The 144,179-nt window shown below is 38.3% G+C and overlaps 2 protein-coding genes across 7 annotated transcripts; one reads left to right on the top strand and one right to left on the bottom strand.

The window, feature by feature from the left end:
* The first annotated feature begins 39,585 nt into the window (after nucleotides 1-39,585).
* Nucleotides 39,586-112,335, top strand: Tmlhe (trimethyllysine hydroxylase, epsilon). Of its 6 annotated transcripts, XM_045140666.1 has the most exons (10): nucleotides 39,586-39,717; nucleotides 70,986-71,033; nucleotides 77,795-77,831; nucleotides 90,394-90,583; nucleotides 95,557-95,733; nucleotides 96,445-96,724; nucleotides 98,916-99,035; nucleotides 101,242-101,478; nucleotides 110,144-110,282; nucleotides 111,576-112,335. In XM_045140666.1, exons 3-10 carry the CDS (start codon nucleotides 77,829-77,831, stop codon nucleotides 111,705-111,707), a joined length of 1,278 nt encoding a protein of 425 aa, XP_044996601.1. In that variant the 5' UTR covers nucleotides 39,586-39,717; nucleotides 70,986-71,033; nucleotides 77,795-77,828; the 3' UTR covers nucleotides 111,708-112,335. The 6 variants fall into 6 exon arrangements, with proteins under 6 accessions (XP_044996601.1, XP_044996602.1, XP_044996604.1 ...); XM_045140667.1 differs by lacking the exon at nucleotides 77,795-77,831; XM_045140669.1 differs by lacking the exon at nucleotides 90,394-90,583.
* Nucleotides 47,014-59,499, bottom strand: LOC123456596 (CCR4-NOT transcription complex subunit 1-like). The gene is given in 3 exon segments (XM_045139983.1): nucleotides 47,014-49,322; nucleotides 49,325-49,571; nucleotides 59,449-59,499. Coding segments are annotated over 3 exon segments (2,358 nt in total). The 3' UTR covers nucleotides 47,014-47,262.
* Nucleotides 112,336-144,179: the final 31,844 nt, after the last annotated feature.

Genomic DNA, 144,179 nt, shown 5'->3' with positions numbered 1-144,179 from the left:
GAGTGATGGCTTAGTGGTTAAAGGCACTTATAAAGCCTGATGGCCTGAGTTCAATTCCCCAGTACTCATACAAATCCAGTTGCACAAAGTGGCACATGCATCTGGAATTTGTTTGCAGTGGTAAGGGGCTGTGGTGTGTCCTTCCTCTCTCCTTAAAATAAACAAATAAGCCGGGCGTGGTGGCGCATGCCTTTAATCCTAGTACTTGGGAGGCAGAGGTAGGAGGATCACTGTGAGTTTGAGGCCACCCTGATACTACATAGGGAATTCCAGGTCAGCCTGGGCTAGAGCAAGACCCTACTTTGGAAAACCCAATAAATAAATAAATAGACATTTTTAAAGAATAGAAAGCAGTTGTGAATGAGGTAAATATTAACTCAAATCTAACTCTATCAACAGTGACTTTAACTTCAAATAATGTAAATACAGCAATTTAAAGACAAATCACCATAGTGAATAATAAGCAGCTATATGCTTCATATAGGAAACCCACTTTATAAACACACAGACATACTAAAATACACAGATGGAGAAATAATGACGATATTAATACCAATCAAAGTAAAGCTGGAATAACCATAAGAATTTCAGACAAAGCATATTTCAAAAAATTTTCAGGATAAAAATGACCACTACAGAATGATAAAAGGATCAATACTATAAGAAGACACAACAATCCTTCATGGATATGTGTATAAAAATAGCATCAAAATTCATGAGGCAAAAATGGATAGAACTGTATGAAGATGGAAATTCACTAGTAAAGCCAAAGATATCAACATTATTCTCTCAGAAATTGACAGATTCAGCAGGGAGAAAATCAGTAAGAATATAACTGAACAATCCTATTATTTAGCTCTCATTGACATTCATATTACACTTTAAATAATTTTCCTTTATTAATTTATATATTAATAACTGGGAGCTAACTCCACAATGCACGACCCATTTTCTTTTTTCTTTTTTTTTTTTTAAAGATTTATTTATTTATTTATTTATTTGAGAGCGACAGACACAGAGAGAAAGACAGATAGAGGGAGAGAGAGAATGGGCACGCCAGGGCTTCCAGCCACTGCAAACGAACTCCAGACACGTGCGCCCCCTTGTGCATCTGGCTAACGTGGGACCTGGGGAACCGAGCCTCGAACCGGGGTCCTTAGGCTTCACAGGCAAGCGCTTAACCGCTAAGCCATCTCTCCAGCCCACGACCCATTTTCATTAACAAGGAGGGTCTAATGGGAGGGGGTAGATCACAGATGAGCCTAAATAATGGTACCAAACTGCCTGTATTCACTGAAATGAAAACTAATAAATTAAATTTAAAAAAAGTAAATTACAGTCTTAAAAAATATATTTATTAATTTGTATATATATTAATATGTATTTGTATATATTTTTTAAAAAAATTGTTCATTTTTATTTAGTTAGTTGAGAGTGATAGAGAGAGAAAGAGTCAGAGAGAGAGAATGGGCACCCCAGGGCCTCCAGCCACTGCAAACGAACTCCAGATGCGTGTGCCCCCTTGTACATCTGGCTAACGGGGGTCCTGGGGAATCAAGCCTCAAACTGGGGTCCTTAGGCTTCACAGGCAAGTGCTGAACTACTAAGCCATCTCTCCAGCCCTGTATATAATTTATATATGTCATACCAGAGACTTTTGCCACTGCAAATGAACAACAGATGCTTTTACCACTTTCACTTTTTACATAGGCTTGGGAATTGAACCCAGACCTGCAGGCTTTGCAAGCAAGTGCCTTTAACTGCTGACCTAACTTCCTAGCATCTATACTGCATTTTAATTGAATGAAAATTACAACAAAACCTATTGAAATTTTAACAGTGGTTGAAGAAAAATAATTCATATATTTCAATATAAAGAAGAAACATTGCAGATGAATACCCTAATCTTCTATCTTAAGAAACTGGAAAAACAACAGCAAATTAAACCAAAAACAAGAAAAAGAAAGAAATAATAAATGCCAGAGTATTAAAAAATCAGTGAAATATAAAACAAAAATAAAATAAATAAAAAGAAATTAACCCAAAGTTTGTTTCTCTCCTTGCAAAGAAATAAAAATATTTTAAAATAAAGATAAAATAAAGACAAGAACAAAGAATGGAAAGCAGTTGTATGGGTTGGGAAGATGGCTCAGTGGCTAAAGGCACTTGCTTCTTGCAAAACCTGTTGGCCAAGGTTTGATTCTCCAGTACTCATATAAAGCCAAATGCAAGGTGATACATGCATGTGGCGTTTGGTTACAGTGGCAAGTGGCGCTGGCCTGATAATTCTCTCTCTCTCTCTTCCCTTGCAAATAAGTAAATAAAATGTTTAAAAAACTAGGTAAAAGTGATACATCCACAAAGAATTTTGAAGAAATATATGCAAATTAATTAGTTCTTTGCATATAATAGCATTCATTATGTGTTTATGATATTATACCAGAAGAATCAGAAAAATGATCAACCAGGAGATGTCCCAATAACACAAAATCTGTTTAACATATGAAAATCAATTAAAAGACTATCTGCTGATAATTAGGGACAAAAAGTAAGACAACATTAACAGATACAGAAAAAAGCATTCAACAAATGTTAATATGTTCAAAAGAGAAAACCTCAGCAAACAAGAATAAACATTTCTCTATCTGAAAAAAATGCCATCTATGAAAGACAGTGAAAGGACTAAATTTGAAATAGAAAATCTACCACCCAAAGCCAGCATCTTTGTTTTTCAAAAATATATTTACTGGAATGAATTCATGGCCATTTATTTATACGTTATTTATGGGTGCTAACCTACAGATACAGAGGTGAGGAGTTGCAACAGAAACTGTGTATTTCTCAAGCTTAAAATATTTATGATCTGGACTTAAAGAAATAGCAAAAAAAAAAAAAAGAAAACATTTAACAATCCATGGACTATATGTTTTCTACTTAATATGAAGAACAAGATAAATGTCCCAGGTCTTATCATTTCTGTCCAACATTGTACTTGGTTTCCTAGCTAGTTCAATGAATCAAACAAGAAATAAAAGTATTTAGATTGGAAAGAAGATATAAATTGATTAATAACATGCATGTGGAAATCATAAGAATTGTACAAAAAGCATTATTCACTCTATTAAATTATTTTTTAATTTTTTGTTTTATTTATTTATTTGAGAGAGACAGACAGAGAGAAAGAGGCAGAGAGAGAGAGAGAGAAAATGGGTGCACCAGGGCCTCCAGCCACTGCAAACGAACTCCAGATGCATGCATCCACTTGTGTCTCTGGCTAACGTGGGTCCTGGGGGATTGAGCCTAGAACCGGTGTCCTTAGGCTTCACAGGCAAGCGCCTAACTGCTAAGTCATCTCTCCAGCCCTTAAATTATTTTTATTGAATAAGTAATAAGTAAGATATAAAATCAATTATATGAAATGATTGGATTTCTACATACCAATGATAGATAAGTAGGGATTTAAAATTTTAAACCCCAATCATAACAGAGTAAAAATTCTTAAGAACAATTTTTTTTAAATGCTTAAGACCTGTATGCATAAAACTTCAAAAATGATCTGTAATGTCAATTAAATCACAATCAAAACATCTGCAGACATTTTTCATTAAAATATCAAGTTAATGCTAATATTGGCATAAAAATACAATGAGGGGTTGGAGAGATGGCTTAGCAGTTAAAGCATTTGCCTGCAAAGCCAAAGGATCCCAGTTTGATTCTTCATGACCCACCTAAGCCAGATGCAGAAGGGGGCGCAAGCATATGGAATTCGTTTGCAGTGGCTGGAGGCCCTGATGTGCCCATTCTCTCCCTCTCTCTGTCTCTCTCCCCCTCCCTCTCTGTCTTTCTCAAATAAATAAAATAAAGTATTTAAAAAAATACAATGAGCACAGCCTGCACAATTTTTATAAATTTTTAAAAATGTTTTATTGTTATTTATTTGAGAGAGAGAGAATATGGGTGCACCAGGACCTCCAGCCACTGCAAACCAACTCCAACTCCAGACACATCTTCCACATTGTGCATCTGGTTTACATGGGTCCTGGGGACTCGAACTTGATTCCTTTGGTTTCGCAGGCAAGCACCTTAACTGCTAAGCAATTTCTCCAGTCCAAAATATTTTTTTTATTTATTTGCAAGTAGGGAGAGATAGAAGAGAGAAAGAGAGAATAGGCACACAAGGGCCTCCACAATTTTAAAAGAATATAAACTTAAGACTTATATTACCTGATCTTATGACATTATTATATCAACAATAATCCAGACAGTATGCTACTGGCATAATGACAGGCATTCAGACACATGGAATAGAATCTAAAGTTCTGAAATATGGCAGACTGGATTTTGACAAAATTGCCATGACAATTCAGTGTGTGGGACCGAGATGGGAACAATGGTCTCTTCAATAAATTGCGCTGAGGGCTGGAGAGATGGCTTAGCGGTTAAGCGCCCACCTGTGATGACAAAGGACCCCGGTTCGAGGCTTGAGTCCCCAGGACCCAGGTTAGCCAGATGCACAAGGGGGCGCACGTGTCTGGAGTTCGTTTGCAGTGGCTGGAAGCCCTGGCATGCCCATTCTCTCTCTCTGTCTCTGTCTCTCTCTCTCTCTCTCTCTCTCTCTCATTCTTTCTCTCTCTGTCCCTCTCAAATAAATAAAAATAAACAAAAATAAATTGCTCTGAGATAATTGAATGTCTAAATATAAAATAATTAATTGCTATCTTTATTTCACAACATAGAAACATAAATAGTAAATTTTATAAAATTTCTAGAATAAAATAAGGGAGAAACTCTTTGTTGCTATGGTAGGCCAAATAATGGATCCACAAAGATATATCTAGTTATCTCTGGAACCAGTGGACATTTCGCTTTATATAGTGAAAGGGACTTTGAAGGAATAATTAAAGAAGTGATATAGGGCCATTGTCCTGGATCACACTGTTGGGCCAAGAGCAATCTCAAAAGTCCTTATAAGGAGGAAACAAGGAGATCAGAGTGATGCTCCTTAAGGATAGAGGAAGAGGCTGTGTGATAATGGATGCAAGTAACCTTCTTAAGAAGGTGGAAAAGGCCAGGAAAGCGTGCTCACTGGAAACAGAATCAATTTCTATTTTACAGAAAACAGTGAAAACCAAGGACAACCAAAATTCATCAACAAGACAAGAAAAGATAGCTGAATCCTTATTATGAGATAAGCCACTACTCACACATCAACTAGAGCCAAGGTGAAACCACAGAGGAGTTGCTGAGATGATCAAGAGTGCTGCTTCCACTATGAGTCTGACAACCTGTGCCAAGGTAATGATGATAAATACAGAGGGTACTTAAAATGCACCAAAGCAGAAATCCAGAAGTTGCCAAGAACATAACACTAAAGTAGACTTAAATCACTCTCACCAAGGCTCAGGGAATTTTGTAGAAGAAAAAAAAATTGTGAAGTGGGGTAAAGATTGTAAAAGGCACAGACAGGGTGGGAGGGAATATCTAGAGGCATTGCTTCCCCTCAGCCCACAATAACTGACTGCTGTTCTCACAACTCATAAGCCACAACCCAAGGGTAAATACCAGCAATCCCACTGAGAAGGACCCTCAGTGGAATGGGGGCCTCTAGGGAGGAAGGAAATAGTACCAACACTTAATGTGCCCATACAAAGTTTCTGGTTTTAAAAAAAAAAAAACACAAGAAAGAAGGTGGAAATATTAAAGAAACAAATTACTCCCTAAAGCTTGCAGAAGTAAAATGGCTCTGTCACCAATGTGATTTTAGCTTCATAAGATTCATTTGGTATTTCTGAATCCCACAATTATAAGATAACAACTGTGTTGTTTTCAGCCACTATTTTTTTGGAATTTGTCATAGTTGTAATAGGATACTAATAATGACTGAACTTAAGTTGGCCAAAGATTTCTTAGATAAAATCAAAAAATCATGACCCATAAAAGAAAAAAAAAAGTTGAAAACCTACACTTCATCCAAATCTATGTTTACCCAGCATTTCTTTGGCTATTCCAGGGTTTTTTGTGCATCCATATAAATTTTAGGGTTTTTTTTGGGGGGTTGTGAACAATGTAATTGCTATTTCAATAAAAATGTGTTGAGTCTGTATATCACTTTGAGTAATATGAATATTTTCACCGTATTATTTTATCCAATCCATGATTTTTTTAATCCTCAATTTCTTTAATCATTGTTCACTGAGGAAGCCTTTTACTTCCTTGGTTAAGTTTATTTCTTGTTATTTTACTGTTTTATCTATTGAAAGTAATTGGTTTCATGACCTCCCTCTCAGCAAACTTGTTATTTGTATATAGAGAAGATACTTATTTTTAATATGTTGATATTGTATGCTCAACTTTACTGAACCCAGTTATCAGTTCAAAAGTCTTTTGGGTGGAGCTTTTAGGTTTTTATAAGTGGAACCAAGTCATCTACAAAAAGGATAATTTCCCTTACTATCTGTATGTTAGTTATTCCTTTCTCATGCCTATCTTCTCTACTTCTCCACATAAACTAATAATATATTGAATAAAAGAAGGAGAGTTGACACCCTTTATTTGCTCATGCTTTCACATTTTCTCCACTCAATATGATTTTGACTGTGTCATATATAGCCTCTACCTATCTCCTAAAACTCTCTCAAATTTGACTACTTCCCCCATTCTGCTTTAACCCAAATCATCATTTCTCACATGTTGATTTTTATAATCTCCACACTGGCTGCTCTATACACTAGGGCCAGAATAATCACTCTATAAAATACAAATTTTACCCCTACAAATACCAACATTGTTTAAAATCTTTCAGTGGCTCCCATTGCCCTTAAAGCCCAATGTCCAAAATCCTTAACATAGCTCTTTATCTGGCCTATATCTACCATTCTAGTCTATTTTAGTACTCTCCCTTGGTTTCTACTTTATAGCCATACTACATTTCTTGTAATTATTTTGTGGTGCCAGAAGCCCATGACTCTGGACCTCTTTGTACACTGTTCTCATTGTCTTGTATATCCTCATGCCCCTTTAAGCATTTGTTCATGTCACTTTATTCATAATTGTGTTTCCATTGTAAAATATCTTCATAAGAAAACCTTTTTTATCGTTCAATTCAGAACAAAACAAGTTTATATAGTCTCCATGCTTTTCCTTTATAAAGGCTAGTACACACTGCTGTCCTTCCTTACAGAATTTGGAAATTTCATGTGGGTAGGTATAGCTATTGTTTGCTTATACCTGGAGGGCACTAGCTAGATCCTCATTTCTCATTCCTTCTGCTATAAGAGAAAATGAAAACAGCAAGAGGCTCCATTTCTGAAGCAGAGGGCAATTACCAGCCCTTAAATGTGTCAGTTCTGAAATTTTGAACTTTCTAACCCCAAGAAATTGAGAAAACAGGTGCATTTTTTTAACAAATCACCCAGCCTCAGATGTTTTTATACCAACACAAAGACAGTTATAATGAAAATGTTAAAAATTTCATGTGCCTGGAACAAAGTAGTACCTGAAGAATGTTTGTTGAATGAATCAATCCTCTCTAAGTATTGATCAGAGTATGAAAGTACTGAATGCATTCTGATTGCAGTTGAAAGGGTAATATTTTGGGCTGGAGAGATGGCTTAGCAATTAAGGCACTTGCCTGTGAAGCCTAAGGACCCAGATTCAATTCCCCAGTACTCATGTAAGCCAGATGCACGGGGTGGTGCATGCATCTGGAGTTCCTTTGCTGTGGCTGGAAGCCCTGGTGTTCCAATTCATTAAAAAAGATAATTTTTCAAAAGTAAGTTTTGCTAAGATAAGCGAAAATAAAATGCATCATAATAAGTGAGATTGTGGATTTCAGACTTTTCCTACTCATTTACATAAAATGTAACCCAGATTGATTTGGTTTACACAATTTGCAAGACATCACAGCTTGCTATTTCTTTCCTTTACTTTAACCAAGTATGAAAAACACCATCCTAAGTCTCCTTTTGATTTTCTAACAATGTACTTACTCCTCCCATCCTACTTTTGGATACTATTTCATTCTAAAGGAAAGGACTAATTTGAAATTAGTTTGAAAATTCTGAGGAAGGAATACAGAATTTACTAAGGGGCTTGTTCATCTAGAAAAATAGGGCACAAGACTTGGAAATTTATAGGTTAATATAATAAGAAACCAGCTTCTTACTCAGCATGGGTTTTCCTATCCATTCTAAGGAGATAGGAATCCACTCAGCTGCAGTTAACCAAGCATTTTTTCTCTCCTGAGATAATATTATAGGAAATTTCTCCTAACTGACTGCGCTTTGGGATATTGGAAGCAGAATTATTTCTCACAAATTCAGAGCACAGTCAATGAAGGAAATGACAGAAATATTTCAATAACAGTAGGAGAAATACTGTTTTACAACAGCCCCTTCAGATGAGACTTGCCACTCTAATTAGGTTCTGTAGAGGCCCCAAAATTTCAGTCCAGGTTATTTCATTTAATGTAACTCTGTTAAGATGCCCTAGGAAATCTCTTTGCCTTATTTAATAGCTTATGTGGAAGATGCCAGTATAGATAACACAGGTCTAAGGCTTTTATATAAGTTCCAGATATTGTGTATTGCTTTCCTGGTAGGAGTCTTCCAAAGTTATTTGAATGTGCAGTACCCACCCAACAGTCACATGGTATTTCATTCTGTCAATGGAAGTAATGAGAGGCAATTTATTTAAAAATTCTTGGCTAGGAAAAGCTAGGCATGGTGGCCCATGCCTTTAATCCCAGCACTTGGGAGGCAGAGGTAGGAGGATCTCTACGAGTTCGAGGCCACCCTAAGACTACATAGTGAACTCTAGGTCAGCCTATACCAGAGTGAGACTGTACCTTGAAAAAAAAATCTTGGCTTGGAAAATACCTGTCTGCTCTAAGACTCTTCATATATACTATGGAGTATAATTGAAGTCCATGGATATTGTAGGAGGTTTGTAAGAGTTCTGTTTAATATTTATAAGGGTTAGCCAACCACATTGTGCACACCCTTTCTTTGCTTGAGATAGAAACCAATAGAAATATAAAAGTTATACAAAAGATCAAAATATCAACCACACAAAACTGATATTAGGGATTGTAACTTTCTTATTACTATGCCAAATAATTAGTCAGATTTTCTCATTCATTCACAGGTAATATCATACAACCACAGATATCCTCATGCAAAAGCCTATCCTTGTAAAACTTAGGGAAGAATTAATGCCTCCTAGTGACAGCTCCCAAGAGAATAAAAGTCCAAGTTAGACTTGATCATTTCCTGATCTTAAATCCATTAATTAGTTCACTACCAGAATTAGTGTGTAGAGGAATAAGCAAATGTTAGGAGAGTATAGGAAAATCTTACTTCATGTAAACCAGAGGAAAGTAGGGAAAATAGTCTCTTCAACCAAGAATATCAGTTTTTCATTTGTAGTACCTAGCATTCTTTAAGTTTGGCTTCCAAGTAGAGTAATCAGACATTTTCAGGATTTTCACCAATATTTCCTATTGATGAAAACTTAATTTAAGTTGATAAATTATGGTACTTTTGTACTTTTGATTTCTTGTGTTTGTCACTGTCACTATCTGTAGAGAATATATAATTTCTATGTTTCAATTAATAACTGATCTGAATTAACTAACTATATGTATAGATATAGAAATCAAAAAGACAAATGGAAACAGGAAGAATACAAAATACACTTATGTCTTTAGGCACAATGAAAACAAAGGCTTTTGAGATGGAAATGATAAAATGTGCTGCCAATGTACCTGTATTAAGGGATGATTACAATATAAGGGACATTGCCTAATGAATGAGATTAGAAATCCTTATAAAATGCTTGATGGAGTATGTTTTCTCTTATTCTCCACTTCTATTATGTGAAGACATAGCAAAAAAGCCTTTGCATAATGTTTTTGCCTTATTTATTTCCTAGCTCAAAAACTGTGGAGAAATAAATTTATTCTTCATAAATTACCCAGCCTCAGGTATAACACAGACTAAGACAGTGAGCATCCATGATTATAGAAGGTTCATATACTAATATATTTCTGGAATTACAGATATATAAAAAGTCTTGAGATATCACTTATTCCAACTCATTTTGATACTAAGGCTGAGAGAGAGGAAAGGAGTTGTCAAAAGTTAAAACAAAGGGCTAAAGGGATTGTTTAGCAGTTAAGGTATTTGCCTGCAAAGCCAAAGGATCCAGGTTCGAATCCCCAGGACCCATGTTAGCCAGATGCACTACGGGGTGCATGCGTCTGGAGTTCGTTTGCAGTGGCTAGAGGCCCTGGCACGCCCATTCTCTCTCTCTGCTCCTCTCTTTCTCTGTCAAATAAATAAATAATAATTTTTAAAAAGTTAAAACAAAGTTAAACAAAAGACGGGAAATAGAAGACAGAATATGGTAATAGAATGGGATCATGACCAAATTATGGTATGATCATGTATAAAAGTTCTTAATGAAAACATTTTACTCTATGGCAACTACAATAAAATCAAGTGTAGCTTTGCATATGTTAAAAATGAAAGTATACACACAAGAAAAAAAGTGTAGTTCAAATTTGAGCCTTCTGATTTCCATTACAATATATATCAGCATGATTTGTCATTTGAGCACCACTTTCATAGACTAATTCCTGTGCGAGATACTACTTGAGCCATATGTTATTCTAATAACTGATTAAAAATAGATCAGAAATCCTTTAATCCCAGCACTTAGGAGGCAGAAGTAGGAGGATCACTGTGAATTCAAGGCCAGCTTGGAACTACAGAGTGAGTTCCTGGTCAGCTTTGGCTAGAGTAAGATCCTACCTTGAAAAACAAGCAAACAAAAAAATCAGGAAGATCAGAATTACTCAACTACCATTTTGTCCCTATCATTTCTGGCAATTATCACAAATTCACAATGGATATGTGGGAACTTTAAAAATCTTTTGTTTATCTATTTTTTATTCATTTATTTATGCATATTTCTCTCTCTCTCTCTGCATGTAGGCACTTCAGGGTCTCTTGTTACTTTGCAAAAAGGACTAAGACACTTGCACCACTTTTTTCAGTTTTTATTTTTTATTATATATATTACAACAGGTTATATTCTCTTATCCCCTCACCCTTGCTCATGTTATCCTGGAGGCCCACCTCAATAGAGTTGTGGTATCCACCATGGGGTCATGAATGCCTCAGTCAATCCATGTGGGGTAGCAGGAAAACCACTGCACCACCTTTTACCAGCTTTATATGAGTGACTTGGGACTTGAACCAGGGCTGGTAGGCTTTGCAAGCAAGCACCTTCTATCACTGAGCCATTTCCCCAGAACCACATATTAGAACTTTTAAAAGAGGGATTCTAAACCAAGAAAAATGAAAAATCAGAGGAAAGTATGTAGCTCCCTTAGCTGGTTCAAGACTTCTGATCAGATGAATTATATTCATATTAAGAAAAAATATAAATGAGATGCTCTTGGGTGGTCTTTGAAATCTTGTAGAGAATTAAACAGTACCATAAAATAGAAGCTTAATAAGTCTCTTTCAAAAGAAGAAGCAAAATTTCAGAATTCATGAAATGTTGCTGTGATAGTTTGAACAGATGGCCCCCCAATATATTCAGTGCTTTTTTAGTCTGTAATTTGGATCTGCAGACACCTGGCTGGAAGAGGTGTCACTGGACCCGAAGGTGTAGTGATGGATTTTCAATTTCAATTTAAAGATAGGCAAAATTCCTGGAGTTCCTGAAGTATGTTTGTTTGTGGTGTGGCTTTTGGATTTTTGGCTTGTTGCTTTTCTCTTTCCTTAGTCCTGTGTGTGAAAGAGGGCCAGCTTCTTCTGCCACTATGGAAGGTCCCCTGGATCTGTAAGCTTCAATAAATATCCCTTCCTTCATAACTGTACGGGGTTTGGAAGGTAATCTCAGCGACATGAAGCTGTCTACTACAGTTGCCTAGATGGAAAATTCAGTCCAGGCTTTGGAACTGATTACTCTAACAAAGTATTATTAAGAAAAAAGTAGTGATCACAAGGAACTCACATGCATGACCAAGAACAAATTTTGAAAAAATAAAACAATTACTGAAAATTACATGCTCACGTTTTTATAAAATTTACTTTTGTTTATTTTTATTTATTTATTTGAGAGTGACAGACAGAGAGAGAAAGAGGCAGAGAGAGAAAGAAGGGGCACTGCAAACGAACTCCAGGTGCATGCACCACCTTGTACATCTGGGTTACTTGGGTCCTAGGGAATCGAGACTCAAACGGAGTCGTTAGGCTTCACAGGCAAGCACTTAACCACTAAGCCATCTCTCCAGCCCCACCCATGCTCACTTTTTAAACAACTGAAGACCCCAACTTATTTATTATAAACTTAATTGTGTATGTGGTATAGCTAAATATCTGTTGTACTGCCTCAGTATATACTTATATCATTTGCCTTTGACATGAAGTTACAGTAAGAATTTCACTGAACATAAAATAATATATAATGTTAAGAGTAATTGCCATATGTAGCGCCATTCTACATATTTCCCACACTCCCTCATTCATAACTTTTTTGATGTTCTTTGCCTTACTCATAAAAACCAGAGTTGTGGACAATATTCTAATTCAGGAACTAGCATTTTTTTTCACTGCTTCCTAATATCTAAACTTGTCTCTCCCACCTGGCCTCAAATGAATACTTTAATTTCTACTTTTGAAATTTCTAGAATATTTTAAGTTATGTGCCAGTCACTCTCAATTACTGTAATACATCACACTTCTCATTACATGACCCCTCATATTTTCTGCTTCCATTTCCATTCAGATATATTTTTCTGACTTTCCTTGGATTTCCTCAGATAATCCAGACATAACACCATGAATTCTTGTGAAAACATAGAAGGTGGCAATGCAATTATATAGGCTCACAACTAATTGAACAATTATATCCAAACAGTTAAACAGTTCTGTTTAGTGAATTGATCATAAGCTCCATGCGGACAGAATCCACAGGTGTTTCATTTATCAAATGAAACTATCAATACATATTAAGTGAAGAAATAAGGGACATTAATTATAGAAAGATCTTTAGAATTTGGCCCATTCAGTATTTTTGCTGATGACTTGATTATGGATGAAGAGAACTGAAACAGATCCAATATTTTTAAAATGTGATATTGATCGGTGGGGAAAAATCCTTCAAATACACAGGACAGAGCAGATTTTATTAACAGGTGAGTATGTGAAAAAAGACTGAGAAGGCTTAAATGACAGCAAGTACATTATAAAGATATCTGGTTGCTGAAAAATCAAGTAAATTCCAGTTGTCATCAATAAATGTACAGTATACTATAGTACAGTACAGTATAATGTGGCAATTTAAATCAGATCCCCCCCCCACATACTCATGTGTTCTGTGCTATTTTTCACCTGCTGTGGCAGAAGTGATGTACAGCTTCTGTTCATGCCATGCTTTCCCCTGCTATTATGAAGTTTACCCTATAGACTGTAAGCCAAAATAAATATCTTTCCTACCATCAGTGGCATTTGATTGGGTGATTTGCCTCAGTGAGGAGGTGACTACAACATATAAAAGGAAAGAAGGTGTAAAAATCCAATTTAAGCTTTACTTGATCAAGTTACAGCTGAAGGACTATCTCTGTTCTGAGAGATAAATCTTAGTTTGATAATAAATAGAACTATATCACCGTTAGATAGAACCAACAATGAAACAGATTTCCTTCTTCGTGAGGCAATGAGTTCTCCAGTACTATAGTTATTTATTCCAGCACAGAACAAAAATCTACATTGAAACTCATTCCCAATAGTATAGAATGGCAAAATATGAAAATAAAGTGGAAATCTTGTAACCTTCCTTTGTATGTTATCTTTGTAATATTGATTCCAACAAATGGACTATCGCTATCCAGTAAGATTCTTTCCATCCTAAAAATGACCAGGCCAGCTGCTTCTGGCTACATGTTGCCTTATCTATTTATTCCAGTAAAACATATAAAAATATTAGTTTTCCTTTGTAATATAATACGGGAAATATTGGGAACTACTGTGAAGAACAAAGTCTGAATTGCTTTAAACTATGATCAATAAACTGTATAAGCCCAGGTCAGTGCTGTAATTAGAAATTAGTCTAGGGTTCTTTCTAAATTACAGCAGTCATGATATGGAAAATGAAATATCTAAAGAATCTGGATTTGAAGCAGCAGAAAAACAGCCTTTGTGGAATTTGACTCAAAGAAAGATAGTAAAGAAGAGAAATGGATAAGCTGCATGTTATAAAGCTTGGGTATATGGAGAAAAATATTTGTGCTTTGTGACTTGATAGTGGAATTGACCTGAGCCAAAGTGGGTTGCCCTCTATTGAGTGCATTCTGAATCAGTGCCTAACTTCAGATAGTTAGACTCTCCAATTCTAGTGTCCATTGGGGAAAATAGCACTGATTCATTTTGATGAGAAAAAGATTAAATACAAAAACTCCAACCAGGAACTGTCTAAATAAGGCAGATGTGGTTGAGACGCTGTAGAAGGAGGATTTGTAAAACCTAAGACAGTCTAAAGATCTGAGTGCTAGTAGTCAGGGAGCTTGGAAGGGCACCATAAAAACCTTGGCTAATTTCACACTTTGGCAGCATTTCTGAGAAACTTTGGCCAGAAGTCTCTCCCACTGCAACATCCCCTTTAGAGAATACCAGGAAGAATTTCACAGAAGCAATAACAGCAGCTTTTCAAATCTGCCTCATGTTTAGTTAACAAAGAAGGAAATAATGTTATAACATATAGTATCATACACATTGTCATATGCTTCTCTCATGACACGAAAAGCTTAAGGGCAGAAAGTATTTTAAGATTTTTTATTTTTTATTCTGGTGTCTAACACAGCACAGCTAATATATATCATGAATATATGTTCAAAACAAATGTCTGAATGAAATTGCTAGGATTTGAAATGGGATACATAAGAAGGTGGAAAACAATTTTGCCCCACTCTTTGGCAGGCTCTTCCTGGTTCTGCACCAAGCATAAATACCAACTCTCAAGTTGTCCCCCTAACACTGGGAAAAAATAATAACCATACTGCAAGAGATAATTGTGTCTTTGCCTCAAAGATCAGAATGACTTGGGGCGGGGGGAAGAGTGATGAACAGAAACATTACCAGCACAACAAACAATTGTGTAAACCATAATAAGTATGCATAAAAGAAAATCAGTTTATAATAAGTACCTTTTCCTTTCCCAGCCTGTCATTTACTATTTCACCTAGTTCTATATCTCTGAGACTTCATTTGCTCTATTATCTCTAAAATAAAACATCATACTGAAGCAGCACCTTTTAAGGCCTCAGAAAAGAGATTTCAGGAGTCTACTGGAAGAGGTATATAGAGACAAACAGTGCATAAACACACATCTAGTATTTTACCCAAAAGGAAAAGGTTTCCATGCATTCACAGCTGAGAGAAAAGAAAGATCATAGACAAATAATTACTGCATTTTTTCTTAGGAAATTCTTTTTGAGTATAACTAGGTATCTGGGCCCTAGAGTATTTTAAATTTTAAACAATTTTAAAAGGAAATTAAAGAAGTCTTTACAAAGTTGAAAGACAGCTTATATGCATGGATTGGAAGACTTTGTATTGTTTAAATGAGGGCTGCAATGCAGAGAAACAATAACACTGATATACTGATTACCATAATGTGAAATTGAACACCTATAGAAAAGAGTTTAATATTTTTCCTTCTTTATAAAAATAAACATGTAGGACTAGGGATATAGATCAATAGTAGGGTACTTTCCTAACATGCACAAAGCACTAAATTTAATCCTCAACACAAACAGTAATAACAACAACAATAAAACTATAATTACCATGTGCTCTAGATTTTTACTTTTGAGAACTTATGTCAGAAAATTAAAATATATGTTCTTTCAAGAAAATAAAAACTTAAAAAAACTGTGAATGAAGAAGGAGCTTCCTGGGTAAGATGGCAGAGTAGCTGTTTCCTCCAAAGACTGTGAATAAGAGTTGGAATAACTAACAGTGAATAGACTATACTCCCAGGAGAGAGAGAGAGCAATGAGAATCAAAGATGAGGTGAAATATTACTCAGTTCATTAAATTGACTTATCAGTAAGAAGGTACAAGTGTTTATGCATGTAAAAGTTGAATTAATTTTAAAAGAATTGTTCTGAGTGAAAAAAATCTTAATACAAAATCTTACATGTGATGCAATACCACATATATAATGTTTTTAAGTGACTAAATTATAGAAATAGGCACTAGATAGTGGTTGTCAGTTGGGTCAAAGGAGAGTAGGTTAATACAAACACAGACTTGACACAGTTGAGAAAGAACTAGGGAATTAGATAAGAAATTATTCAGAATGAGGCATGAAAGAAATGAAAGTATAGAAGGATATAAAACAGACATTATAAGAGTTATAGGTGATGTAGTGAAAAAAAAATTAAGACATTTGTGACTTAGAAAAAAGAGAAGAAAGAGAATAAGGCAAAACAATTGAAGAAAAATGTCTAAGAATTTTCTAAAGCACAAGAGTGTTACCAAGGTAAAAATTCTAGAAATGTTATAAATCCTGCATGGAATAAATCAAGAGAAAACATATCAACATACATCATAGTAAAGTTGTTGAAAACCCATTATTTTACCTATAACCAAAAATTGGACTTAAAGCCCACTTCTTGCCAGAATACTAAGACAGTGGAATATCATCTTCAATATGCTGTAAAAATATTTATCAGCTTCAAATTCTATCCTCAGTATCGTTTTTATTACAAACATATTTTGTATGGATACATTATGTGTTGTTATCATTGTTTCCCTCCTCCTTACCCCTATTCTGCAGGAGGCCCTCCTCAGCGAGGTTACTGGTATTCCTCAGGGGGTTGTGGTTATGTGTTGTGAGAGCAGCAGTCAGTCATTGGGGGAAGCAAGTGCCTCTAAGCATGACAACCCTACCTGTGAGTCCTACAGTCTTTCCTCCCCCTTTTCTGCAATATTCCCTGAGCCTTAGTGGGTGTGTTTTAAGTATACTTCAGTGATGAGTTCTTAGTAGCCTCTGGAGTTCTGCTTTGGTATGTGTTGAGTATGCTCAGCATCTCTCTCCTTCACCCTAGTGCTGCTTGTCAGGCTCATCGTGGAAGCTGGAAGCAGCACTCTTGCTGGTCTCCTCACTTCCTCTCTGGTTTTGCCTGGGCCTTGATGGAGACATGAGCGGTAGCTTATTTCCTTGGGTCTCACTACCTTCTGAAAAAGAAAGGCAGATTCTCAAATGGAGAGTGAAGTTAGCCTAGGTAAAACTGGGGGAGCATTAGATTGATGTAGCCCCTCTGTCAGCCAAAGACTAGTGGGAGCTTGACATTGAAGAGCATAATCTTTGTCTACATAGGATTCAGACCTGGTTCCCAGTTCCAGATATGGGTTCCTTTCCATTGAGCAGATCTCTTAGCCAATCAGAAAGCTATTGGTTACTCACCGAGGCTGTGTGCCATCACTGCACTGGTATGTACTTCTTGTCAGGCTGGTTGTTTCTGAGGAGCTTAGACCCATCCTTGCTCACACCTTTGTTGACCACTTTCCATCAGTAGCTCATTTTTCACTTTCCAACACTAGACGAGCTGTCTGGGAACTAGATCTCTTCCAGATTCCAACCAGGTCTCTTTGTGTTCTGTGCCAGCAACATATAGTGTCATCAGCAATAGGGTCTTACTTTTTTACCTCAGGAGGGTAATCAAGTGCTTTGACAGAAGCCTGTCTTGTTTTGGGGACCTTGTAGGTCACAGCTGAAGTGGTTTTTTTTTTTCAAGGTAAGGTTTCATCCCACTCTCTCTAGGGCCTTTTTTTTTTTTTTCAGGTGTTCTCCCTATAGTCCTGTTGAGGGTTATATCTTTTAGCCAAGCTTCAAGGAGAAAAGTTTCTATGGTGCCAGTTCATTTTGGGTTAAGTTTTGCACTTTTCTCCCTCCACCTTCCCATTTCCCACCCTCACCCCTTCCATCCCTAGTGTTGGGCCTTGAGTTGCCTATCCAGTATGCCAGCAACTCAAGCTGATACAGGTTAGGAACCACATATGAGTGAGAATATATGACATTTGTCTTTCTGTGATGTATTGGCTGACTATGATCTGTTCTAAGTTCATAAATTTTCTTACAAATATTGTTATATCATTTTTCTTACTGCTGAGTTGAATTCACTTGTGTATATGTACCACAACTTTGTCATCCACTCATCCAGTGATGGACAACTGGGTTGTTAGGTCTTATCTATTATGAATTGATAAAAAATATGCTAAAAATATGGTTGTGCAAATATCTGTAGTGAAGAATGGAGTATTTAGCATAAATGTCCAGTAAGGGAATAACTGGGTCTGTTGGTAGTTCTATGTTCATCTTTTTCAGGAATTTTCATATTGATTTCCACAGTGGCTCTACAAGTTTGCATTCCCACCAACAGTGAATGAGAGTTTCTCTTTTTCCACATCCTTGCCAACATTTGTTGTCACTGATTTTTTTTTTTAATGATTGCCATCCTTACTGGAGTAAGGTGGAATCTCATAGTTGTTTTAATTGGCATTTCCCTGATGGTTAAGGATGTTGAACATTTTCTTAAGTGTGTGTTATTCATTTGTATTTCTTCCTCTGAGAACTCCCTATTCAGTGTTTAAACCATTTTTTCAGTGGGTTGTTTGATATTCTTATGGTTCAATTTTTAAGTTCTTTGTAGATTTTAGATATTAGGCCTCTGTCAGTGGTACAGCTGGTGAAGATTTTCTCCCATTCTGTGGGCAATCTATTGGCTCTTCTTATGGCATGTTTGTGCAAAAGCTTTTTATATTCATGAGATCCCATTGGTTGAAAGATTGTTTAAATTTCTTGGGCTACTGGGGTATTGTTCAGGAAGTCCTTCCCAATTCCTATATTGTGGAAAGTTCCTCCTATATTTTCTTCCAGTTGTTGAAAAGCTTCCAGTCTTATATTGAGATTTTTAATATATTTGGAATTGATTTTTTTTGTGTATGGTGAGATGAGTGGGTCTAGTTTCATTTGTCCTTTACATATAGAAGAGCTACTGACTTTTGTGTAGTGACTTTGAATCCTGCCTCTTTGCTGAAGGAATTAATCACCTTTAGAAGTTTTGAGATGAAAACAGTCAGGTCACTTCTGTATGGGATCATGTCATTTGCACATATGGCTAATTTGATTTCTTTCCTTCCAATTTGTATCCCTTTTCTTTCTTTCTCCTGTCTTATTGCTTGGGCTAGGACTTCTTATACTCTGTTGAAGAGCAGTGGTGAGAGTAGGCACCCCTGTCTTGTACCATTCTCAATGGGAACTCCTTGAGTCCCATTTAAATATTATTTGGGCTTTAGGTGCTTTATATCTAGATTTTATTGTGTTGAGATATAAACCATTCATGCCTATTCTCTACAGTGTTTTGATCATGAAGTGATGTTGGATTTTGTCAAAGGCCTTCTCTGCATTTGTTGAAATTATCATGTGTTTTTTGAGACTAAGTTTATTTATGTGGTGTAGTATGTTGATGGTTTTCTGTATGATGAACCATCCCTGAATACCTGGTATGAATCCTGCTTGATCAAGGTAGATAATGCTTTTGGTATGTTGTTGAATTCAGTTTGTGAGGATTTTATTCAGGATCTTTGTATCTAAAAATTCATGAGGGACATAAGCCTATAATTTTCTTTTCTTGTTAGATCTCTGTCTGGTTTTGGTATTAGAGTGATTATAGATTTATAAAATAAGTTGAGGAGGATTCTCTGTTCTCTGATTATGTGAAACAGTTTGAGAAAAATTGGTTTCAGTTCTTCAATGAAGGTTTGATAGAACTCAGCTGAGAAGCCAGCTAGTCCTGGACTTTTCTTTTTGGGAAGGTTTTGGATCTTGATAAATATGATAGATTTGTTTAGGAGATTAATCTGCTCTGAGTTAATTTTGGTAGGTGTATGTGTCTAGGAATTCACCCATTTCTTCCAGATTATCCAATTTTGTGGAGCAGAGATTTTGGACATATATCTTGATGATTCTTCCAATTTCATTGATGTCTGCTGTGACCTCTCTCTTTTCAATTCTGATTTTGTTAATTTGAGACTTCTCTTGTTTTTGTTTATCAATCTTGCTTATTTTTTCAAAGAACCAACCCTCTATTTCATTGATTTTCTTCATTGTTTTCTTATTTTCAAATTCATTAATTTCTGTTCTGATCTTGATTATTTGTATCTTGTTTTTTCCAATGCCTTTACGTGGATGGTTAGGTTATTAATTTGGGATCTCTCCATCTTTTTGTCAAGGAGTTAGTGCTATGAATTTTCCCATTAAGACTGCCTTCATTGCATTCAATAAGTTTTGGTACATTGTGTTTTCATGATCATTCAATTCTAGAAATTTTACAATTTCTTTTTTAATTTCTTCCACAACTCCTTCATTGTTTAAATGTGTGTTGTTCAGTCTCCAGGACCTGGTGGAATTTCTGATATGTCTCTTGTTAATTTCTAGCTTCAAAGCATTGTTATCTGATATGATGCAGTAAGTTATATCAATTTTCCCAAATTTGTGAAGGCATGCTTTATGGCCTAATATATGATCTATTGTGGTCAATGGGCTGCTGAGAAGAATGTGTATTCTGTAGAATTGGGGTGGAAAGTTCTATAGATTCCTGTTAGGGCTAGTTGATCTATGGTGTTGTTGAGCTCTATTACTTCCCAGTTGATTTTCTGTTTTGATGATCTATTGATGATAGCAGAGTATTGAAGTCCCTATCTATGATGTTGTTGGTATTTATTTCTGTTTTATTGTCAAGTGTATTTTGTTTAATTAACTGTGGTGTACCTCTGTTTGGTGCATATATATTTGTCATTGTGATGTGCTCATGTTGGATCATTCCTTTGATGAGTAAAAAGTGGCCTTCTTTGTAATTTTTGATTACTTTTGGTCTGAAGTCTATTTTATCAGATAATAATATAGCAACACCTGATTGATTCTTTTTTTTTTTTTTTTTTTTTTGGTTCATCAAGATAGGGTCTCACTGTAGCTCAGGCTGACCTGGCATTTACAATGTAATCTCAGGGTGGCCTCTAACTCATAGTGATCCTTCTGCTTGTGCTTCCCAAGTGCTTGGGTTAAAGGCATGCATCACCACTCATGGCTTCCACCTGATTATTTTTTATTTCCATTTGCTTGGAATATCATTTTCTATCCTTTTCACCCTGAAGAGGTGTCTGTCATTAGTGGTATGATGGGTTTCTTGAAGACAGCAGATAGAAGGATCCATTTTTCTGATTCACCCTGTTAACTGTGTCTTTTGATGGCTGAGGTAAGACCTTTAATATTTAAGGTTATAACTGTGAGGTTTGATATAACCCATGCCATGATGGGGGTGCTTTCTGGGGTTTGGTGCTTTCCTGGGCTTTGTACTTTTTTGAGCTTCCTCTAGTTTTGGTAAGTGTGATATTCTTGTATGCTCTTGAAATTGGTTGTTTGACTGTTCTGTGTGGGTTTCTGTTTATATAGTCATAGAGCTGACTTTTTTCATGGAGAGTTTTCCTTTCACCATCTATTATGAGGGCTACTTTTGCTTGATACAGTAGTTTGGGTTGGAAGCCATAGATTTTTAGACTTTGAAGTGTTCTATTCTAGACCTTTCTGACTTTCAGGGTTTCCATTGAGAAATGTGAGGTAATTCTGATGGAATTACCTTTGTATGTAATGAGTTGCTTCTCTCTTGCTGCTTTCAGACTCTCTCTTTGTTTTCATTATTAAGAGTTTTAACTATAATGTTCCTTGGATAGTTTCTTCTTTGGTTCTGTCTGTTTGGTGTTCTGTGAGCTTCTAGTATCTGAATGGCCCTGTCTTTTGCAAAATTGGGAAATTTTTCAGTAATTTTGTTGAATATGTTCTCTATGCCACTGGTCTGGTTGTCTTTCCCTACTGGTATACCCACAATCTGGATGTTTGTTCATTTTAGGCTATTCCACAGTTTCTTGCATTCTATTCACATGATTTTTGAACTTAGCAAAGTTTTCAGACTCCTGATCATTTTTTTTCTGTCTTGTCTTCCAGCTCAAAGGTTCTGGCTTCCACATGAGTGACTCTATTTTGAGACATTTTAGAGATATTTTTAAAGCTCTATTTGATTTTGTTTTCTGTTGTGTTATTTTGCATCATGTCCATCTCTTTTTTGAGGTAAAATTTCAGTTTGAGGTCTGATTTTCTTGATGCTGCCTGGAATTCATTCTTGCATTTGATCATGTCTTCATTAAGCTTAAACTGCTGGTTAGTGAGATCCCCTATTTTTTGACTCACCTTCAATCATTTATATCTCTTTTGAGGCTTCTCTAGTCTTCTTCAATTAAGTTAAGCATAGTGACAAAATTTGAGTGCTCTAAGAGACGATTCTGCTCAATTTCATTTATGTAATCATTAGTTTTTTGATCCTTAGCTTCCAATCCAACAATTCTTTTGATCAGGGTAGCATAGCTTATTTTGTTTCCATTTTAGGATTCAATTTCTTCTGTTTTCTCTGATTTCACTGGTGGCTTCCATTGTGAGAATAGGCATCCTTGGTGGAGATACCTGTTTTTTGACTTTCATTGTTTTTTGTTTTTTTTTTTTTTTTTTTGTGTGTGTGTGTGTGCGCGCGTGGTTTTTTTTTTTTTTTGTTTGTTTTTGTTTTTTTTTTTTTGGTTTTTCGAGGTAGGGTCTCACTCTGGCTCAGGCTGACCTGGAATTTACTATGTAATCTCAGGGTGGCCTCGAACTCTTGGCGATCCTCCTACCTCTGCCTCCCGAGTGCTGGGATTAAAGGCGTGTACCACCACGCCCGGCTCGTTTTTTTTTTTCATTGTGGTCTACCCATCTCAGGGTAAAAATCTTATTTTATTGAAGAGGAAATAAGTATTTGTCCTTCTCTGTTTTTTTTTAAGTCTCAAAAACACTGACACAACGTTTTAACAGCAAACATATGACTAAGACACTAAGAGAAAAAAATTATATATTGCTGTGCTGGCACTAATGCCAGAGTCTCAAACATGTTAGGCAAGTGTTTTGCCATTGAGTTATAACCCTGGTTCTAAGGGAAATGCAACATAGGTACTCTGTTTCTTTTTGTAGAAAGAACTTGATTCTAAAATTGGTGCAGAAAAGAAGACAAAAAATAGAAAATGTGTAAAATAAGAAAATATTGTTCAACTAACATAAGTTGTAATAATTTTTTATTTTATAAACATGTTAAACCAGATGTAGTGGTGCACACATTTAATCCCAGCAGTCAGGAGTCAGAGGTAGGAGGATCACCATGAGTTGGAGGCTACACTGAGACTACATAGTGAATTCCAGGTCAGCCTGGGCTAGAGTGAGACCTTACCTCAAGAAACAAAACAAAACAAAAAAACCATGCTGAATTAAAATATACCACAGATTAACTAGAGTTAATGATCTGATATCTTAACATTGTATAGGGAGAAATACAAATGTCTGTTACAATTTGGATATGATTTACACTCCAAGTGTTCATACATTACAAACTTGGTTCCAATGTGGCAATGTGAGAGATGGTAGAACATTTAAGAGGGATATGATTAATTACATCATCAAGATAATCATCATTGGAAGGGAATAATGAAGTTCTCATGGAATCCTACTCAGTTTCCACAACGCTGTTATTATAAAGAGAGCAAACCTAGTTTTTCTCTGCTGTCTTGCTTTCTTTCTACCCATGTGATCACACTTTCTCACATGCAGTCCCAGTATAATATCATATGTTGTGATATAGCCAAGAGGGATCTCACCATTGATGATGATGCAGCTTGATCTTTAATGTTCAGCATGCAAAACTGTAGACTAAATAAATCTGGTTTCATCATAAATGCTCAGTTTCAGTTATTTTGTCTTAGCAACAGAAAATAGACAAATGCCTTGGCCATAGAAAGCTAAAATTATAACCTAATATACCTTAAGCATATGGCTTTAAAAGGTACTGGAGAATCAAACCCAAGCCAACAGGCTTTGCAAGCAAGAAGCTTTAACCACTGAGATATTGCTTTAGAACCCTAGCTGGCCTGAAAATCAGTATATATTCCATACTGGCCTCAAACTCTGCAATTTTCCTATCTTAACTTCCCAAAGTGTGAGCCACCATACCTTGCTTTACATTTACTATAGGACATGGCTGATGGATATATAGATATTCCTTCTACTTTTGTTTGTTTGGAAATGCCATTTCTGCAGAATGGCTTTTCTGGATGTAGTATTCTTGGTAGGCATTTTTAACTTCTAAATTACCATGAAAATCTCAGATTACTCTCCTGTAACGTTTTTGCTGAGAAGTCTGCTCTTGTGCCAATTAGGGAACTCTTTTGCATTATTTGAATTTTTGCTGCCTTGTGAATTTTTTCTTTATTCACCTTCAGGAGCTTGATTTTATAGTGTTTGGGAGTGGACTTGGTTGAGTTGAGTCTGACTGGTGACTTTTGATCTTCCTTACCTGGATGTCTGCACCCTTCTTGAGATTTGAGAAGTTTTCTGTTGTTTCTTTTCTTTTATTTAATTATTTTTAAACATTTTAATTATTTATTTATTTGAGAGAGAGAAATAAAATGGGCACGTCCAGGCCTCTAGCTCCTGTAAATGAACTCCAGACACATGTGCCACCTTGTGCATCTGGCTTACATGTGGGTCCTGGGGAATTGAACCTAGATCCTTTGGCTTTCAAGGCAAGCACCTGAGCATCTAAGACATTTCTCCAGCCTTGTTATTTCTTTATGTAAGAGTTCTACCTCTTTTGCATTTTCACATTCCTCTTAAACCTCAATAAATCTGAATATTTTCTCTGTTCCAAAGAATTGGTAGCTGCCAGAATCAGGAGGGGGTGTTAGAATCAAGGCTAAGGACATGGGGTTTCTCAGCATTTAATGAAAACATTCTAAACTTTGTGAATATACTAAAATTAACTTAGCCATACACTTAAAGTGGATTGATGTGTTTTAAAATATATATATCAATAAAGCTACATCTAAACATGTGCATAATAAGCAAAGCAAGAAAGCAATTCTGCATTGGACACCCGCTTGGTATCCTTTAAACCAATTAAATTTTGATGCTCTCTACCTAGAGTAGCATCAATTTTCCCACAAGACTATTCCAGCTTAAAACACCAGGTATATCTGGAACATCTATTGAAATGTTACTGAACAAAAAGGTATGACCTGATGTTAATAGAGTAGACAGGAAGCATTTCATCTGGATAGGCCTTTATGCAAAACATTCCTCCCCAGGTATGCAAAGACCCCTTCTGAAATGAGGGTTTTATAATATACCACCAGAGAATCTCTTTATGACAAACTATAAGACATAAAATCAGGTGAAAACTTGTTTCTATGATTGAAGCAGCTACCTTCTTGTTGCTTGGACAAAACACCTGACCAGAAGCAGCTTATGTAAGGAAAAGGTTTATTTTTAGCTTACAGTTTTGAGGGGAAGTTTTATCATAGTAGGGAAGACATAAAAGAGTAGATAGCTGTGTGCCACCTCTTGTCATATCAACAGGGAGGAAGCAGCAATAGTGAGCTTAGTGTAGCAGGTGGAGCTGGGAGATCTTCAGTGACATAGCTCCCCTGGCAAGGCTCCACTTCCAATAGGCTCCATCAGCTGAAGAGTAAGTAACATTTAATCACAAACATGTGAGGCTATGAGGGACATTTTATACTTAAACCACCACAATGACTGTGATGATTAATCTGGATTGTCATCTTGATGAGATAGAATCACTATGGAAGCAAACCTTTGGGCATGTCTGTAAGGGGGCTTCTAGACAGCAGTAATTGATGTGGGAATACTTGCTTTAAATGTGAGTGGCACCATTCTATGGGCTGGGTTCTCAGACTAAATAAAAAGGAGACACCAAGCTGAGTATGAGTATTCCTCTTTCTCTCTCTCTCTCCCTCTCTCTCTCTCTCTCTCTCTCTCTCTCTCTCTCTCTCTCTCTCTCTCTCTCTCCTCTCCTCTCCTCTCCTCTCCTCTCCTCTCCTCTTCTCTCCTCTCCTCTCCTTCCCGACTGTGAATACAATGTGAGTAGCTGTCTCATGCTTCTACCACCATGCCTTTTCTGCCATGGTAGACTATATCTCCTTAAGCTACAAGCTGAAGAAAACTCTTCTTCCCTTAAGTTACTTTGTGTCAGGTAACCAATACAACTACCCACCTTAGAGAAGACAAATTTTATATAGTGTGGTTTGCCTTGGGGAGTAAAAGGACCATAGTAAAGGAGGCAATAGAAGGTCACAGAAAGAAAGAGAGTTTGCTTTCTAAGGCCATTACTATAATTCTACCAGAAAATATGGAGGCAACTTAGGAATTGGATGATTGACAGTATGATTGGAACTGTTTGGGGGAGAAGCTAGGAAAGGCTTAGAATGCTGTAAGGGGAGCATTATGGGTGATTTTAATGAGAAATCAGAATATGAGCTGACTAGGGGTGTATTTTTAAATGGAAATGCAGATTCTATTGAAAACTCTATTGAAGTCAACCCTTATTCACCATAGCAAATAATGTAACTGCCTATGTCCAGGTCCTAAGACATTACAAACTCTGAATAGTCAAACTGCACAAATTGTCTACTGTGGTCATATAGATCTGTAATTAAAGCACTGGTGAGGTGGAAGTAGGAGAATTACAAGTTCAAGATGAGCTTGAGCTATATAATGAATTCAACACCAATCTGAGCTACATAACAAAACCCTGTCCTGAAAAACAAAGGTCCTATGGTATAACTCCTATAGTGCAACACTTGGCTATTATGTTCACGGCCCTGCACACCTGCCCCCCTCTCTCACACACACGTGATGGAATAATTTTTCAGAGGAAGATTTCAAAGCAACAAATGATTCATGTTGTGGCATAGATATAATTGGCTTTTTCTAAGATTTATAGGATGGTCCCATGTCACATGGAGGAGCAAAAGGGAACAGTAGAAAGATTTGGAAAAGTCATGTTATAGCAAGAAAGATTTTTTTTTAAAGTGTATACTGAGCACAGCTGAGCCACCGCCTGCTAAAAATTGGTATGGATAAGAGAGAATCAGTTGCTTAGCATGAAGGCAATATGACAGGGGCCTTTAGGGTACCTCAGAAATATTTAATTGCATCAGTCCTCAAAGGCCCAGTTACTTCCCAGAATTGTTTCAGAAAAGACCACTAAGGCACCCTCCATGAGCTGAGCAGTCAGGTTTGCCTCAGGATTGGTTTTCATACTGGCAAATCACTGGAGTCATGGTTGAGTGTGTTTGGGCACAGATTATATTGATCTTTGGGCATGCACATGGTGCTGATTCTATACGTGTTCAGAATGCAAGAGTTATTTGATAATACCATCTACTACGAGAGTTTCAAAGCAAATCATAGGAAACCAGGCAAAAGTTTGTTACACTGTCAGAGTCCCTGCAGATAGACAGATGCCTAGTGGAATCAAGAAGGTAGAGCCACAGCAGGGCCTCTGATAATGTGTTGATGCTAAAAATGTGCAATAACTGACAGGGAAAGCAGCATAAAATAATAAACTGAGAAAATAATAATGCAACCTATGACCAACAAAGCTATATAGGCAGGGATGCTAAAGGTCTTGGAGTCCCAACCCTTGTTGCAAATGCCTATTGGATATTAGTCTAGTGCATGTGGCTTCTGCATTCAGAACTCATTTGGACACAGGAGAATGCTCATCTTGAGCCTGGATGGCCCCAGTCAGGTGCATTTAAGCTGTCTGAGATGTTAATGATGGTAACTGATGATGATGATTTTATCATTATTGATTGTTATAAATATATTTAAATTATCTCATCTGGTAGGTCATATGAATCTGTAAATTCCTCCATTTCTCTTAGATTTTCTAATTTGGTGGAAAAAGAAGTTTTGAAAGTATGTCTTCATGATTTTCTTGATTTCATTGGTATCTATCACAATTTCTCCTTTTTCATCTCTAATCATATTGACCAGAGTCTTATATTTCTTTTGGTCAATTTGGCTAAAGTTTTGCCAATCTTGTTTAACTAACTCATTTTTCACCAATTTTTTTTTTTACTGTTGCTTTCTATTTCACTGATATCTGCCCTGATCATTTATTTTCTTTTTGTTTGGTACTTTTGGGCTTAGTTCTTGTTTTTCTAAGACCTTCAGCTGCATCATTAAGTTATTTATCTGAAATCTCTCTATTTTTGTAACACAGGCACTTAGAGGTATATACTTCCCCCTTAGGAATTCCTTTATTGTATCCCATAGGTTTTGGTATGTTGTATTTTAATTTTCATTCAATTCTAGGAAATTGTGGATGTCCTTCTTTATTTCTTCACTAACCCAGTCATTATTCAATAATGTTTCATCTCCATGAGTGTGTGTATTTTCTGTATTTTTCTTATTGTTAATGTCTAATTTTATTGTCACCCATACATTAGAACTTTAATTTGAATATCCAGCACCCATGTAAAAATTGGGCATGGGGTTGGAGAGATAACTCAGCAATTAAAAGTGCTTGTTTGCTTCAAAGCCTGACAACCCAGGTTTAATTCCCCAGTACCTACATAAAGCCAGATGCACAAAGTGGTGCATGGAGTCTGTCCTTCTCAAATAAATAAACATTTTTTTTAATGGATGGCAGTATATACCCGTAATCCCAGTGTTTGGGAAGTAAAAAGAAGAGCATCTCCAGGGGCTTGCTGCCTAGCTAGTGTAGCTAAATCAGTGAGCTCAAGGTTCAGTAAGAGACTTCATCTCAAAAAATCAGGTGGAAAATGTGAGAGGGATATGTAACATTAACCTCTGGCTTCCACATGTATGCACACACACAGGCACACATATGAATATGTACACACATAAATAATTTTTAAACATAAGTAAGGACTTTATGAATAGGATATGAGTTGTCCAGTAAATAAAGTAGAAAATCAGCAAATGGGACATCATGAAACTATAGTGTACAGGAAGGGAACCTGTAAACCAAGTCAAGGGGCAGCCTAAAGAATGAGAGAAAAATATTTGCCTGCTACACATCTGACAGAAGATGAATATTTAGAATATACAAAGAACTCAAAAAACTAAACACCAAGAAAATGAACAATACAATCAAAAATGTTATTAAAAGTGCTTAAAAGAAGAAATGAAAATGGCCAATAAATGTTTTTAGCCAGGTGTGGTAGTGCACACCTTTAATCCCAGCATTCAGGAGGCAGAGGTAGGAGGATCACCGTGAGTTTGAGGCCACCCTGAGACTACATAGTAAATTCTAGGTCAGCCTGAGCTAGAGTGAGACCCTACCTCGAAAAACCAAAAATAACTAAATAAATAATTCTAAAGTACTCAACATCCTAAGCGATCAGGAAAATGCAAATTAAAATTACTTTGAAATTCCATCTCACTTCAATTGTAACTCCTATCATCAAGTAAATAAATGACAACCAAGGCTAATAAGGATATAGAGGCAAAGAAACCCTTATTCAATGCGGGTGGGAATGTAAACTGGTAGATCCACTATGCAAATCAGTGTAGAGGTTCATCAAAATGCTAAAAGTAGAATTATGATATGCCCCAGATATACTACTTCTGGGTTTACCTGCAAAGAATTCTATGGCCTTAACAGGGATACTTGTATATCCATGTTCATTGCTACTCTATTCATAATAACTAGGAAATAAAACCAGTACAGATGTTTATCAATTGATGACTAGGTAATAAAAATGTGGTACATATACACAATGGAATTTTATTAAGCTGTAAAGAAAAAAATGGGTTATGAAATTTTCAGGAAAATGTATGGAACTGGAAAAAATGTACTGAATGAGGTAATTCAGGCACAAAAAGAGAAATGCTGTATGTTCTTTCATATGCAGATATTAGCTTTGAATTTTCAGACTTATAAGTACAACATGGAGTATCTGTAATACTAAAATGTTAGAAAAGGGCTGGGGTGGAAAGGCCTTAAGGTTAGCAGATAGTGGAACTCAAGTGGTATGAAAACAGTGGCAGGTGATATTGTTGTTTGAAAGTGTTAAGCAGAGATGAGCACAGGGAGATGGGTGAGAGGAGTGAATGGGGGAGGGTAACCAAAACTCAGGAGATATGAAATAGTCATTAAATTTACTATTTATTAAACTTAATAAAATATAATAATAGAAAACATAGTAACAGAATGAATGAAGGTACCCTATAGAGATGGACAATGTAGCCATGGATTATCAAACAATAATATCAGTGCCAGCACTGGATGCTTCCTAATGAGTTGTTGGTCACGGAAGCCTCCAAAATTCTCAAAACAATATAGGCAATTGCCATGGCTCTTGGATGCTCACCAAAAATAAAAGGTAAGACCCTATTACTGAAGACACCACACTCATTGGTTTCAGAATATAGAGAAATCAAGTTGGAGCTGAGGTGAAACAAGCTCAGGCTTGTTTAAGGTGCTATCCAGGATGCTGGAAGAGAAAAGTCATCAACAATGCCACTCAGTAGTGAATCCTGCATTCTATAATACTGATCCACCAGGCAAGATGTGCCCTCCAATGCAATAGTGGCATGAAGGTAATAGGAGTAACCAACAGCTCTATGATTGGATCTGAGACTCGTTCCACAGGAGGAAATTCATGCCTAGCCATTTTGAACAAATGCCACACAAATCCTTGTAGAGAAAACAGTGTGCCTTGATTGAAGTAATAAAGGGAGGGGGGAATGAAATCCCAAACATGTAAATGCCAAAAAATTTCATTTAAACCAGAAGTGTCATCTTTCTGAACTAACATATTTGCATTGAGGATTCAAAAAGGAAATAAGCACCCTCTAACAAGGAATGTTTTGAAATGCTCAATACTTTTCTTATGATGGTGTTAAATTAAAAGAAAACACAATGACTTGCTGATATCCACATATGAAGCAGGTGGTTTACATTCATTTTTTTGTTCAATTCACATTGATCATGCAAGGTATGTAATATTAACTTTACTGTGTAGACACAAAAAGTCTTAAATGAAGTTATCTTGCCTGAGTTCACATAGCTCTTAATCAGAATCAATTTTGTTTCACTTAGAGACAGAGCTCTTAACCTTTTTTTAAAAAAAATGTTTATTTTTATTTATTTGAGAGCAACAGACAGACCGACAGAGATAGAGGCAGAGAGAGAATGGGCACACCAGGGTCTCCAGCCACTGCAAAGGAACTCCAGATGCATGTGCCACCTTGTGCATCTGGCTTATGTGGGTACTGGGGAATTGAGCCTCAAACCAAGGTTTGGCTTCACAAGCAAGTGCTTAACCGCTAAGCCATCTCTCCAGCCCCTTTTAACCTTTTTTCATGAAAGATATGGTGCTAGATATTCTTTGAAATACAGAGGTCAGAAAAACTCTTGTCTACTCAATGGTACTTGGGCAGAAAATAAGTCAGTTGCAAGTTCTTCTGATGTATATTGGACTGCAGAGTCTGGATCCACAAATAATGGCAAGTTCAAACCAAATAATGAAAAGTTCAGGACGAGTTGGTTCTACTGGAGACAAAACAAACATTATATAATTATACGAGAACACAGAAGAAAGATGTTGTATGTTTTTAGACTTTAAATTTTCACATTTTTAAAGTAAAAGAGTTTAACAAGATAAAGACAAATTCAGTAAGATGCCTTGATTCCCACTGGTGTATGAATTATGCACATTCCTAAAATATTAGGTATTTATTCTAATCTTTTAAATCTGGCCTCATGGGTTTTTTTTGTCCTACAAATTCTAAGCAGTCTTCTTTTCCATAAACCTGTAGTTAGTTTCTGTAACTATTTTAATATTAATACCCTATATCTAGATTTGCTGCAGGGTTAATGTTGAAACATTGTCACTGTTTCAGCAGTATAGAACACTTCATGCTCAAGTTTTTCACAAATCTGCAGTTGTGTTGTTCAAAATGGAGTAGGGGAGTTTCCAAAATGGTATTCTCACTTTGAAAGCTGTTCCTTGTGGTTGGAATACTCTCAGAAATATTTTCACAATCACTGGCCTGGGATTAAGCACCACAGGATTCTGCCAAGCACTGGACTTCACTATATAGTATCTGGATCCAGGTTCCACACAGTAACATGTGTCTAACTCTCTCTTATTCCTCCAATTTAACAACTATTCTTTTCTGTATGTTATGTTTTCTAGGGTTATAGAATAAATGGAATGGCAGTCTGATGCCATCACCACAGCTACAATGCTAAAGGCACACCTAATGGCTACATTCCACTAAGACCAGTAGAACACAAAGACAGGAACAAGTTCTACATATTTATTGTTTGTCTGGTCTTATAGTCCTTTTATGACCTAAGTCCTCTGGAGCTAGCTAAAAGTGATGTGGGAGAGAATACTTATATATTTTACCAGGGGTGTGGGTCAACACTTAGTGCTGGAGTTGGTCCAGAGGCTCAACCCACATATTTATCCAAGTCAAATTACCAATGATGACCTGTTTAATACACAGCCATATGCACTTGAATCAGAAAAACAAAACTGGCATTTAAGAAGTAGTAAGTCTAGTATTAAGAATGGACCCATGGAAAGTCTGGATGGTCACAGAATTCTTCTTGAATACTTAAAGCTCCCTTTATTTTTAAACCTCATCAGTCCATGACTAATAATGGATGACATAAATAGCCCAATTTATGAAAAAATACTGGTACGATAACTACTTTAAAATTGCTAAAATGGTTTATAACTAATGCTTGGTTTGTCAAACCCATAACTCTAGAATGGCAATGAAAACATCAGGTGATACATTTATAGCATATTCTGGATTATTTGAGTACTTCAGTGGATAAAATTCAACTGCCACCTTCAATGCATATTTTCTGATGAGACCCAAAAATGTAAAATTTTAATGATAAAGCATATTTTCAGTAGGTAATAGAAGCTCTTTGTGACTTATCAACTAGAACCTAGAGATTTGGTTTTATGGAAATGACCATTAGATAAATGCTTCTCTTAAACTCTACTAGAAGGGTCCATACAAAATTATTCATACTGTAGTAAACCATCAGACTTAAGTCTTGGATCCACATTTCTCAAAAAGGACTTAAAAAAAACCTCTTCCATGCACTTGGAAACCTTAAGGTAAATCAGACCAAGGATTTTTTTTTTCCAAGATACAGATCTTATCCTATCCTTGACATGGATGTTTCTCCAAAAATCATAGATCAAGACTTTTCTGCCATCATTAAAACCTTGTCTTTATTCTTGCTGTTCTAATCCTTTCCTTTTCCATACAGTAAGCCCATACAACTGTATTTTGTAAATTGATTTATGTAAAGCTTGTTAAAGAAGAAGAATCTCTCTCTCTCTCTCCCTCTCTGCATGCAAATAAATAAAAAAAATTTAAAAGACCTGGAGAGCTGTATCAGCTGTTTAAGTGCTTGCTAGAAAAGCTTAAAGGCCCAGGTTCAAATCCCCAGTACCCATGTAAAGCCAGATGTACAGAGTGGTCCATGCATCTGGAGTTTGTTTGCAGTGGTAGGAGACCCTAGAGTGCCTCTTCTCACTCTCTTGTCTCTTTCTCCTTGGAATTATTTTTTTTAATCCAGATCAACTGTTAGGTTTGTGGGCTAATGTCCACAAATGAGGAAACAATTCTATTAATGTTCCTCCATTCTCCCATTGAGAATCATTCTGAAAATGTGAAAGAATATTCTTGGTATTCTAGGCATTATTCTTACTTGTCTTCATACACATTCACTAGAAATAGTAACCTGAACTTTTCAATAAGTCACCTAATTATTGTCAAGGATAGAAGAACTGTACAACTGGTGCCTGCAAAAGATACATATGTTTCTAGGCATCATATGCACTAGGCTTTGAAACTACCTATGGTGGGTATGAGTAATTGCTTGTATGATGTCATGAGATTAAATGCAGTAAGGTTCTGTCCACTAAATTTGCCTATTACCTTTTCACCCTATTATAAAATAATACCTAATTGGGATGAGTATATACCTCCACTGGTAGAGTGCTTGCCTCACATGCATTAGGCATTGAGTTTGTTTGTTTTGTTTTTTGTTTGTTTGTTTGTTTTGGTTTTTCAAGGTAGGGTCTCACTCTAGCCCAGGCTGACCTGGAATTCACTAGGTAATCTCAGGGTGGCCTCCAACTCGTGGGGATCCTCCTACCTCTGCCTCCCGAGTGCTAGGATTAAGGCATGCGCCACCACACCTGGCTAGGCATTGAGTTTTATCTCTAAGGTGTACACACACACCCCCCACTAAAAGAAAGTTTTCCACTGGATGATGTTCTGGAGCCATGCAGACTAGCAGGACAAATTTAAGTGACTTCTGCTCAAATGCCACTAGGTGTCCCTCTTTCCTAGCCCCCAGTGGTCTATGTTGGGTCTTTTAGAAAACTGTTCAACTCTGCTTTGCCTTCTTGGTTCAGTTCCTGCTGTTTGGCTCAGCTCACTCTTGCTTTCCAAAGTTTTTTTTTTTTTCTGAAAGATCCTTTAACACTTCTTATATTAAAAAGCCAAAGTAATTAGTAAATGAAATAAGTGTCAACCTTGAAATGGTGAAGGAGAAAAGTTAAAGGAGAAACGTTCTAGAAAGGCTCCTAGTTGGTCACTTTTGGTGGCAATAATGTGCCATTGTATAGAATTTGAAGCTAATCCATGTGGTGGGGACGTTTTTTGGATTTTTGTAGTGAATTAGACTGCCCAGGGGATCAGACAGGTGGATGCCACTCTCAGAAAGGTACATGGAAACATTCTTGTTCAACAAAACATTTAATGAAGTAACAACTGACTTTAGAATTCCACCGTTGCACAAGTTGAGGCTCAAGCATGCTGCTAAACATAACTCAAATTTGTGCTTACCTTTACTCTGATTTTACTATTGCTCCAGACTTATTAAAAAGGGTGACCAGGGCTGGAGAGATGGTTTAGCAGTTAAGGTACTTGCCTGAGAAGCCTTAGAACTCATGTTTGAATCTCCAGGTCCCATGTAAGCCAAATGCACAGTGATGCAAGCGTACAATGTTGCACATGTGCACAAGGGGGTGCACATGTCTGGCGTTCTTTTGCAGCAGCTGAAGGCCCTGACACACACATTTTCTCTCTCTCTCTCTCTCTCTCTCTTATTAATAAAAAAGAAAAAAAGATGGCCAATTCTGCTACTTGTCTAAATATAACCACAAAATACACCAAGGAAACTTCTCAAGGGGAAGGAAACATGATGTGTTTGAAGGCTGCAGGTAACTGATGGATATGTGATGGTTAATTTATGGTTATCAGCTTGACAGTATTTAGAATTGCCACTGAAACAAATCTTTGGGGATGCCTATAAGGGATTATTTTATTTTATCTGAGAGGGATAGAAAGAGGCAGAGAGAGAGAGAGAGAGAGAGAGAGAGAGAGAGAGAGAGAGAGAATGGGTATGCCAGGGCCTTCAGCCACTGTAAACAAACTCCAGACACATGCACCACCTTGTGCATCTGGCTTATGTGGGTCCTGGGAAATCGAACCTGGATCCTTTGGCTTTGCAGGCAAATGCCTTAATCACTAAGCATCTCACTAGCCCTAGAAGGGATTTTCAACATTATGTTGAGATTTGAGAATTCACCCCAGATGAATAAAAAGGAGAAAGTGAACTGAGCTACAGTATTCATCAATAACTTGCTGCTTCTCCATCACAGTGTGAATGTGCCAGCTGTTCAAGATCTTGGTACCATACCTTCTCCACCATGATGGACTTTAAGCTTAAATTGCAGGATAAAATAAAATTTTCCTTCTTTAAGTTGCTTCTTGTCAGGTATTTGGTCACAGCAATGAAAAGGTAACTGAAACAAAAAAATAGGTACTGAGAAATGAGGTCATTACTGTGATAAACCTGATTATATGGTTTGTAGGTATTTGGAACTAGTTTGTGGAAAAAATGCAGAAGAGTTTGAAACTTTGAGGTAGGAGAGTCCTGCAATGCTTTCAGCATCTTAATAAGCCATTCTGGTAGGAGTTTTGAAGGCCAGAAGGCTAAGAACAATGGAGGCTCAGCTCATGTGATTTCATAGGGGATCAAAGACTCTCTTGAGAATTGGTTTATGTTATATGCTGGAAAAGAATCTGGCTGCAATCTGCTTGCATTCTAAGATCTTGAATGAGGCTGAATTAAAAAGTAATGGACTAATTTGTTTGGTGGTGGAAATCTCAAGACAAGACAACATCCATGCTGGTGCTGAGGAAGCAGCTGTAATTGTTAATGAGATCAGCATCATTAAAGATAAACTATCTGGGGGATGGAGATATGATTCAGTTATGGAAAGATGGGAGGTGGAGTTAGGAGAATTTCCTGGAAGGTATGGCAAGTTTAGCAAAGAACAGCATAACAAGAATCCTGAGCAAGGAACCCTGCTTCAAATGAGGTAAACAGGAGAGAACCAACCCAGAAGTTTCTTCTGACCTCCACACTTATGCTGTGGCATGCATGCATGCATTCTCTCTCTTCTGCTCTCTCTCTCGTTCTCTCTCTCTCTCTCTTTCTCACACACACACACACACACACACACACACACACACACACACACACAAACTTCCACAGATACTTATACAAATAATTAAAAATACTTAAAAATTATAAACCTCCTGTGTTGCACTGGGACAACAGAACCAATGCCCTGAGGGCAAGATTCCCTGCATTGAGAGTTCTTGCTTATGAAAATGCCAATCCATTTGAAAAGAGAAAGCTTGAACTGAGAATACCTCTGAGACAGTTACCTGCTCAAAAACAACTGTCTATACAGACAGAGGCAACCACATCTATGGTTTAAACTGGAAATGCCACATCTCATGTTGAAAGCAGAATTTAGCAGCAACATCTACTTGAAATTGGTTCTGGAGGCATGAAAGATGAAAAATTAAGGGGGAGGCCATAGAGTCTTGTGCCACAGTACCAGAGAGCTACTGGGACTACACAATGTGTGGTATGGTCAGAGTCCCTGCACGGAAGCCCTAAGAGGCCACTGTATGAAGCTATGAAAATTAACAGTAAGTTGCAATGGAGATTCCAGGATGTTGGAGATGCCAGAACCATATATAGGATGCCTTCTGCAGAAAGCTGCAAGTTCAGAGTAGAGCTCCCCAAAGAAAGAAGCTATAAATGCTATAGGCAGTAGAGCTAGAGAAGTGGAGCTACTCAAGCTCTTTAGAGCCCAGATGGTTTTATCATGAGTTCCAAGTACCAGACATGGATCTATAAGATTTGAAGTTTTGCTCTGCTAATGTTGGTCTTGCTATGATCTGATATTTTCTTGTTATACCTCCACTCCTCCTTTTTGGATTGGGAATGTTTACTATTTTCCATTATATGTTGGAAATCTTTAACTTGTTTATTGATGTTATAGGAACTCACAAGTAAGAGATTGCCTGAGTCTTAGAAGAGATTCTGCACTTAGATTTTTGAATAGCTTTGGGGCTATTAAAATGATAGTGACTTTTGAAGTTGGACTGAATAAAGTTTACATTATGACATGACTATGAACCTATGGGGGAAAGAGATCAAAGGTTATGGCTTACAAGTGCTATGTTTCAGTGCTACGTTGTCAAGGGGTTGACTTGTGACAGTTAATCTATGGCTATAAATTTGAAAGGATTTAGAATCAACATGAAAACAAATTTCTAGACAAGCCTGTGAAGGATTTCCTACATTAGATTAATTGACACTGGAGGACCTGTACTAACTGTGGGTGGCATCATTCCATGAGCTGGGGCCTTGGACTGAACGAAAAGGGGAATGCAAGCTCAGCAGCAGCATTCATCACTCTGCTTCCTCACTGGGGACTGAATGAGACCAATTGCCTTGGACTGATTTCACCATGCCTGCCACACCATGATGGACTTGTAACATTGAACTGTAAATTGAAATAAATCCTTCCTCAAGTTGCTTTTGTCAGTATATTTGGTCACAGCAACATGAAAAGTAACTAATACAGTTGGTATCTTGAGTGATAGGTAGCAAACATGCCTATGTTAAAGTTTTCCAATTTCTGTTTCTTTTTATAGGTCTTTATATTTTTCTGTTAACTAAAGAAATGCCTACTTCTTTAAGTCAGGCCATATCACCATGACCTATGATTCTTAATTGCCATTATTCCCTGAACAAAGACTATGAACATCTGGATTTAAATACTGTTAAACTATTTTTATTGCTTGAACTTTGTTTTGTGGAGACTCCTGCTAAGGAGTATAGTTCAGATTCTTATTATTATACTCCTTCAAGTCAACATAATTAGTCTCCTTGGAATATGGTCTTTCTCAGAATTTTTTTAAGTATATTTTATTTATTAGAGAGAGAATGGGCACATCAGGGCCTCCAGCCACGACAAATGAACTCCAAATGCATGCCCCCCCCAGTGCATCTGGCTTACATGGGTCCTGGAGAATCACACTGGGATCCTTTGGCTTTGCAGGCAAACACCTTAAAAGCTAAGCCATCTCTCCAGCCCCTTCCTCAGAATATTTAAGATGTTTTAAATGAACCTGTTGCAACTGTCCCTTGTACATTAAATTATCTTATGACAGTTAAAATAATAAAAATATGAAAAGTCATAAAAACAGCCAATTAATTTGACATTGTGATTTCTAATTCCATACTGAGACTAAATAAACTCAATATTATGGTGACAGAAAGAGATATCAGTGTCCAAGGTTTTGGTCAATTTTTTTTTTCCAAATTGACAGACTGACCAAACAGGAGATTTTTTTAGATTAAAATAAGTTTTTACTTGTACAAGATGTTTATTTCTAATGATTTATTCCATTTCTAATGCTCAATGTATTTAATACTATACCTGTACTTTAAAAAATGGGTGTGTGGAGAGAGAGAGAGAGCACCAGGACCTTTAGCCACAATAAAACACTTGCACCACTCATTTTTAAAAAAATTAAAAATATTTATTTGAGAGAGAGGGTGACAAATAGCCTGAAAGAATTGGCACCTCAAGGCCTCTAGCCACTGCAAACAAACATCAGATGTATGTGCCACCCTGTGCATATGGCTTTATGTGGGTACTGGCGAATCAAACCCAGGCCCTTAGACTTTAGCCACTGAGCCACCTCTCCAGCCCTATACCAGTCTTTCTTTATGCCTGGCTTATTTGGGTGGCTTGTGAATTGAAATCTGGTGGGCAGGCTTTGCAAGCAAGATCTTTAACTCTGAGCCATCTTGCAGCTTCTCTTCCTGGGCTTTTAATTCAAAAGGCTCAAAGGAATCACTGGAAGTCCAGTAGTGATATATGACGAGCAAAGTATGGAAGATTTCTAGTTCTAGCAACCTCAATAAGCCACCACCATTAGTAGGGAGATTAGAGGAACACTGAACTAGATGGCAGATAACCTGAGTTTTACATACATTGTAGCATCCTGAACCTGTCTTTTTCCTGAGCCTGTGCCTCCAAATCAGTTCAATGAAGGTGACTGACTAGAGGACCAGGCCAACCCTTCAGGACTTAGTCCATAAGGTGCCCCGCACCGCCACTCCGCAAAGCCGGAAGGAGCGGGGCGGGGCCTAGAGGCTAGCAGCAGAGCGACAGTAGGCTGGGGGAGGGGAGCGCGAGCCCGACCCTGGGGTTTGGGGAGCAGGGGCATAGAAAGCAAAGGCGGAGTTAGGCTACATCTTAGTTCCTCTCTGCATTTTCGCTTGCTCTGAGGAGTGCAGATTCGCGACCTTCAACACAGGTAAGGGCTGCCCCTCAGGCCGGGGAAAGGGGTGTCTTGGGTGACACGGACAGAAGAAGGGCTTTGCCTAAGCTCTCGCTTTGGGGCCTGGCACAGTGGACGATGGCGGCTCCCACCCCGGCTGTTCCATCCCTAGGTAATGATAATCACCTTACCCTGGTGGAGGAAGACTTTCCTGCTTTGCCGAAAGGTTGTCGTCACGATTTATGCTCGCTATGTGACAGAGTCCACCTGGAGATCAGCATAGGGCTAATTTGGCCTAACACTCAAAAAGAGTTGAAGCAAGCTGAGGTTGGGACTGATGCCCAGTCTACATTGTTTCAAACTCAGCTGCACCTTCCAGCCCTGGATCTGTCAGTCACTTGGTGTCTAAATTTCAGAGTGATTTTGCCAGCTATAGAGTGGCTTTTGCAAGACTTTAAGCATTGTCTTCTTGTGATCTCATATCCACTAATGTTATGTGCCCAGATTTTACCCTCTGTCTGCCCCTAAGGTATTGGGGAAGTTAAGCTAGGAAACTCTCTGTTTGCTAACAACTCTGAAGAGCCTTTTTCACTGCAAACATTCATTCAGTGCACTAAATTAACTCTAAATAATGCTCTTGTGAATATGTTTTAAAGGATTTTAACAAGATTATTGCCCAAAACGGTATGTGTTGATTATGTGAACATAATACACTGCTAGCAAGTTTTATGGAAAAAAGAGTTGGAAATTTGATTGTATAATCACTAGGAGAAAATAAAAAAACACTCGTGAGCTCTCACTTTTAGAAATACATAATCCATTCTCATACAGTGCTCTTTTATAGTTGCTTCTCAGCTTGGTATCCCATTGTGAGGACAAACTCTAGTAAAATTTATATACAGTTGAATTTGCATTAAGTAACTATGAGGATGTACAAGAACTATAAACACTATGAATTAGTATTGTGATGTCAACTTCCAGTTCCTCCTCATTAAAGAACTGGTCACAGTGATAATAACAATCATATATTATGCAAAATATTTTCACAATAATAATGTGATGTGAACATGATTATCAAAATATGAAAGAAGTTATACATTAACCTTCGCTGTAGCAGTAGAGTCTGGAAGCTTTTATGATGTGTTTCTTGTAGTCCTTTCTTGAAAATATGGACTGGTACAGATCACTTCCTTGTCTTGGTGTCTGTGTCAAGCACCACGAGTACTTTAATCTGCCTCTGCTTGTCAACTCTGAGAATGGCAGTAAAATACCAAAACTAATCATACAGCATCTAGCAGCTGTGTTTTCTACCTGCTGGGGTTGGGAACCAGAATCCTGGATTAATCTCTTTTCTATGAATGAAATCCCTTACTTTTTACAATTCAATTCCTTGGGTAGATAGCTATGAAATGAATTGCTTGGCCATATTTTAATTGTATGTTTAATATTTTGTCAAACTGATTTTTAATAAGTTAATTATATTTCCACAAGCCACTAGCAATATAGGAGTATTCTAATTTATTTCATTCCCATAAACACTTTTCCCTTTCCAAAATAATTATTGCTCTCCTTGTGGGTGTGAACTACTATCTCATTGTGGTTTGAAATATGCACTTTCCTAATTGCTAATTGAACATCTTTTCATGTGCTTGCTGGTCATTTGTACACATGTGTTTTTTAGAGAAATATTTATTCAGTAGTTTTCTCATTTATAAATTGGGCTATTTGCATCAGTATTGAGATGTAAATTCCTTATATATTCTATATACAAGTCCTTTATCAGATACATGATTTGAAAAAAAAATAAAACCTTTTTGCCCAGTCTGTGGATTGTTTTTTATTTTCTTGGATCATTTGAAAGGCAAAGATTTTGAGTTTTTATAAGGTCTAATTTATGATTTTTGTTGACTTTTCATATTATAGCTTTTGGTATTGTATCTGACAACTCTGCCTAACTCAAGACAATGAAGGTTTTCTCTTATGTTTTCTTCTAAAAGTTTTGTCTTTCATTTTTGTTTCTGGTACATTTTATTGAGAATTTTAAAATATGAACATGTTATAAATTGGTCACATTCTCATTGAGTTATACTCTTATGTCCCTTCTTCTCCATCCCTATTCCACTAAGGGCCCTCTTCAGTGGGATTATCAGTAATCACTGTAGGGTCACGAATGCACCAGTTAGTCCCTGGCAGGGTTGGACAATGACTCATATACCTTCCCACCCTATGGCTCTTACATTCTTTCCACCTCCTTTCTACAATGTTCTCTGAGATTTGAGGGCATGTTAGAAGTCTACTTTAGTGTTTAGCTCTATACAGCCTCTAATTTTCTGCTTTGATGAGTTTTGTTTCCTCGGTGTCTACCACCATTTCTGTAGAGGAGGTTCCCAGGCTATCTATGAGTGCAACACTCATATTTTATCCACTACTTCCTCTGTAATGTTTCCTGGGGCCGGGGGGGGGGTGTGATAGAGATGACTTGGCTCATACTGGGCACTTGGCTCTTTTCCTTTTCTTGTCATTCTGATGAGTCTTGGGTCTCTCTCTCTGGTATTTGCCACCATCTATAAAAGACATAGATTCCCTAACCAAGAGTGTATCAAAGAAAACAAACATGAACATTCAGAAGACTTTTTAATGGTCATAACCTCTCCTTTTAGCCATATAGCAGTGGAAACTTCCATTTAGGGACTATGCCATTCTAAGCCATAGGCTTCTGACTTGATTCTCAGTACCAGACAAGAAATCCCTTCCATTGAATGGGTCCCACATCCCATCAGAGGATTATCCCCATAATCTATGTGCCACTATTACACTAGAAGGTGCATCATGCATGGCTTATTGATTTTGTAGCTTTCCAGATCCACTGCTTGTTCACACTGTTGATGAATGACTTTCATCCCCAGCAGATGACTTTTATCCCCTGCAGCTTGCACAGTGCTTTTCAGCACTACAAAAACTAGCCTACAGGGAAGTGGTTTCCATCTTAGTTCCACCATCTTGTGGTGTCTTCAGAAATAGGGTTTTACCATTAAGTCCTAATGGGTAACCAAGTGGTTTGGCAATGGACTATATGGTTTTGGGAGACTTGGGAGCCTCTCTGACCAACAGCTCACTTGTTTGGGAGATGGGGTAAATCAATTCTGGCCCTGGGATTTACTAGCAACAGCCTATGGTTTTAGGGTAAATCTTTCTCCACCCCTGCAGGGTAGTTCTGCCCAAATGTCACCACTCTCTCTCTCAGAAATTATATCTTTCAATTAGCTGACAAAGAGGCAGGTTCATATATTTTTAGTTATTTCTGTATATAATAAAAGTCTAAATTCATCTTTTTTGCATATGGATATTCAATTTGCCTATCACCATTTGTGTTTAAAAAAAAAAAAAACTGTTCTTTCCTATTGAATTTCCCTGGAACCTTTTTTTCCTTTTGAAAACCAGTTGGCCATACATACAATAAGAGTTTATAATTAAACTCTCAATTATGTTCCATTAGTATAAATATATATATATATATGTTATACAAACCCTGCACTGTCTTGGCTACTGTGACTTTGTAGTCAATACTTAAACTTGGAAATGTTCATCCTAAATTTTTGTTCTTTTTCAAAATTATTTTGGCTATTTTGAATTCTTCACATTTACCTGTAAGTATCATGGCCCATTTACCAATCTATAAATTACCCTGTTCTGATTCTGATGGTAATTGTATTGAATATATATGTCAATTTTGAGAGAACTACCACTTAAAATATTCAACTTTTCAGTCCATTAATCTGAAGTGACTCTTCATTTATTTAAATCATTAATTTTCATTGGCAGTGTCTTATAGTTTTCAATGTAAAATTCTTTTGCCTCTTTTGATAAATTTATTCCTGCATATTTTGTTCTTTTTATGTTATGAATTATTTTCATAATATGACTTTCTGATTTTTCTTTCCAAGCACAAATTGCATTGTATATTGAGTTTATATTTGTGGTATTTCTGAGAACTATTACTTCATATAGTATTTTGTATGCTATATTTCATAGATTTTTTTCTCATACAGAATTACATCATCAATGACAGGTTTTTTAAGATATTTTATTTGAGACAGAGAGAGAAAAAAAAACAGGCAGAGAGAAAGAGAGAGAATGGGTGTACCAGGGCCTTTAGCCACTGCAAATGCACTGCAGACACATGTGCCACCTTGTGCATCTGGCTTACATGGGTCCTGGGGAATAAAACCTAGGTTCTTTGGCTTTGCAGGCAAGTGCTTTAACCACTAAGCCATCTCTCCAGCCCAATGGCATTTTTTATGCTCTCTATACCTTCACTCTATTTGAATAGCTTTTACTTCTTTTTCTTACTTAATTCTCCCAGGTAGACTGTCCAGTAAAATGTTAAATAGAAATGGCAAAAGTGGACATCTTCATTTTGTTCCTGATCTTTCATCATTAAATGTGGTATTAGATGGGTGCTTTGTAGATGTTCTTTATCAGGTCCAGTAATTTCTCTTTACTACTTGATTGAGGTATTTTTAGTTTATTCTTTAAAATCATGAATAGAAAAAAAATAAAATAAAATCGTGAATAGGTGTTTTGTGATACTTTTTCCACATCAATTGGAATCATTTCTTTTACTCTTTATTCTGTACATCAATAATTAGTGTGCCATGGTATGTTAATCTGAGAGTGTTACACCAACTCTGAATTCCTAGAATTAATTTTTCTTGGCCATGATATATAATTTTCCTGCACTCATTTGGTAGATTTGATTTATTAACATTTTGCTGAGTTTTACATGTATATTCATAAGTGATGTTGTAATGTAGTTTGTTTTTACATATTTCTCTTTGATGATGTATACCAGCTTCATGGAATTAATTAGGAAGTGTTTTGTTGTCAGATGGATTTATATTTGTAATATCCCCATCAAAACACTAGTGACATTCTTCAGAGAAATAGAAAAAGTTATCTTAAAATTCATATAGAAACACAAAAGATTCCAAATTACCAAAACAATCCTAAGCCGAAATAACAATGCCAGAGGTATCACAGATTCCTGGTTCGGATTACTCTATAGAGCCATGGTAACAAAAACATTATGCTACTGACACACAAATAGACAACTAGTCCAAGAGAATGGGATAGAAGAGCAAGGAATAAACTCACACAACTGCAGCCACCTAAACTTTTTTTAAAAAAAATTATCTTATCAGGGCTGGAGAGATGGCTTAGCGGTTAAGCGCTTGCCTGTGAAGCCTAAAGACCCTGGTTCAAGGCTCAGTTCCCCAGGACCCACGTTAGCCAGATGCACAAGGGGGCACACGCATCTGGAGTTCGTTTGCAGAGGCTGGAAGCCCTGGCGCGCCCATTCTCTCTCTCTCCCTCTATCTGTCTTTCTCTCTGTGTCTGTCACTCTCAAATAAATAAATAAAAATTAAAAAAAATATCTTATCAGAGAGAGAGGAATAGGCAGATAGAGAATGGGCACCAGAGCTTTCAGCCACTGCAAAGTAATTCCAGATGCAAGACCACCTTGTGCATCTGGCTTATGTGGGTCCCGGGGAGTCAAACCTGGGTTCTCTGGCTTTGCAGGCAAGTGCCATAACTGCTAAGCAATCATTCCAGCCCAGCCACCTAAATTTTGACAAAAGTGCCCAAAATATACATTGGAGAAATGACTGGTTCTGGGAAAATTGAATATCCACATAAAGAAGAATGAAACTGGATCCATATCCCTCTCCCTATGAAAAAAAAAAAAATCAATTCAAAATGGATCAAAGACCTTAATGTAAAACCTGAAACTGCTAGTTAAAACATAAGAAAATACTTTGTGACAGAGGTAGGGAAAGACTTTCTGAAAAGGACTCCTAAGTACTGGCAAGTAGTATTACATATTAAATAGTTCTGCCCAGCAATAGAAACAATCAGTAGAGCAAAGGGATAGTCTACAGAATGGGAAAAGATCTTTGCCAAATACATCAAACAGGGGATCAATATCTAGACTATATAAAGAATTGAAAAATTAAATACCCCAAACCCAGATAATCTAATCATAAATGAGCTAATGAACTGAATAGACAGATCTCAAAAGAGGAAACACAAATATCCATTCAATGCCTTAAAGTGTTCAGTAACCTTAATCATTAATGATATGTAGATTAAAACTGCTTTAAGATTCTGGCTTAACCCAACCAGAATGGATAGCATCAAAAAACAAACAACAACAAAATTCTGGTGAGGGTATGAAAAAGAGGAACCCTTATATACTGCTAGTGGGAATGTAAACTGATAAAGCCTAGACTACAGAAATCAGTATAGAAGGTCATCAAAAAATAAAATAAGGGCTGGAGGGATGGCTTAGTGATTAAGGTGCTTGCCTGAAAAGCCAAAGGACCCACGTTTGATTCCCCAGGATCCAAGTGAACCAGATGCACAAGGTGATGCATGCATCTGGAGTTTGTTTGTGGTGGCTGGAGGCCATGGCACACCCATACTCACTCACACTCTCTCTCTCTCCTCTCTCAATTAAATAAGTAAAAATAAAAAATTAAGATTAAATAACATGGGGGCTGGGAAAATGGCTAGTGCTTACTGTGCAAGAGTGAGAACCAGAGTTCAGACTCTAGAACCAATGTAAAAAGCCTGATGTAGGGCTGGAGAGATGGCTTAGCGGTTAAGCGCTTGCCTGTGAAGCCTAAGGACCCTGGTTCAAGGCTCAGTTCCCCAGGTCCCACGTTAGCCAGATGCACAAGGGGGCGCACGCATCTGGAGTTCGTTTGCAGAGGCTGGAAGCCCTGGCGCGCCCATTCTCTCTCTCTCCCTCTATCTGTCTTTCTCTCTGTGTCTGTCGCTCTCAAATAAATAAATAAATAAATTTTTAAAAAAATTCAGGCAGCTTATAAATCTGCCCTGTCCATTACTTTCAGCTTGTTAGAACCTCACATTTAGCCAGGTATAAGTAAACAGACACTTTACTGAGCATGTGTACAAACGTGCAGCATTCCAAGAATACAAAACCTACTATACCTTTCTCATTCCATAAATTTCCCTCTTTAATTTTTGACTGTTCTCTCACTTGTTTCAGAGACTACTACAACATTTGGCAGCTTTGATATTAGTCTTCCTCAATTGATTCAGTTTTGACAACTCCCTAGCATTTTTTTTCTGAGATTTTAAAACCAGGTCTGCCTGCTCTATTGTTGTTCCTAATGGCTTCCATGGCATGAAGCTCTGATTAGGGTTGGTGTGGCCCTATAGTAAAATGCCACACACCCAAATCTTCTCATTGAGGTTCAGTAGCTTTTAACAAATTAACTCATCTTAATTTTTTTTTCCAGACAAAAGTTTTCTCTTTCATGTATTTACACAAGTTCAAAATGATATTCACAGCATTTTCTAAATTTTGGCCAAGAGTCAAAAAAAAGCATTTAAACTTTGGAAGGCGCCCACATAAACGGGGGCTAACCCCAGCAGTTGATGGGGCAAACACCCGAGAACCAAAGGGCTGGGAAAATCAGGAGCTGAAAGGATTCTTCAGTTTATGAACTTGGTGCACTGGGACTGAGGCTGATTCACAACGGATATGTAGTTCATCTAACTGGCACCTGTCCCTTCCATTACTTGCTGAGCCTGCTTCTGTCCCATGCAGCACTGTGCAACAGATTGGAATAACTTTTCAATTTCTGGGGCACAGTGTACAAACTCATGGTTCCAGAACTTAAACGCTGTATTTTTAATCAGCTCAATGAAGGTAATAAGAAGACCCCAAGGATGTGGCCTATTTACAATCAACTGTTCTAAGAGAACCCTTGTGATCTGTTCTTGAATAGCTTCAGCATTGGCCTCGGCAAACAGGTACAGCATGGTACAGCTGAAGTAGTGAGTGTGGCTGTTTGGGTACCGCAGCTGGTTTGCAATTGCATTTAAGAAAAGATACCAGCCTTCAGTGTCCAAGTCCACAGCCAGGTTCTGGAAGATGTCCATGTGTGCTGAATGTGTGATGGTGCTCATTGAAGGTGTGCTGCCCTTGTTGTGGATGTGTGCAATGGCCTGAGTCCCTACATAGAGCACCAGTGCATTGATGAGCTGGAGGTTGTAGCGATTGCCAGGCTCATTGGATACCTGCAGGTTACTACGCAGATCAGACAGGAAAGTGACTGGCGATCGAGTTTTAAGATAGGAATCCAAATCCTTTTTGAACTGCGGTGGCATAACTCCCGTGAAATTGGTAAGGATCCGGGGTGCAATGTTAATTTCACTCAACATGTCCACCTTTAGATTAGGAGTGAATGGGTCTGGGAGCCTCATGTTTCTTGGGAAGGCACTCAGGATCAAATTTCTTAACTGGATAAAATTAGGTGGTATAACATCACAGAATCCATAATGGTAATCACAAAGGAACTTGGGGAAATCATGCAAAAGAACTAGCAGCACTCTTAGAGTACCCTTGTAGAGGATTTGCATAGGTTTGGTGAGTTCCACATTTCTAAGGAAAGGTGCTAAATATTTGAATAAATCTATCAAGAGCTGTGCATACATAGGCCATCCCTTCTGCTGTGGCGTATGTGCCAGCATTCTTGCAATAAATATCTGGTGGGAGATCAACTCAAGCCAGGCATATACAAAGCCAGGAGCTTTGGTCGGCCTCAAGATGTGGAATATATTGCAAAAAGCTGTAAGAGTCTAGAAATTAATGGTCTCCAATACATGTTCCGGTGCATTGAGTTCCAAAAGCAGCATGATAAAAATCCGGTGGTAGGGAAGCTGCTGAAATTCACTTTGCTGAACATCATGATCCTGTAGGAGAACTCCCACAACGATACCAAGGACCTGGTTCAGCAGATTAATCTTTGTGACAGTGTTGGTGGCCTCCCCTGAGTGCTTTACTAACAGTGCAATGAGTCGGACAAAGGCATCCAGGTTGTGATAGCACTTGGCTCGGATCATAGTGGGATTAGCAGCAGGATTGTGTTGCTGCTCAGCCTGAGCCCGGTAACTGATTTCAACACACATTTCAGTGCACAGACGAAAAAACCTGGTTATGAGGTCATCAGTCTTCAGTATTCCTTGTTGGTGCATCTTTCTTTCCAAAAGCTCTACCTGTCCAACAAACGCAGAGAAAGCTTTGGTACTGTCACGGCCAGCTGCTGCTGAATGGTATAGATTCACCCATTCCCTCAGAAGATACTCGGCTTTCTCCCTCAGGCCAGGAGGGTTATCATACTCTGAGGCTTGAGAGATCCCAGAATGCATCATAAAGTTAGGACCTCCATGAGCATGATCAATCATTGCTTCATAGTTGGATTGTACTACTTCCATCAGCTGGGGTAATCCTTCTGGAGCGTTGCCTCGGGAATGAGCATTACTCCTCATGAGGGTCTCAATGGTATGGAACAGATCTGCCTCAGTGACATGGGCCACACTCCTTTCATCAACCAAAAGAATTTTTACCAATTGCATAGCAAATGCCACAGCCATATAGTTTAAACCATTCTCCATTGACTGAGCTAGGTGAAGATCATACTGCTGCATGTTGACCAAATGATTGTGAATTAACAACTCTACCGCTTCCACATTATATTTATACTCATCTCGACACTCAATTAGGCACCTTGTGATCTGTTTGTTGCACCATGGAGATCCATATGCCCTGCATCCTGCAGAGCTTTCAGTACCAAAAGGTGGCACTCCCTGTAGCGCAGCAGGAGGTCAGCATCGGCACCACTTGTGGCATCTAACAACCCTTCTACAGCCTTCTGAAGTAATCCAAGAGCAGCTATGGCATCCCGTGAGTTCCGAGATAACACTACAACCTCCAAAAGACTTCGAAGAGCCTGAGCTTGAGGATTCATGGCCAAAGTTGGTGGGATGGCATGTTGGTGCTGCTCCAGTTCTGTAATGCACTTAATATATTTTTTTAATTTTTTATTTATTTATTTGAGAGCAACAGACACAGAGAGAAAGACAGAGGGAGAGAGAGAGAGTGGGCGCGCCAGGGCTTCCAGCCTCTGCAAATGAACTCCAGACGCATGCGCCCCCTTGTGCATCTGGCTAACGTGGGACCTGGGGAACCGAGCCTCGAACCGGGGTCCTTAGGCTTCACAGGCAAGCGCTTAACCGCTAAGCCATCTCTCCAGCCCTCATCTTAATTTTTTATATGCCCTGTTCAATAACCAGGGATCTGAAAGTAATGTTGTGATATTTCTTCCAGTTTTATATTTGCTTTCGGAGAGAGCATTTGCAAAGATCCTCACTGTCTTTCTGGATCCACCATTAATATTTCTTGACTATTCACTTGCAATAGCTACTTCATTTCTTCCAGTCATGTTCCTTTTCAAGGCCTTACAAAGTAAGTCCTTCAAATCCCTCCATTGCCTGAACCCTGCCTATATCTCCTACTATGCATTCAGTTCATGTTTATATTCACTTTGTGATTCACTAATAAACATTAATTATTAATAAGAAAATTATATCTCAGTAAAGATACACTTAATTATTCCTCAACCTAGACAGCTTCATCTTGCCTTATATGTTCTTTTATTTCTTATTATATTTATTGATAGATTAGGTTTTATTTTTTCCTCTTTATGGATAGTTCTTTTACTGTTTTATTAACATGTATTAATTATATATAATAATTGGTTTCATTATGCCATTTTTATTTTTATTGTTTGGTTTTTTGAGGTAGGGTCTCACTCTAGCCCAGGCTGACCTGGAATTCACTATGTAGTCTCAGGGTGGCCTCAAACTCATGGTGATCCTCCTACCTCTGCCTCCCATGTGTTGGGATTAAAGGCATATGCCACCATGCCCAACTTTTAATTTTTCTTTATAAGGGAAAAATAGGCGAGGATGGAGAGAGAGAGAGAGAGAGAGAGAGAAAGAAGGAGGGAGAGAATGGGCGTACCAGGGCCTCCAGCCACTGCAAATGAATTCCAGATGTGTGCATCCCCTTGTGCATCTGGTTTACATGAGTCTTGGGGAATCGAACCTGGGTCCTTCGGCTTTTCAGGCAAGCACCTTAACCACTATACCATTTCTCCAGCCCTTCATTATGCCATTTTAATATATGTATATAATGTATTTTGATCATATTTACTCTCATTACCTCTTTTGTTCTCCCATGAACGATCAAATTTTATATCCTCTTAGGTAAATTTAATGTATTTGTATCACTGTACTGTTTCTCTTATTATGTTATTGTTTATATAGAAAATATAGAAAATATTTTCATAGCCAACCAAGAGGATAGTTCAGTTATTTATGCTACAGACATACAATAGCAACAGAGTATTGTAGAATTATGTACAGTAAACCATTCTTGATATACTCCTTAAAATGTAAACTACAAAACAATGGAAAATTATAAAAAAAATTACAAGGGGTTATTTCTGGTTAATGAAATTATACTTGAAATATTTATTAGTATATATTAATTGTACAAGTACTGGGTTTCATTATTGTAGTTTCATACATGTAAGATATTTTAATCAAGTTTACCTCTCCCATTACCAACATTTATTCCTCTTCCCTTCCCATTTTCCCCTTCCAATTCCCTAGTAGTTCTCCTCCTACTTTCATGTCTTTTAAAAAAAGATTCCATACAACACTTGTCTTTCTGAGTCTGGCTTATTTTACTTTATATGATTCTGTCTAGTTCCATTTATTTTCCTGCAAACAAGATTTTGGTTTTTTATGGCTGAATAACATTGTGTAGATATACCACACTTTCTTTATCAATTTCTCAGTCAATGGTTATCCAGCCTGATTCCATAAGTTGGCTATTGTGAATAGTGTCACAGTAAACATGGGTGTACACAAATCTCTGTGGTATGCTGACTTTGATTTGTTTGGTATATTCCCAAGAGTGCTATAGCTGGAATGTATGGTAGTTCTGTTTTTATTTTTACATAGTGATTGCACTAATCTTCATTCCCAACAAAAGTATGTAAGAGTTCCCCTTTCCCCACATCCTTGCCAATGTTTGTTGGGGTTTTTGTTTGTTTGTTTTTATAGCTATTCTGACTGGGTTGAGGTAGAATGTCAGTGTAGTCTTAATTTGCCCATTTACTGATTGAATTGCTTGTTCTTTTGATACTCAGTTATTGAATTCTTTAGATAATGTAGATATTAATCCCCTGAAAGATGTGGAATTGGCAAAGATATTCTACCATTTGATAGGCTTTGTCTTCTGATGATTGTTTCCCTGTTTTCTGTGCAGAAACTTTTAAAAATTTTCATGCAATGCTGTTAGTTGATTCTTGAAGTTACTTCCTGAGTAGCCTGAGTCCTTTAAAAATAATCATTGCCTGTGCTTATTTCTTGAAGTATGTAACTTGTGTTTTCCTCTAGCAGTTTCAGATACTCAGGTTTTACAGTAAAGTCTTTGATCTATTTTCTATTGATTTTTATGCAGGGTGAAAAATAGGGATTTACTTTTGGTTTTATTCATTTCGTATTCATCTCCCCCCCACACACCAGCCACACAGCACTGTTTGTTAAAGAGGCTGTTTTTTTTTCTGTAAAGTATGCCTTTTGCACCTTTGTTGAGAATTAGAGGGCTGTAACTGAAGATTCCTTTCTTTTATACCATTGGCTTAATTTCTGTTTTGTGCCTATACTGGGCTGTGATGGTTTTGCGCCACACACATTAATTTTTTAATTTAATCTTTCAACTGATTGAGAACCTTTTTAAAATTTATTTGAGAGAGAATGGACATATGAGGACCTCCTGCTACTGCAAACAAACTCCAGATATATGTGCCACTTTGTGCATTTGGATTTACATGGGTAGTGAGGTATTGAACCCGGGTCATCAGGCTTTCCAAACAAGTGCTTTAACCATTGAACAATCTCTCCAGTCCCCTTATAATGTTTTAATACACTGTGTAATGTTTGAATAGGTTAATCATATATTCCCATTTATCCTTTATGTGTGGTACAAACTTTCAAATTTCTTCTAGTTTACTGAAATGTACTCTTAAGTATTGTCATCTATATTTGCCTTACATGTAGTAGTATACTAACATCATACTGTGCTTTAAGAATCTCTTTGCATTTCCCTTATTGAACTGTAAGTGAGCTTCTTCATTTGTTCTATTTCTTGAACACTTACTTTGTGCAAGACATTCTTTTAGAGGATGGGAATACAGCAATGAACAAGGCAAATGAAATAAACCACTTGCTTTTAAAGCATTTATAAATTAAAGAATTATTTTCAAGGTCTGTAGTGAGATACCAGGTTTTAAAATTTCAAATCCACCACAGTCTGATACTTTCACAAACCTATTAGAGATGCTGACAGCATCTCAAATTGCTATAGAAGCTTTTAAATATTACTCTTACTAAGTAACAAAGTGTGGACTTACACCATGCTCTGTACTTTGCATAGCACTGTAAAAGATAATGAAAAAAAAATAGATATAATAAATAGATAAATTATATATAAAGTGGTAAAGTTGGGCTGGAAAGATTGCTTAACAGTTAAAGGCACTTGTTTACAAAGCCTGACAGCTGAGTTTGATTCTCTTGTACCTATGAGAGGCTAGAAATACAAGGTGGTGCATGCATCTGAAGTTCCTTTGCAGTAGCAGGAGGCCCTGGTGTGCCCGTATTCTCTCCCTCTCATAAAATTTTTCAGCTCTAACCACTTGGGAACTTCCAGCTATGGGTGAGATTTTTCCCTTGGGGGCCAGAAGCCCCCCCACCAAGCCCTTACTCTTCACATGGGTTCTTTATTCCCTCCAGCTCCTCACTTGGCAAGAGCTCCTTGAACTTTCTTTTCTTTCCCAGTTTTGTTTTCAGGCCCTCCACGTGGGATCTCTAGCCATGTGGGTGCTTTTCCTTGGCTTTGTACTTCCCTCAATAAAAATAATAATTTAATAATTTAAAAAATAAAAATAAAATATTTTATAAAATAGAAAGTGGTAAAGTTTATATTAAAAAATGGATCAGATTCTCCGACCTCGCGACCCCCTTTTCTACACATTCCTCGGCTCCCCCAAGGAGCTGCTCTCTCTGCGTGGTGCATTCTGGGGATCGAGGTCCAACCCGCTGCCACCAAAGGGAGCCACAAGAGGCTGCGACCAGGCAGAAAACACCCAGAGTCACTACCAGAGCTGAGTCTACTACCCAGCCGCTGCTGCCACAGAGCCCGTCCCCCCCCCCGCCGCCCCCCTCCACCCCATTGCCATGCAGCCTGCTTCTGATCAAAAGGCCTATGTCTTGAGCTGGAGAGATAGCTTAGCAGTTAAGGCTTTTGCCTGTAAAGCCAAAGGATCCCGGTTCAGATTCTCCAGAACCTATATAAGCCAGATGCACAAGGGGGCAGCACAAGGGGGCACAAGCGTCTGGAGTTCATTTGCAGTGGCTGGAGGCCCTGGTGTGCCCATTCTCTCCCTCTCTCTTTCTCTCTCTCCCTCTTTCTTTCTTTTCTTTTCTTTTTTTTTTTTTTCTCGAGGTAGGGTCTCACTCTAGCCCAGGCTGACCTGAAATTCACTATGTAGTCTCAGGATGGCCTCAAACTCACAGCAGTCCTCCTACCTCTGCCTCCCCAGTGTTGGTACTAAAGGCATGCATCACCACACCCAGGTTTCTCTGCCTCTTTCTCTCAAATAAATAAAATATATTTTTTTAAAAAGGGTCATGTCTCCATTGAATTTTGTATTGAAAGCAGCAAAGATGTTAATGTAAATTTTGGAAAATCCAAAATTACTTTCAGTTGTCTGGGAGGAAGTGATAATTTTAAACACTTAATTGAAATTCTTCTTTTTCACTGTATTGACCCAAGTGATTCCAAACCTAAGAGAACGGACAGATCAATTTTATGTTGTTTATGTAAAGGAGAATCTGGCCAGTCATGGCCTAGGTTAACAAAAGAAAGAGCAAAGCTTAACTGGCTTAGTGTGGACTTCAATAATTGCAAAGATAGGGAAGATGATTCAGATGAAGACATGTCTAATTTTGATCATTTTTCTGAGATGATGGACCACATGGGTGGTGATGAGGATGTAGACTTACCAGAAGTAGATGGAGCAGATGATGATTCATAAGACAGTGATGATGAAAAAAAGGCCAGACCTGGAATAACGAGTATTATCACCTGGATTTTGAGAAAGAAAAATAACTTCTCTATAAGATTATATAAATGAAACAATTCCTGAGTTGATAGCTCTAAAGGCAGATAGTGTATTTGCCACCTTTAACCCAATTTTCAACCTGTTTGCTTATTTTAAAGGCTTCACTAAGGGTTGATAATGTACCATTGTATGGGGCAATTTTAAGTCAGCTAAGGCAATATCCTTATTCATGAACATTTTCCAGACTTCCCATAAACTATTGAGAACCTAGACAATTGATTCAACAGTTATGATAAATAAATACTTTACACCTAAATCTCCTTTGCTGCCTAACATAGTTATTGACATGATTGGAAGCTCTCAGCTTAGGGAAAGATAATGAGTTTTATATACTAGTGCATGGACTTACAGTGGCTGAAACAAATTGGCCGATATTTTAAACTGCCAACCCTACCTTCTTCTGTATCTTTCAGGATTGTTCCACTAAAGTTTATTTTTCCAAAAAATGTATTTCACATTATTATACATAACTGATCACTTGTCAGTGTTCCAGATGTATCTTAGCTAAAACTAAAACTAGTGAGTGCCTTAACTTAGATGGTTGTTGAAACCTATACATTTGGTCTTATTGGCCCTTAAGCTTTTACATCTTTTAGCATAGAGGATGAAGAAAGCTGTACATTGTTGCTTGAGAGTCTGTACATTTTAGACCGGATTTGCATTTGCACTGTCAGTATGGCAAAAGAGTGAAAAAAGTCAATACACTATTGGGTTTTATTTTATTTCTTGTTTTGATTTCAGCTTATACCCTGGCTGAAAAAAAAATGCTCAATTTATGTTCATGACAGTGGGTTTTTTTTAATGTCCACTTTATTTCTATTAAACTGATGGATGATTTCAAAAACAAAGATGGATCAGATCAAAGAGAAGTCACCAGTGGTGAGACTGAGTGGTGGGATAGTAGATTTGAGGCATATACTGATTGCAGTGTTAATTAATGTGGTTAGCAATGCCTCCTTGAAAAGGTATATTTGAGCAATGTCTTTTTTAAATTTTTTGTTTAGGGGCTGGAGAGATGGCGTAGTGGTTAAGCACTTGCCTGTGAAGCCTAAGGACCCTGGTTCAAGGCTCGATTCTCCAGGACCCACGTTAGCCAGATGCACAAGGGGGCACACGTGTCTGGAGTTTATTTGCAGTGGCTGGAGGCCCTGGAATGCCCATTCTCTTTCTATCTGCCTCTTTCTCTCTCTCTGTCTGTTGCTCTCAAAAAAATAAATAAATAAAAATTTAAGAAATTGTTTAGTAGAGAAGAGAGTAGAGGCATGCCAAGGCCTCTTGCTGCTGCTGCAAAAAAAACTCCAGACACAAGTGCCACTATATGTTTGCCTTTACGTGGGTACTGGGAAATTGAGCCTGGGCCATCAGGCTTTGCAAGTGCATTTAATCACTGAACAATCTCCCTATCCCTGAGCAATGTCTTGAATGAGACGAAGGTTAATCTTCATGGAGAGTATTCCAGCCAGATAGAACAGCTAGGGATCATTCCGAGTACACTTCAGGAACAGTAGTGAAGGCCAGTATATGTGAAGCAGATTAGGCATGGGTAAAGATAGGAGATGAGGAGGGCAAAAGGAACTGTATTTTAACTACTTTCCACTTGACCCAATGACATTTTTGCTGTTGCTGTGTATTTTCCTATATGTCTGTATGAGAATTAGTCTCAAAGTAGATTCTGTGTCAATACCTCCTTTTCATAACAACTTTTTAAACCAACTACTGTACTATCTATAAGTGAAATCAATAACTTATATATACTACCTATATATTAAATATGAGCACAATTTCATAAGTATAATTTTTTAAAAAATTAAATATGATTTACAGTAAAATGATATACTTAAGTATGTAAACTCTGGAGCATGACTGCTTGAAGTAGTCACGTACTTACACCTATACACAAGTCAACATGAAGCCAGGTGTGATGACACATATTTGTAATCTTAGCACTCCAGAAGCAGAGCCAGGAGGTTTAGGGTTTATAGACCACCCTCAGTTATGTGAGACTCTACCTCAAAATACACACATACTACTACCACCATCATGAATGTGGCAGCTACAAATACAGGTTGATACTTCAAACTGCAATGATCACTGCTGATGTGATTTTTAAAAATAATGAATAATTTTAGATAAATTTATAAATGAAATACTATATTCTTCTCTCAATTTGCTTAATATATGCTTTCCTTGAAATCCCAATATAAAATTAAATTTGTGAAAAATTCTGTTGTATATATGACAAAGGTAATAAGGTAGCAAGAAATACTAATTATAAATAAGGTTTTCATCTTTGACATTTTCAGGGGAATATGTAAAAATTAGGTAAGGTTATCCATTGTCTGAGGTTGTTCTGTTTTGGGATTCCTAAAAACAATAGTATAATTCCAATCATTATAATAACACACCCCCTACACATTTCTAACACCCTTTATAGGGGTAGCAAGACCCCTGTTCCTTGGTGTTAATCCAAATTAATTGAAAACATGTTGACAGAAAAACCCGGATACAGGTAATTATATCAGCTTTATTCATAATTGACAAAATTTGGAAGCAACCAAGATGTTCATTAGTAAGCCCATGGACACTTTGGTATATCTAGACAACAGAGTATTATTCATTGCTAAAAAAAAATGTGTTATCAAGCCATGAAAAGAAAAGCAAAACCTTAACTGCATATTACTAAGTGAAGGAAGCTAAATTGAAAATACATAAACTATTAATCTAACTATATGATATTTCTGAAAAAAGAAAAATTATAGAATAAAAAATCAGCAGTCATGAGGTTAGAGGAGGAGGAAGGATGACTAGGCAAAGCATGGGATGTTAAAATGATAAATGCATATTGTTTTAGTCCTATCAAACATAGATTGTATAGCACCAAGAGTGAACCCTAGTTTTAAATAATGCTATGTCAATGTAGTATAAACAATTGTAACAAAGGAAGTATTTGGAACATCTGTAAGTAGATAAAACATGTATAAAAGCATAAGGTGTGTATGAATTCTCTGAAATTTCAGCTCTATATTTCTGTGAACTTACATAAGCCCTAAAATATAAAACATGGCTAAAAATAATTAAGTAAGCCTTAAAAACCCTAACGGCTAAGGGGATCCTAATGGACAGTATGTCCAAACGTAATGTAGTATCCTGAATGTGATCCTAAAACAGGTAAAAGGATATTAGCTAAAATTCAAAGGCATGAATAAAATGAAGGCTTTAGTAAAATATAAATATAGATTCATTAATCATGACAAATATATCATGTTAATATAAATAATAGAGGAAACTTGGTGTGGATATCCTGAACTTTGTTCTATGTTCACATTTTTTTCTGAAAATCTAACACTTCTAAATTTTAAAGAATGATTTCTTATTTTTTTCTAAGTTTATTTATTTATTTATTTGAGATCACAGACACAGAGAAAGATAGAGGGAGAGAGAGAGAATGGGCGTGCCAGGGCTTCCAGCCTCTGCAAATGAACTCCAGATGCATGCGCCCCCTTGTGCATCTGGCTAACGTGGGACCTGGGGAACTGAGCCTCCAACCGGGGTCCATAGGCTTCACAGGCAAGTGCTTAACCGCTAAGCCATCTCTCCAGCCCAAGAATGATTTCTTATTTTAAATTGATTTTTTTGTTTGTTTTTTTTCAGGTAGGGTCTCAGTTAGCTCAGGATGACCTAGAATTCACTATGTAGTGTCAGGGTGGCCTCAAACTCATGACCATCCTACTACCTATATCTCCCAAGTACTAAGATTAAAGGTATGCACCACCATTAAATTGACTTTTTATTAACATACAAATAATTGGGTTTCATTATGGTATTTTCTTTTTTAATATTTTATTTATTTAAGAGAGGCAGAGAAAGAGAGAGAATGGGTGTATCAGGGCCTCTAGCCACTGCAAATGAACTCCAGACACATGTACCACTTTGTGCATCTGTCTCTATGTGGGTACTGGGGATTTGAACTTGGGTTGTTAGGTTTTGCAGGCAAGTGCCCTGACTGCTGAGCCATCTCTACAGCCCTCATTATGGTATTTTCAAGTAAAATTTTTGTTTCCTTTGATCATCCCCATTTCTCTTTGTGTTCCTTCCCAACATAGCCTCTTTTCCACCTTCATACTATATCTTTCCTTTGTCCTATTCCCCACTTCTCAACACCTCTTATTCCCTTCTTGTGACCTCCTATCTTGAATTCATACTTTTTACATCCATTATTTTCATACATAAAACATTAAAAATTATAATCCACATATGAGGGAGAACATGTGATTTTTTTCTTTCTGGGCCTAGGTGGCCTTATAAGTATAATTTTTCCAATTCCATCCATTTTCCTACAAATTTCATAACTTCAGTTTTCCTTATACCTGAGTAAAACTCAATCATGTGTATGTGCCACATTTTTATTATCTAGTCATAAGTTGATGGACATCTAGATTGATTCCATTTATTAGGAATTGTGAGTAGAGCATCAATGAACAAAGATGTGCAAGTATAGAGTCTTTTGGGCAGATGCCTAGGAATGTTATAGCTAGGCCATATGATAATTCAGGTTTTAGCTTTGAGAAACCTCCACACTAAATTCTATGGTGACTATTATTAGTTTACACTCTGAATAACAGTGAATAAGACTTCCCCTTACCCCACAATCACACCAGCATTTATTGTCTTTAGTTTTCTTGATGATATCCATCCTGAATGGGGTGATATGAAATCTCAAAGTGGTTTTAATTTGCATTTCTCTGATGACTGAGAATGCTGAACATTTAAAAAATATCTGTTAGCTATTTTCATTAGCCCATTTATTGATTGACAACTTTTTGGTAGTTAGTTTTTAACAGTTCTTTATATATTCTAGCTATCAACCCTTTATGAGAGGAATAGCTGCTAAATATTTTCTCTCATTCTGTTTGCTGATAGTTTCCTTTTCTGTAAAAAAAAAAAAAAACAAAAAAAAAAACTTTAGTTTTATGCAGTCCATTTGTTAATATTTTCTGTGCTATTAGACCCTCTTCAGAAAGTTCTTACCTATACCCATAAATTCCAGTGCACTCTGTTTCCATCCAGAATTTTTAGCATTTCATCAGAGTCTTTGATCCATTTTGAATTGATGTTTGTTCACGATGAGAGATGTGGGTCCAATTTAATTCTTCTACAGGTGGATATATAGTTTTACCAGCACGACCTGATGAATAGGTTGTCTTTTTTCCAGTGTATGTTTTTGATGGCTTTGTTGAAAATGATGTGTCTATAGGTTCTGTGTGGGTTTAATTCTGAGTCCACTGTTGCATTCTGTTGGTCTATGTGTCTGTCTTTGTGCCAGTATCATGCTGTTCTTTGTCACTATATATCTATAGTATGATTTTAGATCAGGAGTTGTGATACCTCTAGCACTGTTCTTTTTTAAAATATATATATTTATTTGTAAGCATAGAGAGATAGAGAGAAGCGAGATTATATATATATATTTGCAAGCAGAGAGAGATAGAAGAGAGATAGGTAGACAGACAGAGAATGGGAACACCAGGACCTCCTGCCACTGCAAAAAAATTGCAGATGCAGGTGCCACTTTGTGCATTTGGCTTTACATGGGTACTGGGGAATCAAACCCAGGTTGTTAGGCTTTGCAGGCAAGCGCCTTAATCACTGAGCCATCTCTTCAGCCCACAGTGCTATTTCTACCTAGGTTTGCTTTGGTTATGGTGAGTCTTTTGTGTTTGTATGGGAATTGCTTGATTGACTTTTCTAGTTCTGAGAAGTCAACAGAACTTTGATGACAATTGCATTGAATATGTAGATTACTTTTGGTAATATAGCCATTTTCACAATATTGATTCTTTTTTGTTTTTCTTTTTCAAGGTAGGGTACCACTCGAGTGCATCTGAATTTTCTATGTAGTCTCAGGCTGGCTTTGAACTCATAGCAATCTTCCTACCTCTTCCTCCCAAGTGCTGGCATTAAAGGAGTGTGCCACCATGCCCAGCTCAAAATACTGATTCTTGTTTTCAGTGTCTTAAGGTCTTGTTTGTAGAAGTTTTTTCACATCCCTAGTGAGGCTTGTTCCTAGGTATTTATTTTTGGTGGGAGCTATTGTGAATAGGATATTTTTCCAAATTTTTTGCCAGCAAGTTCACTGTTAGAATATATGAAAGCAAGATATTGATTTACATGTTGATTTTGTATCCTGCAACTTTACTAAAAGTGTTTATTAATTCTAAGAGTTTTTTTGATAGAGTCTGTAAGGTCACTTAAATAAAGAATAAAGTGTCTATGAATAAGTATGACTTCATTTTCCCCTTCCTATCTTTATCTCTTTTATATCTTTCTTTTTAACATATATTATTATTATCAACATATTTCACATGGATACATCATGTGTTGATAATCTATTTTCCCTCATCCCTGCCCCCATTCTGTTGGGGACACACATCAGTGGGGTTGCAGGTATTCCCAATGAGGTGTGGTTTATGCTTTGTGGGAGCAGCAGTCCTCTTTTATTGTTCTAGCTAGGATTTTGAAGACTAAACTTAGTAAGATTAGAGACAGTGGAAACCTTGTCTTATCCAGTTTTCAGTTTTTCTACATTCAGAATAATGTTGGTTATACATTTGTTATATAGAGCCCTTGTTATTTTGATATATATGTTCCATCTATTCGTAATTTCTCCTTAACTTCTCTGCATGTATGGAGATTATCATATACCTTCCATCTCTCACTTTATATAGTGAATTAAATTTATTGATTTGTGAATGTTGAACCAACCTTGAATTCTCTGGAATGAAATATTCTTGGTCAGAATGTATGTTCTTAACGTGTTCTTGAATTCTCTTTGTGTTGAGAATTTTTCATCTATGTTCATCAAGAAAATTGATGTCTTCCAGTTAAGATGGCAGCATAGGTACAACACCAAAGCACCCTAGGGGGGAAAAAGACCAAAAAAAACTCAGCAAAATACACACTTTTACTAAAAAGTGAGGTGTATAGGAAATTGAAGCAGCAGCAGAGAAGTAGAAGAGATCCAGAGCATCCAGAGCCCGCACAGGCCAGCAAAAGCGGCCCTGGCAGCTCTGCAAACCACGGCAGCAGTGCACCAGAAACCGGCCAGGCTCAGCTTGAGCTGCAGGAAAAACCAGGTGAGGGGAGCTTCCACTCACATCGGTGCTCTTTGCAACTCAAGAAACATGAAGAGAGAGCGGCAGTGAGCAATGGAGGAGCAGACCACGAGGTAGAAGAACACGTGGAACAGCAAGAGAACCAGAGCAGCTGTGGCTCCCTCCCCTCCCCCACTGCCTGAGCCCAGCTCCAGCGAACAGAGCAGTGGTCCTGGGACCTGGCCATGCCAACTTGACCTGACAGTGCGACCCAAGCAGGAGCAGAGTCCAGCAGCAACATCAGCGGCTCCGGCACTGGTAACAATGGCCCCAGCACCAGCAGATCCAGTAGCGGCAGCAGTGGCAGACCCAGCAGCAGCAGCTTCAGAGGCAGCAGCGGCAGATCCAGCAGCAGCAGCTTCAGTGGCAGCAGAGGCGGTGGACCCAGCAGCAGCAGCTTCAGCAGCAGTGGCGACAAACCCAGCAGTGGCAGCTTTGGCAGCAGCAGTGACAGATCCAGCAATGACAGCTTTAGCAGCAGCAGTTCCAGCAGCAGGTTTGCTGATCTGCAGGGCCACAGTTGCCAGGCTTGGTTTGCCCCACAGGAAAAGCCAGTGCCCAGCTCCAGAAATCAGAACAGCAGCCCGACAACCCAGGCAGCAACTTGACTGAGACCAAAATCATCCAAGGTAACTGGGATTGCACCAGGGAAGGGTCTCACTTGGTCACAAGCTGACTTGGATCCCTCAACAGACCAGAAATCTTAACCTCTTTGTTGACAGAGGATCTGGTTGTTATAATAACTACTCTTGCATATATACTTGGGGCTGTTTTTGATTGAGTGTGTACAGTATTTAGTTAACTTTTAGAATCTACCTGTATTTTATTCCACTCACCCTACCTGAATACTCCCATAGCAGGGAAACTCAACCCCTAGGAACACCTTTGTAGATATTCTGAGAGTCTTAAGAGCCACACCTAACACCTTCAGCTCCTACCCTGAAAATATATAACATCACATCATTTGATACAGCTAAGAATTACCCAGCTAGCTAGAAAATCCAAGCATTAACTTAATCCAAGATGCAAAAATATATACATTATAACACAAGAAACACTAAAAAGCAAGATGATATAAATCCACCTAAAAGTATTAATGCATCAGAAATGACCTCCACTGAGAACAAGTTAGAGGAAATTCCTGAGAAAGATTTCAAAAGAATGATTGTAAATATGTTCAAAGAAGTCAAAGAACAAATCAAAGGAGTCAAAGAGGAACTCAAAGAGGAAATCAAAGGTATCAAAGAAGACGCAGGACACCAATTTAATGAAATAAAGAAGGCAATACAAGACATAAATAAGGAAATAGAAATAATAAGGAAAAACCGGTCAGAATTACTAGCAATGAAGAACACAGTTAATGAAATAAAAAACTCTGTACAAAATCTCACCAGTAGAATGGATGAAGGAGAAGACAGAATATCTAAGCTAGAAGACCAGGTGGCAGATCTAATACAGTCCAACAAAGAGAAAGACAAACTTATAGAAAAGTATGAGTGGGAATTTCAAGATATTTGGGACAATATGAAAAGATCAAATATATGAATTCAGGGCATAGTAGAAGGAGAAGAATTCCACTCCAAAGGCATAGTAGGCATCTTCAACAAAATCAGAAGAAAATTTCCCCAAATTGGGAAAGAGGTGCCAATGCAGATACAGGAAACCTTTAGAACCCCAGCCAGACAAAACCCGGAAAGAACCTCTCCTCGCCATATTATGATCAAATTTCCAAATACACACACCAAAGAAAAAATATTGAAAGCAGTTAGAGAGAAAAATCAAGTTATCTACAAAAGCAAGCCTATCAGGATTACAGCAGATTATTCAAAACAAATTTGAAAATCCAGAAGGACTTCGAGTGATATATTCCAAGTTCTGAAAGATAACAACTGTCAACCAAGGTTACTTTATCCTGCAAAGCTATCCATTCAAATAGACAGAGAAATAAGGACATTCCATGACATAAGCAGGTTAAAGGAGTATTTGAAGACAAAACCAGCTCTACAGAAAATGCTTGATAGAATCCTCCATGCTGAAGAAAAGGAAAAGCACACATATAAGGAACCTAGAAAAAAACAAGCATTACTCAAATACTAGTTAACACAAGAAAGCAGAGGTAGAACCGGAACCACACACACAAAAATAATGGCAAACACAAATACACACCTTTCAATAATATCTCTTAATATCAACAGCCTCAATGCCCCAACGAAAAGACATAGGTTTGCAGACTGGGTTAAAAAGCAGGATCCTACAATTTGTTGTCTCCAAGAAACTCACCTTTCTACAAAGAATAGACATTATCTTAGGGTGAAAGGTTGGAAAATGGTGTTTCAAGCAAATGGGCCTAATAAACAAGCAGGGGTTGCTATCCTAATATCTGACAAGGTAGACTTCAGTCCAACGTTAGTCAAGAAAGATAAGGAAGGTCACGTTATATTGATTAAGGGCACACTCCAACAGGAGGACATTACAATCCTAAACATATATGCACCTAACATGGGGACTCCCAAATTCATCAAACAAACACTATTAGAACTAAGATCACAGATAACACCAAACACAGTGGTGGTGGATGACTTTAACACCCCACTCTCATCAATTGACAGGTCATCCCAGGAAAGAATAAACAGAGAGGTCTCTGGACTAAATGAGGTCATAGAAGGAATGGACCTAACAGTTATATACAGGACATTTCATCCAAAGGCTGCAGAATATACATTCTTTTCAGCAGCACATGGAACATTCTCTAAAATAGACCATATATTAGGACACAAAGCAAATCTTAACAAATTCAGGAAAATTGAAATAATTCCTTGCATTCTATCTGACCACAATGGAATTAAACTACAAATCAGTAGCAAGAAAGGCTATAGAGCATGCACAAAATCATGGAAACTAAACAATACACTACTAAATGATGGATGGGTCAATGAAGAAATCAAGAAGGAAATCAAAAAAATTATAGAGTCAAACAATAATGAGAACACAACATATCAAAATATCTGGGACACAATGAAGGCAGTTCTAAGAGGTAAATTTATAGCTGTAAGTGCCTATATTGAGAAATTAGAAAGGTCGCAAGTAAATGACCTAATGCTTCACCTTAAAGCCTTGGAAAAAGAAGAACAAGGCAAATGAAAAATCAGTAGATGGGAAGAAATAATAAAGATTAGGGCAGAAATTAATGAAATAGAAACAAAAAAAACCAATCCAAAGAATTAATGAAACAAAGAGTTGGTTCTTTGAAAGGATAAACAAGATTGATAAACCCTTAGCAAATCTGACCAAAAGAAAGAGAAAAGAGACATAAATTAATAAAATCAGAGATGAAAAAGGTAACATCACAACAGATTCCAGAGAAATTTAAAAAATCATAGGGACATACTATAAAAGCATATACTCCACAAAGTATGAAAATTTGAAAGAAATGGATGATTTCCTTGATTTATATGACTTACCTAAATTAAATCAAAATGAGATTAATCACTTAAATAGACCTATAACAAACATGGAGATCTGAACAGTTATCAATAATCTCCCAACTAAAAAAAGCCCAGGCCCAGATGGATTCACTGCTGAATTTTACCAGACCTTTAAGGAAGAGCTTTTCCAGGAAATAGAAAAAGAAGGAATTCTACCAAACTCCTTCTATGAGGCAAGCATCACCCTGATACCAAAACCAGGCAAAAATAGGAAAAAAAAAAAAAAAGAAAATTACAGACCAATCTCCCTCGTGAACATAGATGCAAAAATTCTCAACAAAATATTGACAAACAGAATACAAGAATATACCAAAAAGATCATTCACCCTGACCAAGTAGGCTTTTTCCCAGAGATGCAGGGATGATTCAATATATGCAAACCTATAAATGTAATACATTATATAAATGGGTTGAAGGACAAAAATCACATGATCATCTCATTGGACGCAGAGAAAGCATTTGACAAAATCCAACATCCCTTCATGATAAAAGTCCTACAGAGACTGGGAGTAGAAGGAACATATCTCAATATAATAAAAGCTATTTATGACAAGCCTACAGCCAACATATTACTAAATGGGAAAAAACTGGAAGCTTTTCCACTAAAATCAGGAACAAGACAAGGGTGTCCACTGTCCCCAATTTTATTTAATATAGTTTTGGAAGTCTTAGCCATAGCAATAAGGCAAGAGACACACATAAAAGGGATACAAATTGGAAAGGGAGAGATCAAGTTATCATTATTTGCAGATGACATGATTCTATACATAAAGGACCCTAAAGACTCTACTAGCAAACTGTTAGAGCTGATCAAAACCTACAGCCATGTAGCAGGATACAAAATAAATACACAGAAATTAGTAGCCTTCATACATGCTAACAACAAACCCAGAGAGGATGAAATCAGAGAATCACTCCCATTCAGAATTGCATCAAAAAAAATAATAAAGTACCTTGGAATAAACCTAACCAAGGAAGTAAAGAATCTCTACAATGAGAACTTTAAAACACTCAAGCGAAAAATTGCAGAAGACACTAGAAAGTGGAGAAACATCCCCTGTTCCTGGATTGGAAGAATCAATATTGTGAAAATGGCAATCTTACCTAAAGCAATCTACACATTTAATGCAATCCCTATCAAAATTCCAAAGGCATTCTTCATGGAAATAGAAAAATCAATCCAAAAATTCATTTGGAATCACAAAAAACCTCAAATATCTAAAATAATACTGAGGAACAAAAATAAGGCTGGTGGTATCACCAAACCTGATTTTAACCTATACTACAGAGCCATAGTAACAAAAACAGTGTGGTACTAGCACAAAAACAGACATGTAGATCAGTAGAACAGAATAGAGGACCCAGATGTAAGCCCAAGTAGCTATAGCCACCTGATATTCGATAAAAATGCCAAAAATACTCATTGGAGAGAAGACAGTCTCTTCAGCAAATGGTGTTGGGAAAACTGGATATATATCTGCAGAAGGATGAAAATAGATTCTTCTCTCTCTCCATGCACAAGAATTAAGTCCAAATGGATTAAAGACCTTAACATCAGACCTGAAACTCTGAAACTGCTAGAGGAAAAAGTAGGGGAAACCCTTCAACATATTGGTCTTGGCAAAGACTTTCTGAATACAACCCCAATTGCTCAGGCAATAAAACCACAGATTAATCACTGTGACCTCATGAAATTACAAAGATTTTGCACTGCAAAGGACACAGTGAAAAAAGCAAAGAGGCAACCTACAGAATGGGAAAAAATCTTCACCAGCTATATATCTGATAGAGGATTAATATCTAGGATATACAAAGAACTCAAAAAGTTAAATAATAAGGAATCAAACAAGCCAATAAAAAAAATGGGCTATGGCGCTAAATAGAGCATTCTCAAAGGAAGAAATATGAATGGCATATAAGCATATAAAAAATGTTCTACATCACTAGTCATCAGGGAAATGCAGATTAAAACTACATTGAGATTCCATCTCACTCCAGTCAGATTGGCCACCATCATGAAAACAAATGATCACAAATGTTGGTGAGGATGTGGAAAAAGAGGAACCCTTCCACACTGCTGGTGGGAATGCAATCTGGTCCAGCCATTGTGGAAATCAGTGTGGAGGTTCCTAAAACAGCTAAAGATTGATCTACCATATGGACCCAGCTATAGCACTCCTAGGCATATATCCTAAGTACTTATCTCATTTACTTAGAAGTACGTGCTCAACCATGTTTATTGCTGCTCAATTTATAAGAGCTGGGAAGTGGAACCAGCCTAGATGTCCCTCAACTGATGAGTGGATAATGAAGATGTGGCACATTTATACAATGGAGTTCTACTCAGCGGTAAAGAAAAATTAAGTTATGAAATTTGCAGAAAAATGGATGGACCTGGAAAGGATTATACTAAGTGAGGTAATCCAGGCCCAGAAAGCCAAGCACCACATGTTCTCTCTCATATGTGGATCCTAGATACAGATGATTGGGCTTCTGCATGAGAAGGAAAATACTTAGTAGCAGAGGCCAGTAAGTTAAAAAGGAGACATAAAGGGAAGAGGAAGGAAGGGAGGAGAGTACTTAATAGGTTGATATTGTATATATGTAAGTACAATGATTGAGATGGGGAGGTAATATGATGGAGAATGGAATTTCAAAGGGGAAAGTGTGGAGGGGGAGGGAGGGAATTACCATGAGATTTTTTTTATAATCATGGAAAATGTTATTAAAATTAAAAAAAAAGAATGAAAATTGATGTGTCTGTATCCAATTTTGGTATTAGGATAATACTTGTTTCATAGATTGAGCTTGGTATTATTTCTTCCCTTTCTATGCTACAAAACAATCTAGGAAGTGTTCTGTATTAGATCTTTCATAAAAGATTGATAGAATTTAACATAGAGTCCATCTGGATCCTAGGCTTTTCTTTGTGAAGAGACTTTAAAAAAAAAAAACACTGTTTCAATTTTATTGCTTGTTATGGATCTACTTAGATTATTTATATCTTCTGACTTTAATCTTGGTAGGTCATATATGTTTAGAAATTTATCCATTTCATCTATGTTTGCAAACTTTTTGGAATATATGTTTTCATAATATGCCCTAATGATCTGAGTTTAATTGAAGTCTGCTTTAATAATTCCCCTTTCTTATCTAATTTTATTTGTTTGGGTCTTCTCTCTCTTTTGGTTAGTTTGGGGGGATTGTCAATCTGGTTAGCTTTTTCAAGAACCAACGCTTTGGTTAATTTTGCATATTGTTCTTTTAATCTCTGTTTCATTAATTTTGGCCTGATCTTAATTATTTGTTTGCATCTAATGGGTTTGTGATTGGCATTTTATTTTTGTATAATCTCAAATTGCATCATTACTTTGTTTATTTGTGTTCTCTCAGAATTTTTTTTTACTTTTTCAAGGTAGGGTCTTGCTTTAAACTAGGCTGACCTGGAATTTCCTATGTAGTCTCAGGTTGGCCTTGAACTCACAGCAATCATCCTACCTTGGCCTCTTGAGTGCTGGGATTAAAGGCATGTGCCACTACTCCTGGCCTCTCAGAAGTTTTTTCTGAGTTAGAGTCTCACTCTAGTCCAGGTTGACCTGGAGTTCACTATGTAGTCTCGGGGTGGTCTTGAACTCATGGTGATCCTCTTACCTCTGCCTCCCGAGTGCTGGAATAAAGGCGTGCACCACCACACCTGGTCCCTCAGAATTTTTAATGTATGCACTTATGGATATAAACTTTCCTCTTACGAATGCCTTGATTGTATCCCAGAATATCTAGTAGATTTTGTTATCTTTTTCATTAATTTCTAGAAAAAAAGTTTTCTCCATAATTTCTTCAGTGGTCCACTGTTCGTTGAAAAGTGTATTATAGCTGGGTGTGGTGGTGCACACCTTAATCCCAGCATTTTGGAGGCAAAGGTAGGAAGATCACCATGAGTTAGAGGCCACCGTGAGACTACATAGTGAATTCCAGGTCAGCCTGGACTAGTGTGAAACATTACCTCGAAAAAAAAAAGTGTATTGTTCAGTATCCAAGTATTTGTGTAGTTGCTGAAGTTTCTGTAGTTGTTGATTTCTAGTTTTATTCCACTATGGTCTGATAGAATATGTATTCCCTGTGTCTTAGAAGGTATGTTCTGTAGATATTTGTAAAGTCCAGCTAGTATATGGTATAATTTAACTCTGAATTATCTTTTATGAATTTTAGTTTGAGGACTTATCTAAATATGTGAGTGGGGAATTAAAGTCTTCCAATATTATGGTCTTTTCTTATGTCTTTTAATATTTTTGTATGGCATTAGAAGCCCCAATATGTGATGTAAAAATGTTTGTCATTGTTATATCTTCTTGATGAATTGTTCCCTAATATGTAGGGTCCCTCTTTATCTCTTTTAACTAGCTTGGGTTCAATGTCTACTTTTGCAGATATAAAAATATCCATACCTACTTGTTTACTGTTTTCCTTTGCTTTATACACTATCTATATTCTTACACTCAATTTGTGGTTGTTTTGTAGCTATGTGTGTGTAGCTATATGTGTTGTGTAAAGACAACAGATAGCTAGAACTTCTTCTTCTTCTTCTTTTTTCTTTTTTTTTTTTTTTTTTTGGTTTTTGGGGTTTAGGGTTTCACTCTAGTCCAGGCTGACCTGGAATTCACTATGGAGTCTCAGGGTGGCCTCAAACTCACAGCGATCCTCCTACCTCTGCCTCCCGAGTGCTAGGATTAAAGGTGTGTCCCACCACGCCCAGTTTGGATTTTTTTTTTTAATACAGTTACTCTGTGTCTTTTTTATTGGTGAGTTGAGGTCAATTACATTTGAAGTATATATCATTTATTTGCAAAAAGAGTAGAGGGTCATGCCAAGGCCTCTTGCCACTGTGGAAAAACTCCAAATGCCTGTGCCACTTCGTGCATCTGGCTTACGTGGGTAGTGGTGAATCAAACCCTGGCTGTCAGGTTTTGCAAGCAAATGCCTTTTACTGCTAAGTCATCTCTCTAGCTCTGAAGTTATTATTGAGAGAGCTTTTCCTATGATTTGGTAGATAAAATTCAGGTTGGCTGAAATATTAAAATTTCTTTTTCACCTCCTGTTAGTTTTAGTTTTGCTAACTTGCTGTGCTAAACATGTTTGATTCATTTCCAGGTCTTTTTTGTTTCCCTTTTCCTTTCTTGATGTGTATTCTTACACATGTTCATGTGAATGAGACTGTTTTCTTCCTCTTCTATATATAGTATTTCTTTAAGCATTTTCTGTAGTGCTAGTTTTGTTGTCATGATTTTCCATAATTTGTCTTAGAATACCCATATTCCTCTTTCAATTTTAAAAGATAATTTTGTACCCCTTCTCCTCTCTCACTCTCTCTCTTTACATTTTCTTCTTTATCTCCCCATACCTTCTTTCTCTTATAACATAACATTAAGTCTTACACTCAAAAAAAAAAAAAAAAAAAAAGATAATCTTGCTGGGTATAGCACTCTTGGAAGTTGTTTACCTTCAGGGCCTCAAATACATTGTAACATTATTTTCTGGCTTTTCAGGTTGCTGAGGAAAGAGCTGAAGTTATTCTGATGCTGTTGCTTTTCTAAGTGAGTTATCATTTTTCCTTTACAGTTTTTAGTCTTGTTTATTTACTTTGTATTTTTGACACATTGACTGTGATGTGTATACAGAGGTTCATTTCTAGTCCTATGTGTTTGGGTTTCTAAATGCCTCTTATGTTTGCCTGTCAACTTCTCTCTCTAGGTTTTTAATGTTTTATACTATGATTTAATTGAACAAACCTTTAAATTCCTCTAGATGTTATCTCAGCTTCTGCTTCTGCTCCTTGAATTCTAAGGTTTGATCTCTTGAAATGTATCTCAGACTTCTGGAAAATATTATTTATGTTCCTTGATTTTTTTCTATATGTATTTGTGTGTATTATTGTTTTAAGTTTGCCTTCTATCTCTGAAATTCCATCTTTTGCTTTGTCTTGTCTGTTGGTGATGCTCTCTGTTGTGCTTTTCATTTGAGAGACTGTTTCTTTCATTCCCAGAATTACTGTGTCATTCTTTTTCAGTGTTTCCATTTTTTTTTTACTAATTTATCCCCCATGTTTTAGACTTTCTTCTAATTTGTTTACAGTTTGATTTACTTTGGACACTGTCTTGTTAAGATTTTGAATGGATTTCCTTAATATATTCATTTTCTTGTTTGAAACTTCTATATTGTTATTGGTACCTTTTGAAGTAGAATTCTGAATTCTTTCTGACATTTCCTTTATATCAGTGATTATGGATACCATTATAGGGGGGTTAGGAGGCCAGGAATAGGTCAAGGTGGGTTAATATCTTATACTCTTTGTATATCTTTGTTATATTTTTTGCATTTTATGAAAATTTAATTTCCCCTGTTTTCAGTACTAGTTGGTGGTTTGTTTGGGCTTCTACAAGACCTCCTACAGTCCATTTCATCAGTGATTGCATTCCTTGAGGTTAGGCTGAGTTGTAGTAGTGCTCACTTCTTATTTATCAGTCATTCTGGTTATGTATAGCTGTAGATCACCCTTTTATATTATACTTGTGGCCCTGGATGAAGCAAACTGGTAGCAGACTGATGTTATGCTGGCTGGAGTTCTCTGAATCAGGTAGGGTGGCTGTGTTGGATGCTGGGAACTGTCTTAAACCTACATTCCACCCAGCAGACTAGCTGGAGTTCCTCTGTTCAGGCCATGGCCTGCCTTCCACTGGTAGCACTGGCTAAAGATCACCCTGTTCTAAATTTGTAAGTTTATTTGAAATCTGAAATGAAAACAATATGGGCTGAGGAGATGGCTCACTGCAAGTGCAAGGATCCAAACCTATGCGAAGCTGGACACAAAAACATGCACATCTCTAATCCCTGACATTTTGTAGTGAGATGGGAGGTAAAAACAGGAGAATCCCTAAAGTTCACAAGCCAGCCACGCATTCACATCAGTAAGCAACAAAAAACCGTTTCAAACAATATGGAAGGTGAGGACTGACACTCAGTTTTCCTTTGATCTCCACAAATGTACATGGTACACCTACATTCACATGCAAAAACACATGCACATATACAAAAGATAATAATTTTTAAAAATTAAGTATATGTAGAATATCCTTGCTAATCTACTAGAATGGTTCTAGAGGAAATGAGCTTGTTAATGTCACAGAATACAAAGATTAATTATATACAAAAATTAGTTGCATTTCTATATACTAGCAATGAAAAATTTGAAGTATTTTTTTAAACAGTGCTATTTAAAATACTATCATAGGGCTGAAGAGGTGGCTTAGCATTTAAGGTGCTTTCCTGTGAAGCCTAAGGACCCATGTTTGACTCTCCAGATCCCGCTAAGCCAAAGACAATTAGGGCAAGTGCAAGGTTACACATGCCCACTAGGCAGTATAACTGTCTGGAGTTTGATTTCAGTGGCTGAGGCCCTGATTCTCTCTGAAATAAAATAATTTTTTTATTTTTTGTTTATTTTTATTTATTTGAGAGTGACAGAGAGAGGAGGAGGAGGAAGAGAAAGAGAGAGAGAATGGGCATGCCAGGGCTTCCAGCCACTGCAAACGAACTCCAGACGCGTGCGCCCCATTGTGCACCTGGCTAACATGGGTCCTGGGGAACCGAGCCTCGAACCGGGGTCCTTAGGCTTCACAGACAAGCACTTAACCGCAAAGCCATCTCTCCAGCCCAAAAATAAATTTTAATTTTAAAATTAAAATAAATAAAATACTATAATAAACATGAAATGCTTAGGAATTAATATAGCAAAATAATTCCAATACATTTACATTGAAATCTATGAGACAACCCCTGAGAGAAATTCAGGAAGGCTGGGAGGCACAGGAGTGGCAGCCCTTTTTGACCAACAGGGGTCATGACAAAGGAAAATCTTGCTGTGGCCTCCAGAGATATTATAGAAATTCTCTGGAAAGATCACTCCACTGTCAGTGTGAATGAAAGTAGAAGAGTTTATTTACCTGTGGGCCAAAGAGCTTGAGTTAGCTCTCCAAAGAAGCTCTGCCCACAAGTTGAGATTTTATTTTTATTTTATAATTTTTATAGTAAGTGAACAAACAAGATGTGGCAATTTATATATCAATCATTTTTGAAGTCAGGCCACCCTAACAATTAACTCCATTTTACTTTGTTTTAAGCTAAACTGTCTTTTTTTAATTGTCCCTTTGGGCCCTTTCTGGATAGTTTTCTCTTTGGGATTTTTTTCATTTGTTGGCAAAGATAAGTTTGTTCCTCAACAAGTAACTCTTACAGTAACTCAGTAAATCAGTTTAACTTTTAGCTTTTTTTCTACCACAACCCTCTGGGACCAAAGCTATAATGCTGTTTATGTGCCTTGGTTGCTGAATCTGTGAAAACACTTTCTTAGGCAGTTGTTTTTGAATAGGGAACCCTTTCTGACACATCCTCCCTTCAGGTCTTCTCCAAGAATTTGCATTCTCACATGTTCAAGCTTCAGTGGGTAGGTGTGTCTTGCCCAACAACCATTTCTGTTGTCACAGTAAAGAAAGTGAGGTTTTCCTTTAGTCATTTTAATCTCTTTAATTACAGCTGCTTTCTCAGCATGCTCATTGTGGGAAACTTTAAACCTACCAATGGCACATTTTTCATACATTTTTGCTCTACATTTCCCTCTCTTTCATAATAGATCTGAATAAAAGCAGCTAAGAAAAGTCACACCACAGATTTAATGCTATTCTGCCTTGAAACTTTTTCCACTAAATACATGTAGTCCTTTACTTTTAAATTAAACTTTGCTCAAGTTTTTAGAGCATGGGCAAAATGCATCCACATTCTTTGCCAGAATACCACATGAACTACCTCTGGTTTATTTCCTGATAGACTTCTTATACCCCTCTTAAACCTTATAAGCTAAGTCTCCACTGTCTTTGTTTCTGTTAGCATTCTGATCTTTCAAACAACAAGCCTAATGGCTCCTTAAGCTCTGCTTACAGCTATGTAAGGCTTCTCTACCCCAAAGTTCCAAATTCTCCCACATTCCTCCTGAAAACCAGTTCCAAAGGCCTACAGATCACATGGTCAGGTTTATCATAGCAACAGCAACTTTTCAGTATACTTGACAAAGAGTTTTAGGAAAGAATAGTTTCTTTCACCTTACAGTTCTAGGGTGGAGAATCTATGATGGTGCAGAGGCATGGCAGCAAGAGTGGGTCTCTGAGATTACTTTCAGGAAGGATTAATTAAAGGAGGAATCCTTCCCCCAGGGTGAGCCCTTACCCCAGAGTGGGTGGCCCCTCTTGGAGGGAAGGGAGGCTTCATCAAAAGCTCTGGGAAGAAAGGTATTCTCCTCTGCTCCCACTGGCTGCCGGTGCTGCTTACTATTTGCTGTATTTGCTGCTTTCCAGTGTGGACTGAAGAGTAGCTTCTGTCTAGGACACCTCCCGGCTTTCAGTGCTGGATTGGGACTGCTGAGGCATCCAGCCTCGTGGACTGAGCAGCTACCAGGTTCCTTGACTCGCAGGCCTGTAATCTGCTATTAGTGGACTGTCATAAACTAATGCAGTAAAGTCCCTTTTAATACAATTCATTCTATCAGTTCTGTTCCTCTACAGAACCCTGACTAATACATATGTTCTCTTGGAATTCCTTCGGGAGTTTGTTTTCTTCTTTGATTCCATCTTTGAGTTCTTGAACATATTTATAGTCATTCTTTTGAGTTCTATGTCTGGAATTTTATCTAATTCAGTCTCACTGGAAGTTATTACTGTTTAGATTTATAATTTTTGGAGAAATTTTGTTGTCTTGATTTTTATGTTTCTTTTATTAGTGCATGGAGATTTTTGCATCTCAAATTATTTCAATGCTTGTGTTTTATAGTCAGTTGTATTCTTAGACAAGAAGATCAGAAGTTATATCTTCAGAGTTAGAGCTCAAGATGACAGATGTGGCTTTTGAATTACTCTCAGATAGTAGCAGGAATAACCCAAGCTGTTGAATATGACTGCTATGCAGGGCTGGAGAAATGGCTTAGTGGTTAAGGTACATGCCTGTGAAGCCTAAGGACCCAGGATCGATTCTCTAGGTCCCACATAAGCCAGATGCACATGGTGGCTCATGCATCTGGAGTTCGTTTGCAGTGGCTAGAGGCCCTGGTGTGCCCATTCTCACTTTCTCTCTCTCTCTCTCTCTCCCTCTCTCTGTCTCTAATACATAAATAAAAAAAATATATTTTTTTAAGAAGCCTGCCTATGACTGCTATGCAAATGTCCTAGTAGCAAATTAACAACCATACTCCTTTTAACTTCAATAATTACTAGTGGGTTAAATGGAAAAGGCTGGTAGAAGTATGCCAGGGTTTTGGTTGCTTAGAGTGGGAACACTGCAGGGTAAGTTAGTGTGAAGACTGCTATTAACTTTGAAAAAGATGGAGGTGGTACAAGTTGGGGTACGGTTGGTTACCACAGATTTTAGAGGTTGTTGAGAATATGGAATATTGTGGTTATGGAGAATAAAAAAAGGGTGATAAGGAATCAAAAATGTGGAAAAGAGATTGGAAAGAAAAGGTAAGTAAACAAGTTGTGCTTGTAAATATTAGTAGAGAGATCCCAATAGTTGGCTGGGCATAGGAAAATACAAAACAAACCTAAAGTCAAACTGAGCAATATACAATAGCAAACAAGACTAGCATGAAATAATTATGAATGAGTGGGGATTAAAACAAACAGACAACAAAACCAAAGGCCCTAAACTAGGTGGGTATTCTGGGTCACACCCTTAATCTGGTCAGTTGGAGACTGAGGTTCTTGGGCTGCAGTGGGTTCAAGGTCAGCCTGAGTCAGAGTAAGACCCTGCCTGCAAAAAAGAAGACAAGGCACTATAAGAAATATCAAAAGTGATACAAGTTAACTCTAAGACACAACTTACTTAAGAATGGCAAAGTGAGGCCACCCTGAGATGACAGAGTTAATTCCAGGTCAGCCTGGACCAGAGTGAGACCCTACCTCAAAAAACCAAAAAAAAAAAAGAATGGCAAAGTCGACAAAACATACATCAATCAGATCTAACAAATCAGTATTTTTGTCTTAGTGGGCTAGGTTTTGAATTCTTTCCCTTCCCAGAATTCTTTTCTTCAGCAACCTGCTCTAATATGGAAGGTATAATTAGAAATTACAGTCCAATACTATATACCTGGCTTTGGGTACATATTGCACTAATGTAAAACAGCCCAGTTACCTTTTGGAGTGACTTTCTATGTCATCTAAGTTGAGTGTGAAGCTGGTTCCCTTTGGTGCTGTGGCCTCAGCCTGTTAGGTCAGTCTGCTCTTTTGATCAGTTGTGCTGGATGCTGTGTGAGGGAAGGTTGGCTCCATTCCCTGGAGTCCTAATATCTCCAGTTGTATTCCTGGTGTTGATGTTGTAGAAAGAGGCAGAAGCAAACGGAGGTTGTGGAAAGTTGTCTGAAGTTGTTCTGGAACTGCTTGGCTAGTCCCTGTTTTGTTGTTCAGGTTTTTTGATTTTGCTGGGCCAGAGTGAGTGGAAAAATCTCTTTCTAGTAGATCTGCTTTTGCTTGCTCAGGCTGGGCCGAGTGAGCTTCCCAGTGGCCCCTGGCTGGAGCCCCATCCTCGCTGACTTAGTGATTGCTCAAGCTTGCGGCTCCCTTCTGCTTCTTACAAGGGTCTTACCTGGGTTAATAATTCCTTATATACCTTAATTTCTTGGTAGAAGAGTGTATTGAGTGTTGTAGTTATTACCTTCTTGTTTGCTGGACAAACACCTGACCAGAAGCAGCTTATGAAGAAAGGGTTTATTCAGGCCTTACGGAATCCAGGGGAAACAACATCAACAGCAGAAGAAGCTGGCTCACTTCCATAGATCTATACAAAGAGACACCACCAAATGGACAGCAAACAGGAGCAGCCAGAGTTCAAACTGGTTTGAACACATCTTAGTCCAGGTCTGGACTAAAAGATCTGCTCCCAGTGACACCTCCTCCAGCAGGGCTTTGTCTGCTGAATTTTCTAGTTGTAAGCTTAATAAAAAATGCTTCAGGGCTGGAGAGATGGCTTAGCGGTTAAGCGCTTGCCTGTGAAGCCTAAGGACCCCTGTTTGAGGCTCGGTTCCCCAGGTCCCACGTTAGCCAGATGCACAAAGGGGCGCACGCATCTGGAGTTCGTTTGCAGAGGCTGGAAGCCCTGGCGCGCCCATTCTCTCTCTCTCCCTCTATCTGTCTTTCTCTCTGTGTCTGTCGCTCTCAAATAAATAAATAAATAAAATTTAAAAAAAAATGCTTCAGACTAAGGGGGACATACATTCACAAACTACCACAGATGTTATCTTGCCTCTTTTTCCCCCTAGGTTTCTTTGGTGAGGTCCCTATTCCACCATCTTAATGGTAAGGCCTCCACTTTGTAAATTTGTTTTTGTTTTGTATATACTGTATTCCTAATTTTCTGTTCTGAGGATCAAATCATCCCTATCTCTAAGCTTATTGAAAAGTTTCATTATTTTTTTTCTTGCTGTCTTCCTATAATGATTTTTATAGCAAAATGCTTAAATCCTCATTCATGTTTTGTTTATGTAGTGTAGATTTTTGCTTTGCCATTAATAGGCTTACCTGAAACCTTAGAGATTGTTTCAAGCTGATTATAACATTTATCACATGCAACAATGCTATACTCTTTCTTTCTCTAACATTAATGTTTTAATTTCAAAACTTATATCATTTTGTTTTCTATATCCCTTGAACTTTCATTTTAGCTATAGTGTTTTAGAGGAGAATATATTTTATTACTTTTGTTACTTATTGACTTTTCATAAAATGTTGTACTCTTAGACCCCCTTCACCCCAACCCAATTCTGCTGAGGGTCTTCTTCAGTGGGATTATTGGTATTCATTGTGGGGACCAAGAAGCCTCAGTCAATCTCTGGGCAGGGGACACAGTGCCTCAGGTTATTTCCATCCACTCCCTCTTCCACAATGTTTCCTGGGCCTTAGCAGGCAACATAGGGATCTGATTGAGTGTTGCTTTCTCTGTAGCCTCTGAATCTCTGTTTTGATGAAGTTTGAGTGACCACATTGTCTGTCAACATCTCCCTGGAACTAGTTTTCAGGATAGCTGTGAAAGCACCACTTCATCTGTAATGAAATAATCAAACTTTCAGGAAAGTGGTGGAACTTGGAAAAAAAATATGCTAAGCGAAGTCACACCAGCTCAGAAAGACAAATGCTACATGTCCTCTCTCATATGCCATTCCTAACCCAGATCAGTGTCAGTTAATTGTAAGCCATAATAAATATCAAGAGTATGGACATGGTGCTAGAATGAAACTAGGAAAGGGGGAAAATAGAGAGGGAGGGAAGGGAGGGATATTCGACAACAAGTCGATAAGCAGCAAAAAGAAGGAAGAAAGGGAAGGAGGGAAGGAGGGAGGAAGAAAGTGAAAGAGAAGGGAAGGGAAGGGAAGATGGAGATGGATAGGCCTTGGGGATAGAGGAAGGTGGGAGGGGGGAGATACACAAAACTAATGGCAACATGAATCAATTCCATAGAAACCTTCTTCCTGGATACTATTCTAACAGGTCATTACCCCCAGTAAGGGGGAGGGGGGACAAAAATAGAAGAGCCCCATAAAAGGTGGAGAAAGCATAACCCCATAGTATTTTTTAAAGTTTGTCTTTTCATCATTGTATTGAGATGAAATTACTTTACATATCATTGCAATCTATATCAGTTACTTTCTCATTGTTGAGATAAGATATCAGACCAGAAACAGCTTAAAGAAGGAAAGGGTTTGTTTCTGGCTTACGGTTTTGAGAGGAAGTGTCTATTATGCAGAGAAGGCAAGGCTGGAATGGGAAACTAGCACAGCATCATAATATCAGCATGGAAGAAGTATTGAGAGAACAAGTAGTGCTGGGCTTTGACACCTCAAAGCCCACCCAGCAACACACTTCTTCCAGCAAGGCTCCACCTCTGAAAGGTTCTAAAACCTTCCGAATCAGTACCACCCATTAGGGATTGAGTATTGAAACACATGAGTCAGTATTCAGTGTTATATACAGTCTTTAAAAAGATCTTATCTTAAGCCAGATGTGGTGGCACATGCCTTTAATCCCAGCACTGGGGTGGCAGAGGTAGGATTACCATGAGTTTGAGGCTGAGACTACATAGTGAATTCCAGGTCAGCCTGAGCTAGAGTGAAACCCTACCTCGAAAATACAAACAAACAAACAACAACAAGAAGAAAAACATGAGTCTGTGGGGGGCATTTTTACATTCAAACCACCACACAGTCCTGGAATATTTTAAATGTAACTGTATTTACCATTGAGTTTTGTACTTTCATACATTTTGTGTTGTTAGCTAGCATCCCTTTGTTTTGGCATTAAGTTGTCCCTTCCCTAACCACTCTAAGGCAGGCCTAGTGGTGATGAACTCCCTTAGCTTTTGTTTGAGAATTTTTTTGTAAATAATTTTTAAAATACTTATTTATTGGAAAGCAGAGAGAGAGATAGAGAGAAGAGAGATAGAGAGAATGGACATGCCAGGGCCTCTAGACGCTGCAGATGAACTCCAGATGTATGTGTCACTTTGTGCCTCTAGCTTGATGGGGGTCCTGGGGAATCATACCTAGGTTGTTAGGCTTTTCAGGGAAGCACCTTAACTATTAAGCGATCTTTATAGCCCTCTAGATTTTTTTTTATTAGTTTTCTGTTCAGCATATACAGGCAGTTTGGTATCATTATTAGGCTCACCCATGACCTACCCCTTCCCTATTGGCCCCTCCTTGTTGAGGTATATGGGTCATGCCTTGTGGAGTTAGCCCACAGTTATTGGTGTGATAAATGTCTCTGCATATCATGATCCAACATGTGGCTCTGACATTCTTTTTTTTTTTATTTATTTGAGAGTGACAGACACAGAGAGAAAGACAGGTAGAGGGAGAGAGAGAGAATGGGCGCGCCAGGGCTTCCAGCCACTGCAAACGAACTCCAGACGCGTGCGCCCCCTTGTGCATCTGGCTAACGTGGGACCTGGGGAACCGAGCCTCGAACTGGGGTCCTTAGGCTTCACAGGCAAGCGCTTAACCGCTAAGCCATCTCTCCAGCCCTGGCTCTGACATTCTTTCCACCCCCTCTTCTGCAAAATTTCCCTGAGCCATGTTGGGTTCATTTTTGGTCTGCTTCAGTGATGAGGTGTTGGGGGCCTCTGAGGCTCTGGCTCTCTGATTTGGTAGGAGCTGATTTTTCTCTGTGTTGGTCTCCTTCCCCCTTGTGCTGGTATCTGGTTCATCAGGGAAAGGGCACCATTGCTTGTTTCGCTAATTTTCCTCAGTTTCAGCCGGGGTTCTTTTGAGGTATAATGGGGTGGCTCTCTCCTTAGAGATTTTTTTTTTTATATATTTCTCTCTCTGGCTGTTTTAATTTTTCTTCGTTGTAACCTATTTATTCTGACCCCACTCTTATCTTGCCATATTAGTAAGTCCTCTGTGGATTATATCTGATGGTTTCATAATTGTCATAATTGTTCCAGAGTAGTCCAAGGCATTCAGGAAAAATTCTCACTTACACCCCACCTTATCCTACAATACCTTACATTCAAGAGCAAGAGAGAGAGAGAGGCCTTGTTAACAAAATATAGTCACTATGGTAGATAACTTGATAAAGTTAACCACTATCTTTCACCAAGGACCACAGTTGTCACTGCTTTTCAGAGTCCATTTATTGATGTACAAAATAAGAAGTTTCATTATGAAATTTTTGTGCACATATTTGATTGAACTTTCCTCATATATCTCTGTTCCCTCACTACCTTTTTTTCAAACCCTCCTCTCCCTTTCCACTGGTCCATTCTTTCCCTTAAGTTGTCCCCATTCTACTTTCAAGTCATATGTGTGTCTGTTTTAAGATATTGCTTCTCACAGCTCTGAATACAAAATAAAGTATATGTAATAATACTCATTCTCCTTTAATCTAAAAAGTCTAAAATGCTCTTTTTGTCAGTTTTTGTAATCTGTTTCTATTCTTCAGCTGTACTACATATTCTCCAATAATACTACTACTTTAATGCATAGGTTTTCTTATTTTTGTTTTTGGATTGTCCTTTTTGCTCCTTCATACTATGACTACCTTTCTATTTAGGCAGTGAATTTTTAAATCCAAGTCAGTTGATGCTTTTTATATTCCAACCCAGTGCCTTAAACCCTACTGCTTATATACTATTGTTGATTCATTTTGGCCTACCTTTCAAGATCTAAGATCTATGTATTACTAGTCCATTGCAAAGCATTTATTAGTGACTAGAATAAGGATTGATAGCTGTCCATATTTGGACTGAATATAACTTGCAGATATATAGTTTTATAGTCACTACAATGTTGAATATAGTTATTATAGTGCCCACCACAAAGTGCCTCTAAAACATATGACTAAAAGCAGTGAACTTGCCAAGTGCCCAGCTCCTGTGCTCTATAATCCATCATTATTTTCCTGCCAAGGTCATAGTTCCCATGGACTGCTCCCAACTACTGAATGAGCATGGCAGGAATACTAATGAAGGCCATTCCTTGGAGACCCAGATTCTTCTAATGGCCATTTTTGGCTTGAAGACTCTCCAACAGCCTTGCTAAAACTTTACAACTGCATTGCAGTCTAAGACCTTGCTTGCTTCCTCTCTAGACCTGCATCAGGAAACTAATGGCCATCTGAGTCTTTTCTGACTCTCCACGTTTTCCCTCACATGAATTTTCCCTACTAAATTACTTTACACCTATATTCCTATCTTAGAACTTGTTTTTAAACTAATTTTATTTTATTCATTTATTTGTTTGAGAGAGACAAAGTGGCAGAGAGAGAGAGGGAGGAAGAGAATGGGCATGCCAAGGCCTCTAGCCACTGCAAACAAGCTCTAGATGCATACTCCACCTTGTGCACCTTGGCTTTATGTGGGTACTGGGCAATTGAACTGGGGTCATTAGGCTTTCAGGTAGGTGCCTTAACCACTGAGCAATCACTTCTCCAGCCTGGCATCTGTGTGTGTGTATGTGTGTGTGTGTGTGTGTGTGTTTTACAGAATTTGAACTAATGCAGTTGTCAATATTACAATTTGTAAGATTTCATATATAATTTGGATTCCTAATGCCTCTCCAGATGAATATTGCCAAGCAAGCCTGATGTTGCAATATCTTCACCCTTCTCTCTACAACACATTGTCTCCTATACTTTTTTTAATTTCTTTTTAAATATTTTTTTAATTTATTTTATTTATTTATTTGAGAGCGACAGACACAGAGAGAAAGACAGATAGAGGAAGAGAGAGAGAATGGGCACGCCAGGGCTTCCAGCCTCTGCAAACGAACTCCAGACGCATGCGCTCCCTCGTGCATCTGGCTAACGTGGGACCTGGGGAACCGAGCCTTGAACCGGGGTCCTTAGGCTTCACAGGCGAGCGCTTAACCGCTAAGCCATCTCTCCAGCCCTCTCCTATACTTTTGTTCTTGCCTAGTTCATGTGGGCATTTACTTTCGAGATCTTTATATAAAGTAACATTATTGAAATTTTTGCAGTAAGGTTAAAAGACATTAGCCAAATAGCCGTGAAAATAAAAATATATAATTACAGGTTGTTATAGTGCATTGAAGGAAAGTAACCAAAGTACCATTGATCCACTTTCCCTATAAACACTGATTACTTTGGTAATCTCATCTAGTCTCATGACTTTAGATACTAACGATAGGACAACTCCCAAATTTTATATCTCCAGCTCATACCTCATTTCTGAGCTCAAAACTTATATATGGGCTGGAGGGATGTCTTATCAGTTAAGGCACTTGCCTGCAAAGTCAAAGGACACAGGTTCGATTCCCCAGAGTCCATATAAGCCCGATCCACAAGGTGGAGCACACGTCTGGAGTTCCATTTGCAGTGGTTGGTGGCCCTGGCATGCTCGCTCACTCACTCCCTCTCTCTCTCTCTCCCTCTTTCTCTCTCTCAAAATTAATTAACAAAATAAAATATTGAAAAACTTAAATATATCTAGCTGCTCTTGGATATTTCTTAAACGTATAATGTACAACTCAAATTTAACACCCCATACAAATAATCTTTTTCTGCAAACCTACAGTTTTCCCCATCTCAGTTAATGACAATTCCATTCATTCACTTTCTTAGTTCAAATAGTATGGGTCTTCATTCGTCTTTTCTTCCCATCCCAGATCTAATGAATCAACAAATCCTTTAAACATTTAGAGACTGTGGTTCCTTTTCACCACATCTGCTGCAGTCACGCAAGTCTAATCTACTACCCTTTATTGTCTTGATTACTGTAGAAATTGTAATACTACACTAGCCTACTAAGAGGCCTTTCTCCTTTCCGTGGATCCTTTACAATTTTTTTTTAAATACAGAAACCAGAAAAAATCCATTTTAAATGTGTCATCATATTACTTTTCTTTGCAATCCCAATAGTCTATGGTTTCTATCACAATAACAACTATAGTTTCTATCTATTAGTTTACAAATCCCCACATAATCTGGCTTTTTCACCTATCCTTCTATCCTTTGCTTACTGGACTTCAGCTATACTTGTTTGTTTGTTTGTTTGTTTTGTTTTTGTTTTGCTAGTCTTTTACCCTAATAGACATGATCATTGCTGAGAGCCTTTGAACTGGTTATCATCTAAAGCTTGCTTTACCCCACATGTCCTCATGACTAACTCTGCTCTTGATCAACTGTCATCTTTCTTAGCAAGGACTATCCTGATAACCATGGTTAAAAGTTGAATCTCCAGCATATTCTTTCACACTGTTTTTGAAACAGTCTCACATAGCCCAGAATGGTCTTAAGTCAGTCTGTAGCTGAGGATAACCTTAATTTCCAATCTTCCTGTCTCCACCTCCAAACTGCTGGGACTAAAGGCATGTCCCACCATGCCTCACTCTATCCTTTTTCTTTTTATAGCTTTTGTCAGCACCTAATTACTACAGAATTTACATGCTATGTTAATCTTTAACTGCTTTCTCCCACTAGAACATAAGCTGAGTAAAAGCAGTAGTTTTGCCTGCCTTGTTCACTTATATATACCAAGTGTTGGAAACAGTGGTTGGCATTATTTAGGCACACAACAAATGCTAATTGACTAATTAATTAATATTTTAAATTAAATTTATTTTTAATAAATCTGTAAAAAATACAAAAATTGTACATGTTAATAGGGGCACCATGTGTTATTTTAATACATGTATGTATTATATAATCAGGTGAAAAATATATGTTCAATTAGTTCATTAATGAGAGTGTTGTGGAATGTTTTTCAATTAATTGATTTTTAATGTGAAACCTGGAGAATTAATAGGAAAAATGAAAGAAAGAAAAGGGTAAATATAGGAAACAATATATAAGATGGCCTTGAGGTATCAGTGTGGCAAGATAGATAGGCACAATTATGTAAAGTATTAAGTGCCATTTTAAACAGATGATTCAAACCTTGTGTTTTTCCTTAAGCAGCTCACTGAAAATAGTGAAATAAAAGTAATTAAGCAAATTGTTATGTAATTGTAAGTGCACCATTAAGACTATGCACTGAAAGACTTGTGAAAACACTGACTGGGCAGTTACTAACTCTTCCCACAAGATATGAGAAGGAATATGTTACAAAGAAGGTGACACTTAAGCTAGTTCTCAGGCAGGAGAATGACATGATGAAAATGTTTTAAGAAGATTAATCTGGCAATAATATAGAAAATGGATGGAATACGGATGAACTGTAGGCAAGGAAACCATCTAGTCTATGGCAGTAGTCCAGGTATGAGGTGATGAAGGTATCTATAGGAATAGAAAGAGAAGGACAAATCTGAAAGACGCTTGAAAGAAAAAAAATTGACAGGAGCTAAATGGTTTCTTGGCATGATGCCTTTCAGGAGATAATGGTTCTTCCTTAGTAATAACCATGAAAAGATTCAGATTGACCTATTATGTAATTGCCTATCCTGACTAGAATTTCTAGCCATGGCTGTTCTCCAAAAGTTTATGTATTGGGATTGATACTTGTTGGACCCCAATTTACATTAAGATGGCTTTAGACTCCAAAGTTTTGGAAACTCTCAAAAACATAATTCTGAATATGAAATAGCAAAGCATTGTATTGTAGGAAAAATCACAAGATTGCATGGAAAGTTTACAATAAATTAATGGCTATATATATATATATATATATATATATATATATATGATGAAAAAATAAAAGCATAAAAGCAAGCATAAACATAATAAATTGCAGATGCCTAAAGGATTAGTATTTGAAGGAATAAAGCCCCAAATTACCTCAGGTTTATAGAAATGCATATTAATTTATTTATTAAAGAGAGAGGGAGAGATCCATACGCAGGGCCTCTAGCCACTGCAAATAAACTCCAGATGCATGTGCCACCATGTGCATCTGGCTCTCACGTGGGTTCTGGTGAGTTGAACCTAAGTCCTTAGGCTTCACAGGAAAGTGCCTTAACTGCTAAGCCATCTCTCCAGCCCCTAGAAATGCATATTTTTAAAGATAGCACAAAACAGTTTTGGTTTTTTTTTTTTTTTTTTTTGGTTTTTTGAGGTAGGGTCTCACTCTGGTCCAGGCTAACCTGGAATTAACTATGGAGTCTCAGGGTGGCCTCGAACTCTCAGCGATCCTCCTATCTCTGCCTCCCAAGTGCTGGGATTAAAGATCAGCACCACCACACCTGGCTACAGTTTTTTTTTTTTTTAAATAAATCTTAACTGTGCTCTCAAACAGAAAAAATACTTGTATCTTGACATGGGTAAATTATAACTCAGATGAAACTTTTGACCTACTCTCATTGATCAAAGAAATTAAGTAAAAAAATATGTTCTTTAAGACTGAATTTACACTCGGGAGGCAGAGGTAGGATGATCGCCGTGAGTTTGAGGCCACCCTGAGACTCCAGAGTGAATTCCAGGTCAGCCTGAGCTAGAGTGAGACCCTACCTCAGAAAAAAAAAAAGAAAAAAATAAGTCTGAATTTATATAAATAAATTACCAGTCTGCACAAAGAAGATGAAGTGGAAATCAGTATACTCCTGATTTAGCTTCTAGGACAGACTTTCAAGTAAAAATTGCAAAGATATTAATTTAATATAAACCCCATTATTATTATTATTAACAAGTTTACTAAAATGGTTTATGGAAATATGGCATAGTATACATATTGAATGAATAAATAAATGAAAATTCTTCCAGGCTTTAGAAGTCTTTATGACATCTGGATAATAAAATATAGATTTATATTTAATATAATTATGTATTAATTATATTCAAATAGTGCTGATTAACAGACAAGAAGCACATGAATAATTTTTGAAATTTATTCATGTATTTGTACCTGTGTATGCATGTGTGTATGGGTGCACCAGGGGTCTTGCCACTGAAAACAAATGTCAGATTCATGTTCCACTTTTTGTGATCAGCTTTATATGGATATGCTTGGGAACTGAACCCAGGCCAGCAGGCATTTCAAAAAATCACCTTTAACCACTGAGCCATCTCCTCACCCAAGGAAGAATTTTTTTATGACCTATTAGAAATCTTAGCTTTGGCTTGACCAGTTAATATTTTTTTCATGTAGGTGAAGATTTAGAGCAGATATCCCATCAGTTTTAAGGATGCTATGAAGCTAGAAAAAGTGATTCAATCCAATTCCCACAAACAATTATGGATTTCCACCAGGAACTGTTAGATGTTAGGGTACAAATATGATTGCAACACATAGGTCTTGCTATAAAAAAACACCAAGCATTACTGGGGAAAAACATATAAATATAGAATTTCAACATAATAAATTAAGAAAAGGAGACATAGATTATTATAACAAAAGAAAGCTACTAATTTATTCTGGGAGTTTATGGAAGGTATATTAGATGAGATGATATCTAGTGTAATTCTTCAAGGATGAATAAAAGGCAGGACTTCCAGTTTGAGGTAACAAAGAGCATGAACATGAGTTTCTTAGACTCAAGAAAGACAATGATGAAGCTGAGTGTGGAGGCTCATGCCTATAATTTCAGCACTCAGTAGGCTGAGGTAAGAGGTTTTCTATGAGTTTGATGACAGACTGGGCTACAGAATGAGTTCCAAGTGAGCCTGGGCTAGAGATTGCTCAGTGGTTAAAGGTACTTGCTTTCAAAACTTGTTGGTCTGGGTTTGATTCCCTAGTCCCCATGTAAAGCCAGATGCACAAATTGGCACAAGCATCTGGAGTTTGCAGTGGCATGAGGCCCAGTGCGATCATATTTATTTTCTCTCTTCCTCTTTCTCCTTGCAAATAATTAAATAATTCTTTTAAATAAGGAAGGAGGGCAGGCTGACCAACTATGATGGAAGTTAGGGGTAAGTAATAAAGTGTAATGAGATAAGCAACAGGATGTCAGGCTGATAGGTCACCCAGGACCAGGTAGTGTAAAGTACTTTATGACATAAAGACATTGAATCTTATCCTAAAGGCCATAGGAAGCCATTCCAAAAGAATGGCACATGCATGTATCTATTTTATTTTAGCTTACTCTTCCTACAGCATACAAAACTGGAAGGCAAGGGTTAGGTGGGTATTTCAGTCTTTTTCAGTGAGAAGTAATGATAAGCATGGGCTGGGATTAGGACAAGTAGAGATATAAAGCAGTATGTCAGCTTGAGAATCATTTAGCAGGTAAAAGTTATCATGAGTGGATAATAGATTCCACAGAAGAAATTTTAAGAGGAAGATGTCAAATCTGAAACACTGATTTCTGGAGTATATACCTGATTGAATGATATTAGAATTTATTTGAAGAGGAACTTCATATGTTAGGGAGATTAATAAAAAGTGTTTGATGAGTACAGGAATATTTCTTTTGTTTGATCATATAGTTCCAGGACCTGCAATTCCATTTTGAATTATTTTACCTAGAGAAATATGTAACATGTTCTTTGGGAAATGCATATGAGACTGCATGATCTGCATGATAGCATAGCTCACAAGAACAGGGAAATGAAACAAACCAAATATCCACTAGGAGTACTTTATACTCCCTAGCACCTAATATGGCTGTAGTTCTGTAATGGATATCCTGAATAGAGAATAGTAACAGAGACAATTATTTAAAGAATTGACAATTGAGTTGTCAAGGTGTTTCCATGGCCTCTGGAATTTCTGGGTTTTCTTATCCATTAAGATGTAAAAGCCAATTCGATATACCAGTTTGTGTGCAGGGGAAATATGCACCCCATGGTCTTTCTTATATTTGGGTCTTTTATTAGTCATTTTCAGTTTTAGTTTCTTAGGTTCTTATGAATTTCCAATGTCTTCATTTCCTTCTGGAGACTCTGGCTAAGAATCAACAGGCAGTTTCATTTAGTTCCTTGTAAGCATACAATGGAGGTCCCTCTTTCCTTGCACTTCAGTGAGGATCACTCTCATCTCTTAAATGCTTAAAAAAAAGCATTACCTACTGTTGCAGTCAGGTTTGCATTGCTTATAGCACCCAACCAAGCACCTTGTGGGAAAAAAGAGGTCTATTTTTGCTTACAAGCTCAAGGGGGAAGCTCCACGATGGCAGGGAAACCGACAACATAAGCGGAGAGTGGACATCACGCCCTGGCCAACATCAGGTGGACAATAGCAACAGGAGAGTGTGCCATACACTGGCAAGGGGAAATTGGCTATCATACCCATAAGCCTGCCCCCAACAATAACACTGCCTCCTGGAGGTGCTAATTCCCAAATATCCATCAGCTGGGAACCTAGCATTCAGAACACCTAAGTTTGTGGAGGACACCTAAATCAAGCCACCACACCTGCCATGTAGTTTCAATGGAGAATCTTCCTGGTATAAGATGTTTCTCAGGTTTAGGATTTCTTACCAATAACAGCCCTGTCCACTTTATAGGATCACTAGCTAGTTTTTCCCAATCAAGTACATCTTCCTTTATTAGAGTAAACTGTGCATATACACAACTAACGATGCAAGTGAACTCTCATATCCATAGGCCCTCTAATATTTCAGGGAAAAGGATTATATAATAGCAAGGATCACTGGAGGTCATTTTGGAATTCTGCCTATTAATCACAAGTATCAAGTCACAGATTCAAAAAGTACTATAACCCAATGCAGAATAAATTTAAAGAAAACCTCTTCTGAATTGATGTACAGGATTATTCCATTTCCTAGTGTTGAAGTTACTTTCACATTGCTGGGACAACACACCTAATCAAAAGCATCTCATGAGAGGAAATGATTTACTTTGGCTTCTAGTCAAGGGAAGTTTCATGATGGCAAGGAAAGGATGTTACAGCAGAACTGGGCTTCATTTGTTGTCGTTGTAGCTGACAGAAAGTAGCAAGAGAGTGAGCTAAGCTTTGGCAAAGGAGGAGCTGGCCATAATAACCCAAAGCCCACCCCCAGAAACATACCTCTTCCAGCAAGGTTCCACCTCTCAAATCGCCACCAGCTGGGAACAGAGCATTGAAAATACATGAGTATATAGGGGATGTCTGATTCAAATCACCATACCTAACTATTGTGAACAGAGCAGAAATGAACATAGATGATCAAGCATTTCTGTAGTAGAATATAGAATCCTTTGGTTATATGATCAGGAGTGGTATTTTTGATTAGCATGAATACATTTTACATGTTAATAAGATTCACTGTGATATTTCCACAAATGAATAGTGTGCAGTGGTGAAATCCAATCTTCCTTTATCTATTTTCCCTCATGCATACACCCTTCCAAACCTCAGTCACTGTTCTATATTCACGTTGATTGTATTTAGGTTCCACATGTGAGAGAGAACATGCATCTCACTTAACATCATGATCTTCTTCCAAATGACAGGATTTTATCCTTCTAATTTGGCTGAAAAATAGTCCATTGTTTATATATACCACATTTACCTTATCTGTTGTTTATTGTTCAGTCTTCTAGGATGCTGTGCCGTGGGTTATCACACCTACAAAGCAGGTTCCAGAATTTGCTAAAGAGAGGAGTCATATGTCAAGTTCTTCAAATGTCTAACTTTAAAAGCTTATTTCCATTAGCCATCCATTGGCACCATACAGCATCCAAGTCTATGAATTGTGCTTGGCATCAGCATGAAGATCATTTTGGTAAGGAATGTGTGGGGGCAGATTCTGCTGCTATGAAGGTGGGAGGGGCTCACGAGGTACCACCACTGTCCCAGTGATATAGGAAGTTAATAGTTGATGGAGAAAACACTTATGAGCCTTGCCACTCCTCAAGGATTTATAGGTAGTAATCAGTTGCTAAGGGAAGGAATTACCCCCTGAAGATACATAGGCATTTAAGGGTTGCTAAGGAGAGAAACATTTTCTTCAGTGATGTGGCTGCTCATAAGTTATCCATGTTCCTATAAGTAACCCAATTACATTCATTGGTTCACCAAGCTTTATATGAATGAAGTAATTTCTTTGTTTGTCTCCCCTGGAAAAGTTCCTGTAGCAGTGTGCTGAGATCAAATAGCTGACCGCCTAGCCCAACTATTGCTTAAAACTCATGATTCAAAAGCTTGTTCCTCTGTCTTTTTCTTCTGCACTTCATCCATTGCCCTGTGGTCTAACCCATTATAAGGATTTCAGAAAACTCTGTAAGGGAACCATCTTGGGCCAGCTGGAAGAAAATCCTGAGAGCTGCTGCTGCTGTACTATATGCACCTTCTGGCCAGCATATCTTCTTGTCAGGGCCTCAGCCAGCTGCGCTAACTCCTTTCCCACTTTGTCTGTACTCCTCTTCCTCATCCTGATGCTCCTTCCCACCTAGAAAGCTGTCTAGCCACCAGCAGCCCTCCCTCCCCAGTGCCACCACAACAACTGTACCATACAACTACTCTGAAAATTTTAAGTATATTGTTATTGGACATGTGGGAGTAGGAAAATATTGCTTGTTTCATCAATTTATGGAAAAAATATTGCTGATTGTACTCACATAGATTGTACTCATATATATATATATGTATATATATATATATGATATATATATATATATATATATATATATATATATATATATATATATATATATACACAATGGACTATTTTTCAGCCAAATTAGAAGGATAAAATCCTGTCATTTGGAAGAAGATCATGATGTTAAGTGAGATGCATGTTCTCTCTCACATGTGGAACCTAAATACAATATATATTCGAGATATATATATATTTTGTGATATAGCAGGACAGGAACAGTTCAGAGCTCTTACATTAAGCAACTTACAGAGGGGCTGCAGGGGCACTTATAGTACATGCTATCACTAGAAGAAGTACATATCACCTAGTTGACAGAGTCAAAAAAAATCTCACCAATCCAAATGCTACAATAATTTTCATAGGGAATAAAGCAAGTTTGAAGGCACAGAGAGGTGTTACATACGAAGAAGCCAAACAATTTGCTGAAAAAAAAATGACTTAATTGTACCTTGAAGCAGGTGGAGAAAACCCTCCTGGGGGTAACCACTGCTTCATTCTCTAGCTGTGTATATTTGAATTCTTCTTAGATTCCACATGTAAGTGAAATCATAACATAATTTTCTTTCTGTGCTTGGTTTATTTCACTTAGCATTGTGACTTGCAGATTCATCAATATTATGAGTAATGTTGGGATCACATTATTTATTTGTGTGTGTGTGTGTGTGTGTGTGTGTGTGTGTGTCTGTCTGTCTGTCTGTCTATGGGTATGTGCATGCTGTGGCACATGTATGGAGGTCAGAGAACAACCTCAGGGTGTTTGTTCCCTTCTTCCCCCGTGTTTGAGACAAGGTCTCTCTTTGTTTGTTTGCTGCTAGGAAGGCCAATCTAGTTGGCTGATGAGATTTGGGTTTCTTCTGGCTCAGCTTCTCACTGCCATAGGCACATTAGGATTACAGGCACATGTACCACTTTATGTACAGCTCTCGTGAGTGCTGAGGGCAAAACTAGGGTCATCAGGCTTCTGGAACAAGTACCATTAACTACTAAGCCACCTTCCCAGCCCCTATTTATTATTTTGAAAAAACATGTCTCACTAGGTAGTTTAAGCTACCTAGAACTCACTATATAGCCCATTTTGTCCTCAAACTGATGATCTTCCTGCTTTGGCTGTCTGAGTACTGGGATCTAGCTAGATTATCTTTTGAAAAGATGAATAACATTGCAATTTCTTCATTTGCCATCAACAGACACTTAAGTTATTTCCATGCACTGACTATGGTGATTAATACTGGGGTGACTAGAGGATGCAGATATGTTTGCAAGGATGATTTTTCTCTTTTGGATATACACCCAGAAAAAAGAGAAAATGAAATGGAACCTTTAATAGGTACCACACACAAAATTCATCTCAAAATGGGCAAAAGTTTTAACATTATAGTGTTAGGAAAAGCTCTTTGATGTTGGTCTAGTCAATGATATTTTAGATACAAAAGCAAAAATAAATAAATGTGCTACATCAAAATAGCAAAGAAAATAAACACAACAAAAAGGGAACCTATGGGTCAGAAAATATTCGTAAAGCATAAATTCATTAAAGAAACTCATAACAAAATGGGAACAAAATACATAATCCAAATAAACATGGGCAAAGGATCTAAATAGACATTTCCAAAAAAAAACATTAAAATGGCCAACAGGTATATAAAAAGATGGCCAGCATCATTTATCATCAAGGAAATGTAAATTAAAACCACAATAAAATACAACCAAGTACCTATAAGGATATTATTACCAAAAAATAAGAAATAAAAAGTTCTGGTGAGAGTATGGGTATAAAGAAATTCTTGAAAGGTACTGGTAGGAATATAAATTAGTATACCTATTATGGAGAAATAAATAACAGAGTAAATGCTCCTTTATTGTATGTTTTTAGACAGTTTCCAGGAAACTAAAATGGTTTTGTCTGGTTTTATCATTGTTTTCATGGAAGAGAATGTACTAAGCTCATTCTGGCTTTGCAGAAGTCTCACATCCAGATTCTCAAGGCTACACTTTAAAAAATGGTGATGTGCTCCAATAGAAGAATTCAGGGCATAGTAGAAGGAGAAGAAATCCACTCCAAAGGCATAGTAGGCGTCTTCAACAAAATCATAGAAGAAAATTTCCCCCAAATTGAGAAAGAGGTGCCAATGCAGATACAGGAAGCCTTTAGAACCCCAGCCAGACAAAACCCGGAAAGAACCTCTCCTCGCCATATTATAATCAAACTTCCAAACACACACACCAAAGAAAAAATGGTGATGTTAAGGCACACATCTTTAATCCCAGCACTTGGGAGGCAGAGGTGGGAGGATCACCATGAATTCAAGGCTACCCTGAGACTAGATAGTGAATTCCAAGTCAGCCTGGGCTAGACTGAAATTCTACCTTAAAAAAACAAACAAAAAATAGTGATGTAGTGTTATGAGGTTGAATGATTTGGGTTCATGTTCTAGCTCTTAAAATCTGTGATCATTAGTTTCATTGCCCTTAAAATGAGAATAATATTGCATAATGAAAGTCAAGTATAGATAAAGTATTTTGCTTATTTAGTGTCTTATAATGTGGATAAACCTTAGTTTATTTAGCTAGTATTTCATTCCTCCACTACTAAGCATTTTGTCTTAGTTGCTACTTTTTTGTTATAACAGTGTCATGAATATCTTTGCATGCACTTCCACATGTGTGTCAATTTCTATAAGATAAATATCAAGAGGTAAATTCCTGAGTCAATAAATAAATATGCATATTTTAAATTAATTTCTTAGAAACTTCCAGACTGCCATACAGTATGCATTTAAGAATGTATACTCAATCAGTATTTATGAGGATGTATTTCCCCACATCTTTGAAAACACTCCTTTTGTTCAAACATTAAAAATTTCATCACTCTAGGGCTGGGGAGATGGCTCAGTAGATAAGGTGCTCACAGCTCAAGCCTGAGTAATGGAGTTTGATAGTCTCCAGACCCTACATAAAAAGCCATAACAGGTTTCTGTAATCCCAGCACTTTAATGGCAGAATGGGAGCTGGAGATAGGAGCATTTCCTGGAAGCTGTTGACCAGTACAACAAAAAGAACACCAACGAGATGGAGAGAAATCCTGCCTCAAATGAGGTGGACTGGTAAGAACCAACCTGAAAGGTATCCTCTGAAGCTCATACACATGCTGTGGTATGCACGTACCTCCAGTCATACACACATATACATCTGTGTAATACACATATACATACCCAAACACAAAGAAATAAATATTTAAATTTTCATAACTGATAAATATAAAATGGTATTCTGTTTTGGTTTTAATACTCATTCCTTTGATTACATTAAGGGAAGGTTCATGTATTTATTGATCACTTCTGGCAACTTTCCAATCGGTATTCAAACATTTTTTAATCATTTAATTTTATCTTTTATTTTGCTTTGAAGATTGAACCCAAGGCTTCATAACTGCTGCTAGTCAGGTGTTCTGCCACTGAGCCACACTCCCAGCCTAATGAGTCCAGATTGGGCTCACGGATGTATTCTACATGCTGGAAATTAGTATTTTTGTGTTAGAAATATTTTTCCTGATTCTTGTCTTTAAGTTTGTTTTTATATTGTACACAATAATAGATTTTCATCTTTTCATGATTTTTTGGCTGAGTTGATCAATATATAATATTGCATATACATAATTTCAACATTGAAGAATTGCTAGACTAATACAAAGACATCTTGCATACCCTCTATCCATTTAGATATATCTCTAGGCTTTTTATATAAATTCTTGCATTGTTTTATATATCAGCACCATACCATTTCCAGTATTAGAAATTCTTACAGGGCTACTATGCTCTACTGCTCTGGTTTCTTGGTAGAAGTCATTTAGAGAGAATTCTTTTGGCTACTGACCTTTTTAGTTTTCTGAGATAAGTGTTTGTTTGTTTGTTTGTTGTTTTTCAAGGTAGGGTCGCACTCTAGCCCAGGCTGACCTGGAATTCACTATGTAGTCTCAAAGTGTCTTCAAACTCATGGTGATCCTCCTACTTCTGCCTCCCAAGTGCTGGAATTAACAGTGTGCACCACCATGCCAGGCTAGAGATAAGTATTTTTGAATAATGTGTTCTTTTCCTTAGAACTGCAATGTGCTAACACTGTGATGCGCTTTGGTTATGTTTGGCTTCGAGACCACTGCCGTTCAGCTTCATGCTATAACTCTAAGACTCATCAACGGAGCCTAGACACAGCCAGTGTGGATTTATACATCAAGCCAAAGTCCATTCGCTTGGATGAGACCACATTCTTTTTCACTTGTAAGTGTACAGGACAGTTGGCCTTCTGTAGGGGTATTTTGAAGAACAGTTATTTTATTTCTAAAGATACCCTTTCCAAAATGGGAAATTCTTTCAGATAATTTTTGCCTTACTTTGGAAGCACTTTGTTGGAGAACCTTTAATATTTTTTTTTCTTCACAGCTAACACCATATAGAGACTGGATACTTTCCAAGATAGGAAACAATGGCAAGAATTTCTGTTTTTACCACTCTTTATTTATTTATTTGCTTATTTGTTTTGTTTTGTGTTTTTGATTTTGTTTATTTATTTGCAAGAGAGAGAGATAGAGAGAAGAGAGACAGATAGAGAATGGGCACACCAGGGCCTCTAGCCACTGCAAATGAACTCCAGACACATGTGCCCCTTGCACAACTGGCTTATGTGGGTCCTGGGGAATCAAACCTGGGTCCTTTGGCTTTGCAGGCAAATGCCTTAACCACTAAGCAATCTTTCCAGCCCTTGTTTTGTGTTTTTGAGACAAAAATCTTACTATGTAGCTTAGGCTGGCCTAACTCATTATATAGCCCAGGCTGGCCTCAAAATAGGGATCCTCCTGACTCAGCTTCCTGATTGCTAGGATTATAGTTATAAGAATTAGCATATAAATTATAGGTGTAAGAGTTGTCATTATTAATCAGTAAAATATTTATAATTTCTATTTTAATGCATGTTATTTTTTTTCCTAAAAGGGCCAGATGGTCATGTGACTAGATATGATTTGGACTGGCTGATGAAAAATAGCTATGAAAGTCAGAAACAAAAAGTTATCCAGCCTAGAATATTATGGAATGCTAAAATCTACCAGCAAGCCCAAGTTCCATCTGCAGATTTCCAGCATTTCTTAGAAACCAATGAGGGGCTGAAGAAGTTTCTACAAAACTTTCTGCTCTATGGAATTGCATTTGTAGAAAATGTCCCTCCCACTCAAGAGCACACAGAGAAATTGGCAGAAAGGATCAGCTTAATCAGGTAACTTAGCTTTCTGAAATCCACAAGAATTAATTTCCAGAGAATAAGTACTAATAAAAAATGTAAAAGGTCATCTTTGTTTTCAATACAGAATATTTTATGGCCTAAATATGGGGGTGTTCCAAGTACAGTATCTTGAGGGCTGAATTTCTAATTTCCTTTTTAATCATTTATATATTTATTTATTTGAGGTGGTAGAGAATATGGGCATGCCAGGGCTTCTTAAAACTGCAGAGGAACTCCAGACACATGAACCACATGGGTACAGGGCTAGCAGGCTTTGCAAGAAAGTGCCTTTAACCACTGAGCAATCTTCCAAGCCCTGTATTTATAATTTCTGAAGACACTTATATGTTAAATATAATGAAGACTTTAAAACTATTGGTATATTTTTCTCTCCTTCAAGTTAGAGTCATCACTGTACACTAAAAAGAGCTAGAGTCATTATTGTACACTAAAGAAAACTGAAAAGTAATCTGAGTTGGACAAAGTAGTTGTGTGATCATAGGTTAGTCCATTACATACACACACACATACAGTCTCTCAATGTCCTGAATTTTCCCATCTCTTCAAAAGAATTATAGTGTCTAAAGATCTTCCAGTTTGATCTTCTGTGATGCTTAAGTCTTGATTAAAAGATTAGTTATTAATACTTCATTAAAACATATTGCAGTTAATCAGCATATTTGTACCCACTATCTTATTTTGATCATATAATAACCCTTTTAATTGTGTTTCATTTCCTGTTCCACTGATGGGTAACTGATGCCAAGATACAAAAAGTGACTTTCCCGGGATTTCTCTAATAGGAAGCAGTAGAACTGAGATTTAAATATTAAAGTTTCCTGATCTTAAACATGTTTATATTTTTTCTTTTTTTCAAGGTAGAGTCTCACTCTAGCCCAGGCTGACTGGAACTCACTCTGCAGTCCTAGGCTGCCCTTGAATTCACAATGAGTCTCCTACCTCTGCCTCTCAAGTGCTGGGATTAAAGGCATGCTCCACCATGCCTGGCTTAAATCTAGTTTTCTTTTCATTACTATTCTACATTTCTAGTATTAAATGTGACATAAGCCTATGTCATTATAATTTCCTTTTATTTAATAAGACCCAGATAGAATTCATTGTGTCACCAACAGCATGCTGTATCATTTGTTGGTACAACATAATCAATAGCATTTGTGAGCTATTCAGTTTGAAATGCAATGTGAAAGCTCTCTAGTAAAAGAAACTGCTGGTAAGCAACAAATTGAAAGGGCTTGGAAACTTTTAGTTCAAAAGGAAAAACATTTCCTTTATACACTTGGGTTCAGAGAACTCTGAAAGATAAATAATTGAAGTGACCTTTAGTCAGATCTGAGCCCACTGGGAAAATAAGACATCAAAACTTATGATATTTCAAGAAGAAATACAATTCACATGAATTTTTTTGTAACAAAAATATCCTTTATTTCCTTATTCTTCAATGTCCAAATGATAAGTGATGACCTATAATTAATCCCTTTTATCCGAATGTTATGGAAACTCTTTAGTCACCCTTGAAAATTAGATTATCTAAGATATCAGAAAGACAGTAAGTTAAATTATCACTTACTACAAGAAGCTGCATCATCTATTTCTATAAAAGGAAAGTAAACACAGAAAATAGCCTTGAATAAAAAGACTATTAAAAGTAACAAAGGGCTGGAGAGATGGCTTAGCGGTTAAGCGCTTGCCTGTGAAGCCTAAGGACCCCGGTTCGAGGCTCGGTTCCCCAGGTCCCACGTTAGCCAGATGCACAAGGGGGCGCACCTGTCTGGAGTTCGTTTGCAGAGGCTGGAAGCCCTGGCGCGCCCATTCTCTCTCTCTCCCTCTATCTGTCTTTCTCTCTGTGCCGGTCGCTCTCAAATAAATAAATAATTTTTTAAAAAAAGTAACAAAGTGTGATGATTCCCTAAACTTTCAGAATATATTATACTTCCATTGTTTCCCTCTCCAGTTTCTACAGTATTAATTAGTGACAGAATTTTCAAAACTGATTTTGTACTTAACTGTCACTTTCACCTTGTAGATAGAAATCTGGAACCAAAAATAAAAACTACTGTTATTTGGGACTAACTAAAGTAACTATAGGAAACAGTCTTGAAATATGAAGGAAATATTCAAATAGCTTATAGTTAGTTTATAGTTCTTTCTTTATTTCATTTGACAGAGAAACCATATATGGAAGAATGTGGTATTTTACTTCAGATTTTTCCAGAGGTGACACTGCATATACCAAGCTAGCACTGGATCGACACACTGACACTACCTATTTCCAAGAGCCCTGTGGGTAAGTATATTAGTAACATAGTATCCTTGCTGATGGAATCATAGCTTTTAAATCAATTTACATTCTATTTGAACCATGCTCATATCAACTTCTGTGGACTTGTAGAACTGTTTCTTTCTCTTCCCCTAGAAACATAGTTGTTTCAAAATACCCTTCAGTCTTCTTCAAATTTACAAGAATAAAATTTTGAGTGTAAACCTAACACAGAGTGAGAGAAAGGAGATAGGGAAGAGAGGAGGGAGGGAGGGAGGGGATGAAAGGAATGAAGGGGGAAGAGAAGGGGAAAATGCAGAAAGAAAGAGAGAGGGAAAAAAGAAACAAAGTGACTTGCTGTCTGTAGTCTGAGCTGTCCTGTTGTGGAACTCACTATATAACCCAGGCTGGCCTTTAACTCAGCAATCCTCTTGCCTCAGCAGACCAAGTGCTAATATTATAAGCATGAGATACCATACCTAGCTATAGTTTACAAAGTATTTATTTACAACTTAACAAAGATTGTTGGCTAACCATAAACTTTAGAATTTAAATTTTCTTGAATTTAATTACTGTCATATTGAAAGGGGGTCTATCTTGCACACACTGCTGTTTTTAAAAGATGGTATTGATAAGAATTTGACTCTAAATTATAAGCAGTGGAAGAGATGGAATGACCAAAAAACCTTTTGTCACAGAAAAATTGGTAGCAAATGCTCCTCAAATGGCATATCCTGTATTTAACCATCCTATTTTCTGCTACTTATTAGATATCTCTGTGGTTGTTATTTTGTGGTTGTTGATCTTCTGCATATAGATGATAAGCCTGAAATAAAGGTATTAGGAAAGTGAGTACACGTGCACATAGGGACTTTTTTATCAATTGAGTACTGCTATATTTATTTCCTTTAAGAATCTGGAACTTAGCTTTTAGAAACCCTTCTCAATGTTATAAATATATGAAGACACCAACAGCCCTACATCCTAATTCTAGGAAATGCAGAAGGAAGAAAAACAAAATGGAGCTGGACAAAGGTTGAGGTTTAAGACTGACTAGCTTTTAAACCTGTGGCCAACACCAGATATAAGCAACTGTTGTCCACTTGCTTTTACCTTGTTAAATCAATAGCAGAGGCCAAGTAATTTAGCAACATAATAATAGTGGTGAAGAATTAAGGCCATGATATCAACTAGACCTTTATTTACATCCCAGCTGATTATCAACATATTTGATTATGTATTGTGAGCTTTGTGATCTTGAGCAAATAACTTAAAATCTCTATGCTTCAATTGTTTCATCTGTAAAATGGGACTAGCAATACAACCTATCCATTAGTATTGCTAAGGGATTAAATTAGATGACATATTTAAATATTCTCTCTCCATATTATTCCCCTCTCCCCAGTCTCTTTCTGTTTTAGGATGTGTGACACATTTCTTTGAGCAAGGCTCCACCTCCTAAAGGTTCCGCAACTTCCCAAACAGTGACAACAACTAGAGATTAAGTATTCAAGCATATGAGGCTATAGGGGGCATTTCACATTCAAACCACCACAGAGGGGAAATCAATTAGGAAATGGGATTTAATTAAAAGAAAATGGGAGCCAGGCGTGGTGGTGCACGCCTTTAATCCCAGCACTCAGGAGGCAGAGGTAGGAAGATCACCGTGAGTTCGAGGCCACCCTGAGACTACATATGAATTCCAGGTCAGCCTGAGCCAGAGTGAGACCCTACCTCAAAAACCCAAAAAAAAAAAAGAAAGAAAGAAAGAAAGAAAGAAAGAAAGAAAGGAAGGAAGGAAGGAAGGAAGGAAGGAAGGAAGGAAGGAAGGAAGAAAGAAAGAAAGAAAGAAAGAAAGAAAGAAAGAAAGAAAGAAAGAAAGAAAGAAAGAAAGAAAGAAAGAAAGAAAGAAGATGGGGGGCTGGAGAGATGGCTTACTGGTTAAGTGCTTGCCTGTGAAGCCTAAGGACCCTGGTTTGAGGCTCAATTCCCCAGGACCCACATAAGCTAGATGCACAAGGTGGCACATGCATCTGGAGTTTGTTTGCAATGGCTGGAAGCCCTGGCGCCCCTCCTTTCTCTCTCTCTCTGTCACTCTCAAATAAATAAATAAAAATAAACAAAAAATAAAAGGAAATGACACAAGTACGTTCAGAAATCATTTCTCATATAGAATTACAGAATTTTGTTATGTTCTTTTTTTAAAGTATTTACTCTTCTTTCCCTTGTCCAGCATCCAGGTGTTTCACTGTCTTAAGCATGAAGGAACAGGTGGTAGGACACTATTAGTGGATGGATTCTATGCAGCACAACAGGTACTTCAAAAGGCACCTGAGGAATTTGAACTCCTCAGCAAAGTTCCATTGAAGCATGAATATATTGAAAATGTTGGAGAATGTCACAACCACATGATTGGGGTTGGGCCAGTCTTAAATATCTACCCATGGAATAAAGAGCTGTATTTGATCAGGTGAGTGCTAAGGAACTATCCTCCAGTATTTATCATATGTTAACCTCATAATTAATGATCATTCCTAATTTCTTGTACCTGCCAGATTTCAATTTTCCTATTCTATAACTTTTATTTTGAATTTATATTTTAATTGGAAAATAAATAATCCAATAGCAAAAGAATAATGCATTTTGTATTGGTAGGTTTTGGAGGTAGCATTTTTTAAATGAAAATATCAGATGAGCATGGTGGCACAAACCTTTAGCACTCAGGAGGCTGAAGTCGGAGGATCACTGTGAGTTTGAGCACATTCTGGGACTGCAGAGTGAACTCCAGGTCAGCCTTGGCTAAAGTGAAACCCTGCCTCAGAAAACAAAAATAAGGGGCTAGAGAGATTGCTTAATGGTTAAGGCACATGCCTGCTAAGCACAGGTTTGATTCTTCAGGTACCACATAAGCCACATGTACATGGTGGCTCATACATCTGGAGTTTTTTTTTTTTTTTTTTTTTTTTTTTTTTTTTTTTGCAGTGGCTACAGGCCCTGGTGTGCCTCTCTCTCTCTCCTTCTCTCTCTCTCTCTCTCTCTCTCTCTCTCTCTCTCTCTCTCTTTCTCTGTCCCCCTCTCTGTATCTAATAAATAGATAAATAAAAATCTTTTAAAAATAAAAAAGAAAGTATCTACTAAAATGAAAAACCAAAGGTATGATGACAATTATATTTATGTCTATAGCTCGGGTATATGCAAAGTTCCTTGCCAATGTATCCAGTTGACTCTTAGATATCACCACTTAGATACCTTGGAAAACATACAATGTGTCATGTTCAAAATTAAACTCAGTCTCTACTCACGTTTAAGCCTGCCTCTCCCCTTGTTCATCCACATTTTATTCAATGACACCACCATCTACTAAGTTGCCCAAATGAAGACAAAAAATAATTTTTAATTTTTCCCTCTCCCTAATAATATGCAACCAAATCTTACCATCCCTACTGGTTTTTTTTTTTTTTTTTTTTTTAGAGGTAAGGTTTCACTCTAGCCCAGGCTGCCCTGGAATTCACTATGGAGTCTCAGGGTGGCCTTGAACTTATGGCAATCCTCATACCTCTGCCTCCTGAGTGCTGGGATTAAAGTCGTGCGCCACCACGCCAGGCGACCATCTCTACTTCTAGTTTTTCTCAAACCACCCACTGCTTTTTATATGCTACTTTTTTTATTAATTAGGTTTGTGCTCAGTGAATACAGTCAATTTGATACCATTGTTAGGCTCATCCATGTCCTGCCCCCTTCCCCTGACCCCTCCTTGTTGAGGTATATGGCTCATGCATTGTGGAGTTTGCCCATAGTTATGGGTAGGATAAATGTCTCTGCATATCATGCCCAACATGTGGTTCTGACACTCTTTCCGCCCCCTCTTCTGCAGCCCTCTTGATAGTAACATTGCTAAAGTCTTATAACTAATCTTGTTTTCACCATCTCCAACTTTAAGCTATAACTAGAGAAATTTTCTGAAATACAAGTCTTATTGTGTCTTTCCCTGATTAAGATCCTACATCTGCTGAGTATCTTCAAAGCATCAGTTGTCCTCATGACTTAGATTCTACATGAACTCACTACTTCCTATTCTTATTGTTTCATCTCCTACAATTTATATTTTCCATACAAATTCTGCCCTAGATATACCAAAGTACTTCGGGTTACTAAAGCCAGTTATTTTCCATCTCACAGCCAAGACTTTCTATGCTGTTTTACTTCTACTTATGCTATGCTAATTCCTACTGTGAACTAATTCATAATCCTTCACAAATATTTCCTGATCATCCACTAAGACCCCAGATACTGTGTGTGATCCTAGAGATGTAACTGTGAGAAAAAAATATGCTAAAATTCATGGCTTTCATGGAATTCTCATCCCAATGGAAAGAGATCATTAACAATAAAGAACAAATATATAATATTGCAAATGTTGGTGAGCACTAGAGGAAAATAAAATAAGAAAAAAGATATAGAGTACAGAGGCAGCTTGGAAATAGTTGCAAATGTCTTAAATGACAGGATTTCATTATGTTTGATTGTTTTTTCTTTTGTTTTGTTTTGTTTTTGAGACAGGGTCTCATGTATCTCAGGGTAGATGACCTTAAATTCCTGATCCCCCTGCCTTCACCTCCCAAGTGCTAAGATTATAGGCATGCACTACCATGTCATGTTTTCTTTTTTGCTTACTTGTTTGCTTTCATTTACTAAAAGGATTGTTTCATTTTTCTTGTGACTGACACACATTCCACTGTATATATGTCCCACACTTTCTTTTATCTGTTTATTCATTAGTGGACACTTAAGTGTTATCATTCTTGACTAATGTGAATTGTGCTTGAAATGAATATGGGAGTGTAAATATATCTTCAATAGACTGATTTTGTTTCCTTTGGATATATACTCAAGAGTGGGATTACTGGTTATCAGTTGTATCTAAATTTTTCTGAGGAACTTCCAAACTGTTTTCTATAATGGTTATGCTAATTAACATTCCCACTGTGTGCATGGGTTTCTCCACTGTTCCTTGGACACTTAATAAGCAAGATGATTTCATTTTGGTTTTGATTTGTATCTTCCTGGTGCTGTGGTGATATTAAAACTTTTTTTATATCTGTTGGTCATTTTGGCTATATTCTATTGAGAAATGTCTATTAGGTATGTAGCAGACAGCTTCAGGTTCACTCAGATGAACTGCTAGACCAGGCACAGTTATGGAGGAAGTAATATTTATTGAAACTTACAGATCCAGGGGAACTTTCATAATGGCAGAAGAAGTTAGCCTGCTTTCATAGGACCAAGCAGAGAGATAGAAGCACCAGCCTAAAAGTCAAAAGCCACACAACACAGCACACTTCAGGAACTCTAGCTAGGCACACTTTGTATATCTTTAGATTGAAATCTGAAACACACCACCACACCTTAAGATCTGCCCAGTGACACTGCCTCCAGCCAGGTGGCTGCAGATGCAAACTACAAACTAATTTAAAAAAAACAATATGTTGGGGGCAATCTAGTCAAACCACCACATTCCGTCCCTGGCCCCCAATAGTTTTATAACCATCACACATTGTAAATTGTACTCAGTTCAATTTTAAAGGACCCCACAGTCTTGACCAATTTAAGACAGTAAGTCCTATAACATCAAACAAGTTAAATACTTCCAATATATAAAAGCCTTGAACTCATTATGGTCCTCCTATCTCTGCCTTCTGAGTGCTGGGATTAAAGGTGAGTATCATCACACCCAGCTAATTTTCCTACATTTTTTGATGGAGGAAGGTATCGTTTGTTGCTATAAACTTCCCTCTTAGAATGAATTTCTTATCCCCCATAGGTTTTGGTGTGTTGTGTCTCCATTTTCATTTCTTTCAATAAAAGAATTAAATTTTCCATCTTACGGGGCTGGAGAGATGGCTTAGTGGTTAAAGTGCATGCTTGCAAAGCCTGAGGACCCAGGTTTGATTCTCCAGGTCCTACATAAGCCAGATGCATATGGTGGCACATGTGTCTGGAGTTCGTTTGCAGTGGCTAGAGGCTCTAGCATGCCCATTCTCACCTTCTCTCTCCCTCTGTCTCTAATAAATAAAAACAAATCTTAAAAAATCCATCTCAATTACTTCCTAGATCCATTGATTGTTCATAAGTTTGTATTTTTATAATTTCTAAAGGCTTTTTTGATTTCTAATTTTCTTACATTGTGGTCAGAAAGATATTTAATATTATCATTATTTTTAATTTATTGAAATTTGCTTCATGATTTACCATGTGATGTATTCTCAAGAATGTTCCATCTCATGAAAAAAATAAGTATTCTGCAACTATTGGGTAAAATGTTTTCATAGTTGCTTATTATGTCTCTTTAATGGTCTAGGGTGCAATTTATTTTGATGCTGCTTTGTTGACTTGCTGTCTAGATGAGTTGTCCATTGGTAAAAGTAGAGTCTACTTTAGATCTACTAATACTTCCTTATTTGAGGGCTCAAGCTTTTATGTCACAATGTTGTACCTACCTCCCCTTTGTTCTCCCAAGCAGACAGTAATCCTCTCCATATTGTGCTTCCTGGGATCAGGGTGGCAATGTGGTGGGCAGTCCTGTGACTACTAAGGCTACAATGTTGGGTAACTCTTGGAGTCCACAACCTGCTAAAACCAACACAACATTAGAGTAGAGGCAAGGTTCATTCTTCTATGAGCTTTCTTTTGCTGAGGTGTACTTATGGCCCAAGGCCACTTTAGCCAGCCAAAATGATGTTGACCAGAACACAAGTCTGATCACGTTGGGTTATGTATCTCTACCTAGAATAAGAGTGGGTCCAGAGGTTACATCTTCAGGTGCTGGCCCAGGAGTGGTGGTTTTAAAACCTACTTAGTGTTAAATTTAAAAATTTTTGTCACTGAGTTCCAACAGACAGTCAATATTGCCAGTTTCCTGCCCTACTCCCCATGGGAGGGGCCTTGCTCCTCACTGGCCAAGATTGGGGTAATGTTGGTAGAAGTCACACCTAAGTCTCTTAAATTCAGGGATCTTTAGTCTCTGGGGCATGCAGGCCCATGCCACAAGTTGACACCAATTCATCCTAAAATTCTGTCCTACTAGAACTCAGGTCTTGGTGGAAGTGGGTGGGAGTGCCCAGGCCCATTCCAAGACCAGCAATAGGCATGTCAAAATTTGAATCTGTCCCACTAGTTCACAGTTAACCTCATGATGCCAGGACAGATCTATTGGTGGTCAGCAAGCTTTGGTCTGAATTTAAGATCTTTTGGATTCTGGCTGCTGCTGGTATCACTCAGGTAGGCTTAATACTGAACTCCAAGGGTCTTACTCAGCTGCACGTCAATTGATTTTTCAAATATTAAACTAATCTTACATTCCTTGGATAGACTATACTTGTATTTATTACCGTGTGTGTGTGTGTGTGTGTGTGTGTGTGTGTGTGTGTGTTTACATGCATGAGCACATGTACAGGGTTCAGATCTTTAAGAAAGAGTAGTTCAGGCCTAGAGAGATGGCCTATCAGTTAAGGTGCTTGCCTGCAAAACCAAAGGACCCAGGTTTGACTCCCCACAACCGACGTAAGCCAGATGTACAAGGGGATGCACACATCTGAAGTTCATTTGCAGTGGCTAAAGGCCTTGGCACACCCATTTTCTCTCTCTCTCCCTCCCTTCTTCCCTGCCTATTTCTGTATCTCTCTCTCAAATAAATAAATAAAAATATTTGTTAAAAATCCTGTCTCTTCTGTGATGAGAAGAAGGGTTTTAGTGGGAGGGGAAGGGGCATAGAGAGGGTAAGTGCAGGGATCAATATGCTTTGTATATATGCATAAAATTATCAAAAATGAAAAATTAAATAATCAAATTGCTTCATGACACATAATGTAATTCAATAGAATAAATATACAAAAGACAAAAAAAAATCCTGTCTCTTAAAAAGAAAGAAAGAGTAGTTCAGCCACCAGGTTGCAGAGAAATTCTCTGGTTTGGCCAGGCTGGATCTAATCTGGAGCTGCTGAGCATACACTAGTCTGTCCAGCAACAGGCAACCCAAGTATGTAGTGGTCATCTGAGTGAAATAACAGGGTTATTTCAAACTATATGGATTGCATACAGTAGTTGTGAGGGGAGAGAACCTGAGCAAAGAATTTCTGCTCAGTGTTTGCAGGACAAAGGAAGCTGTGTACAGATAACAAAGGGGCTTGAATAGAGATTAAGCTGGCAGTTGTAGGCAACAGATGCAAATAGGTGGCTGTAGACAGGCTATGGTGGAGTGAGATGGGGGCCTCTGGTTTGCCATGTCAGGATAGCTATGGAAAAGTGCAATTGGAACCACGCAGAGACTTCAAGTCCCCATAGGGACCAAATTCTGCTCTCGAAGCTAAACTTGGCTCTACTAAATATTTTCTAACCCACACCATAAGGCTTTGCCAGAAACTGAAGTGAAGGCAAACCTTTTCCTTTTTCATGGTCCCTTCAGGGCCCTCTATAGAGAAAGTGTAACATGATACTTACTATAAAGGACAAATAAGGGCTGGAGAGATGGCTTAGCGGTTAAGCGCTTGCCTGTGAAGCCTAAGGACCCGGTTCGAGGCTCGGTTCCCCAGGTCCCACGTTAGCCAGATGCACAAGGGGGCGCACGTGTCTGGAATTCGTTTGCAGAGGCTGGAAGCCCTGGCGCGCCCATTCTCTCTCTCTCTCCCTCTGTCTTTCTCTCTGTGTCTGTCGCTCTCAAATAAATAAATAAAATTAAAAAAAAAAACTTTAAAAAAAAGGACAAATAAAAAATTAAAAAAAAAGAGATTCATACATCAAGATCACATATGAAGACTGAGGATGTAGCTTAGTTAATAGAATGTTTGCCTTGCATGCAAAAAGCCCTGGGTTCAATCTCTGCACTGCATAAACCATGGTAATACATGTCTTGTAAACCCAGTGCTTTAGAGGACGCAAGAGGACCAGAAGTTCAAGGTCATTCTTGGCTACATAGCAAGTTCAGTCAGCCTGAGACCCTATCTCAAAAATGCATGTATACAGGCCAGCCATGAGAACATATGACTTCAATCCCATCACTTGGGAGGCAGAGGTAGGAGGACCACTGTGAGTTTGAGGTCAGCCTGTGACTACAAAGTGAGTTCCAGGTCAGCTTGGGCTAGAGTGAGACCCAATTTAAAAAAAAAACAAAAACTGGGAGAGATAGCCTACAGTTAAGGTGCTTGCAGTTAAGGCACTTACTTGTCTGTGACGCCTAAGAACTCATGTTCGAATCTTGAGGTCCCATGTAAGCCAGATGCAGTGACACAAGCACACAATGTCGCACATACGCACAAGGGGTTCTGGAGTTCGTTTACAGCAGCTGTCGGCTCTGCTGCACCTACTTTCTCTCTCTTCCTCTCTCAGATAAATAAATAAATAAAAACTATTTATTGGGGCTGGAGAGATGGCTCAGCATTGCCTGAGAAGCCTACCCACGTTAAGCCAGATGTACAAAGTGGCACATACGTCTGGAGTTTGTTTGCAGCAGCTGGAGGCCCTGGCATGCCCATTCTCTCCCCTCTCTCAATCCCTCTCTCTCTCTCTCTCTCTCTCTCTCTCTCTCTCTCTCTCTCTCTCTCTCTCTCTCTCCCTCCCTCCCTCCCTCCCTCCCTCCCTCTCTCCTTCTCTTTCTCTCCTTGCAAATAAATAAAAATATTAAAAATACATACATACCACATCATCCTTAAAATGTAATGGTGAATTACCTGGTTATAGTGTCTACTTCCTTCTGTTCCTATTACAATACTCAAGTGTTTGCTAGAATTTACCAGAGAAACAGAGAATAGAATGTACTTGGGATTTTCTTCTATGTATAGAAGGTTGTAAGATTTTATGATTTGTCTTTAATTAGTAGTACTTTCAGGAAATGTGTACCTTTATCTGTTGTCAATTTATAGTCAAAGTCATTCATATTATTTTCATGTTTACAAACACTATAATGATATCAAATTCTTTCTATTAGTAATTGTCTTCTTCCTACTGTCTAGTTAATGGGTTTTATCATTTAAAAGATTCACTCAAACACATCAAATACTTTATTCCATCCAATCTTTACTTGAAAAATCTTCATGAACTAATTAGATGAATAGTGCTATTCAACCTTTCTAGGTTCCCTTATCATATAAATGTCTGCTTTTTATTATTTTCAGATCTCTCTTGGTTTATATTAAAGCAGAAAAATGAAAAAAAATATGCAATACTATGATGATGCCATTTTGTGCAAAGTCCAAAACATCATTTTGCCAATTTGTAATAGACTTTACTGATTATTTCCTGCTGTTAATCTTAAAAATAACATCACATAATATAATATCATATAGGGCTTACTGGATAGCTAGTATGGTTGAATTGGTGAGCTCTAGGTTCAGGGAGAGACCCTGTTTTAAAAAGTAAGGTAGGGGCTGGAGAGATGGCTTAGTGGTTAAGCGCTTACCTGTGAAGCCTAAGGACCCCGGTTGGAGGCTCGATTCCCCAGGACCCACGTTAGCCAGATGCACAAGGGGACGCAAGTGTCTGGAGTTCATTTTGCAGTGGCTGGAAGCCTTGGCGCGCCCATTCTCTCTTTCTCTCTCTCTCTCTCTCTCTCTCTCTCTCTCTCTCTCTCTCTCTGTCACTCTCAAATAAATAAAGTAAAAACAAGGAAAACAGCTATTAAGGAAGAAAACTAGCATTAGCCTCTTATCTCCACATGAACACACACCTGTACATATTAGCATACACATGAAAAAAATGTGTTGTAGACACAATCTGTGTTGTCCTCCTCAATTTGATGAGAAAAAACAGATCTTTCCCCAATGCTGCCAAAAACTTTGACCAATAAGTACTTTCTCCAAGAAACGTGCTTCAGATAAAAACACCATATGCTAAAAAAAGGAGAAATCAACTGGACCTTAATTCTACTCCCTACCCCCAGATTTTGCAAAGAAAAACAAAATATGACCAGCAATCAATGGAGTTCCTCTGTCTGATCCTGTATTCCTAAGAGAGTGTTGACTCACTGTCACTTAACCTGTAGAACAGCAGTGGACACAGAGAAAGCATTGTCTAAAATAATTCAATAAACAATGAATGCCTTTATCCTGTGTCTGAGACCTTTATTTCTCATGGTTCCATGTTAGGTACAACAACTATGACCGGGCTGTCATCAATACTGTGCCTTATGATATTGTCCATCGTTGGTATACAGCACACCGGACCCTAACAACTGAATTGAGAAAACCTGAGAATGAGCTCTGGGTCAAACTAAAGCCTGGAAAGGTGAGTCTTAAAATACTATAAAGAGGTTAGAGAGATTGCTCAGTGGTTAAGGCACTTGACTGAAAAGCCTAAGGACCTAGGTTCAATTCCTCAGTAACCCATGTAAAGCCAATGCAGTAGTTGGCACATGTATCTGGAGATCATTTGCAGTGGCTAGAGGTCACACACACACTCTGTCTCTCAAATAAATAAATAAAATAAAACATTTTTTAAAGTCTATAAAGATGTCAAGTAAGCTTGTCATAGAAAGCAGTGGTTAAGGGTATTAGTTTCATATGTGTGGTGTTACAAAGTAAATAAAGACCACTAGTCCAGGCATGGTGGAACACACCTTTAATCGCAGCACTTAGGAGGTAGAGATAGGAGGATCGCCGTGAGTTCAAGGCCACCCTGAGACTCCATAGTGAATTCCAGGTCAGCCTGGGCTAGAGTGAGACCCTACCTCGAAACCGCCACCCCCCCCCCAAAAAATATTGATATTTCCTCTTAAGAATAATTGAAATTGCCTCTCAGGAGAGCCAAATGATAGAGGATAACATCAAGGTAACTTTCTTTTGCAGGTTATCAGCTAGGCCCAAAATAACATAGATGCTGCCATACCCTGTTAAGACTAGAACTTCAGTCTGATACATCAAGATGGCAATAAAGAGCAGCTTCCTGATTCTTCTTCTTTAACTTTTCCCAGGCTTGTGTCCTTTCCCCCAAGCCCTCCTGGTTGGCAGGCCCTTTCTGATTCTGCACTCTCATCCCAGGCCCACTAATCAACTAATCAAGGTCCTTCATATACATTTAAACTTGGTAATGAGGTTCGTCCCATTTGGATGCCTGATTTACAAAAAGACCTGATCCAAATTTTAATGTGGGTTTCTCAGATTTTCCTTCTTGTGATTTCACACAGTTAGGTGTGGGGGTAACCCTCTTAGCATAAGAACTCTATTTCTACTCTTTCTTGAATCGTTCATAATTTAAAAAAAAACATAATATAGAAAGTACTGAGTAAGAATTAAAGAAAAAGAAACTAATTGCTGGATTTACTTTGAAAAGAAGATAGTTTCTTGAGGAAGATAAGTTCCTAAGATATTATCAGGTATTGCCTTTTAACTTCCATTTAGCCTACTACAGAGTTGGACACATCTTAGTTTCCTTTTAATCTTCCTAATTTCAAAACAGTAATATTTCACTAAATATAACCCAAAGAATAAAAGCTTTATATTTTTAATGGTCTCTTCTGATTTATAGTTCCTATGATGTGCCCTTGTACTGATTGCTTTCTCTCTGTTTACCCATTCACAGGTCCTATTTATAGACAACTGGCGAGTCCTACATGGCAGGGAAGCATTCACTGGCTACCGCCAACTCTGTGGCTGTTATTTAACAAGGGATGATATATTAAACACTGCTCGACTCTTGGGGCTTCAGGCTTAAAATTTATAGCATTTTGATTATGAATACACCTAGCACCTTGTCAACCAGAATTTCATATCAACAGAATAATATTGTATCAAAATGTATTTCATATTGTCTATTTCACCTGTCCCCCTTTCTCTAGTAGGATAAATCTATTACAGAAAGTGGCATCTGAATTCCCTAATGTCAACCATCCAATAGGGTATTTGGCATTCTAAGTTGTAATATGAACTCACTCTTTTTTCTAAATCTTTTGATATAATTGTGGTCACTCTTCCTAAAACTATTATATCCATCTTGAATGGAAACAAATAATACTAAATAATTTTTAACTAAATCCATTAGAATTAAATGCATTCTAGATATAATAAAATATTGATAAAGCAACATTGGTCTTTTATAAGTCACATGAGAGGAAATATGTGATTACCTGTATTTCTGTCTAATTGTATCATATAATGTAATGCCCTGCAGTTCCATTCATATATCAGCAAACAATAGGATAGATGGGATATTAATTTCCTGAGTAGTAGTTCATTGTGCATATGTACCATATTTTAACTATTGATCCATTGATAGGAAACTAGGATGATGCCATATCTGAGCTACTATGAATAATACAGCAATAAACATGAAAATACAGGTACATTGTGATATACAAATTTTATTTTCTTTGACTGTATAATATACCAAGAAGAGGCAGCTGGATAATATGGTAAATTTATTTTTTTTTAATTTTTGGAAGTTTCTTACTGTTTCCCACAATGGCTATCCTACTTTCCATTGCCATCAACAGTGTGCATGGCTTGTTTTTTCTATGCATCCTCACCAACTGTCATGCTTTTTGGTGTTTTTATGATCATAATTTTAAATGGGTCAAAATGATGTCTCATTGTAGGTTTAATTTGCTATGCCATAAGAACTAGTGATGTGGGGTGGAGGGATGGCTTAGCCGTTAAGGCATTTGTCTACAAAGCCAAAGGACCCAGGTTTGATTCCTCAGGACCCACATTAGCCAGATGTACAAGGGGGCACATGCATCTGGAGTTCGTTTGCAGTAGCTGGTGGCCCTGGCATGCCCATTCTCTCTCTCTCTCCCTCCCTCCCTCCCTCCCTCCCTCTTTCTCTGTCAAATAAATTGATAAATAAAAATAAAATATTTAAAAGAAAGAATTAGTGATGAGGCCCAGCCTAGGTGGGTGACCAATGGTTCTCTGATTGGTTAATAGATCTACTCAGTAGAAAGGAACCCATAGCTGGAACTGGGAGTCAAGTCAGAATCCTATGGAGACAAAGATTAAAGACCCCAACAAGAAGCTCTGACTAGTCTTTGGCCAAAAGACAGGATACACCCATCAGAATTTCTCTGAATTTACGTATGTTGACTTCACTCTCCATTGGAGAACCTGTTTTTCTTTTGTAGAAGGCAGTGAGAACCAAGGACAACCATAAATCAACAAGACAAGAAAAGACAGCTGACTCTCTGGCAGAAGATGAATCACCCTTTGCATAGCAGCTAGGGCCTAGGTGAAACCACAGGGGAACGGGTGAGATGAACAAGAGTGCTCCTCCCAAGGCTAGCCTAACAACCTAAGCTAGGGTGATGGAGACGAACACTGAGGATATTCAGTACACACCAAAGCAGAAATCCTGAAGCTGCTGAGAGCTCAACACTAAAGTAAACTTAAAACACACCCACCATGGCTCAGGGAATTTTATGGAAGAGGAGGCGGGAAGATTGTAAGAGCCATAGGGTGGGAAATATCCAGAGACAGTTCCCTCCCACAATTAACTGACTGCTGCTCTCACAATTCATAACCCACAACCTCATGGTGAATACAAGCAATCCAACTGAGGATTGTAGATTTAATAGCCAATACTTTAATAGAAAATTAAACTCAGTGGAATGGGGACAGAGAGGAGAGAAATGATGGTACCAACACATGATGTGTCTGTACAAAGTTTCTACTTAATGAAAAATAAATAAATGTTCCCAAAATGAGTTAGTGATGAGAAACAATATTTCATACCTGTTGTCCACTATATCTCTTCTTTTAAGAAATGCCAATCTAGATCTCTTGACAATTTTTAACTATTTGTGCTTTAGCTATTGAATTTTTGAAGATCCTGATATATTTTAGACAACATTTCAGATATATAGTTGACAAATATCACATTCTATAAATTGCAGTCAGGTTCACATTGCTGGCAGAAATCACCAGACCAAGAGCTGCTTGTGGGGAAAAAAAGAGGTCTATTTTGGCTTACAGGATCAAGGGGGAAGCTCCACAGTGGCAGGAAAAATGATGGCATGAGCAGAGGGTGGACATAACCCTCTGGCCAACATAAGGTAGACATTAGCCACAGGAGAGTGTGCCGTACACTGGCAAGGGGAAACTGGCTATAATGCCCATAAGCCCGGCCCAAACAATACACTGCATCCAGGAGGTGTTAATTCCCAAATCTCCATCAGCTGGGAACCTAGCATTCAGACTATCTAAGTTTATGGGGGACACCTGGATCAAATCACCACATCCACTAATTGTTTATTTCTGTGCAAAAGCATGTTAACACTCTTAGAAGTTTCTAAAGACCCCAGTGAGTTAATGGATATGGGTAATAATCTACTAATAGGACTTTTCTTTTGACATCTAACTAGTAGTACCTAGTATAATCAATCATTTAGGAAAGGGATGAAATGTAAACTCCAGCAATATTGACATACAGCCATCCAGTTATACACTGTAACCTAAAACATTAGCCCTTATAATTTCTTACCTAACTTTGAGAGTTGGGAGAAGAGCAAAAATAACATGAAATGTAATTGTGGTACTGTCTCTATCTAGACATAAGACCCATGTTGGCATGTAAAGCTGGTGAGTTATATCACTCACTCCAAATTTATTTTTCCCTCTGCATACTTAGCTAACATGGGTTTTTTGTGATTAAGTGCTCTAAAACTTTGTCCTGAGAGGCTTGTGAGTTCTTGGTGGTAGGGTCTTTATTGGGTTACAGCAAGTTTCTATTACCTAGAAGTTTTCCACAAGACAGTACTCAACGCCATTGAAATGAATCCCCTGTTTCCTAACTGATTCTGATGAGTCCTATTGTGAACAATAATACAATTTCCCATTTGGAATTAAGAGATTTCTTCCCGGGGGCTGGAGAGATGGCTTAGTGGTTAGGTGTTTGCTTGCAAAGCTAAAGGACCTTGGTTTGATTCCCCAGGACCCACATAAGCCAGATGCACAAGGGGGCGCATGCATTTGGAGTTCATTGGCAGTGGCTGGAGGCCCTGGTGCACCCATTCTCTCTCTCAAGTAAAAAAATAAAAAGTTAGAAAAATTATATTTCTACCCAGACAAAACTTTGAGCCCCCTTCTTGCATTTCAGTTCAGGAGCATAAGTCCAATTCACCAAGACTATCTAATTGCACTTTCCTGTCAAGAATTACTCCCTTAGTCACTAGAACCACTATAACTATCAAACCCAGCACCATAGGGCAAGTTACAGAGAAACATTTCTGATTTATTTTGGTTGAAATTGAGGGTGATCACACTCTTTGGTTCCTGGGCCCATGAATCTTTGCTATGAAGGAGAGAGTGCTATTTGTTGAAGACTGGTTTAAGACATGTATCATCATATCTATAGAACAGCATTCCAACTTCTCTGAATGTTTTATCCAGTTGTCATCCTAACTAAGCCTTAGGTAGAATATAAAGCCAGCTGCTTGCTGATTGGCGATGGGACCTATGGTTCCACCAGTGGATTTCATGCTTCCTTGATTTGTTCCCTATTGCTAATAACAAAATATCACAGTCTGTGCTAGCTATAAAGAATGGATTAATTTTCACACAATTGTAGTCCCCAATTAAGGGCCTACATCCGGTGATGGCCTTCTTGCTGCCAGAGACCTAGGTGGGTGAGGACAGCATCTGGCACAAGGCTGGAAGGGTGCAAGAGACCTAGACAGACTGACTTTCATATGAGACCCACTGTCAAGATAGCACATTATCCATTAATCATGTGAATGGATTAATTTATTCATGAGAACAAAGCCTTGAACAAATCTTAAAGACTTTACCTTTTAATATGTTACATTAAGGATTAAATTCCAACATGTGTTTCAGACGGGATGAACTGTATTCAAACCATAGCATATATATGGACCAAGCACACTGACATTTACTTAATTGTAAAATATATACCCTAGTAGAACCAATGTCATTTGAGATACCATACTGATAGGGTACTGTGCAAATCACAAATTGGGGCACTGCTAAAACTACTTCAGGTAGGTATGTCAAGTATGTGTCTGTCCCTGGGAGGATAGGGACTATCCCCCTCCATCATGAGAAGTATCATCCACCTGCCACCAGATAGTTGGCTGTTCCCCTTTCACTCCTACCATACATCCATGTTCCAAATCAGAATCTTGGTGGTAGCAAGTGCTAATTGCAAGTGAATGAGGCTGTGAGCATTAGGAATCATCACATTAGCCTTGATGTATAACAGGTTGTTGAGCCCTGCCTTTGTTCATGAACTCACTGAGCAAGCACCATAGTACCTACAGATAGAGGATGACTTGACAGTCACAGATCAAGTCATTTTGTGTATGTGGTTGCTGAAAGAATCTTCCACTATGGGGATTTCCCACCATAATAATTTTCATGGGATCTTCAGATTCAGTTCTCATTCCAAAATGTAAAGCCATTTAACTTTCTCCTGGACCTTCTTTTCTAAAATTTTTTTGTTCATTTTTATTTATTCATTTGAGTGTGACAGAGAGAGAAAGAGACAGAGAGAGAGAGAGAGAGAGAGAGAGAGAGAGAGAGAGAGAGAGAGAGAGAGAGAGAGAATGGGTGTGCCAGGGCTTCTAGTCACTGCTAACGAACTCCAGACACACATGTGCCCACTTGTGCATCTGGCTAATGTGGGTCCTGGGAATCGAGCCTTGAACCAGGGTCCTTAGGCTTCATAAGCAAGCGCTTAACCGCTAAGCCATCTCTCCAGCCCCATCTTGGACCTTCTTTTAGTCCTTTCCAAGTCTCTGACCAACCATTTAGCACATTAGCCACTTCCCATGACTCAGTGTAGATCTGTTCCAGCCCATCTCCTTCTACATGAAGACAAGGTGTACTGAAGCTATAGTGGAACACTGACTCTGTCCACTGGAATTGTTTCCCTTAACCATGGTTTCCAGGTCCATCTAGTGTATTTTCTTTCCATACTGTACTAGTGGTGCTGGCTGACTGACTAGCTTAGTCTATAGAATATATTTTCCTCTATTAACTGGTTACACTGGCTACAGAGAATTGCCCCATGGGTGCAAAGCTACGGGAAGAGTGAGAGGCAATGAAGAAGGAAATGGGTGACATGGGAATTTTAGCCCAGCTTGTGTGGTAGCTTACTTGGCCCTCCACACTCTCATAGGCCTAGTTTTGTAGATGCCATTTTAATTTATGATGAAAGACTGCTATGTATGTCTTCGTTTATGGCTCAGTACATCAGGTGACATCTTGCTCATGATGAATAATTTTAGGAACAGTCATTTGATATGCCCTAATCAGGCATTCCATCTCTACCATGGTTATAATATTTCATTTTCTATTATTACTGTGAAACTGCAGCTGACTAACTATAAAGAAGTTTGTTTAGTTCACAGTTCTGGAAACTGAAAGTTATGATTCTGGCATCAGCTCAGCTTTGGTGAGGAACTCATGGTGGGTGGTATTACAGAGGTAGAAACACATAGAGGAGAGATCACATACTAGACAGGAAGCTAAGGAAGATGAGCTTTGTTTTTCTCTTGTGTCTAATATGTAGCCCAGACTGGCCTCCAGCTCACTCTGTCACCAAGACTGGCCTGCAACTCCTAATCCTCCCATTTCCACTTTCAGGGTGTTGGGATTACAGGCATGAGCCATCATGCTGAGTTAGGCTTTGTCTTTTATACCAATCTTCTCATAAGAGGTCCCTTAACCTCATCTCAGGACAATGCCTCCAATAGCCTAGTGACCTCCCCTAGTAGACATTATCTCTTTTTTTTCCAAGGTAGGGTCTCACTCTAGCCCAGGCTTATCTGGAATTCACTATGGAGTCTCAGGGTGGCCTCAAACTCATGGTGATCCTCCTACCTCTGCCTCCTGAGTGCTGGGATTAAAGGCGTGCACCCCACGCCCAGCTGAAACCTTATCTCTTAAATTCTCACTATTTCTTAATATCAATCACTACAATGAGAACAAATTTCTAACACATAAAACTAGGGAACAAACCATATCAAAACAATAGTAAGGGTCTAATAACAATCTATGGACTGCTTTGTAAATGGGCATTTATTAGCATCGAAGACCAGAGCTCTAATATGAACCACTGGGATGGATATACATCGAAATTCTTCTACTGGACATTCTAGGGTCTCTATGTAGCAACTTTTTTACACATATATAACAAGAAACATTGGGCTTTCCAGGTCAAAATGTCAACATAGAAAAAGATCTTGCACTTCAATTTGAAACTGCATAGCCTTCTCTTGTTCCAGGATCCACTTAAAACTGTAAACCTGGTATGTTACTTGGTAAATGGATTGGATCAACACCCAAACAGGGCATTTGCTGTCCTGAAAGTCTAAAACAAGTTATGATTTGGATGTCAAAAGTCTCCCAAAGGCTTATATGTTGAAGGTTTTAACCCCAACTGATGATGCTATTGGGAAGTGGTGGGACCTTTAAAAAGAATGAGGGTATGTGGGTGTGAGGGTGCATGCCTTTAATCCCAGCACTTTGGAGGCAGAGGTAGGAATTCAAGGCCGCCATGAGAATACTGAGTGAATTCCAGGTTAGTCTGGGCTAGAGTGAGACCCTACATTAAAAACAAAATAAAAGAAAAACAGCGAGGTGCATAGAGAAACAAAGTTAGGTCATTAGGAGTGTACTATTAAAAGGGACATTGGGGAGACTTCCGGTTAAGATGGCGGCGTAGGTACCACGCCAAAACAGCCTGGGGGGGGAAAGATCAAAAAAAACTCAGCAAAATACACACTTTTACTAAAAAGTGAGGTGTATAGGAAGTTGAGGCGGCAGCGGAGAAGTGGAAGAGTTATAGAGCATCCAGAGCCTGCACAGGCGGGAACAGCGGCTCCGGGGCGGCTCAGCTACCCGCCGCAACCGCGGAGCGGCAGAAAACCGCCGGACTCTCGGCTCGAGCCGCAGGACAAGCCAGGTGCGGGATTTTCCCCTCACACCGCGCTCTCCGCAACTCGGGAAACGTGAGGGGAGAGCGGCAGCGAGCAACGGAGGGAGGAGCAGACCGCAAGGTAAAAGCACACGTGGAGAAACGATACAACCAGAACAGCCGCAGCTCCCTCCCCTCCCCTGCCGCCTGAACCCAGCTCCAGCGAACACAGCAGCGGCCCGGGACCCGGCCATGCCAACTTGGGCTGACGGAGGGACCCAAGCAGGAGCAGAATTTGGCAGCAACTTCAGCAGCTCCAGCACCGGTACCAGTGGCCCCAGCAGCAGTGGACTCAGGAGCGGCAGCGGTGACAGATCCCGCAGCAGCGGCTTCGGGGTGAGCAGCAGCGGTGGACACGGCAACGGCAGCTTCAGCAGCGGTGGGGGCTCCGGGGGTGGCACCTACAACAGCTGCAGAGGCGGCGGCAGCGGCTCAGTTTGCCCCGTAGGAAAAGCAAGTGCCCAGCTCCAGAAATCAGAACAGCAGCCCGACGACCCAGGCAGCAACTTGACTGAGACCACAATCACCCAAGGTAACTGGGATTGCACCAGGGAAGGGTCTCACCTGGTCACAAGCTGACTTGGATACCTCAACAGACCAGAAATCTAAACCTCTTTGTTGATAGAGGATCTGGTCATTATAATAACTACTCTTGCATACATACTCGGGGCTGTTTTTGATGGAATGGGTACAGTGTTTAGCTAAATTTTAGAATCTACCAGTATATTATTCCACTCAGCCTGCTTGAATACTCCTATAGCAGGGAAACTCAACCCCTAAGAACATCTTTGTAGATACTCTGAGAGTCTTAAGAGCCACACCTAATACCTTAAGGTCCTACCCTGAAAATATATTACACCAAATCAATTGATACAGCTAAGAATACACAGCTAGCTAGAAAATCCAAGCATTAACTTAATCCAAGATGCAAAAATATATACATTATAACACAAGAAACACTAAAAAGCAAGACGCTATAAATCCACCTAAAAGTATTAATGCATCAGAAATGTCCTCCAGTGAGAAAGAGTTAGAGGAAATGCCTGAGAAAGAGTTCAAAAGAATAATTATAAATATGTTCAAAGAGGTCAAAGAACACATGAAAACAATCAAAGAAGAAATCAAAGAGGAAATCAAAGGAATCAAAGAAGAGGCAGGACACCAATTTAATGAAATAAAGAAGGCAATACAAGACATAAATAGAGAAATAGAAATAATAAAGAAAAACCAGTCAGAATTACTAGCAATGAAGAACACAGTTAATGAAATAAAAAACTCTGTAGAAAATCTCACCAGTAGGATGGATGAGGGAGAGGACAGAATATCTAAGCTAGAAGATCAGGTGGCAGACCTAATGCAGTCCAACAAAGAGAAAGACAAACTTATAGAAAAGTATGAGTGGGAATTTCAAGATATTCGGGACACTATGAAAAGATCCAATATAAGAATTCAGGGCATAGTAGAAGGAGAAGAATTCCACTCCAGAGGCATAGTAGGCATCTTCAACAAAATCATAGAGGAAAATTTTCCCCAAATTGGGAAAGAGGTGCCAATACAGATACAGGAAGCCTTTAGAACCCCAGCCAGACAAAACCCAGAAAGAAACTCTCCTCGCCACATTATACTCAAACTTCCAAACACACAAACCAAAGAAAAAATATTGAAAGCAGTTAGAGAGAAAAATCAAGTTACCTACAAAAGCAAGCCCATCAGGATTACAGCAGATTATTCAACACAAACTTTTAAAGCCAGAAGGGCCTGGAGTGATATATTCCAAGTTCTGAAAGATAACAACTGTCAACCAAGGTTACTTTATCCTGCAAAGTTATCCATCCAAATAGATGGAGAAATAAAGACATTCCATGACAAAAGCAGGTTAAAGGAATATCTGAAGACAAAACCAGCTCTACAGAAAATACTTGATAGAATCCTCCATGCTGAACAAAAGGAAAAGCACACATATAAGGAACCTAGAAAAAACCAGCCATACTCAAATACCAGTTAACAGAAGAGAGCACAGGTAGAACAAGTAACACACACACACACACACACAAATGGCAAACATAAATACACACCTTTCAATAATATCTCTTAATATCAACGGTCTCAATGCCCCAACGAAAAGACATAGATTTGCAGACTGGGTTAAAAAGCAGGATCCTACAATTTGTTGTCTTCAAGAAACTCACCTTTCTACAAAGGATAGACATTATCTTAGGGTGAAAGGTTGGAAGACGGTGTTTCAAGCAAATGGGCCTAGAAAACAAGCAGGGGTTGCTATCCTAATATCAGACAGGGTGGACTTTAGTCCGAAGTTAGTCAAAAAAGATAAGGAAGGTCACTTTATATTGATTAAGGGCACACTCCAACAGGAGGACATTACAATCCTAAACATATATGCACCTAACATGGGGGCTCCCAAATTCGTCAAACAAACACTATTAGAACTAAGGTCACAGATAACACCAAACACGGTGGTGGTGGGTGACTTTAACACCCCACTCTCATCAATTGACAGGTCATCCAGGGAAAGAATAAACAGAGAGGCATCTGGACTAAATGAGTTCATAGAAGATATGGACCTAACAGATATATACAGGACATTTCATCCAAAGGCTGCAGAATATACATTCTTTTCAGCAGCACATGGAACATTCTCTAAAATAGACCATATATTAGGACACAAAGCAAATCTTAACAAATTCAGGAAAATTGAAATAATTCCTTGCATTCTATCTGACCACAATGGAATTAAACTACAAATCAGTAGCAAGAAAGGCTATAGAGCATACACAAAATCATGGAAGCTAAACAATACACTACTAAATGATGACTGGGTCAATGAAGAAATCAAAAAGGAAATCAAAAAATTTATAGAGTCAAATGATAATGAGAACACAACATACCAAAATCTCTGGGACACAATGAAGGCAGTTCTAAGAGGTAAATTTATAGCCTTAAGTGCCTATATTAAGAAATTAGAAAGGTCGCAAGTAAACGACCTAATGCTTCGCCTTAAAGCCTTGGAAAAAGAAGAACAAGGCAAACCAAAAAGTAGTAGACGGGAAGAAATAATAAAGATTAGGGCAGAAATTAATGAAATAGAAACAAAAAGAACAATCCAAAGAATTAATGAAACAAAGAGTTGGTTCTTTGAAAGGATAAACAAGATTGATAAACCCTTAGCAAATCTGACCAAAAGAAAGAGAGAAGAGACACAAATTAATAAAATCAGAGATGAACAAGGTAACATCACAACAGATTCCAGAGAAATTCAAAAAATTATAGGGACATACTATAAAAGCATATACTCCACAAAGTATGAAAATCTGAAAGAAATGGATGATTTCCTTGATCTATATGACCTACCTAAATTAAATCAAAATGAGATTAATCACTTAAATAGACCTATAACAAACATGGAGATCCGAGCAGTTATCAATAATCTCCCAACTAAAAAAAGCCCAGGCCCGATGGATTCACTGCTGAATTTTACCAGACTTTTAAGGAAGAGCTAACACCATTGCTTCTTAAGCTTTTCCAGGAAATAGAAAAAGAAGGAATCCTACCAAACTCCTTCTATGAGGCCAGCATCAACCTGATACCAAAACCAGGCAAAGATAGAACAAAAAAAGAAAATTACAGACCAATCTCCCTCATGAACATAGATGCAAAAATTCTCAACAAAATATTGGCAAACAGAATACAAGAGTATATCAAAAAGATCATTCACCCTGACCAAGTAGGCTTTATCCCAGAGATGCAGGGATGGTTCAACATACGCAAATCTATAAATGTAATACATTACATAAATGGGTTGAAGGACAAAAATCACATGATCATCTCATTAGATGCAGAGAAAGCATTTGACAAAATCCAACATCCCTTCATGATAAAAGTCCTACAGAGACTGGGAATAGAAGGAACATATCTCAATATAATAAAGGCTATTTATGACAAGCCTACAGCCAACATATTACTAAATGGGGAAAAACTGGAAGCTTTTCCACTAAAATCAGGAACAAGACAAGGGTGTCCACTGTCTCCACTTCTATTTAATATAGTTTTGGAAGTCTTAGCCATAGCAATAAGGCAAGAGACACACATAAAAGGGATACAAATTGGAAAGGAAGAAATCAAGTTATCACTATTTGCAGATGACATGATTCTATACATAAAGGACCCTAAAGACTCTACTAGCAAGCTGTTAGAGCTAATCAAAACCTACAGCAATGTAGCAGGATACAAAATAAATACACAGAAATCAGTAGCCTTCATATATGCTAACAACAAACACACAGAGGATGAAATCAGAGAATCACTCCCATTCACAATTGCATCAAAAAAAATAAAATACCTTGGAATAAACCTAACTAAGGAAGTAAAGAATCTATACAATGAGAACTTTAAGACACTCAAGCGAGAAATTGCAGAAGACACTAGAAAGTGGAGAAACATCCCTTGTTCCTGGCTTGGAAGAATCAATATCGTGAAAATGGCAATCTTACCTAAAGCAATCTACACATTTAATGCAATCCCTATCAAAATTCCAAAGGCTTTCTTCATGGAAATAGAAAAAACAATCCAAAAATTCATTTGGAATCATAAAAAACCTCGAATATCTAAAATAATACTGAGCAACAAAAAAGAGGCTGGTGGTATCACCATACCTGATTTTAACCTATACTACAGAGCCATAGTAACAAAAACAGCATGGTACTGGCACAAAAACAGACATGTAGATCAGTGGAACAGAATAGAGGACCCAGATGTAAGCCCAAGTAGCTATAGCCACCTGATATTCGATAAAAATGCCAAAAATACTCATTGGAGAAGAGACAGCCTCTTCAGCAAATGGTGTTTTGAAAACTGGATAAATATCTGCAGAAGGATGAAAATAGATTCTTCTCTCTCGCCATGCACAAGAATTAAGTCCAAATGGATTAAAGACCTTAACATCAGACCGGAAACTTTGAAACTGCTAGAGGAAAAAGTAGGGGAAACCCTCCAACATATTGGTCTTGGCAAAGACTTTCTAAATACAACCCCAATTGCTCAGGCAATAAAACCACAGATTAACCACTGGGACCTAATGAAATTACAAAGATTTTGCACCGCAAAGGACACAGTGAAAAAAGCAAAGAGGCAACCTACAGAATGGGAAAAAATCTTCGCCAGCTATATATCTGATAAAGGATTAATATCTAGGATATACAAAGAACTCAAAAAGTTAACTAATAAGGAATCAAACAGGCCAATCAAAAAATGGGCTAAGGAGCTAAATAGAGAGTTCTCAAAGGAAGAAATACGAATGGCATATAAGCACCTAAAAAAATGTTCTACGTCACTAGTCATCAGGGAAATGCAGATTAAAACTACATTGAGATTCCATCTCACTCCTGTCAGATTGGCCACCATCATGAAAACAAATGATCATAAATGTTGGCGGGGATGTGGAAAAAAAGGAACCCTTCTGCACTGCTGGTGGGAATGCAATCTGGTCCAGCCATTGTGGAAAACAGTGTGGAGGTTCCTAAAGCAGCTAGAGATTGATCTACCATATGACCCAGCTATAGCACTCCTAGGCATATATCCAAAGGACTCATCTCATTTCCTTAGAAGTACATGCTCAACCATGTTTATTGCTGCTCAATTTATAATAGCTGGGAAATGGAACCAGCCTAGATGTCCCTCAACAGATGAGTGGATAATGAAGATATGGTACATTTATACAATGGAGTTCTACTCAGCGGTAAAGAAAAATGAAGTTATGAAATTTGCAGAAAAATGGATGGACCTGGAAAGTATTATACTAAGTCAGGTAACCCAGGCCCAGAAAGCCAAGCGCCACATGTTCTCCCTCATATGGGGATCCTAGCTACAGATGACTGGGCTTCTGTGTGAGAATGAAAATACTTAGTAGCAGAGGCCAGTAAGTTGAAAAGGAGACATAAAGGGTGGAGAAAGGAAGGGAGGAGGATACTTAATAGGTTGATATTGTATATATGTAATTACAATGATTGTAATGGGGAGGTAATATGATTGAGAATGGAATTTCAAACGGGAAAGTGTGGGGGTGGGGAGGGTGGGAATTACCATGGGATATATTTTATAATCATGGAAAATGTTAATAAAAATTTAAAAAAAAAAAAAAGGGACATTGGGACAACAGTCTGTCTCTACTCCCCAATTTCCATGAAGTAAGCAGTTTGCTGTGACACATACTCCTTCCCTGTCATGAAATCTTACATCACTACAGATCCAAAAGCAGCACAGCTAAATGATCAAGGAGTGGAAATGTCTCAAGTCATAAGCCAATGTAAATTTTCACTCCTTCAAAGTTGTTTTCTTGGGTATTTTTTCACAGTGATAGAAAACTGACTAATGCGGATTTATGCCCATAACTGTGTCTTTTTCTTAGTCATAGATAGTGTGAGGTGCAGCAACTTTGTCTCACATAAGTAGTAGCCTGTAGTAGCCTAACTTGCCCCAGATCTCAAGAACCTACACTGAACTAGTCCTAATATTCCTATTCTTAGATATGTCTACAGAATTACAACTCACAACAAAGAAGAATAAGGGATCTGGCATCATCCTGAGGCATGACACTAAAATTAGCTTTATTCCCATCTTATAAGTGGACATTTATTCTGATTTTACATATCAAGGGGAATGAAAACTCTTGCCAAATTAATACATACCATGTACCAGGGTCTGCATGGGTTATTGGTTTGCTCCAGAACAAGTAAAACAACTGCACACATAACAACTCTTGACATCACTATCTGATCTGTTGTCATTTTCAATGACTTACTTATCTAATCTGTCTTGTTTAGTGTCCAAAATCTTTCCACTTGAGATGAGACCTTCCTGTAGTGACAAAGGTGTTCTGTATTGGTCTAATATGGTAGCCACTAGCAGTATGTGGCTATTTGTCACTTGAAACATGACCAGTGGAACTGAAGAAGTGAATTATTATCTCTACATTTAATTTTCATTTAAATGTGAAAAATACAAGTGGCCCATAACTACATGCAATTATTTTTATATAAAATGGCCCCCTTAATTAAATTCATGTGATAAAAGCTTGGTCCCCAGTGCTATGCTTTTGTGGAGTTATGGAGAACTGAGTATATCATAAGGGTGAAGAGTGAGTTAATCAATGATTACTCCGTGGATAGGTACTGTATTACTCAGGGTTCTTTAGAACAGAACCAATAGAATTAATGTGCATTATAAAAAAAGACTTATGACATTGAGTTACATGATATTGGTTGGGCAGTCCAAAACTAGCTATCTGCAGGCTATAGTCTAAGAATCCAGTTGTGGCTGCTCAATCCAGAATGTCAGATGCCTCACTGATCCCAACCTGGCCCTGCCTTCTTCCCTCGTGAAGCTTCTCAAATCTCCTGTTGCCTCCTTGGGCAAGAGTTTCACCTTGCTTCCTTCTCTTATGTTCTAGGCTTAAGCTCCTTTCTCTTAAAACTTAAACCTGTATTAAAATCTTTCTGAACCTTATCTTCTGGTCCGTGGATTTCATTCTTTGAATTCATAGGACAAGGATCTGGGAACACCCCAAATTACTTGTGCATTAGTGTACAAGGAACCCAACATTCCTGTATCATTCTTTGGTACAATTGGCCTGGGAATGTCAGAGGCTAAGTAAGTGTTCTCCCTATTCCTGCCTCCCTCATGGCAGGAGGTGTGATGTTTTTTCTCTAATTCTCCACTCTCTTCTGTGAAATACTTCTTTGTTTGTGAACTGGGAAAATTTAAAACTTTGTAAATGGTAGGTTTGGGAAATTTCTGTGGGAGACATGTGTTAGAACTTTTGTTTTCTCTTTCTACCTGCTTGTAAAACCAATAGCAAAATGTAAAAATGTAGAAAGTTAACTGAGTTTTGTCAGGAGGTATTTTGTGCTTTCTTTGTGAAACATTAATCTAAATTTTACATACTAATGACTAATGCTAGTCTGTGTGAAATGCAGATTCTGGCTGTTCTGGTTTGTGTCTGCAGCACTGGGCTGTACTGGCTTGTGTGTGTAGCAGTGCTGTGGGACACAGAGTAAAACAGTGTGTGCAGACATGAGCTCACACTGGCAGGACTCCATGTGGTACTCTGCATATTGGAACATGCTGTGGAGTGTGCAGACACAGCAAGGCTGTGACCCACACTAGATAGCAAACATCAACAGGATGATGGCAGATTCCATGCCACAGCCAGACACACAGGTTAGGAATCTGCAACTGTGACTTACTAGGAAGATCTAGATTAGAAAATATAACAGAGACAAGAAATTATAAATCTGAGGTAAAGAATCAAAAAGAGCTCTAGGAAAATCTCAGAGGCTCAACTTGTGAGGATGCTGGGACCCTTCCTGCTCATGTAGACCTTAGAAATTATCAGACTTCTCTGACACCTAGGGGCTTAATCCAGAGTTTTAGATGATGATTTCTATGGGGACAGGTAAAAAAAAAATACAGAAAGAGGTCAGCCATCGGGGGTGTTAATAAAATCACAACAGTAATGACAAAGACCAGTTCAATCCCATATAGGGTTTGCTTCCTCATCATGTCGCCAGTGAGGGGGCAAGGATAGAGGGTGTAACATACCACATTAGTAATGGGTGACTCAATCCAAAGGTCTCAACCACACCAAGAAGAAACTAAGGAGGCTCTGGAGGATGCTCTAGGGCACAACACAAAAGGGGTTTGGAAGTCTGAAATTCAGTTCACGGGTATTGTTTTGCTCATGGTGACAGTCATAACAACTGCCTTCACAATGCTTAATTAAGTTGGTGATGCTTCTATGTTAAGCTTTTAACTACTAGGAAAACTGAATCTTAATAAGATTAAGATTTATTTATTAGTTACTGATTTTTCCTTTATAGAACTAATTCTACTAAATGCTCATTGTTGTGTTTATAACATAGGTTTTATAAAAGATATAATCTAACTTCATTCATTGTAACCTTTGTTCTTAGAAAGACAAGGGAGTCTCCCCATTTTCTGATAGCCTGTGTGCCTTCTCAATTTTTTCCATGCTCTATTAACAATTCTTGGGTCAAATGAGTTGTAGTGCTATAATTTGTAATTTACAAACAATGTAATTAGACATAAACTATTAGTTGACTGGCCAAAATTTCATTTAATAGTCATGGATAAAAAGAATAATGAGACATAAAATTGGTTTATGTTATTCAAGTAACCCTAAACAAAGTGCATCAGATTGATTGCTATATAGTTATTCACCAGGATTAAATCTGTACCTAATCCAGTTTATACAAAATGATTAAAGTCCCTAAAATTATACACAGGTACATAGATGCATATAAAGATGATTATAAGTTACTAAAGGCAGTCTTCTAGGTTTCAACTTTAAAAGCAGAAGTGTCTGTTTATACCTGCTGCAACAGTAGTTAGATATTTTTAAGTACAAAAGGAATTCCAAAATCAAACTCTGATTTTAGATTGCCTTATAGACTCAATTAAAAATGTCAAAAATTTAGATGGCTTTAATGCTTATTATAACTGAAATTTTTGACAGATTGCTTGATTTGAGTTTATTGATAGAACAATGTAAAATGGTTATAGAAGTTAAACTGATAAAAGTTTACTGTTAATGACAAAAAGCCTCTGTTATTTGTCCCATATTCAAGTTCAGATCCTCCAATGTGTGAATAACATCTTTCTTTATGCCCTTATAAAGGAGATTTCACAAGGGAGTAATGATTTCAATTCAGGGCTCCATTGGGGATCCACTCTCTCCTACATGACACTGGACATCACTCTGGTTTTCCTTAAACCAGGCAACAGACTCTGTAGGAGATAAGAAAACTTGACACCTCGAGGGGATGATACTGTTCTTCAACTAGACCTGTTTTACAAATAAAGGAATGAAATAAATTGAGTTGTTCTATGTCCAACCCTTCTTATCTCTGAGACTATTCAAAACAGACCCGGGGCCATCAGTTACATCCTCAGGCTTCTCAATTTCCTAACAGATAGAGCTATAAGACCTTAAATTCCAGGGCTAAACTATGCCAAGATACTATAAAGTATTTAAAGTCAGTTTTGTCAGAGAAACTGGGTATTAATGAAAGGAGAGGAGGCCTATTCTTGCCTGCTCACTCCCTGGGACCCTCAAGCAACTTAGGACATTCTTGAGATTCACAAGGTTCTGTTAGATGTGGTAGAACCTGACAGTAAAGAATTGGTCAAGATAATCCCAGCACTTGGGAGGCAGAGGTAGGAGGATTGCCGTGAGTTTGAGGCTACCCTGAGACTCCATAGTGAATTCCAGGTCAGCCTGGGCTAGAGTGAGACCCTACCTCAAAAAAAAAAAAAAAAAGAATTTGTCAAGAAACACAGACAAAAAAAAATCTGAAGTTTGATGCCAGTCTGCCTCCCAGTACTGACAACAAATGGCCCTCCTAATTAACTGTGAGAAGAAACCTGTGTGAACACTCACAGTGTTAGACCTGTTAATCTTCAAGGAAAATTTCTAGCTAACTAATAACTAACTGCCCCCTGAGATAACAGGTTGTTCTCCTAGAAATTCCTTCAAGTTTAAAAGTACACCCCCTCATAATGCACATGAACAAAACTGGTGGCTCTCACCAGGGCACTAGAAACAAAATAAAAGTCCAAGTTAATATTTATATTTTTGTCAATAAAAATTGTCTCCAAGACTTAACATGTTTTGTCTGTACTTATAAATGTTAAATGATATATATGTTTCCTATCTTTCAGATGTGGCTTTCTATGTCATCAGACAACATAAGTTAAATGTTACAACAGAATGTTAAGGTTTTTCTGATACCATGTTTTAACTAGATCTATTTTGTTAAAGACAAAAGGTACAAACTTACTGTATATTCCCATTTTTCTCCTGGGTTCTTAACAACCAGCTGTAGTGACTAGAACCAATGAGGACTTTGGTCCCAGTCCCCCCAGGTCAAAAAGGCTCAAGCAATGATGGAAAACTTCTTTTTCAAGGGTCCTAAAGCTCTTGGTAAGTCACTTATCTTCCTGAACAGAGAAGACATGGAGACCCAGAGACTGGATTCTAATCAATATCCAGTCTGCCAAAGGAGAATCAGAACATAAGGAAAAATTCCTTAATGCTTCCAAGAGAAGGAAAGCCACAAGGACAGCATGGCCCTGTCTCATCCCAGGAGATGGCACAAATGCTGAGAAAACCATAGAGCTCTTCCCAGATCTCTAAAAGTCTCTCCTAAAGAGCCACAACTGACCTTTAAATGATATAAAATTAAATTTTGGCTACCTACTTGGTCTTAAACACTCAACAGAAAAATATCACCAGAAACCCAGGTATATCTTAAAGAGTTTAAACATCATAGCACGGACTGACTTTAAGTAGATGTGCTCACAATGACTCAATGGCATCTGTACTATTACCAAAGTTAAATGATGTGTGTGTGTGTGTGTGTGTGTGTATACATATATATATGTATGTATGTATGTATGTATGTATATTCTTGATAATTCTGCTAAATGTCTCATTTGCTTTACAAGAACAGGAATAGACCACACCATTTGGTAAATTTCTTGATCTTCATGGTGAAAGAAAATCAGCCTATCATTGTTGCTAATAATTCTAATTTTGTGGTCTTAACCTTGTATCCTCTTGTCTACAGTCAGCCTGCAGTGATGATCCTGTAACAATCCACCAACATCTATCTGGGTCCTCTGGACTGCCCTCCAAGGCCTGAAATGCTACATGAATGGGAGCCCTGAGGACCTGTCTAAACTCCAATTTACCTGATGCTTGCTTTTCCCTGAGTGCTCCCATTTTTTCCCCACTAGTGTCTCTGAGAATCATAGGTTTCTTCCTGCACTATAAGACCACCAGTACTCTTCTGGGGTTCTGTAGAATAGACTCACTGGTACCCCAATTGCCACACCCAACAGTCCTATTCAGATTGAAGAAGTCAGACCAAACCATCCTCTTAATCCCCTAATGACAGTTAGGTCTCTCTTCAGAAGGGAGGAGATGATAAGAGACAGAAATGGTCTAGGCAGTCAGGGTGGCAGAACCCCAAAAGTAAAGGTGTTTTATTCCCTGACTAAAAGTAGGAAATGTCACTAAGCTTGCAGAAAACTAGATGTTACATCCTCCAGGAAAGATTTCTTAATTAAAAGTGCACTCTTGCTAGAGGACAGAAAGTATGATGCTTACGTAAGAATTCTGGCAAAGCTGTAAAATCTGGTCTTTGTCCATAGCAACCTGCTGACATGGTCTTCCTTACATAGCCACTCCCCATTAAAAAAACAAACAGATGAAGTCTCAACGTGGGCTTCTGAACTCCCTCTTTCCTCTCTGGGCAAGAGCTCTGCCTTCTTCCCTCATGGGACTTCTCAAAACCCCTCTTGCCTTCCTGTGGAAGGGCACCAACTTGCTTCCTTCTCTTATGTGCTAGGCTTAAGCCTCCTTCTCTTTGTCCTTCTACAGCTTTAAACTGTAACAAAATCTTTTTGAACTTTATCTTCTGGTCCGTGATTTCATTCTTCAAATTCATGGGACAAGGATCCAGAACACCCCAAATTATTGGTGCATTGGTGTACAAGGAACCCGAAATTCCTCCATCAGCAGCACTATTGATACCACCAAGGGATGCAATCAATTGAGTATCCATCAACTGACCAATGGATAAAGTACGTAGATTATTAAAAACGAGTCATATTCAAGCCTAAGAATAATGAAGTTTTGTCATTTGGGGGCAACATGGATAGAGTGACAAGCTAGGCACAGAAAGACAAATAATAAAGGATCAAAGTCTTTCATCAAGGTGGAAAAGTGCTGTGTGAGGTCCAGCACCAGGCCTAAATTCAGGTCTCCCTGCGGAAGATGGTTTTCTGACAAATGAGGTGAAACAGGTGGTTCTAATCAGCAGTGTTCACATCACTCGACCTGCAGCATCCTGATATCTTCAGTGTCCTTTCGTAGGTAGCCATGACCAAGGACTATAATAGCAAAAACAGCTCGTTGGGCATCGAAAGTCACCCAGGGAGCACTTCTCCAAAGTCTGGGCGAGCTCAGGCAGCAGCATCAGGCAGTGGTTTTAGGGGCAACAGAAAGGTACACGGGACACCTCATAAGGTACCAGCACTTCTGAGAAGGCACAGCAGAGCCCCGAGAGCAGAAAGACTAGCAGGATTGGGGACGCAACAGATCTGGAGGGCGGTGGGGAGAGATGGTGCTTCAGTGAGGCCGGCAGGGGTGGTGGTGTGGGCGGCGGCGGGACCTTGGCCGGGTGGCTGCCAGGCTCTGCGCCAGGCCCAGTAGGGGCACGCGCGACCTTCGTGAGAGCCAGGGCCTTCACCAGCTCGGCCGAGGCCGCGTAGCTCACGCACCCCTGGGCGTGCACCATCACAGCCCAGCTGCCCAAACTGCTTGCTGGCCTCCTTCAGCTTTTTCGTCACCCGCCAGTAGCGGGCCGGGAAGTTCCGGGCCTTGGAACCCAGGTCCGCGTCACTACCCAACAGGGAAGCAGAGGACGCCATATCCGCAGTCACCTATAGCATTTCTGGATGTGTGATTTCCCCCTCCCTCCGCCATTGCCCTCTGCCGTTGCCCTGGTGATATGCAAAATACGCTGCTAGGGGCTGGGCCCCAAGGACTGAGCCGAAGCGTATGCTAATAAGCGATATAGGGCAGAGCTCTGGTAGGCAGTCCTGGATGAGTACAACTTGTCAGTGCAGCGGGTTCTAGGTAATTCCAAGAGGTGAAACCGTCTGCTGGCACCATATTTAAATGCGTTCTACTTTTCCTAGCCAGCCTTTAGGGAGTATGCAAAAGATAGCTTTGGGGCGGGGCCTGGGCAACCTGAGGAACTGAACCCATCTGAAGTCGGCTGGTGGGGTCTGTCCAGCAGCCCTGGCGACGTATGCAAATATGGCCTATGGTTGGTGGATTACGCAAATCCCAAAGCCTGGGCATTTGAGGGGTGTCGTGCGCCTCAGGGTTGCTCGGTTACAGCTTATTGGTCTCGGTGGTCAAAGGTTCCTTCTTCAGGTCCCTCTCACTGTGACAAAGATTGGTGGCCCTTCACGACACTATCATACCTCTGCCTTCTGCCACCCTGCCTTGTTGGTTCCTACGCGCACCGTTCTGCCCACCTCTGAACTCCCAACCCTGGGTCGCCTTTGCACGTAACTCCCGTGATCTCTGAAGGGCACCATCTTTCCACGTATTTAACCATGTCAGGACTCACAGCCAAGAAGGGGCGTGGTCCGTAGCCTCTACCCTCCCGCACTCCTCCAAATCCTGAAAGCTTGATCCACATTCCATCCCTTCTGCTTTCCACCCCCACTTCCCCGTCCATCCCTGCGTCCCCTGCCCTAACATCACCCCCACCCACCCTCTGGGTTCCTCCAACTCATGCCTCACAAGTTCCCACCTCACCTCCCAAAGTGAAAGTGACTGAAGTACACCCATCGCATTCTTGAAACTAAGAATCCAACTTTGGGAAGGAAGGGCCAATGCAGGACTGGTCAAGTACATGCGGGTTTGGAAAAGGCAGGGTAGGACAGTAGGTGGTCAGACTAGGAGGCCAGCAGGTTAGGGTTAGGCAGATGCATGGACAGGCCAGCTGTCCCTAGAACCAGGCAACAGCACCTAATTGCTGTGGGCAGGGACAATCTGGGAGGTAACAGTGGATCACAGAAAGCCTCTGAACAGAGCACCATGTCCAGCAACTTCGGGGTGATGAGCCTGTGAGTGTGGCTGCAGGCGTCTTGGCCTGCCAGCTCCAGCTGTTCACTGATCAAGCACTCCAGGGTGGCCACCAAGACCAGCTCTGGCACCCAGCATGGGAGTCCTCCCACAGAGAGCATTCCACCATGCTCGTGGAAAGCAGACCATCAGCTCTGCTCTGGCGATGCAGCTCTGTTCAGACGGATAGACATGATGACCTTTGGCTTGTCTCCTACTGGCTGAATGTGCTTCACTGCATGCCTTCATGCTTGCTAGCCACCCAACTCTCTTGTCGCCTACTGCCAGCAGCACCATCCTCTACATCTATGTACTGTTTAATTGGCCTGATGTTGATCCTTCATTTGTGTGAGGGCATGCACATGTTCCCAGGGATGATATGTGTGGAGGCTCCTGGCCAACCCTCACTAGGGTTGGTCTAGTGCCTGTGCTCTTCTAGAAAACAGATAACTTGTAGTGGTGCCTGAAGTTCAGCTTTGGCAACTGAGGGACCGTAAGAATTAGTAGTTCCCTTTGCTAAGTAGATAAAGAAGAGGAGTCCCTAGGTAAATAGCTTTTCTCTTTAACCGATGTGTCCCAAGATGGTGGAGAGGGCTGCTTATTTCCTGGTTCATTGAATGGGGGACTTTTCCTTGCCCTGCAGGCTCTTTAGGCAAGCTCCACAGGATGTCTGAGATCTGCACAATCCAAGACACAAAACACTGGGTGGAAGACATCACTCACTCATTTTAAATAAATTCTTTTTTTAATTTGTTTTTATTTATTTGAGAGCAACAGACAGAGAGAGAGAAGAGGGAGATAGAGAGAGAGAATGGGCATGCCAGGGCCTCCAGCCACTGCAAAGCGAACTCCAGACGTGTGTGCCCCCTTGTGCATCTGGCTAACGTGGGTCCTGGGGAATCGAGCCTTGAACCGGGGTCCTTAGGCTTCACAGGCAAGCGCTTAACCACTAAGCCACCTCTCTAGCCCTAAATAAATTCTTGATTTGCTTGAAATCTTGTACTTTCCCCTGGCTTTAATTCTTTAACCAGTGGAAAAAACAAACCCAACCCCTATAGCTAACATCTTGGTGAGGGCCCATCTGGGATTTACACAGAAAACTCTGACTACTATGTAAAGACCTTTCAGAAGGTCAATAGATTTTATAACCTGGCACGGAAAGATGTGATATTGATACTAGACAAAGACAAGGTGATAGCACAGGCAATAAACTTGGAGAACTAATATTTAGCTTCTTTGACACCCTAGAATCAAGCTCATGCTCCTACAAGGGCACAAGCAACTCCTCAGAATGAACCTAAATGGCACATTGAAATCCAAAGAGATGACTGGGAATGGTAGCATTTCATATTTTGTAGTATTCAAGGACTAAAAAGGGCCAAAGTAAAGCCTCTTAACTACTCCCAGCTGTCTACTATACCACAGGGAGAAAATGAGACTCTACCTCTAGCCTTCTTTCAATGGCTCTGGGATGCCATGAGAAAGTACACTAACATAGGACCAGGGACACAGGAAGAGGAGGTGATTTTCCTAAAAGATAAATTTCTGACTCAGTTGGTCTCTACTATCCATAAGAAGCTCCAGAAGCAGGCAGTCAAACCACTGGATGATTTGGTCTAGACTACTCCTATAGTTTACTATAACCAAAATCAAGAAAAATAGAGACGTGACCTTGAGAGAGAAAAAGGAGAGATAAAAGGAGAAAGATAAACACAACAGGGGCCTGATGGCTGCCATGAGAGCTACAGTAGAGTCTAAGCTGAGCAATAATTCATTTGTGACAAAAGTACCATTCCTGATGGCCAGTTTCCCCAGAGGCATAGACCTCTTCAGGGACCCTGAACTATCTATAAGAAGATCATTGGCAAGCTTTATGGTCTTTGAAACTGTTGGGCCCAAAGTTGTCTCATTCTCCTAATCAGTGATGGGTCCTAGGACCTCCCTTACAGCTTCTACTACAGTCCATCTTGTGGAGCCCCAGGCAGTCTTGACTGGAGGAATACAAAATTAGTTTGTTACTAGAAAATTTTCAGTGCCAGGGATGCGATACTTTCCAGTGAGTTGTTGGCCAGGAGGTCCCTGATGCCCCCAAAACATTACAGGCCATTGCCAAGGCCCTTGGTTTCACACCAGGAATAGATGGTAAAACCCTATTGTTGAAGACTCCACATACTTGGGCTACAAGGTCACTGAGAAATCATGCTGAAGCTGAGCTGAAAACATCTTCCATGTAAACCAGCTGACAGAAAGCTGGAAAAAGCCACACTGCATGCAGTCCAATGGGAGAGAGAGAAATCACCAGTGAAGATACTTAACAGTGGAAACTGTAAGCCTTAAATTTGGCCAGCCAGGCCAAATGAGCCAACGGGTGCAACAGTGGCACATCTGTTATGGGGGAAACAAACTGCCCTCTAATTTGACTGGAGGTCTGCCTCATGGGAGGGAATACATCCCTAATACTGAAAACCTACAGCAGGGATAGTCATGAGCCCTAGGGCTGTAACATCTGCTGGTGTCTGGATAAATGTATATACTATACTCACCAAGCTGCCCAATAAGCACCTCCCTTTTTTTGTTTTTTTGTTTTATTTATTTGAGAGTGACAGAGAAAGAGAGAGAGAGAGAGAGAGAATGGGTGTGCCAGGGCTTCCAGCCACTGCAAATGAACTCCAGACACATGTACCCCCTTGTGCATCTGGCTAACATGGGTCCTGGTGAATTGAGCCTCGAACCGGGGTCCTTAGGCTTCACAAGTGAGTGCATAACCACTAAGCCATCTCTCCAGCCCCTAGCACTTCTCTTAATGTTCATACCCATATATTAATTCTACTCTCACTTTTGGCTAGAGAACGTTCTCTATCCAGATGGCAGGGACCTTGGGATGACTCAGAAGGCACCAGGGTGCTGAGAAGAAGTGACAGAGGAGTGCTCAGCACTGAAATATCTCTATCACACCTCCCAAGGCTCAGGGTCCATTGCAGAAGAGGTGGCAGAAAGAATGCAAGAACCAAAGGAAGGGTAGAACTTACAACGTGCTCCTCCAGACACAAAGTGCCTCACACTACCTACACAAGACCATCATAATAGGAGGAAATGATGATGACATCAAAATAAAAGAGAGACTGATTGAGAGGGGGAGGGGATATGATGAAGAGTGGAATTTCAAAGAGGAAAGTGGGGGGAGGGAGGGAATTACCCTGGGATATTGTTTACAATTATGGAAGTTGTCAATAAAAAATAAATTTAAGAGCCATGCATGGTGGTGCATGCCTTTAATCCCCACACTCAGGAGGCAGAGGTAGGAGGATCTCTATGAGTTCAAGGCCATCCTGAGACTCCATTGTGAATTTCAGTTCAGCCTGGACTAGAGTGAGATCCTACTTCAAAAAGACAAAATAAATAAATAAATAAATAAAAAGAAAAAAATAAATAAATCAGTAGCAAAAAAAAAAAAAAGTTTGACATGGGATCTTGATTCACATGCCTTCACTTTCCCCCTGATCCCAGATCCCAAAACTACCATTCAGGGTGTATTTGGTTGGCCCCTTATATTTTATTTTACCCAGTTGCTTGCCCATACTTGGGAAAATTTACAGTTTCTTTCACCATTCTTAGTGATTCCTGAGATTCTCATTCCATTATTAGGAAGAGATTTATTATCCAAGCTTGAAATCAAGCTACTACTTCCTCCTGGACAGTATCTCTGCTTATCTCTGGTAGAAGCTAAAAGTGACCCCACAGTATGGACAGATGGGAACCTTGTAGAGAGAGCTAAGACAGTGACCCCTGTGGTCGTACATCTTAAAGACCCCTCCCACTTTCCCCATCAGACAATACCCCTTAAAGCCAGAAGTAAAAGAAGAATTAATTCCTATCATGAAGAGACTAAAGAAACAGGTACTATTCATTGAAAGCTCAATTCCTTACACCCATCTTGGGAGTCAAAAGGAAGCCTGACAAATGGAGATTAATTCAAGATCTCATACTCATCAATGAGGCAGTAGTGCCTCTCTACCCAGTAGTCCCCATCCCCTATACTTTTATGACCCACAGACTTTGGGAACCACTGGGACAGACCTATATTTGTGCTTTCCTGGAAGTCATCCTCCCATGTTAACCATGTACTTAGAGGTTCTAAGATTCTAGATACTCAGGCCTCTACCCTCCAGAAGAGTCAATTCTCCTGGTGGCTGCCTCGGAATTGACCCACCACTGCTGAAACAAAGCAGATTGTTTGGTAGCTTGGGCATAGGTTTGGACCTAGGTTTGGGCCTAATGGGACAAGTTGAATGGGCCTCAACAGAAAAGAGGCATGCTTTAAAGAAAGAGTCCCTAAGATAGGACATCTGATGAGTCTGCTTCTCCAAAAGGAGGACAAAGGATGGGAGGCACTATCCAAAGAAAAGTCTGGATTAGTAGAAGGTGTCACTTACACTAAAAAGGCCTTACCATAAACTCATTCATAAACTCAAACCTAAGAAAGGGCCTGCATCCTTACTTAATAGGTACTGCTAACCATGCTAACCAAATGGAGTTAGAATTGGGTATGGGCCAATGGCCAACTCTTAATGCAGATGCCAAGGCCCCACTTTTCAGAAATATTTTGGAAAGCCCAAACTTTGGAGGATGATCAATACTAACTGTAATTTCAGCCATCATACATTGGCTGCTCAAGTTCCAAGGTTAAATGAGCCCCATACATGGGATGGGAGAAGTTATAGGTGGGTAATTCACCAAAAACAGATCCAGCTGAGACCTTACATATGTATATACACGTATATATGTATGCATGCATTTATGTATGTATGTATGTATGACACTGGGAAGGAGATATTTGGCTGTGCCCACAACAAAAGTGGAATCCAGGCTTCTCACCGGTTTGGCCTTTAGTGTCTACTCCAGTTAAGAACAGTATCTGATACATGGGAAAGTCCAACAGTCAGCTTCACATGCTGGGATGAGTGTCCAAACCAGGCACAAGTTTATAGGAGGAAAGATTTTTTCAAGCTTACAGATCCAGGGGAAGTTCCATGGTGGCAGGATAAGCTGGACCCCTTTCACAGGTCCATACAGAGAGAAACACCACCAGCAACACCATAAGCAAGCACACTCCAGGAACCCCAGGTAGAGTTCAAGCACTCTGCGTACATTTAGACTGGAAATAGTAACCCCTTAGGGCTGGATCCCAGGATCCACCCACAGTGACACCTCCTCCAGACAAGAGGCTGGAAATTTCAAGTTAAAACCTTGAATAAAACTCCTCAATCTATTGAGGAACATACATTCAAACTACCACAGAAAGGGAATCTTTTACTGGGAAGAAAAAAGCAACAAGACAATAACTCTGACTTATCCTGCAGATCTTTTAAGTACATCCTCCCACATATGGGTATCTGGTGTACCATCATACCAACAAGGCAAATCCATTTAAGCTCTGCTAGCAATACTCACATGAACTCAGACATCCAATAGACGTCCTCCCTAAGATTAACAATACACTCAACCCATGAGGTTAAAATAATGTAGGCACAATGGACTGAGGCCCAATTTAAGCTGGCAGATGAAAAGCTAATCAAAGTCCTAAAAGAAACAGATAGGACACTTCATAAAATAGACATAGCCATCAACAAAGCAGGACAAGATGTCCTTCAGTTAGTTGACACCTATGATCAAATATGTTGGTTGGAAGTCATTTGCTTTCAAGACTTGAAATAATCATTTATTGTTTTCCTGGCCTTTAGGATTTCTGACTAGAGATCTGATGGTATTCTGAAGAATTTACTTTTGTAGGTAAGTTGGCATTTTCCTTTATAGATTTTTGTTTGTTTGCTTGTTTGAGACAGTTTCACTCTGTAGTCCTAGCTGACATGGAACTCACTATGTAGACAAGTCCAGCCTCAAACATGTAGCAATCCTGTTGTCTTTTGATCCTGAGGGCTGGGATTACTCACACATACTGCATTTAATGTTGTTTCTTTGCTTTGCAGTGTGACATTCTGTTTATAATATATGGTGGAAAGTTTCATCTCTGGTCATGAGTATTTGTGGTTTTTAATGCCTCTTGTACTTGGATGTCCATTTCTTTCTCTAGGTTTAGGGAAATTTATGCTACAATTTCATTGAATAGATTGTGTATGCCTTTATATCAGCTATTTATTCTACCCTGCGGATTCTTAGGTCTGTTTTCTCAAACATATCCCAGATTTCTTGGAAGATTTTCTTACACTTATTTTTTTCTTTATGTATATCAGAATATATTATTATCTCAACTATATCCTGCACCCCTGAAGTTCATTCTTCTGATTCGTCTTTGTTGATGATGTTTTGACTTTTTATTTTATTTTTAATAGGGGATTCATTTATTTGTCCAGCAGGATTCATTGAAAAATACCAACTTAAGCCGGGTGTGGTGGTGCATGCCTTTAATCCCAGCACTTGGGAGGCAGAGTAGAAGGATCACCAGAAGTTCAAGGCCACCCTAAGACTACATGGTGAATTCCAGGTCAGCCTGGGCTACAGTGAGACCCTACCTTGGAAAACCAAAACATAAAAATAAAAAAATACCAAGTCCAAATCTTGTTCTAGGCAATAAAAATAATTTAAAAACAAATTTGTAATCTAAGAAGGAAAGCATGAAAACCACTACAGTAAGAAGAAAAGAATGCTTATCTTCAGTAAGATTCTCAGCTCAATCCATGTTTGTATTTAAATATAAATTTTATTTTTGTATAAATATCAATGGATGAGAGGGACTCTTCTAATGTTCTCCATAAAGTAAAGGACTTGTTTAACAAAATAGTTATAATGTAATAATAATAGACCACATCCACATTTTATTTTCCAGATGGATAATACAAGTCTGAAATTATCTCTTTCTAATAAGATCAAGTCTGAGAATAAGTGTGGCAAAACCAGTTGTTTGTTCTTAAGTACAACCAAATAAAAGTGATACTTGACTGGGTGATTATGAACTTGTTGCTTAATAACTCTTTTTGTAACTTTTAAATAGAGAAGCCCTGCTTAGTATTGTTCATTATGTTATATACCAATACTCTTGGGATTTTCATCCTTTTTTTTCCTGTTCCTAATAACCAAGACCAATGATGATCTTTGTAGAAAAATTCAGAAAGTACAGAAAAAGATGGATGGATAAAAACAAGTTTACTTACAGCCAGGCGTGGTGGTGCACAACTTTAATCCTGGCACTTGGGGGCAAAGGTAGGAGGATCACCATGAATTCAAGTCCACCCTGAGATTCCAGGTCAGCCTGAGCTAGAGTGAGACCCTACCTCGCAAAACAAAACAGAACAGAACAAACCATATAAAAAAGATTTATTCATTTGTTTACTTAAGAGAGTGAGAGAAGCAGAGAGAATGAGCATGCCAGGGCCTCTAGCCACTATAGAAAAACAGATGCATACACCCCTTTGTGCAGCTGATTTATGTGGGTACTGGGGAATTGAACCTGTGTACTTGAGTTTCACAACCACCTGCCTTAACCACTAATCCATCCCTCCAGCCCCAAATTTATGTTTGTAAACAAGTGTATTTAACCACTGAGCAATCTCCTCAGCTCCCCAAACTTACTTTTGAAATGTCTTATAAAAAATGATAAATATAGAATATGCCTCTTTTATAGAATAATAATTTAAGCACTTTTTGCTAAGTGTATCATTTTTAAATATTTCATTTCTTTCAAATATAAACAAAATTACTGACAAAACAAGATTACTTTATCCTGCAAAGCTATATATCCAGATAGACAGAGAAATAAGGACATTCCACAACAAAAACAGGCTAAAGGAATATTTGAACACTAATGAGCTCTACAGAAAATAGTTGAAAGAATCCTCCATACTGAAGAGAACAAAAGCATACATATAAGGAACCTGGAAAAAAATAAGTCATACTCAACTACTAGTTAATACAAGAGAGTAAAGGTAAAATTGGAAAAACTACAAACAAGAAGAATAACAAGAATAAATACAAACCTTTCAATAATAACTCTTAATATCAATGGCCTCAATGCCCAAAAGACACAAGTTTGCAGACTAGGTTAAAAAGGAGGATCCTTCCATTTGTTGCCTCCAAGAAACGCACCTTTCCACAAAAGATGGACACTGTCTTAGGGTGAAAGGTTGGAAAACAGTGTTTTAAGCAAATGGGCCTAGAAAACAAGCAGGGGTTGCTATCCTGATATCTGACAGGGTAGACATCAAACCAACATTAATTAGGGAAGATAAGGAAGGTCACTTTGTATTGATTAAAGGCACACTCCAACAGGAGAACATTACAATCCTAAACATATATGCACCTAACATGGGGGCTCCCAATTTCATCAAATAAGCACTATTAGAATTAAGGTGACAGATAACATCAGATACAGTTGTATAGTGGGTGATTTCAACACCCCACTCTCATCAATTGACAGGTCATCCCAGCAAAATACAGAGAAGCATCTGGATTAAATGAGGTCATAGAACAAATGGACCTAACAGATATATACAGGACATTTCATCCAAATGCTACAGAATACACATTCTTTTCAGCAGCACATGGAACAGTCTCTAAAATAGACCATATATTAGGACACAAAGAAAATCCTAACAAATACAGGAAAATTGAAATAAATTCTTGCACTCTATCTGAACACAATAGGATTAAACTACAAATCAACAGCAATAAAAGCTGTAGCACATACATAGAATCATGGAAACTAAGCCATACACTACTAAATGATGAATGGGTTAATGAAGAAATCAAGAAGGAAATCAAAAAAATCATAGAATCAAAGGATAATGAGAACACAATATACCAAAACCTTTGGGAAACAATGAAGGCAGTTCTAAGAGGGAAAGTAAAAGTACTTGGAGATTCCATCTCACTCCTGTCACTACCATCAAGAAAACCAAATCAGAGAGCCAGAGCCTCAGAGGCCCCCAACACCTCAGCACTGAAGCAGACCAAAAATGAACCCAACATGGCTCAGGGAAATCTTGCAGAAGAGGGGGCGGAAAGAATGTCAGAGTTACATGTTGGGTCATGATTTTCAGAGACATTTATCATACTAATAACTGGGGGCTAACTCCACAATGCACGACCCATTTTCAATAATAAGGAAGGTCTAATGGGAGGGGGTAAATCACAGATGAGCCTAAATAATGGTACCAAACTGCCTGTATTTACTGAAAAGAAAACTAATAAATTAAATTTAAAAAAAAAAAAAGAAAACAAATGACAACCAGGTGTGGTGGCACATGCCTTTAATCCCAGCCCTTTGGAGGCAGAAATAGGAGGATCACACTGAGTTTGAGGCCACTCTAAGACTGCATAGTTAATTCCAGGTTAGCCTGGACCAGAGTGAGACCCTACCTTGAAAATCCAAAAAGAAAAAAAGGAAGAAAGAAACCAAATGACAATAAATACTTGTGAGGATGTAGAAAAAGAAGCACCATTTTACACTGTTGGTGGGAATGCAATTTAGTATAGCCATTGTGGAAATCAGTGTGGGGGTTCCTGAGACAGCTAAAAATAAGATTTACCATATGACCTAGCTATACCACTTCTAGGCATATATCCTAAGGGCTTGTCTCACTACTTCAGAGACACTTGGTCAACAATTTTTATTGCTGCTCTATTCACAATAGCTAGGAAATGGAACCAGCCTAGATGTCCCTCAACTGATGAGCAGATAATGAAGGCGTGGTACATTGATACAATGGAGTTCTATTCAGCAGTAAAGAAAACTGAAATATACAGAGAAATGGATGGATCTGGAAAGGATTATACTTAGTGGGGTAACCCAGGCCCAGAAAGCCGAAAGTCGCATGTTCTCTCTCATATGTGGATCCTAGCTACAAATGTTTGGATGTGTATGTGTGTTGGAATAAAACTCAATAGCAGAGGCCAGTAAGCTAGAAAGGGAATATAAAAGGAATAGAAAGGGAGGGAAGAGAAGGGACTTAAGAAGATGATATTGTATATATGTAGGTAGAAGAACAAATTACTGGAGGAGGATAGGCCTACGTGAGGTCAGTGGAAAAGACTGAGTAAAGGAAAGGTGGAGGAGGTCTAATCAAAATGTAAGAGGGTATAAATAAATCATGTGGAAACATACTATTTTGGACAATGGTGCACTCACATTCTAAAGTTTCTGACACCTCCTAATAGTGCCACAAGCTAGGGACCAAACCTTCAATTCATGAACTTATGGAGCATATTTCACATTCAAACCAGAACACACACACACACACACACACACACACACACACACATATATATATATATTACATTGTTTTTCAATGTGGGGTCTATCTCTAGCCCAGGATGGTCTGGAAGAATTTACTATATAGTCTCAGGCTGGCTTTGAACTCATGGTAATCTTCCCACATCAGCCAATGAAACTTAACAACCAGAAATCAGCCCACCTGCGTACAACCATCTGACTCAACTAAGGTGCCAAAAATATACATTGGAAAAGACAGTCTCTTTGACAAATGGTACTGGAAACACATGTATAA

Source organism: Jaculus jaculus, chromosome X (genome assembly GCF_020740685.1).
Source record: "Jaculus jaculus isolate mJacJac1 chromosome X, mJacJac1.mat.Y.cur, whole genome shotgun sequence".
NCBI lineage: Eukaryota > Metazoa > Chordata > Mammalia > Rodentia > Dipodidae > Jaculus > Jaculus jaculus.
Note: the sequence above shows the minus strand (reverse complement) of the source record. Positions and strands in the feature narration are given on the sequence as shown.

Bases quoted from the DNA above. Each gene is read 5' to 3' on its own strand.
- Tmlhe (XM_045140666.1), top strand. The intron at 99,036-101,241 runs GTAAGTATATTA...TCCCTTGTCCAG, and splicing joins TATTTCCAAGAGCCCTGTGG to CATCCAGGTGTTTCACTGTC. The intron at 110,283-111,575 runs GTGAGTCTTAAA...ACCCATTCACAG, and splicing joins TCAAACTAAAGCCTGGAAAG to GTCCTATTTATAGACAACTG.